Raw genomic sequence first — 140,828 nt, forward strand, 5'->3', positions numbered from 1 at the left:
CCTGATCTGGCTGAAGTAGAACTTCTGCTGTGGGTGTGCTACATTGCCCTAGAGCTTCAAGGCACAAAGTGCTGAATTGTTTCCAAAGACAGAGATAGTCCACAAAGCATCTTGCTTCCAGCTCTTTGGGAAGCTAAGAAACAACTCGCTCTGCATTGGGCTCTTACAGCCTACCGGGAACATCCCTTACAAAGGGCTGTGAAACGCAGTTTCTTTGCAACCTGATCTGGCTGAAGTAGAACTTCTGCTGTGGGTGTGCTACATTGCCCTAGAGCTTCAAGGCACAAAGTGCTGAATTGTTTCCAAAGACAGAGATAGTCCCCAAAGCATCTTGCTTCCAGCTCTTTGGGAAGCTAAGAAACAACTCGTTCTGCATTGGGCTCTTACAGCCTACCGGGAACATCCCTTACAAAGGGCTGTGAAACGCAGTTTCTTTGCAGGCCTGATCTGGCTGAAGTAGAACTTCTGCTGTGGGTGTGCTACATTGCCCTAGAGCTTCAAGGCACAAAGTGCTGAATTGTTTCCAAAGACAGAGATAGTCCCCAAAGCATCTTGCTTCCAGCTCTTTGGGAAGCTAAGAAACAACTCGCTCTGCATTGGGCTCTTACAGCCTACCGGGAACATCCCTTACAAAGGGCTGTGAAACGCAGTTTCTTTGCAGGCCTGATCTGGCTGAAGTAGAACTTCTGCTGTGGGTGTGCTACATTGCCCTAGAGCTTCAAGGCACAAAGTGCTGAATTGTTTCCAAAGACAGAGATAGTCCCCAAAGCATCTTGCTTCCAGCTCTTTGGGAAGCTAAGAAACAACTCGCTCTGCATTGGGCTCTTACAGCCTACCGGGAACATCCCTTACAAAGGGCTGTGAAACGCAGTTTCTTTGCAGGCCTGATCTGGCTGAAGTAGAACTTCTGCTGTGGGTGGGCTACATTGCCCTAGAGCTTCAAGGCACAAAGTGCTGAATTGTTTCCAAAGACAGAGATAGTCCCCAAAGCATCTTGCTTCCAGCTCTTTGGGAAGCTAAGAAACAACTCGTTCTGCATTGGGCTCTTACAGCCTACCGGGAACATCCCTTACAAAGGGCTGTGAAACGCAGTTTCTTTGCAGGCCTGATCTGGCTGAAGTAGAACTTCTGCTGTGGGTGTGCTACATTGCCCTAGAGCTTCAAGGCACAAAGTGCTGAATTGTTTCCAAAGACAGAGATAGTCCCCAAAGCATCTTGCTTCCAGCTCTTTGGGAAGCTAAGAAACAACTCGCTCTGCATTGGGCTCTTACAGCCTACCGGGAACATCCCTTACAAAGGGCTGTGAAACGCAGTTTCTTTGCAGGCCTGATCTGGCTGAAGTAGAACTTCTGCTCTGGGTGTGCTACATTGCCCTAGAGCTTCAAGGCACAAAGTGCTGAATTGTTTCCAAAGACAGAGATAGTCCCCAAAGCATCTTCCTTCCAGCTCTTTGGGAAGCTAAGAAACAACTCGCTCTGCATTGGGCTCTTACAGCCTACCGGGAACATCCCTTACAAAGGGCTGTGAAACGCAGTTTCTTTGCAGGCCTGATCTGGCTGAAGTAGAACTTCTGCTCTGGGTGTGCTACATTGCCCTAGAGCTTCAAGGCACAAAGTGCTGAATTGTTTCCAAAGACAGAGATAGTCCCCAAAGCATCTTGCTTCCAGCTCTTTGGGAAGCTAAGAAACAACTCGTTCTGCATTGGGTTCTTACAGCCTACCGGGAACATCCCTTACAAAGGGCTGTGAAACGCAGTTTCTTTGCCGGCCTGATCTGGCTGAAGTAGAACTTCTGCTGTGGGTGTGCTACATTGCCCTAGAGCTTCAAGGCACAAAGTGGTGAATTGTTTCCAAAGACAGAGATAGTCCCCAAAGCATCTTGCTTCCAGCTCTTTGGGAAGCTAAGAAACAACTCGCTCTGCATTGGGCTCTTACAGCCTACCGGGAACATCCCTTACAAAGGGCTGTGAAACGCAGTTTCTTTGCAGGCCTGATCTGGCTGAAGTAGAACTTCTGCTGTGGGTGTGCTACATTGCCCTAGAGCTTCAAGGCACAAAGTGCTGAATTGTTTCCAAAGACAGAGATAGTCCCCAAAGCATCTTGCTTCCAGCTCTTTGGGAAGCTAAGAAACAACTCGTTCTGCATTGGGCTCTTACAGCCTACCGGGAACAAACCTTACAAAGGGCTGTGAAACGCAGTTTCTTTGCAGGCCTGATCTGGCTGAAGTAGAACTTCTGCTGTGGGTGTGCTACATTGCCCTAGAGCTTCAAGGCACAAAGTGCTGAATTGTTTCCAAAGACAGAGATAGTCCACAAAGCATCTTGCTTCCAGCTCTTTGGGAAGCTAAGAAACAACTCGTTCTGCATTGGGCTCTTACAGCCTACCGGGAACATCCCTTACAAAGGGCTGTGAAACGCAGTTTCTTTGCAGGCCTGATCTGGCTGAAGTAGAACTTCTGCTGTGGGTGGGCTACATTGCCCTAGAGCTTCAAGGCACAAACTGCTGAATTGTTTCCAAAGACAGAGATAGGCCCCAAAGCATCTTGCTTCCATCTCTTTGGGAAGCTAAGAAACAACTCGTTCTGCATTGGGTTCTTACAGCCTACCGGGAACATACCTTACAAAGGGCTGTGAAACGCAGTTTCTTTGCCGGCCTGATCTGGCTGAAGTAGAACTTCTGCTGTGGGTGTGCTACATTGCCCTAGAGCTTCAAGGCACAAAGTGCTGAATTGTTTCCAAAGACAGAGATAGTCCCCAAAGCATCTTGCTTCCAGCTCTTTGGGAAGCTAAGAAACAACTCGCTCTGCATTGGGCTCTTACAGCCTACCGGGAACATCCCTTACAAAGGGCTGTGAAACGTAGTGTCTTTGCAACCTGATCTGGCTGAAGTAGAACTTCTGCTGTGGGTGTGCTACATTGCCCTAGAGCTTCAAGGCACAAAGTGCTGAATTGTTTCCAAAGACAGAGATAGTCCCCAAAGCATCTTGCTTCCAGCTCTTTGGGAAGCTAAGAAACAACTCGTTCTGCATTGGGTTCTTACAGCCTACCGGGAACATCCCTTACAAAGGGCTGTGAAACGCAGTTTCTTTGCCGGCCTGATCTGGCTGAAGTAGAACTTCTGCTGTGGGTGTGCTACATTGCCCTAGAGCTCCAAGGCACAAAGTGCTGAATTGTTTCCAAAGACAGAGATAGTCCCCAAAGCATCTTGCTTCCAGCTCTTTGGGAAGCTAAGAAACAACTCGCTCTGCATTGGGCTCTTACAGCCTACCGGGAACATCCCTTACAAAGGGCTGTGAAACGCAGTTTCTTTGCAGGCCTGATCTGGCTGAAGTAGAACTTCTGCTGTGGGTGTGCTACATTGCCCTAGAGCTTCAAGGCACAAAGTGCTGAATTGTTTCCAAAGACAGAGATAGTCCCCAAAGCATCTTGCTTCCAGCTCTTTGGGAAGCTAAGAAACAACTCGCTCTGCATTGGGCTCTTACAGCCTACCGGGAACATCCCTTACAAAGGGCTGTGAAACGCAGTTTCTTTGCAGGCCTGATCTGGCTGAAGTAGAACTTCTGCTGTGGGTGTGCTACATTGCCCTAGAGCTTCAAGGCACAAAGTGCTGAATTGTTTCCAAAGACAGAGATAGTCCACAAAGCATCTTGCTTCCAGCTCTTTGGGAAGCTAAGAAACAACTCGTTCTGCATTGGGCTCTTACAGCCTACCGGGAACATCCCTTACAAAGGGCTGTGAAACGCAGTTTCTTTGCAGGCCTGATCTGGCTGAAGTAGAACTTCTGCTGTGGGTGGGCTACATTGCCCTAGAGCTTCAAGGCACAAACTGCTGAATTGTTTCCAAAGACAGAGATAGTCCCCAAAGCATCTTGCTTCCATCTCTTTGGGAAGCTAAGAAACAACTCGTTCTGCATTGGGTTCTTACAGCCTACCGGGAACATCCCTTACAAAGGGCTGTGAAACGCAGTTTCTTTGCCGGCCTGATCTGGCTGAAGTAGAACTTCTGCTGTGGGTGTGCTACATTGCCCTAGAGCTTCAAGGCACAAAGTGGTGAATTGTTTCCAAAGACAGAGATAGTCCCCAAAGCATCTTGCTTCCAGCTCTTTGGGAAGCTAAGAAACAACTCGCTCTGCATTGGGCTCTTACAGCCTACCGGGAACATCCCTTACAAAGGGCTGTGAAACGCAGTTTCTTTGCAGGCCTGATCTGGCTGAAGTAGAACTTCTGCTCTGGGTGTGCTACATTGCCCTAGAGCTTCAAGGCACAAAGTGCTGAATTGTTTCCAAAGACAGAGATAGTCCCCAAAGCATCTTGCTTCCAGCTCTTTGGGAAGCTAAGAAACAACTCGTTCTGCATTGGGCTCTTACAGCCTACCGGGAACATCCCTTACAAAGGGCTGTGAAACGCAGTTTCTTTGCAGGCCTGATCTGGCTGAAGTAGAACTTCTGCTGTGGGTGTGCTACATTGCCCTAGAGCTTCAAGGCACAAAGTGCTGAATTGTTTCCAAAGACAGAGATAGTCCCCAAAGCATCTTGCTTCCAGCTCTTTGGGAAGCTAAGAAACAACTCGCTCTGCATTGGGCTCTTACAGCCTACCGGGAACATCCCTTACAAAGGGCTGTGAAACGTAGTTTCTTTGCAACCTGATCTGGCTGAAGTAGAACTTCTGCTGTGGGTGTGCTACATTGCCCTAGAGCTTCAAGGCACAAAGTGCTGAATTGTTTCCAAAGACAGAGATAGTCCCCAAAGCATCTTGCTTCCAGCTCTTTGGGAAGCTAAGAAACAACTCGCTCTGCATTGGGCTCTTACAGCCTACCGGGAACATCCCTTACAAAGGGCTGTGAAACGCAGTTTCTTTGCAGGCCTTATCTGGCTGAAGTAGAACTTCTGCTGTGGGTGTGCTACATTGCCCTAGAGCTTCAAGGCACAAAGTGCTGAATTGTTTCCAAAGACAGAGATAGTCCCCAAAGCATCTTGCTTCCAGCTCTTTGGGAAGCTAAGAAACAACTCGTTCTGCATTGGGCTCTTACAGCCTACCGGGAACAAACCTTACAAAGGGCTGTGAAACGCAGTTTCTTTGCAGGCCTGATCTGGCTGAAGTAGAACTTCTGCTGTGGGTGTGCTACATTGCCCTAGAGCTTCAAGGCACAAAGTGCTGAATTGTTTCCAAAGACAGAGATAGTCCCCAAAGCATCTTGCTTCCAGCTCTTTGGGAAGCTAAGAAACAACTCGTTCTGCATTGGGTTCTTACAGCCTACCGGGAACATCCCTTACAAAGGGCTGTGAAACGCAGTTTCTTTGCCGGCCTGATCTGGCTGAAGTAGAACTTCTGCTGTGGGTGTGCTACATTGCCCTAGAGCTTCAAGGCACAAAGTGCTGAATTGTTTCCAAAGACAGAGATAGTCCCCAAAGCATCTTGCTTCCAGCTCTTTGGGAAGCTAAGAAACAACTCGCTCTGCATTGGGCTCTTACAGCCTACCGGGAACATCCCTTACAAAGGGCTGTGAAACGCAGTTTCTTTGCAGGCCTGATCTGGCTGAAGTAGAACTTCTGCTCTGGGTGTGCTACATTGCCCTAGAGCTTCAAGGCACAAAGTGCTGAATTGTTTCCAAAGACAGAGATAGTCCCCAAAGCATCTTGCTTCCAGCTCTTTGGGAAGCTAAGAAACAACTCGTTCTGCATTGGGCTCTTACAGCCTACCGGGAACATCCCTTACAAAGGGCTGTGAAACGCAGTTTCTTTGCCGGCCTGATCTGGCTGAAGTAGAACTTCTGCTGTGGGTGTGCTACATTGCCCTAGAGCTTCAAGGCACAAAGTGCTGAATTGTTTCCAAAGACAGAGATAGTCCCCAAAGCATCTTGCTTCCAGCTCTTTGGGAAGCTAAGAAACAACTCGTTCTGCATTGGGCTCTTACAGCCTACCGGGAACAAACCTTACAAAGGGCTGTGAAACGCAGTTTCTTTGCAGGCCTGATCTGGCTGAAGTAGAACTTCTGCTCTGGGTGTGCTACATTGCCCTAGAGCTTCAAGGCACAAAGTGCTGAATTGTTTCCAAAGACAGAGATAGTCCCCAAAGCATCTTGCTTCCAGCTCTTTGGGAAGCTAAGAAACAACTCGTTCTGCATTGGGCTCTTACAGCCTACCGGGAACATCCCTTACAAAGGGCTGTGAAACGCAGTTTCTTTGCAGGCCTGATCTGGCTGAAGTAGAACTTCTGCTGTGGGTGGGCTACATTGCCCTAGAGCTTCAAGGCACAAACTGCTGAATTGTTTCCAAAGACAGAGATAGGCCCCAAAGCATCTTGCTTCCAGCTCTTTGGGAAGCTAAGAAACAACTCGCTCTGCATTGGGGTCTTACAGCCTACCGGGAACATCCCTTACAAAGGGCTGTGAAACGTAGTTTCTTTGCAGGCCTGATCTGGCTGAAGTAGAACTTCTGCTCTGGGTGTGCTACATTGCCCTAGAGCTTCAAGGCACAAAGTGGTGAATTGTTTCCAAAGACAGAGATAGTCCCCAAAGCATCTTGCTTCCAGCTCTTTGGGAAGCTAAGAAACAACTCGCTCTGCATTGGGCTCTTACAGCCTACCGGGAACATCCCTTACAAAGGGCTGTGAAACGCAGTTTCTTTGCAGGCCTGATCTGGCTGAAGTAGAACTTCTGCTGTGGGTGGGCTACATTGCCCTAGAGCTTCAAGGCACAAAGTGCTGAATTGTTTCCAAAGACAGAGATAGTCCCCAAAGCATCTTGCTTCCAGCTCTTTGGGAAGCTAAGAAACAACTCGTTCTGCATTGGGCTCTTACAGCCTACCGGGAACATCCCTTACAAAGGGCTGTGAAACGCAGTTTCTTTGCAGGCCTGATCTGGCTGAAGTAGAACTTCTGCTGTGGGTGTGCTACATTGCCCTAGAGCTTCAAGGCACAAAGTGCTGAATTGTTTCCAAAGACAGAGATAGTCCCCAAAGCATCTTGCTTCCAGCTCTTTGGGAAGCTAAGAAACAACTCGCTCTGCATTGGGCTCTTACAGCCTACCGGGAACATCCCTTACAAAGGGCTGTGAAACGCAGTTTCTTTGCAGGCCTGATCTGGCTGAAGTAGAACTTCTGCTCTGGGTGTGCTACATTGCCCTAGAGCTTCAAGGCACAAAGTGCTGAATTGTTTCCAAAGACAGAGATAGTCCCCAAAGCATCTTCCTTCCAGCTCTTTGGGAAGCTAAGAAACAACTCGCTCTGCATTGGGCTCTTACAGCCTACCGGGAACATCCCTTACAAAGGGCTGTGAAACGCAGTTTCTTTGCAGGCCTGATCTGGCTGAAGTAGAACTTCTGCTCTGGGTGTGCTAGATTGCCCTAGAGCTTCAAGGCACAAAGTGCTGAATTGTTTCCAAAGACAGAGATAGTCCCCAAAGCATCTTGCTTCCAGCTCTTTGGGAAGCTAAGAAACAACTCGTTCTGCATTGGGTTCTTACAGCCTACCGGGAACATCCCTTACAAAGGGCTGTGAAACGCAGTTTCTTTGCCGGCCTGATCTGGCTGAAGTAGAACTTCTGCTGTGGGTGTGCTACATTGCCCTAGAGCTTCAAGGCACAAAGTGGTGAATTGTTTCCAAAGACAGAGATAGTCCCCAAAGCATCTTGCTTCCAGCTCTTTGGGAAGCTAAGAAACAACTCGCTCTGCATTGGGCTCTTACAGCCTACCGGGAACATCCCTTACAAAGGGCTGTGAAACGCAGTTTCTTTGCAGGCCTGATCTGGCTGAAGTAGAACTTCTGCTGTGGGTGTGCTACATTGCCCTAGAGCTTCAAGGCACAAAGTGCTGAATTGTTTCCAAAGACAGAGATAGTCCCCAAAGCATCTTGCTTCCAGCTCTTTGGGAAGCTAAGAAACAACTCGTTCTGCATTGGGCTCTTACAGCCTACCGGGAACAAACCTTACAAAGGGCTGTGAAACGCAGTTTCTTTGCAGGCCTGATCTGGCTGAAGTAGAACTTCTGCTGTGGGTGTGCTACATTGCCCTAGAGCTTCAAGGCACAAAGTGCTGAATTGTTTCCAAAGACAGAGATAGTCCACAAAGCATCTTGCTTCCAGCTCTTTGGGAAGCTAAGAAACAACTCGTTCTGCATTGGGCTCTTACAGCCTACCGGGAACATCCCTTACAAAGGGCTGTGAAACGCAGTTTCTTTGCAGGCCTGATCTGGCTGAAGTAGAACTTCTGCTGTGGGTGGGCTACATTGCCCTAGAGCTTCAAGGCACAAACTGCTGAATTGTTTCCAAAGACAGAGATAGGCCCCAAAGCATCTTGCTTCCATCTCTTTGGGAAGCTAAGAAACAACTCGTTCTGCATTGGGTTCTTACAGCCTACCGGGAACATACCTTACAAAGGGCTGTGAAACGCAGTTTCTTTGCCGGCCTGATCTGGCTGAAGTAGAACTTCTGCTGTGGGTGTGCTACATTGCCCTAGAGCTTCAAGGCACAAAGTGCTGAATTGTTTCCAAAGACAGAGATAGTCCCCAAAGCATCTTGCTTCCAGCTCTTTGGGAAGCTAAGAAACAACTCGCTCTGCATTGGGCTCTTACAGCCTACCGGGAACATCCCTTACAAAGGGCTGTGAAACGTAGTTTCTTTGCAACCTGATCTGGCTGAAGTAGAACTTCTGCTGTGGGTGTACTACATTGCCCTAGAGCTTCAAGGCACAAAGTGCTGAATTGTTTCCAAAGACAGAGATAGTCCCCAAAGCATCTTGCTTCCAGCTCTTTGGGAAGCTAAGAAACAACTCGTTCTGCATTGGGTTCTTACAGCCTACCGGGAACATCCCTTACAAAGGGCTGTGAAACGCAGTTTCTTTGCCGGCCTGATCTGGCTGAAGTAGAACTTCTGCTGTGGGTGTGCTACATTGCCCTAGAGCTCCAAGGCACAAAGTGCTGAATTGTTTCCAAAGACAGAGATAGTCCCCAAAGCATCTTGCTTCCAGCTCTTTGGGAAGCTAAGAAACAACTCGCTCTGCATTGGGCTCTTACAGCCTACCGGGAACATCCCTTACAAAGGGCTGTGAAACGCAGTTTCTTTGCAGGCCTGATCTGGCTGAAGTAGAACTTCTGCTGTGGGTGTGCTACATTGCCCTAGAGCTTCAAGGCACAAAGTGCTGAATTGTTTCCAAAGACAGAGATAGTCCACAAAGCATCTTGCTTCCAGCTCTTTGGGAAGCTAAGAAACTACTCGTTCTGCATTGGGCTCTTACAGCCTACCGGGAACATCCCTTACAAAGGGCTGTGAAACGCAGTTTCTTTGCAGGCCTGATCTGGCTGAAGTAGAACTTCTGCTGTGGGTGGGCTACATTGCCCTAGAGCTTCAAGGCACAAACTGCTGAATTGTTTCCAAAGACAGAGATAGTCCCCAAAGCATCTTGCTTCCATCTCTTTGGGAAGCTAAGAAACAACTCGTTCTGCATTGGGTTCTTACAGCCTACCGGGAACATCCCTTACAAAGGGCTGTGAAACGCAGTTTCTTTGCCGGCCTGATCTGGCTGAAGTAGAACTTCTGCTGTGGGTGTGCTACATTGCCCTAGAGCTTCAAGGCACAAAGTGCTGAATTGTTTCCAAAGACAGAGATAGTCCCCAAAGCATCTTGCTTCCATCTCTTTGGGAAGCTAAGAAACAACTCGCTCTGCATTGGGCTCTTACAGCCTACCGGGAACATCCCTTACAAAGGGCTGTGAAACGCAGTTTCTTTGCAGGCCTGATCTGGCTGAAGTAGAACTTCTGCTGTGGGTGTGCTACATTGCCCTAGAGCTTCAAGGCACAAAGTGCTGAATTGTTTCCAAAGACAGAGATAGTCCACAAAGCATCTTGCTTCCAGCTCTTTGGGAAGCTAAGAAACAACTCGTTCTGCATTGGGCTCTTACAGCCTACCGGGAACATCCCTTACAAAGGGCTGTGAAACGCAGTTTCTTTGCAGGCCTGATCTGGCTGAAGTAGAACTTCTGCTGTGGGTGGGCTACATTGCCCTAGAGCTTCAAGGCACAAACTGCTGAATTGTTTCCAAAGACAGAGATAGTCCCCAAAGCATCTTGCTTCCATCTCTTTGGGAAGCTAAGAAACAACTCGTTCTGCATTGGGTTCTTACAGCCTACCGGGAACATCCCTTACAAAGGGCTGTGAAACGCAGTTTCTTTGCCGGCCTGATCTGGCTGAAGTAGAACTTCTGCTGTGGGTGTGCTACATTGCCCTAGAGCTTCAAGGCACAAAGTGGTGAATTGTTTCCAAAGACAGAGATAGTCCCCAAAGCATCTTGCTTCCAGCTCTTTGGGAAGCTAAGAAACAACTCGCTCTGCATTGGGCTCTTACAGCCTACCGGGAACATCCCTTACAAAGGGCTGTGAAACGCAGTTTCTTTGCAGGCCTGATCTGGCTGAAGTAGAACTTCTGCTCTGGGTGTGCTACATTGCCCTAGAGCTTCAAGGCACAAAGTGCTGAATTGTTTCCAAAGACAGAGATAGTCCCCAAAGCATCTTGCTTCCAGCTCTTTGGGAAGCTAAGAAACAACTCGTTCTGCATTGGGCTCTTACAGCCTACCGGGAACATCCCTTACAAAGGGCTGTGAAACGCAGTTTCTTTGCAGGCCTGATCTGGCTGAAGTAGAACTTCTGCTGTGGGTGTGCTACATTGCCCTAGAGCTTCAAGGCACAAAGTGCTGAATTGTTTCCAAAGACAGAGATAGTCCCCAAAGCATCTTGCTTCCAGCTCTTTGGGAAGCTAAGAAACAACTCGCTCTGCATTGGGCTCTTACAGCCTACCGGGAACATCCCTTACAAAGGGCTGTGAAACGTAGTTTCTTTGCAACCTGATCTGGCTGAAGTAGAACTTCTGCTGTGGGTGTGCTACATTGCCCTAGAGCTTCAAGGCACAAAGTGCTGAATTGTTTCCAAAGACAGAGATAGTCCCCAAAGCATCTTGCTTCCAGCTCTTTGGGAAGCTAAGAAACAACTCGCTCTGCATTGGGCTCTTACAGCCTACCGGGAACATCCCTTACAAAGGGCTGTGAAACGCAGTTTCTTTGCAGGCCTTATCTGGCTGAAGTAGAACTTCTGCTGTGGGTGTGCTACATTGCCCTAGAGCTTCAAGGCACAAAGTGCTGAATTGTTTCCAAAGACAGAGATAGTCCCCAAAGCATCTTGCTTCCAGCTCTTTGGGAAGCTAAGAAACAACTCGTTCTGCATTGGGCTCTTACAGCCTACCGGGAACAAACCTTACAAAGGGCTGTGAAACGCAGTTTCTTTGCAGGCCTGATCTGGCTGAAGTAGAACTTCTGCTGTGGGTGTGCTACATTGCCCTAGAGCTTCAAGGCACAAAGTGCTGAATTGTTTCCAAAGACAGAGATAGTCCCCAAAGCATCTTGCTTCCAGCTCTTTGGGAAGCTAAGAAACAACTCGTTCTGCATTGGGTTCTTACAGCCTACCGGGAACATCCCTTACAAAGGGCTGTGAAACGCAGTTTCTTTGCCGGCCTGATCTGGCTGAAGTAGAACTTCTGCTGTGGGTGTGCTACATTGCCCTAGAGCTTCAAGGCACAAAGTGCTGAATTGTTTCCAAAGACAGAGATAGTCCCCAAAGCATCTTGCTTCCAGCTCTTTGGGAAGCTAAGAAACAACTCGCTCTGCATTGGGCTCTTACAGCCTACCGGGAACATCCCTTACAAAGGGCTGTGAAACGCAGTTTCTTTGCAGGCCTGATCTGGCTGAAGTAGAACTTCTGCTCTGGGTGTGCTACATTGCCCTAGAGCTTCAAGGCACAAAGTGCTGAATTGTTTCCAAAGACAGAGATAGTCCCCAAAGCATCTTGCTTCCAGCTCTTTGGGAAGCTAAGAAACAACTCGTTCTGCATTGGGCTCTTACAGCCTACCGGGAACATCCCTTACAAAGGGCTGTGAAACGCAGTTTCTTTGCCGGCCTGATCTGGCTGAAGTAGAACTTCTGCTGTGGGTGTGCTACATTGCCCTAGAGCTTCAAGGCACAAAGTGCTGAATTGTTTCCAAAGACAGAGATAGTCCCCAAAGCATCTTGCTTCCAGCTCTTTGGGAAGCTAAGAAACAACTCGTTCTGCATTGGGCTCTTACAGCCTACCGGGAACAAACCTTACAAAGGGCTGTGAAACGCAGTTTCTTTGCAGGCCTGATCTGGCTGAAGTAGAACTTCTGCTGTGGGTGGGCTACATTGCCCTAGAGCTTCAAGGCACAAACTGCTGAATTGTTTCCAAAGACAGAGATAGGCCCCAAAGCATCTTGCTTCCAGCTCTTTGGGAAGCTAAGAAACAACTCGCTCTGCATTGGGCTCTTACAGCCTACCGGGAACATCCCTTACAAAGGGCTGTGAAACGTAGTTTCTTTGCAGGCCTGATCTGGCTGAAGTAGAACTTCTGCTCTGGGTGTGCTACATTGCCCTAGAGCTTCAAGGCACAAAGTGCTGAATTGTTTCCAAAGACAGAGATAGTCCCCAAAGCATCTTGCTTCCAGCTCTTTGGGAAGCTAAGAAACAACTCGCTCTGCATTGGGCTCTTACAGCCTACCCGGAACATCCCTTACAAAGGGCTGTGAAACGCAGTTTCTTTGCAGGCCTGATCTGGCTGAAGTAGAACTTCTGCTGTGGGTGTGCTACATTGCCCTAGAGCTTCAAGGCACAAAGTGCTGAATTGTTTCCAAAGACAGAGATAGTCCCCAAAGCATCTTGCTTCCAGCTCTTTGGGAAGCTAAGAAACAACTCGTTCTGCATTGGGCTCTTACAGCCTACCGGGAACATCCCTTACAAAGGGCTGTGAAACGCAGTTTCTTTGCCGGCCTGATCTGGCTGAAGTAGAACTTCTGCTGTGGGTGTGCTACATTGCCCTAGAGCTTCAAGGCACAAAGTGCTGAATTGTTTCCAAAGACAGAGATAGTCCCCAAAGCATCTTGCTTCCAGCTCTTTGGGAAGCTAAGAAACAACTCGCTCTGCATTGGGCTCTTACAGCCTACCGGGAACATCCCTTACAAAGGGCTGTGAAACGCAGTTTCTTTGCAGGCCTGATCTGGCTGAAGTAGAACTTCTGCTCTGGGTGTGCTACATTGCCCTAGAGCTTCAAGGCACAAAGTGCTGAATTGTTTCCAAAGACAGAGATAGTCCCCAAAGCATCTTGCTTCCAGCTCTTTGGGAAGCTAAGAAACAACTCGCTCTGCATTGGGCTCATACAGCCTACCGGGAACATCCCTTACAAAGGGCTGTGAAACGCAGTTTCTTTGCAGGCCTGATCTGGCTGAAGTAGAACTTCTGCTCTGGGTGTGCTACATTGCCCTAGAGCTTCAAGGCACAAAGTGCTGAATTGTTTCCAAAGACAGAGATAGTCCCCAAAGCATCTTCCTTCCAGCTCTTTGGGAAGCTAAGAAACAACTCGTTCTGCATTGGGCTCTTACAGCCTACCGGGAACATCCCTTACAAAGGGCTGTGAAACGCAGTTTCTTTGCAGGCCTGATCTGGCTGAAGTAGAACTTCTGCTGTGGGTGTGCTACATTGCCCTAGAGCTTCAAGGCACAAAGTGCTGAATTGTTTCCAAAGACAGAGATAGTCCCCAAAGCATCTTGCTTCCAGCTCTTTGGGAAGCTAAGAAACAACTCGCTCTGCATTGGGCTCTTACAGCCTACCGGGAACATCCCTTACAAAGGGCTGTGAAACGTAGTTTCTTTGCAACCTGATCTGGCTGAAGTAGAACTTCTGCTGTGGGTGTGCTACATTGCCCTAGAGCTTCAAGGCACAAAGTGCTGAATTGTTTCCAAAGACAGAGATAGTCCCCAAAGCATCTTGCTTCCAGCTCTTTGGGAAGCTAAGAAACAACTCGTTCTGCATTGGGTTCTTACAGCCTACCGGGAACATCCCTTACAAAGGGCTGTGAAACGCAGTTTCTTTGCCGGCCTGATCTGGCTGAAGTAGAACTTCTGCTGTGGGTGTGCTACATTGCCCTAGAGCTTCAAGGCACAAAGTGCTGAATTGTTTCCAAAGACAGAGATAGTCCCCAAAGCATCTTGCTTCCAGCTCTTTGGGAAGCTAAGAAACAACTCGCTCTGCATTGGGCTCTTACAGCCTACCGGGAACATCCCTTACAAAGGGCTGTGAAACGCAGTTTCTTTGCAGGCCTGATCTGGCTGAAGTAGAACTTCTGCTCTGGGTGTGCTACATTGCCCTAGAGCTTCAAGGCACAAAGTGCTGAATTGTTTCCAAAGACAGAGATAGTCCCCAAAGCATCTTGCTTCCAGCTCTTTGGGAAGCTAAGAAACAACTCGTTCTGCATTGGGCTCTTACAGCCTACCGGGAACATCCCTTACAAAGGGCTGTGAAACGCAGTTTCTTTGCAGGCCTGATCTGGCTGAAGTAGAACTTCTGCTGTGGGTGGGCTACATTGCCCTAGAGCTTCAAGGCACAAAGTGCTGAATTGTTTCCAAAGACAGAGATAGGCCCCAAAGCATCTTGCTTCCAGCTCTTTGGGAAGCTAAGAAACAACTCGCTCTGCATTGGGCTCTTACAGCCTACCGGGAACATCCCTTACAAAGGGCTGTGAAACGTAGTTTCTTTGCAACCTGATCTGGCTGAAGTAGAACTTCTGCTCTGGGTGTGCTACATCGCCCTAGAGCTTCAAGGCACAAAGTGCTGAATTGTTTCCAAAGACAGAGATAGTCCCCAAAGCATCTTGCTTCCAGCTCTTTGGGAAGCTAAGAAACAACTCGCTCTGCATTGGGCTCATACAGCCTACCGGGAACATCCCTTACAAAGGGCTGTGAAACGCAGTTTCTTTCCCGGCCTGATCTGGCTGAAGTAGAACTTCTGCTGTGGGTGTGCTACATTGCCCTAGAGCTTCAAGGCACAAAGTGCTGAATTGTTTCCAAAGACAGAGATAGTCCCCAAAGCATCTTCCTTCCAGCTCTTTGGGAAGCTAAGAAACAACTCGCTCTGCATTGGGCTCTTACAGCCTACCGGGAACATCCCTTACAAAGGGCTGTGAAACGCAGTTTCTTTGCAGGCCTGATCTGGCTGAAGTAGAACTTCTGCTCTGGGTGTGCTACATTGCCCTAGAGCTTCAAGGCACAAAGTGCTGAATTGTTTCCAAAGACAGAGATAGTCCCCAAAGCATCTTGCTTCCAGCTCTTTGGGAAGCTAAGAAACAACTCGTTCTGCATTGGGTTCTTACAGCCTACCGGGAACATCCCTTACAAAGGGCTGTGAAACGCAGTTTCTTTGCCGGCCTGATCTGGCTGAAGTAGAACTTCTGCTGTGGGTGTGCTACATTGCCCTAGAGCTTCAAGGCACAAAGTGCTGAATTGTTTCCAAAGACAGAGATAGTCCCCAAAGCATCTTGCTTCCAGCTCTTTGGGAAGCTAAGAAACAACTCGCTCTGCATTGGGCTCTTACAGCCTACCGGGAACATCCCTTACAAAGGGCTGTGAAACGCAGTTTCTTTGCAGGCCTGATCTGGCTGAAGTAGAACTTCTGCTCTGGGTGTGCTACATTGCCCTAGAGCTTCAAGGCACAAAGTGCTGAATTGTTTCCAAAGACAGAGATAGTCCCCAAAGCATCTTGCTTCCAGCTCTTTGGGAAGCTAAGAAACAACTCGTTCTGCATTGGGCTCTTACAGCCTACCGGGAACATCCCTTACAAAGGGCTGTGAAACGCAGTTTCTTTGCAGGCCTGATCTGGCTGAAGTAGAACTTCTGCTGTGGGTGGGCTACATTGCCCTAGAGCTTCAAGGCACAAAGTGCTGAATTGTTTCCAAAGACAGAGATAGGCCCCAAAGCATCTTGCTTCCAGCTCTTTGGGAAGCTAAGAAACAACTCGCTCTGCATTGGGCTCTTACAGCCTACCGGGAACATCCCTTACAAAGGGCTGTGAAACGTAGTTTCTTTGCAACCTGATCTGGCTGAAGTAGAACTTCTGCTCTGGGTGTGCTACATCGCCCTAGAGCTTCAAGGCACAAAGTGCTGAATTGTTTCCAAAGACAGAGATAGTCCCCAAAGCATCTTGCTTCCAGCTCTTTGGGAAGCTAAGAAACAACTCGCTCTGCATTGGGCTCATACAGCCTACCGGGAACATCCCTTACAAAGGGCTGTGAAACGCAGTTTCTTTCCCGGCCTGATCTGGCTGAAGTAGAACTTCTGCTGTGGGTGTGCTACATTGCCCTAGAGCTTCAAGGCACAAAGTGCTGAATTGTTTCCAAAGACAGAGATAGTCCCCAAAGCATCTTCCTTCCAGCTCTTTGGGAAGCTAAGAAACAACTCGCTCTGCATTGGGCTCTTACAGCCTACCGGGAACATCCCTTACAAAGGGCTGTGAAACGCAGTTTCTTTGCAGGCCTGATCTGGCTGAAGTAGAACTTCTGCTCTGGGTGTGCTACATTGCCCTAGAGCTTCAAGGCACAAAGTGCTGAATTGTTTCCAAAGACAGAGATAGTCCCCAAAGCATCTTGCTTCCAGCTCTTTGGGAAGCTAAGAAACAACTCGCTCTGCATTGGGCTCTTACAGCCTACCCGGAACATCCCTTACAAAGGGCTGTGAAACGCAGTTTCTTTGCAGGCCTGATCTGGCTGAAGTAGAACTTCTGCTGTGGGTGTGCTACATTGCCCTAGAGCTTCAAGGCACAAAGTGCTGAATTGTTTCCAAAGACAGAGATAGTCCCCAAAGCATCTTGCTTCCAGCTCTTTGGGAAGCTAAGAAACAACTCGTTCTGCATTGGGCTCTTACAGCCTACCGGGAACATCCCTTACAAAGGGCTGTGAAACGCAGTTTCTTTGCCGGCCTGATCTGGCTGAAGTAGAACTTCTGCTGTGGGTGTGCTACATTGCCCTAGAGCTTCAAGGCACAAAGTGCTGAATTGTTTCCAAAGACAGAGATAGTCCCCAAAGCATCTTGCTTCCAGCTCTTTGGGAAGCTAAGAAACAACTCGCTCTGCATTGGGCTCTTACAGCCTACCGGGAACATCCCTTACAAAGGGCTGTGAAACGCAGTTTCTTTGCAGGCCTGATCTGGCTGAAGTAGAACTTCTGCTCTGGGTGTGCTACATTGCCCTAGAGCTTCAAGGCACAAAGTGCTGAATTGTTTCCAAAGACAGAGATAGTCCCCAAAGCATCTTGCTTCCAGCTCTTTGGGAAGCTAAGAAACAACTCGTTCTGCATTGGGCTCTTACAGCCTACCGGGAACATCCCTTACAAAGGGCTGTGAAACGCAGTTTCTTTGCCGGCCTGATCTGGCTGAAGTAGAACTTCTGCTGTGGGTGTGCTACATTGCCCTAGAGCTTCAAGGCACAAAGTGCTGAATTGTTTCCAAAGACAGAGATAGTCCCCAAAGCATCTTGCTTCCAGCTCTTTGGGAAGCTAAGAAACAACTCGTTCTGCATTGGGCTCTTACAGCCTACCGGGAACAAACCATACAAAGGGCTGTGAAACGCAGTTTCTTTGCAGGCCTGATCTGGCTGAAGTAGAACTTCTGCTGTGGGTGTGCTACATTGCCCTAGAGCTTCAAGGCACAAAGTGCTGAATTGTTTCCAAAGACAGAGATAGTCCCCAAAGCATCTTGCTTCCAGCTCTTTGGGAAGCTAAGAAACAACTCGTTCTGCATTGGGCTCTTACAGCCTACCGGGAACATCCCTTACAAAGGGCTGTGAAACGCAGTTTCTTTGCAGGCCTGATCTGGCTGAAGTAGAACTTCTGCTGTGGGTGTGCTACATTGCCCTAGAGCTTCAAGGCACAAAGTGCTGAATTGTTTCCAAAGACAGAGATAGTCCCCAAAGCATCTTGCTTCCAGCTCTTTGGGAAGCTAAGAAACAACTCGCTCTGCATTGGGCTCTTACAGCCTACCGGGAACATCCCTTACAAAGGGCTGTGAAACGTAGTTTCTTTGCAACCTGATCTGGCTGAAGTAGAACTTCTGCTGTGGGTGTGCTACATTGCCCTAGAGCTTCAAGGCACAAAGTGCTGAATTGTTTCCAAAGACAGAGATAGTCCCCAAAGCATCTTGCTTCCAGCTCTTTGGGAAGCTAAGAAACAACTCGTTCTGCATTGGGTTCTTACAGCCTACCGGGAACATCCCTTACAAAGGGCTGTGAAACGCAGTTTCTTTGCCGGCCTGATCTGGCTGAAGTAGAACTTCTGCTGTGGGTGTGCTACATTGCCCTAGAGCTTCAAGGCACAAAGTGCTGAATTGTTTCCAAAGACAGAGATAGTCCCCAAAGCATCTTGCTTCCAGCTCTTTGGGAAGCTAAGAAACAACTCGCTCTGCATTGGGCTCTTACAGCCTACCTGGAACATCCCTTACAAAGGGCTGTGAAACGCAGTTTCTTTGCAGGCCTGATCTGGCTGAAGTAGAACTTCTGCTCTGGGTGTGCTACATTGCCCTAGAGCTTCAAGGCACAAAGTGCTGAATTGTTTCCAAAGACAGAGATAGTCCCCAAAGCATCTTGCTTCCAGCTCTTTGGGAAGCTAAGAAACAACTGGTTCTGCATTGGGCTCTTACAGCCTACCGGGAACAAACCTTACAAAGGGCTGTGAAACGCAGTTTCTTTGCAGGCCTGATCTGGCTGAAGTAGAACTTCTGCTGTGGGTGTGCTACATTGCCCTAGAGCTTCAAGGCACAAAGTGCTGAATTGTTTCCAAAGACAGAGATAGTCCCCAAAGCATCTTGCTTCCAGCTCTTTGGGAAGCTAAGAAACAACTCGCTCTGCATTGGGCTCTTACAGCCTACCGGGAACATCCCTTACAAAGGGCTGTGAAACGCAGTTTCTTTGCAGGCCTGTTCTGGCTGAAGTAGAACTTCTGCTCTGGGTGTGCTACATTGCCCTAGAGCTTCAAGGCACAAAGTGCTGAATTGTTTCCAAAGACAGAGATAGTCCCCAAAGCATCTTGCTTCCAGCTCTTTGGGAAGCTAAGAAACAACTCGTTCTGCATTGGGCTCTTACAGCCTACCGGGAACATCCCTTACAAAGGGCTGTGAAACGCAGTTTCTTTGCAGGCCTGATCTGGCTGAAGTAGAACTTCTGCTGTGGGTGTGCTACATTGCCCTAGAGCTTCAAGGCACAAAGTGCTGAATTGTTTCCAAAGACAGAGATAGTCCCCAAAGCATCTTGCTTCCAGCTCTTTGGGAAGCTAAGAAACAACTCGCTCTGCATTGGGCTCTTACAGCCTACCGGGAACATCCCTTACAAAGGGCTGTGAAACGCAGTTTCTTTGCAGGCCTGATCTGGCTGAAGTAGAACTTCTGCTCTGGGTGTGCTACATTGCCCTAGAGCTTCAAGGCACAAAGTGCTGAATTGTTTCCAAAGACAGAGATAGTCCCCAAAGCATCTTGCTTCCAGCTCTTTGGGAAGCTAAGAAACAACTCGTTCTGCATTGGGCTCTTACAGCCTACCGGGAACATCCCTTACAAAGGGCTGTGAAACGCAGTTTCTTTGCCGGCCTGATCTGGCTGAAGTAGAACTTCTGCTGTGGGTGTGCTACATTGCCCTAGAGCTTCAAGGCACAAAGTGCTGAATTGTTTCCAAAGACAGAGATAGTCCCCAAAGCATCTTGCTTCCAGCTCTTTGGGAAGCTAAGAAACAACTCGCTCTGCATTGGGCTCTTACAGCCTACCGGGAACATCCCTTACAAAGGGCTGTGAAACGCAGTTTCTTTGCAGGCCTGATCTGGCTGAAGTAGAACTTCTGCTCTGGGTGTGCTACATTGCCCTAGAGCTTCAAGGCACAAAGTGCTGAATTGTTTCCAAAGACAGAGATAGTCCCCAAAGCATCTTGCTTCCAGCTCTTTGGGAAGCTAAGAATCAACTCGTTCTGCATTGGGCTCTTACAGCCTACCGGGAACAAACCTTACAAAGGGCTGTGAAACGCAGTTTCTTTGCAGGCCTGATCTGGCTGAAGTAGAACTTCTGCTGTGGGTGTGCTACATTGCCCTAGAGCTTCAAGGCACAAAGTGCTGAATTGTTTCCAAAGACAGAGATAGTCCACAAAGCATCTTGCTTCCAGCTCTTTGGGAAGCTAAGAAACAACTCGTTCTGCTTTGGGCTCTTACAGCCTACCGGGAACATCCCTTACAAAGGGCTGTGAAACGCAGTTTCTTTGCCGGCCTGATCTGGCTGAAGTAGAACTTCTGCTGTGGGTGGGCTACATTGCCCTAGAGCTTCAAGGCACAAACTGCTGAATTGTTTCCAAAGACAGAGATAGGCCCCAAAGCATCTTGCTTCCAGCTCTTTGGGAAGCTAAGAAACAACTCGCTCTGCATTGGGCTCTTACAGCCTACCGGGAACATCCCTTACAAAGGGCTGTGAAACGTAGTTTCTTTGCAACCTGATCTGGCTGAAGTAGAACTTCTGCTGTGGGTGTGCTACATTGCCCTAGAGCTTCAAGGCACATAGTGCTGAATTGTTTCCAAAGACAGAGATAGTCCCCAAAGCATCTTGCTTCCATCTCTTTGGGAAGCTAAGAAACAACTCTTTCTGCATTGGGTTCTTACAGCCTACCGGGAACATCCCTTACAAAGGGCTGTGAAACGCAGTTTCTTTGCCGGCCTGATCTGGCTGAAGTAGAACTTCTGCTGTGGGTGTGCTACATTGCCCTAGAGCTTCAAGGCACAAAGTGCTGAATTGTTTCCAAAGACAGAGATAGTCCCCAAAGCATCTTGCTTCCAGCTCTTTGGGAAGCTAAGAAACAACTCGCTCTGCATTGGGCTGTTACAGCCTACCGGGAACATCCCTTACAAAGGGCTGTGAAACGCAGTTTCTTTGCAGGCCTGATCTGGCTGAAGTAGAACTTCTGCTCTGGGTGTGCTACATTGCCCTAGAGCTTCAAGGCACAAAGTGCTGAATTGTTTCCAAAGACAGAGATAGTCCCCAAAGCATCTTGCTTCCAGCTCTTTGGGAAGCTAAGAAACAACTCGCTCTGCATTGGGCTCTTACAGCCTACCGGGAACATCCCTTACAAAGGGCTGTGAAACGCAGTTTCTTTGCAGGCCTGATCTGGCTGAAGTAGAACTTCTGCTGTGGGTGTGCTACATTGCCCTAGAGCTTCAAGGCACAAAGTACTGAATTGTTTCCAAAGACAGAGATAGTCCCCAAAGCATCTTGCTTCCAGCTCTTTGGGAAGCTAAGAAACAACTCGCTCTGCATTGGGCTCTTACAGCCTACCGGGAACATCCCTTACAAAGGGCTGTGAAACGTAGTTTCTTTGCAACCTGATCTGGCTGAAGTAGAACTTCTGCTGTGGGTGTGCTACATTGCCCTAGAGCTTCAAGGCACAAAGTGCTGAATTGTTTCCAAAGACAGAGATAGTCCCCAAAGCATCTTGCTTCCAGCTCTTTGGAAAGCTAAGAAACAACTCGCTCTGCATTGGGTTCTTACAGCCTACCGGGAACATCCCTTACAAAGGGCTGTGAAACGCAGTTTCTTTGCCGGCCTGATCTGGCTGAAGTAGAACTTCTGCTGTGGGTGTGCTACATTGCCCTAGAGCTTCAAGGCACAAAGTGCTGAATTGTTTCCAAAGACAGAGATAGTCCCCAAAGCATCTTGCTTCCAGCTCTTTGGGAAGCTAAGAAACAACTCGCTCTGCATTGGGCTCTTACAGCCTACCGGGAACATCCCTTACAAAGGGCTGTGAAACGCAGTTTCTTTGCAGGCCTGATCTGGCTGAAGTAGAACTTCTGCTCTGGGTGTGCTACATTGCCCTAGAGCTTCAAGGCACAAAGTGCTGAATTGTTTCCAAAGACAGAGATAGTCCCCAAAGCATCTTGCTTCCAGCTCTTTGGGAAGCTAAGAAACAACTCGCTCTGCATTGGGCTCTTACAGCCTACCGGGAACATCCCTTACAAAGGGCTGTGAAACGTAGTTTCTTTGCAACCTGATCTGGCTGAAGTAGAACTTCTGCTGTGGGTGTGCTACATTGCCCTAGAGCTTCAAGGCACAAAGTGCTGAATTGTTTCCAAAGACAGAGATAGTCCCCAAAGCATCTTGCTTCCAGCTCTTTGGGAAGCTAAGAAACAACTCGCTCTGCATTGGGCTCTTACAGCCTACCGGAAACATCCCTTACAAAGGGCTGTGAAACGCAGTTTCTTTGCAGGCCTGATCTGGCTGAAGTGGAACTTCTGCTGTGGGTGTGCTACATTGCCCTAGAGCTTCAAGGCACAAAGTGCTGAATTGTTTCCAAAGACAGAGATAGTCCCCAAAGCATCTTGCTTCCAGCTCTTTGGGAAGCTAAGAAACAACTCGCTCTGCATTGGGCTCTTACAGCCTACCGGGAACATCCCTTACAAAGGGCTGTGAAACGCAGTTTCTTTGCAGGCCTGATCTGGCTGAAGTAGAACTTCTGCTGTGGGTGTGCTACATTGCCCTAGAGCTTCAAGGCACAAAGTGCTGAATTGTTTCCAAAGACAGAGATAGTCCCCAAAGCATCTTGCTTCCAGCTCTTTGGGAAGGTAAGAAACAACTCGCTCTGCATTGGGCTCTTACAGCCTACCGGGAACATCCCTTACAAAGGGCTGTGAAACGCAGTTTCTTTGCAGGCCTGATCTGGCTGAAGTGGAACTTCTGCTGTGGGTGTGCTACATTGCCCTAGAGCTTCAAGGCACAAAGTGCTGAATTGTTTCCAAAGACAGAGATAGTCCCCAAAGCATCTTGCTTCCAGCTCTTTGGGAAGCTAAGAAACAACTCGCTCTGCATTGGGCTCTTACAGCCTACCGGGAACATCCCTTACAAAGGGCTGTAAAACGCAGTTTCTTTGCAGGCCTGATCTGGCTGAAGTAGAACTTCTGCTCTGGGTGTGCTACATTGCCCTAGAGCTTCAAGGCACAAAGTGCTGAATTGTTTCCAAAGACAGAGATAGTCCCCAAAGCATCTTGCTTCCAGCTCTTTGGGAAGCTAAGAAACAACTCGTTCTGCATTGGGCTCTTACAGCCTACCGGGAACATCCCTTACAAAGGGCTGTGAAACGCAGTTTCTTTGCAGGCCTGATCTGGCTGAAGTAGAACTTCTGCTGTGGGTGTGCTACATTGCCCTAGAGCTTCAAGGCACAAAGTGCTGAATTGTTTCCAAAGACAGAGATAGTCCCCAAAGCATCTTGCTTCCAGCTCTTTGGGAAGCTAAGAAACAACTCGCTCTGCATTGGGCTCTTACAGCCTACCGGGAACATCCCTTACAAAGGGCTGTGAAACGCAGTTTCTTTGCAGGCCTGATCTGGCTGAAGTGGAACTTCTGCTGTGGGTGTGCTACATGTCCCTAGAGCTTCAAGGCACAAAGTGCTGAATTGTTTCCAAAGACAGAGATAGTCCCCAAAGCATCTTGCTTCCAGCTCTTTGGGAAGCTAAGAAACAACTCGCTCTGCATTGGGCTCTTACAGCCTACCGGGAACATCCCTTACAAAGGGCTGTGAAACGCAGTTTCTTTGCAGGCCTGATCTGGCTGAAGTAGAACTTCTGCTCTGGGTGTGCTACATTGCTGTAGAGCTTCAAGGCACAAACTGCTGAATTGTTTCCAAAGACAGAGATAGGACCCAAAGCATCTTGCTTCCAGCTCTTTGGGAAGCTAAGAAACAACTCGCTCTGCATTGGGCTCTTACAGCCTACCGGGAACATCCCTTACAAAGGGCTGTGAAACGCAGTTTCTTTGCAGGCCTGATCTGGCTGAAGTGGAACTTCTGCTGTGGGTGTGCTACATTGCCCTAGAGCTTCAAGGCACAAAGTGCTGAATTGTTTCCAAAGACAGAGATAGTCCCCAAAGCATCTTGCTTCCAGCTCTTTGGGAAGCTAAGAAACAACTCGCTCTGCATTGGGCTCTTACAGCCTACCGGGAACATCCCTTACAAAGGGCTGTGAAACGCAGTTTCTTTGCAGGCCTGATCTGGCTGAAGTGGAACTTCTGCTGTGGGTGTGCTACATTGCCCTAGAGCTTCAAGGCACAAAGTGCTGAATTGTTTCCAAAGACAGAGATAGTCCCCAAAGCATCTTGCTTCCAGCTCTTTGGGAAGCTAAGAAACAACTCGCTCTGCATTGGGCTCTTACAGCCTACCGGGAACATCCCTTACAAAGGGCTGTGAAACGCAGTTTCTTTGCAGGCCTGATCTGGCTGAAGTAGAACTTCTGCTCTGGGTGTGCTACATTGCCCTAGAGCTTCAAGGCACAAAGTGCTGAATTGTTTCCAAAGACAGAGATAGTCCCCAAAGCATCTTGCTTCCAGCTCTTTGGGAAGCTAAGAAACAACTCGTTCTGCATTGGGCTCTTACAGCCTACTGGGAACATCCCTTACAAAGGGCTGTGAAACGCAGTTTCTTTGCAGGCCTGATCTGGCTGAAGTAGAACTTCTGCTGTGGGTGTGCTACATTGCCCTAGAGCTTCAAGGCACAAAGTGCTGAATTGTTTCCAAAGACAGAGATAGTCCCCAAAGCATCTTGCTTCCAGCTCTTTGGGAAGCTAAGAAACAACTCGCTCTGCATTGGGCTCTTACAGCCTACCGGGAACATCCCTTACAAAGGGCTGTGAAACGCAGTTTCTTTGCAGGCCTGATCTGGCTGAAGTGGAACTTCTGCTGTGGGTGTGCTACATTGCCCTAGAGCTTCAAGGCACAAAGTGCTGAATTGTTTCCAAAGACAGAGATAGTCCCCAAAGCATCTTGCTTCCAGCTCTTTGGGAAGCTAAGAAACAACTCGCTCTGCATTGGGCTCTTACAGCCTACCGGGAACATCCCTTACAAAGGGCTGTGAAACGCAGTTTCTTTGCAGGCCTGATCTGGCTGAAGTAGAACTTCTGCTCTGGGTGTGCTACATTGCTGTAGAGCTTCAAGGCACAAACTGCTGAATTGTTTCCAAAGACAGAGATAGGACCCAAAGCATCTTGCTTCCAGCTCTATGGGAAGCTATGAAACAACTCGTTCTGCACATTGTTCTTACAGCCTATGGGGAACATCTCTTACAAAGTCCTGTTGAACGCAGTTTCTTGGCGGGCCTGATCTGGCTGAAGTAGAACTTCTGCTGTGGGTGTGCTACATTGCCCTAGAGCTTCAAGGCACAAAGTGCTGAATTGTTTCCAAAGACAGAGATAGTCCCCAAAGCATCTTGCTTCCAGCTCTTTGGGAAGCTAAGAAACAACTCTCTCTGCATTGGGCTCTTACAGCCTACCGGGAACATCCCTTACAAAGGGCTGTGAAACGCAGTTTCTTTGCAGGCCTGATCTGGCTGAAGTAGAACTTCTGCTGTGGGTGTGCTACATTGCCCTAGAGCTTCAAGGCACAAAGTGCTGAATTGTTTCCAAAGACAGAGATAGTCCCCAAAGCATCTTGCTTCCAGCTCTTTGGGAAGCTAAGAAACAACTCGCTCTGCATTGGGCTCTTACAGCCTACCGGGAACATCCCTTACAAAGGGCTGTGAAACGCAGTTTCTTTGCCGGCCTGATCTGGCTGAAGTAGAACTTCTGCTGTGGGTGTGCTACATTGCCCTAGAGCTTCAAGGCACAAAGTGCTGAATTGTTTCCAAAGACAGAGATAGTCCCCAAAGCATCTTGCTTCCAGCTCTTTGGGAAGCTAAGAAACAACTCGCTCTGCATTGGGCTCTTACAGCCTACCGGGAACATCCCTTACAAAGGGCTGTGAAACGCAGTTTCTTTGCCGGCCTGATCTGGCTGAAGTAGAACTTCTGCTGTGGGTGTGCTACATTGCCCTAGAGCTTCAAGGCACAAAGTGCTGAATTGTTTCCAAAGACAGAGATAGTCCCCAAAGCATCTTGCTTCCAGCTCTTTGGGAAGCTAAGAAACAACTCTCTCTGCATTGGGCTCTTACAGCCTACCGGGAACATCCCTTACAAAGGGCTGTGAAACGCAGTTTCTTTGCAGGCCTGATCTGGCTGAAGTAGAACTTCTGCTGTGGGTGTGCTACATTGCCCTAGAGCTTCAAGGCACAAAGTGCTGAATTGTTTCCAAAGACAGAGATAGTCCCCAAAGCATCTTGCTTCCAGCTCTTTGGGAAGCTAAGAAACAACTCGCTCTGCATTGGGCTCTTACAGCCTACCGGGAACATCCCTTACAAAGGGCTGTGAAACGCAGTTTCTTTGCCGGCCTGATCTGGCTGAAGTAGAACTTCTGCTGTGGGTGTGCTACATTGCCCTAGAGCTTCAAGGCACAAAGTGCTGAATTGTTTCCAAAGACAGAGATAGTCCCCAAAGCATCTTGCTTCCAGCTCTTTGGGAAGCTAAGAAACAACTCGCTCTGCATTGGGCTCTTACAGCCTACCGGGAACATCCCTTACAAAGGGCTGTGAAACGCAGTTTCTTTGCAGGCCTGATCTGGCTGAAGTAGAACTTCTGCTCTGGGTGTGCTACATTGCCCTAGAGCTTCAAGGCACAAAGTGCTGAATTGTTTCCAAAGACAGAGATAGTCCCCAAAGCATCTTACTTCTAGCTCTTTGGGAAGCTAAGAAACAACTCGTTCTGCATTGGGCTCTTACAGCCTACTGGGAACATCCCTTACAAAGGGCTGTGAAACGCAGTTTCTTTGCAGGCCTGATCTGGCTGAAGTAGAACTTCTGCTGTGGGTGTGCTACATTGCCCTAGAGCTTCAAGGCACAAAGTGCTGAATTGTTTCCAAAGACAGAGATAGTCCCCAAAGCATCTTGCTTCCAGCTCTTTGGGAAGCTAAGAAACAACTCGCTCTGCATTGGGCTCTTACAGCCTACCGGGAACATCCCTTACAAAGGGCTGTGAAACGCAGTTTCTTTGCAGGCCTGATCTGGCTGAAGTGGAACTTCTGCTGTGGGTGTGCTACATTGCCCTAGAGCTTCAAGGCACAAAGTGCTGAATTGTTTCCAAAGACAGAGATAGTCCCCAAAGCATCTTGCTTCCAGCTCTTTGGGAAGCTAAGAAACAACTCGCTCTGCATTGGGCTCTTACAGCCTACCGGGAACATCCCTTACAAAGGGCTGTGAAACGCAGTTTCTTTGCAGGCCTGATCTGGCTGAAGTAGAACTTCTGCTCTGGGTGTGCTACATTGCTGTAGAGCTTCAAGGCACAAACTGCTGAATTGTTTCCAAAGACAGAGATAGGACCCAAAGCATCTTGCTTCCAGCTCTATGGGAAGCTATGAAACAACTCGTTCTGCACATTGTTCTTACAGCCTATGGGGAACATCTCTTACAAAGTCCTGTTGAACGCAGTTTCTTGGCGGGCCTGATCTGGCTGAAGTAGAACTTCTGCTGTGGGTGTGCTACATTGCCCTAGAGCTTCAAGGCACAAAGTGCTGAATTGTTTCCAAAGACAGAGATAGTCCCCAAAGCATCTTGCTTCCAGCTCTTTGGGAAGCTAAGAAACAACTCGCTCTGCATTGGGCTCTTACAGCCTACCGGGAACATCCCTTACAAAGGGCTGTGAAACGCAGTTTCTTTGCAGGCCTGATCTGGCTGAAGTAGAACTTCTGATCTGGGTGTGCTACATTGCCCTAGAGCTTCAAGGCACAAAGTGCTGAATTGTTTCCAAAGACAGAGATAGTCCCCAAAGCATCTTGCTTCCAGCTCTTTGGGAAGCTAAGAAACAACTCGTTCTGCATTGGGCTCTTACAGCCTACTGGGAACATCCCTTACAAAGGGCTGTGAAACGCAGTTTCTTTGCAGGCCTGATCTGGCTGAAGTAGAACTTCTGCTGTGGCTATGCTACATTGCCCTAGAGCTTCAAGGCACAAAGTGCTGAATTGTTTCCAAAGACAGAGATAGTCCCCAAAGCATCTTGCTTCCAGCTCTTTGGGAAGCTAAGAAACAACTCGCTCTGCATTGGGCTCTTACAGCCTACCGGGAACATCCCTTACAAAGGGCTGTGAAACGCAGTTTCTTTGCAGGCCTGATCTGGCTGAAGTGGAACTTCTGCTGTGGGTGTGCTACATTGCCCTAGAGCTTCAAGGCACAAAGTGCTGAATTGTTTCCAAAGACAGAGATAGTCCCCAAAGCATCTTGCTTCCAGCTCTTTGGGAAGCTAAGAAACAACTCGCTCTGCATTGGGCTCTTACAGCCTACCGGGAACATCCCTTACAAAGGGCTGTGAAACGCAGTTTCTTTGCAGGCCTGATCTGGCTGAAGTGGAACTTCTGCTCTGGGTGTGCTACATTGCCCTAGAGCTTCAAGGCACAAAGTGCTGAATTGTTTCCAAAGACAGAGATAGTCCCCAAAGCATCTTGCTTCCAGCTCTTTGGGAAGCTAAGAAACAACTCGTTCTGCATTGGGCTCTTACAGCCTACTGGGAACATCCCTTACAAAGGGCTGTGAAACGCAGTTTCTTTGCAGGCCTGATCTGGCTGAAGTAGAACTTCTGCTGTGGGTGTGCTACATTGCCCTAGAGCTTCAAGGCACAAAGTGCTGAATTGTTTCCAAAGACAGAGATAGTCCCCAAAGCATCTTGCTTCCAGCTCTTTGGGAAGCTAAGAAACAACTCGCTCTGCATTGGGCTCTTACAGCCTACCGGGAACATCCCTTACAAAGGGCTGTGAAACGCAGTTTCTTTGCAGGCCTGATCTGGCTGAAGTGGAACTTCTGCTGTGGGTGTGCTACATTGCCCTAGAGCTTCAAGGCACAAAGTGCTGAATTGTTTCCAAAGACAGAGATAGTCCCCAAAGCATCTTGCTTCCAGCTCTTTGGGAAGCTAAGAAACAACTCGCTCTGCATTGGGCTCTTACAGCCTACCGGGAACATCCCTTACAAAGGGCTGTGAAACGCAGTTTCTTTGCAGGCCTGATCTGGCTGAAGTAGAACTTCTGCTCTGGGTGTGCTACATTGCTGTAGAGCTTCAAGGCACAAACTGCTGAATTGTTTCCAAAGACAGAGATAGGACCCAAAGCATCTTGCTTCCAGCTCTATGGGAAGCTATGAAACAACTCGTTCTGCACATTGTTCTTACAGCCTATGGGGAACATCTCTTACAAAGTCCTGTTGAACGCAGTTTCTTGGCGGGCCTGATCTGGCTGAAGTAGAACTTCTGCTGTGGGTGTGCTACATTGCCCTAGAGCTTCAAGGCACAAAGTGCTGAATTGTTTCCAAAGACAGAGATAGTCCCCAAAGCATCTTGCTTCCAGCTCTTTGGGAAGCTAAGAAACAACTCTCTCTGCATTGGGCTCTTACAGCCTACCGGGAACATCCCTTACAAAGGGCTGTGAAACGCAGTTTCTTTGCAGGCCTGATCTGGCTGAAGTAGAACTTCTGCTGTGGGTGTGCTACATTGCCCTAGAGCTTCAAGGCACAAAGTGCTGAATTGTTTCCAAAGACAGAGATAGTCCCCAAAGCATCTTGCTTCCAGCTCTTTGGGAAGCTAAGAAACAACTCGCTCTGCATTGGGCTCTTACAGCCTACCGGGAACATCCCTTACAAAGGGCTGTGAAACGCAGTTTCTTTGCAGGCCTGATCTGGCTGAAGTGGAACTTCTGCTGTGGGTGTGCTACATTGCCCTAGAGCTTCAAGGCACAAAGTGCTGAATTGTTTCCAAAGACAGAGATAGTCCCCAAAGCATCTTGCTTCCAGCTCTTTGGGAAGCTAAGAAACAACTCGCTCTGCATTGGGCTCTTACAGCCTACCAGGAACATCCCTTACAAAGGGCTGTGAAACGCAGTTTCTTTGCAGGCCTGATCTGGCTGAAGTAGAACTTCTGCTGTGGGTGTGCTACATTGCCCTAGAGCTTCAAGGCACAAAGTGCTGAATTGTTTCCAAAGACAGAGATAGTCCCCAAAGCATCTTGCTTCCAGCTCTATGGGAAGCTATGAAACAACTCGTTCTGCACATTGTTCTTACAGCCTATGGGGAACATCTCTTACAAAGTCCTGTTGAACGCAGTTTCTTGGCGGGCCTGATCTGGCTGAAGTAGAACTTCTGCTGTGGGTGTGCTACATTGCCCTAGAGCTTCAAGGCACAAAGTGCTGAATTGTTTCCAAAGACAGAGATAGTCCCCAAAGCATCTTGCTTCCAGCTCTTTGGGAAGCTAAGAAACAACTCGCTCTGCATTGGGCTCTTACAGCCTACCGGGAACATCCCTTACAAAGGGCTGTGAAACGCAGTTTCTTTGCAGGCCTGATCTGGCTGAAGTAGAACTTCTGCTCTGGGTGTGCTACATTGCCCTAGAGCTTCAAGGCACAAAGTGCTGAATTGTTTCCAAAGACAGAGATAGGCCCCAAAGCATCTTGCTTCCAGCTCTATGGGAAGCTATGAAACAACTCGCTCTGCACAGTGTTCTTACAGCCTATGGGGAACATCTCTTACAAAGTCCTGTTGAACGCAGTTTCTTGGCGGGCCTGATCTGGCTGAAGTAGAACTTCTGCTGTGGGTGTGCTACATTGCCCTAGAGCTTCAAGGCACAAAGTGCTGAATTGTTTCCAAAGACAGAGATAGTCCCCAAAGCATCTTGCTTCCAGCTCTTTGGGAAGCTAAGAAACAACTCGTTCTGCATTGGGCTCTTACAGCCTACCGGGAACATCCCTTACAAAGGGCTGTGAAACGCAGTTTCTTTGCAGGCCTGATCTGGCTGAAGTAGAACTTCTGCTGTGGGTGTGCTACATTGCCCTAGAGCTTCAAGGCACAAAGTGCTGAATTGTTTCCAAAGACAGAGATAGTCCCCAAAGCATCTTGCTTCCAGCTCTTTGGGAAGCTAAGAAACAACTCGCTCTGCATTGGGCTCTTACAGCCTACCGGGAACATCCCTTACAAAGGGCTGTGAAACGCAGTTTCTTTGCAGGCCTGATCTGGCTGAAGTGGAACTTCTGCTGTGGGTGTGCTACATTGCCCTAGAGCTTCAAGGCACAAAGTGCTGAATTGTTTCCAAAGACAGAGATAGTCCCCAAAGCATCTTGCTTCCAGCTCTTTGGGAAGCTAAGAAACAACTCGCTCTGCATTGGGCTCTTACAGCCTACCGGGAACATCCCTTACAAAGGGCTGTGAAACGCAGTTTCTTTGCAGGCCTGATCTGGCTGAAGTAGAACTTCTGCTGTGGGTGTGCTACATTGCCCTAGAGCTTCAAGGCACAAAGTGCTGAATTGTTTCCAAAGACAGAGATAGTCCCCAAAGCATCTTGCTTCCAGCTCTTTGGGAAGCTAAGAAACAACTCGCTCTGCATTGGGCTCTTACAGCCTACCGGGAACATCCCTTACAAAGGGCTGTGAAACGCAGTTTCTTTGCAGGCCAGATCTGGCTGAAGTGGAACTTCTGCTGTGGGTGTGCTACATTGCCCTAGAGCTTCAAGGCACAAAGTGCTGAATTGTTTCCAAAGACAGAGATAGTCCCCAAAGCATCTTGCTTCCAGCTCTTTGGGAAGCTAAGAAACAACTCGCTCTGCATTGGGCTCTTACAGCCTACCGGGAACATCCCTTACAAAGGGCTGTGAAACGCAGTTTCTTTGCAGGCCTGATCTGGCTGAAGTGGAACTTCTGCTGTGGGTGTGCTACATTGCCCTAGAGCTTCAAGGCACAAAGTGCTGAATTGTTTCCAAAGACAGAGATAGTCCCCAAAGCATCTTGCTTCCAGCTCTTTGGGAAGCTAAGAAACAACTCGCTCTGCATTGGGCTCTTACAGCCTACCGGGAACATCCCTTACAAAGGGCTGTGAAACGCAGTTTCTTTGCAGGCCTGATCTGGCTGAAGTAGAACTTCTGCTCTGGGTGTGCTACATTGCCCTAGAGCTTCAAGGCACAAAGTGCTGAATTGTTTCCAAAGACAGAGATAGTCCCCAAAGCATCTTGCTTCCAGCTCTTTGGGAAGCTAAGAAACAACTCGCTCTGCATTGGGCTCTTACAGCCTACCGGGAACATCCCTTACAAAGGGCTGTGAAACGCAGTTTCTTTGCAGGCCTGATCTGGCTGAAGTAGAACTTCTGCTCTGGGTGTGCTACATTGCCCTAGAGCTTCAAGGCACAAAGTGCTGAATTGTTTCCAAAGACAGAGATAGTCCCCAAAGCATCTTGCTTCCAGCTCTTTGGGAAGCTAAGAAACAACTCGTTCTGCATTGGGCTCTTACAGCCTACCGGGAACATCCCTTACAAAGGGCTGTGAAACGCAGTTTCTTTGCAGGCCTGATCTGGCTGAAGTAGAACTTCTGCTGTGGGTGTGCTACATTGCCCTAGAGCTTCAAGGCACAAAGTGCTGAATTGTTTCCAAAGACAGAGATAGTCCCCAAAGCATCTTGCTTCCAGCTCTTTGGGAAGCTAAGAAACAACTCGCTCTGCATTGGGCTCTTACAGCCTACCGGGAACATCCCTTACAAAGGGCTGTGAAACGCAGTTTCTTTGCAGGCCTGATCTGGCTGAAGTAGAACTTCTGCTGTGGGTGTGCTACATTGCCCTAGAGCTTCAAGGCACAAAGTGCTGAATTGTTTCCAAAGACAGAGATAGTCCCCAAAGCATCTTGCTTCCAGCTCTTTGGGAAGCTAAGAAACAACTCGTTCTGCATTGGGCTCTTACAGCCTACCGGGAACAAACCTTACAAAGGGCTGTGAAACGCAGTTTCTTTGCAGGCCTGATCTGGCTGAAGTAGAACTTCTGCTGTGGGTGTGCTACATTGCCCTAGAGCTTCAAGGCACAAAGTGCTGAATTGTTTCCAAAGACAGAGATAGTCCCCAAAGCATCTTGCTTCCAGCTCTTTGGGAAGCTAAGAAACAACTCGCTCTGCATTGGGCTCTTACAGCCTACCGGGAACATCCCTTACAAAGGGCTGTGAAACGCAGTTTCTTTGCAGGCCTGATCTGGCTGAAGTAGAACTTCTGCTCTGGGTGTGCTACATTGCCCTAGAGCTTCAAGGCACAAAGTGCTGAATTGTTTCCAAAGACAGAGATAGTCCCCAAAGCATCTTGCTTCCAGCTCTTTGGGAAGCTAAGAAACAACTCGTTCTGCATTGGGCTCTTACAGCCTATCGGGAACATCCCTTACAAAGGGCTGTGAAACGCAGTTTCTTTGCAGGCCTCATCTGGCTGAAGTAGAACTTCTGCTGTGGGTGTGCTACATTGCCCTAGAGCTTCAAGGCACAAAGTGCTGAATTGATTCCAAAGACAGAGATAGTCCCCAAAGCATCTTGCTTCCAGCTCTTTGGGAAGCTAAGAAACAACTCGCTCTGCATTGGGCTCTTACAGCCTACCGGGAACATCCCTTACAAAGGGCTGTGAAACGCAGTTTCTTTGCAGGCCTGATCTGGCTGAAGTAGAACTTCTGCTGTGGGTGTGCTACATTGCCCTAGAGCTTCAAGGCACAAAGTGCTGAATTGTTTCCAAAGACAGAGATAGTCCCCAAAGCATCTTGCTTCCAGCTCTTTGGGAAGCTAAGAAACAACTCGTTCTGCATTGGGCTCTTACAGCCTACCGGGAACATCCCTTACAAAGGGCTGTGAAACGCAGTTTCTTTGCAGGCCTGATCTGGCTGAAGTAGAACTTCTGCTGTGGGTGTGCTACATTGCCCTAGAGCTTCAAGGCACAAAGTGCTGAATTGTTTCCAAAGACAGAGATAGTCCCCAAAGCATCTTGCTTCCAGCTCTTTGGGAAGCTTAGAAACAACTCGTTCTGCATTGGGCTCTTACAGCCTACCGGGAACATCCCTTACAAAGGGCTGTGAAACGCAGTTTCTTTGCAGGCCTGATCTGGCTGAAGTAGAACTTCTGCTCTGGGTGTGCTACATTGCCCTAGAGCTTCAAGGCACAAAGTGCTGAATTGTTTCCAAAGACAGAGATAGTCCCCAAAGCATCTTGCTTCCAGCTCTTTGGGAAGCTAAGAAACAACTCGCTCTGCATTGGGCTCTTACAGCCTACCGGGAACATCCCTTACAAAGGGCTGTGAAACGCAGTTTCTTTGCAGGCCTGATCTGGCTGAAGTAGAACTTCTGCTGTGGGTGTGCTACATTGCCCTAGAGCTTCAAGGCACAAAGTGCTGAATTGTTTCCAAAGACAGAGATAGTCCCCAAAGCATCTTGCTTCCAGCTCTTTGGGAAGCTAAGAAACAACTCGTTCTGCATTGGGCTCTTACAGCCTACCGGGAACATCCCTTACAAAGGGCTGTGAAACGCAGTTTCTTTGCAGGCCTGATCTGGCTGAAGTAGAACTTCTGCTGTGGGTGTGCTACATTGCCCTAGAGCTTCAAGGCACAAAGTGCTGAATTGATTCCAAAGACAGAGATAGTCCCCAAAGCATCTTGCTTCCAGCTCTTTGGGAAGCTAAGAAACAACTCGCTCTGCATTGGGCTCTTACAGCCTACCGGGAACATCCCTTACAAAGGGCTGTGAAACGCAGTTTCTTTGCCGGCCTGATCTGGCTGAAGTAGAACTTCTGCTGTGGGTGTGCTACATTGCCCTAGAGCTTCAAGGCACAAAGTGCTGAATTGTTTCCAAAGACAGAGATAGTCCCCAAAGCATCTTGCTTCCAGCTCTTTGGGAAGCTAAGAAACAACTCGTTCTGCATTGGGCTCTTACAGCCTACCGGGAACATCCCTTACAAAGGGCTGTGAAACGCAGTTTCTTTGCAGGCCTGATCTGGCTGAAGTAGAACTTCTGCTGTGGGTGTGCTACATTGCCCTAGAGCTTCAAGGCACAAAGTGCTGAATTGTTTCCAAAGACAGAGATAGTCCCCAAAGCATCTTGCTTCCAGCTCTTTGGGAAGCTAAGAAACAACTCGTTCTGCATTGGGCTCTTACAGCCTACCGGGAACATCCCTTACAAAGGGCTGTGAAACGCAGTTTCTTTGCAGGCCTGATCTGGCTGAAGTAGAACTTCTGCTGTGGGTGTGCTACATTGCCCTAGAGCTTCAAGGCACAAAGTGCTGAATTGTTTCCAAAGACAGAGATAGTCCCCAAAGCATCTTGCTTCCAGCTCTTTGGGAAGCTAAGAAACAACTCGCTCTGCATTGGGCTCTTACAGCCTACCGGGAACATCCCTTACAAAGGGCTGTGAAACGCAGTTTCTTTGCAGGCCTGATCTGGCTGAAGTAGAACTTCTGCTCTGGGTGTGCTACATTGCCCTAGAGCTTCAAGGCACAAAGTGCTGAATTGTTTCCAAAGACAGAGATAGTCCCCAAAGCATCTTGCTTCCAGCTCTTTGGGAAGCTAAGAAACAACTCGTTCTGCATTGGGCTCTTACAGCCTACCGGGAACATCCCTTACAAAGGGCTGTGAAACGCAGTTTCTTTGCCGGCCTGATCTGGCTGAAGTAGAACTTCTGCTGTGGGTGTGCTACATTGCCCTAGAGCTTCAAGGCACAAAGTGCTGAATTGTTTCCAAAGACAGAGATAGTCCCCAAAGCATCTTGCTTCCAGCTCTTTGGGAAGCTAAGAAACAACTCGCTCTGCATTGGGCTCTTACAGCCTACCGGGAACATCCCTTACAAAGGGCTGTGAAACGCAGTTTCTTTGCAGGCCTTATCTGGCTGAAGTAGAACTTCTGCTGTGGGTGTGCTACATTGCCCTAGAGCTTCAAGGCACAAAGTGCTGAATTGTTTCCAAAGACAGAGATAGTCCCCAAAGCATCTTGCTTCCAGCTCTTTGTGAAGCTAAGAAACAACTCGTTCTGCATTGGGCTCTTACAGCCTACCGGGAACAAACCTTACAAAGGGCTGTGAAACGCAGTTTCTTTGCAGGCCTGATCTGGCTGAAGTAGAACTTCTGCTGTGGGTGTGCTACATTGCCCTAGAGCTTCAAGGCACAAAGTGCTGAATTGTTTCCAAAGACAGAGATAGTCCCCAAAGCATCTTGCTTCCAGCTCTTTGGGAAGCTAAGAAACAACTCGTTCTGCATTGGGCTCTTACAGCCTACCGGGAACATCCCTTACAAAGGGCTGTGAAACGCAGTTTCTTTGCAGGCCTGATCTGGCTGAAGTAGAACTTCTGCTGTGGGTGTGCTACATTGCCCTAGAGCTTCAAGGCACAAAGTGCTGAATTGTTTCCAAAGACAGAGATAGTCCCCAAAGCATCTTGCTTCCAGCTCTTTGGGAAGCTAAGAAACAACTCGCTCTGCATTGGGCTCTTACAGCCTACCGGGAACATCCCTTACAAAGGGCTGTGAAACGCAGTTTCTTTGCAGGCCTGATCTGGCTGAAGTAGAACTTCTGCTGTGGGTGTGCTACATTGCCCTAGAGCTTCAAGGCACAAAGTGCTGAATTGTTTCCAAAGACAGAGATAGTCCCCAAAGCATCTTGCTTCCAGCTCTTTGGGAAGCTAAGAAACAACTCGTTCTGCATTGGGCTCTTACAGCCTACCGGGAACAAACCTTACAAAGGGCTGTGAAACGCAGTTTCTTTGCAGGCCTGATCTGGCTGAAGTAGAACTTCTGCTGTGGGTGTGCTACATTGCCCTAGAGCTTCAAGGCACAAAGTGCTGAATTGTTTCCAAAGACAGAGATAGTCCCCAAAGCATCTTGCTTCCAGCTCTTTGGGAAGCTAAGAAACAACTCGCTCTGCATTGGGCTCTTACAGCCTACCGGGAACATCCCTTACAAAGGGCTGTGAAACGCAGTTTCTTTGCAGGCCTGATCTGGCTGAAGTAGAACTTCTGCTCTGGGTGTGCTACATTGCCCTAGAGCTTCAAGGCACAAAGTGCTGAATTGTTTCCAAAGACAGAGATAGTCCCCAAAGCATCTTGCTTCCAGCTCTTTGGGAAGCTAAGAAACAACTCGTTCTGCATTGGGCTCTTACAGCCTATCGGGAACATCCCTTACAAAGGGCTGTGAAACGCAGTTTCTTTGCAGGCCTCATCTGGCTGAAGTAGAACTTCTGCTGTGGGTGTGCTACATTGCCCTAGAGCTTCAAGGCACAAAGTGCTGAATTGATTCCAAAGACAGAGATAGTCCCCAAAGCATCTTGCTTCCAGCTCTTTGGGAAGCTAAGAAACAACTCGCTCTGCATTGGGCTCTTACAGCCTACCGGGAACATCCCTTACAAAGGGCTGTGAAACGCAGTTTCTTTGCAGGCCTGATCTGGCTGAAGTAGAACTTCTGCTGTGGGTGTGCTACATTGCCCTAGAGCTTCAAGGCACAAAGTGCTGAATTGTTTCCAAAGACAGAGATAGTCCCCAAAGCATCTTGCTTCCAGCTCTTTGGGAAGCTAAGAAACAACTCGTTCTGCATTGGGCTCTTACAGCCTACCGGGAACATCCCTTACAAAGGGCTGTGAAACGCAGTTTCTTTGCAGGCCTGATCTGGCTGAAGTAGAACTTCTGCTGTGGGTGTGCTACATTGCCCTAGAGCTTCAAGGCACAAAGTGCTGAATTGTTTCCAAAGACAGAGATAGTCCCCAAAGCATCTTGCTTCCAGCTCTTTGGGAAGCTTAGAAACAACTCGTTCTGCATTGGGCTCTTACAGCCTACCGGGAACATCCCTTACAAAGGGCTGTGAAACGCAGTTTCTTTGCAGGCCTGATCTGGCTGAAGTAGAACTTCTGCTCTGGGTGTGCTACATTGCCCTAGAGCTTCAAGGCACAAAGTGCTGAATTGTTTCCAAAGACAGAGATAGTCCCCAAAGCATCTTGCTTCCAGCTCTTTGGGAAGCTAAGAAACAACTCGCTCTGCATTGGGCTCTTACAGCCTACCGGGAACATCCCTTACAAAGGGCTGTGAAACGCAGTTTCTTTGCAGGCCTGATCTGGCTGAAGTAGAACTTCTGCTGTGGGTGTGCTACATTGCCCTAGAGCTTCAAGGCACAAAGTGCTGAATTGTTTCCAAAGACAGAGATAGTCCCCAAAGCATCTTGCTTCCAGCTCTTTGGGAAGCTAAGAAACAACTCGTTCTGCATTGGGCTCTTACAGCCTACCGGGAACATCCCTTACAAAGGGCTGTGAAACGCAGTTTCTTTGCAGGCCTGATCTGGCTGAAGTAGAACTTCTGCTGTGGGTGTGCTACATTGCCCTAGAGCTTCAAGGCACAAAGTGCTGAATTGATTCCAAAGACAGAGATAGTCCCCAAAGCATCTTGCTTCCAGCTCTTTGGGAAGCTAAGAAACAACTCGCTCTGCATTGGGCTCTTACAGCCTACCGGGAACATCCCTTACAAAGGGCTGTGAAACGCAGTTTCTTTGCCGGCCTGATCTGGCTGAAGTAGAACTTCTGCTGTGGGTGTGCTACATTGCCCTAGAGCTTCAAGGCACAAAGTGCTGAATTGTTTCCAAAGACAGAGATAGTCCCCAAAGCATCTTGCTTCCAGCTCTTTGGGAAGCTAAGAAACAACTCGTTCTGCATTGGGCTCTTACAGCCTACCGGGAACATCCCTTACAAAGGGCTGTGAAACGCAGTTTCTTTGCAGGCCTGATCTGGCTGAAGTAGAACTTCTGCTGTGGGTGTGCTACATTGCCCTAGAGCTTCAAGGCACAAAGTGCTGAATTGTTTCCAAAGACAGAGATAGTCCCCAAAGCATCTTGCTTCCAGCTCTTTGGGAAGCTAAGAAACAACTCGTTCTGCATTGGGCTCTTACAGCCTACCGGGAACATCCCTTACAAAGGGCTGTGAAACGCAGTTTCTTTGCAGGCCTGATCTGGCTGAAGTAGAACTTCTGCTGTGGGTGTGCTACATTGCCCTAGAGCTTCAAGGCACAAAGTGCTGAATTGTTTCCAAAGACAGAGATAGTCCCCAAAGCATCTTGCTTCCAGCTCTTTGGGAAGCTAAGAAACAACTCGCTCTGCATTGGGCTCTTACAGCCTACCGGGAACATCCCTTACAAAGGGCTGTGAAACGCAGTTTCTTTGCAGGCCTGATCTGGCTGAAGTAGAACTTCTGCTCTGGGTGTGCTACATTGCCCTAGAGCTTCAAGGCACAAAGTGCTGAATTGTTTCCAAAGACAGAGATAGTCCCCAAAGCATCTTGCTTCCAGCTCTTTGGGAAGCTAAGAAACAACTCGTTCTGCATTGGGCTCTTACAGCCTACCGGGAACATCCCTTACAAAGGGCTGTGAAACGCAGTTTCTTTGCCGGCCTGATCTGGCTGAAGTAGAACTTCTGCTGTGGGTGTGCTACATTGCCCTAGAGCTTCAAGGCACAAAGTGCTGAATTGTTTCCAAAGACAGAGATAGTCCCCAAAGCATCTTGCTTCCAGCTCTTTGGGAAGCTAAGAAACAACTCGCTCTGCATTGGGCTCTTACAGCCTACCGGGAACATCCCTTACAAAGGGCTGTGAAACGCAGTTTCTTTGCAGGCCTTATCTGGCTGAAGTAGAACTTCTGCTGTGGGTGTGCTACATTGCCCTAGAGCTTCAAGGCACAAAGTGCTGAATTGTTTCCAAAGACAGAGATAGTCCCCAAAGCATCTTGCTTCCAGCTCTTTGTGAAGCTAAGAAACAACTCGTTCTGCATTGGGCTCTTACAGCCTACCGGGAACAAACCTTACAAAGGGCTGTGAAACGCAGTTTCTTTGCAGGCCTGATCTGGCTGAAGTAGAACTTCTGCTGTGGGTGTGCTACATTGCCCTAGAGCTTCAAGGCACAAAGTGCTGAATTGTTTCCAAAGACAGAGATAGTCCCCAAAGCATCTTGCTTCCAGCTCTTTGGGAAGCTAAGAAACAACTCGTTCTGCATTGGGCTCTTACAGCCTACCGGGAACATCCCTTACAAAGGGCTGTGAAACGCAGTTTCTTTGCAGGCCTGATCTGGCTGAAGTAGAACTTCTGCTGTGGGTGGGCTACATTGCCCTAGAGCTTCAAGGCACAAACTGCTGAATTGTTTCCAAAGACAGAGATAGGCCCCAAAGCATCTTGCTTCCATCTCTTTGGGAAGCTAAGAAACAACTCGTTCTGCATTGGGTTCTTACAGCCTACCGGGAACATCCCTTACAAAGGGCTGTGAAACGCAGTTTCTTTGCCGGCCTGATCTGGCTGAAGTAGAACTTCTGCTGTGGGTGTGCTACATTGCCCTAGAGCTTCAAGGCACAAAGTGCTGAATTGTTTCCAAAGACAGAGATAGTCCCCAAAGCATCTTGCTTCCAGCTCTTTGGGAAGCTAAGAAACAACTCGCTCTGCATTGGGCTCTTACAGCCTACCGGGAACATCCCTTACAAAGGGCTGTGAAACGCAGTTTCTTTGCAGGCCTGATCTGGCTGAAGTAGAACTTCTGCTCTGGGTGTGCTACATTGCCCTAGAGCTTCAAGGCACAAAGTGCTGAATTGTTTCCAAAGACAGAGATAGTCCCCAAAGCATCTTGCTTCCAGCTCTTTGGGAAGCTAAGAAACAACTCGTTCTGCATTGGGCTCTTACAGCCTACCGGGAACATCCCTTACAAAGGGCTGTGAAACGCAGTTTCTTTGCAGGCCTGATCTGGCTGAAGTAGAACTTCTGCTGTGGGTGTGCTACATTGCCCTAGAGCTTCAAGGCACAAAGTGCTGAATTGTTTCCAAAGACAGAGATAGTCCCCAAAGCATCTTGCTTCCAGCTCTTTGGGAAGCTAAGAAACAACTCGCTCTGCATTGGGCTCTTACAGCCTACCGGGAACATCCCTTACAAAGGGCTGTGAAACGTAGTTTCTTTGCAACCTGATCTGGCTGAAGTAGAACTTCTGCTGTGGGTGTGCTACATTGCCCTAGAGCTTCAAGGCACAAAGTGCTGAATTGTTTCCAAAGACAGAGATAGTCCCCAAAGCATCTTGCTTCCAGCTCTTTGGGAAGCTAAGAAACAACCTGCTCTGCATTGGGTTCTTACAGCCTACCGGGAACATCCCTTACAAAGGGCTGTGAAACGCAGTTTCTTTGCCGGCCTGATCTGGCTGAAGTAGAACTTCTGCTGTGGGTGTGCTACATTGCCCTAGAGCTTCAAGGCACAAAGTGCTGAATTGTTTCCAAAGACAGAGATAGTCCCCAAAGCATCTTGCTTCCAGCTCTTTGGGAAGCTAAGAAACAACTCGCTCTGCATTGGGCTCTTACAGCCTACCGGGAACATCCCTTACAAAGGGCTGTGAAACGCAGTTTCTTTGCAGGCCTTATCTGGCTGAAGTAGAACTTCTGCTGTGGGTGTGCTACATTGCCCTAGAGCTTCAAGGCACAAAGTGCTGAATTGTTTCCAAAGACAGAGATAGTCCCCAAAGCATCTTGCTTCCAGCTCTTTGGGAAGCTAAGAAACAACTCGTTCTGCATTGGGCTCTTACAGCCTACCGGGAACAAACCTTACAAAGGGCTGTGAAACGCAGTTTCTTTGCAGGCCTGATCTGGCTGAAGTAGAACTTCTGCTGTGGGTGTGCTACATTGCCCTAGAGCTTCAAGGCACAAAGTGCTGAATTGTTTCCAAAGACAGAGATAGTCCCCAAAGCATCTTGCTTCCAGCTCTTTGGGAAGCTAAGAAACAACTCGCTCTGCATTGGGCTCTTACAGCCTACCGGGAACATCCCTTACAAAGGGCTGTGAAACGCAGTTTCTTTGCAGGCCTGATCTGGCTGAAGTAGAACTTCTGCTCTGGGTGTGCTACATTGCCCTAGAGCTTCAAGGCACAAAGTGCTGAATTGTTTCCAAAGACAGAGATAGTCCCCAAAGCATCTTGCTTCCAGCTCTTTGGGAAGCTAAGAAACAACTCGTTCTGCATTGGGCTCTTACAGCCTATCGGGAACATCCCTTACAAAGGGCTGTGAAACGCAGTTTCTTTGCAGGCCTCATCTGGCTGAAGTAGAACTTCTGCTGTGGGTGTGCTACATTGCCCTAGAGCTTCAAGGCACAAAGTGCTGAATTGATTCCAAAGACAGAGATAGTCCCCAAAGCATCTTGCTTCCAGCTCTTTGGGAAGCTAAGAAACAACTCGCTCTGCATTGGGCTCTTACAGCCTACCGGGAACATCCCTTACAAAGGGCTGTGAAACGCAGTTTCTTTGCAGGCCTGATCTGGCTGAAGTAGAACTTCTGCTGTGGGTGTGCTACATTGCCCTAGAGCTTCAAGGCACAAAGTGCTGAATTGTTTCCAAAGACAGAGATAGTCCCCAAAGCATCTTGCTTCCAGCTCTTTGGGAAGCTAAGAAACAACTCGTTCTGCATTGGGCTCTTACAGCCTACCGGGAACATCCCTTACAAAGGGCTGTGAAACGCAGTTTCTTTGCAGGCCTGATCTGGCTGAAGTAGAACTTCTGCTGTGGGTGTGCTACATTGCCCTAGAGCTTCAAGGCACAAAGTGCTGAATTGTTTCCAAAGACAGAGATAGTCCCCAAAGCATCTTGCTTCCAGCTCTTTGGGAAGCTTAGAAACAACTCGTTCTGCATTGGGCTCTTACAGCCTACCGGGAACATCCCTTACAAAGGGCTGTGAAACGCAGTTTCTTTGCAGGCCTGATCTGGCTGAAGTAGAACTTCTGCTCTGGGTGTGCTACATTGCCCTAGAGCTTCAAGGCACAAAGTGCTGAATTGTTTCCAAAGACAGAGATAGTCCCCAAAGCATCTTGCTTCCAGCTCTTTGGGAAGCTAAGAAACAACTCGCTCTGCATTGGGCTCTTACAGCCTACCGGGAACATCCCTTACAAAGGGCTGTGAAACGCAGTTTCTTTGCAGGCCTGATCTGGCTGAAGTAGAACTTCTGCTGTGGGTGTGCTACATTGCCCTAGAGCTTCAAGGCACAAAGTGCTGAATTGTTTCCAAAGACAGAGATAGTCCCCAAAGCATCTTGCTTCCAGCTCTTTGGGAAGCTAAGAAACAACTCGTTCTGCATTGGGCTCTTACAGCCTACCGGGAACATCCCTTACAAAGGGCTGTGAAACGCAGTTTCTTTGCAGGCCTGATCTGGCTGAAGTAGAACTTCTGCTGTGGGTGTGCTACATTGCCCTAGAGCTTCAAGGCACAAAGTGCTGAATTGATTCCAAAGACAGAGATAGTCCCCAAAGCATCTTGCTTCCAGCTCTTTGGGAAGCTAAGAAACAACTCGCTCTGCATTGGGCTCTTACAGCCTACCGGGAACATCCCTTACAAAGGGCTGTGAAACGCAGTTTCTTTGCCGGCCTGATCTGGCTGAAGTAGAACTTCTGCTGTGGGTGTGCTACATTGCCCTAGAGCTTCAAGGCACAAAGTGCTGAATTGTTTCCAAAGACAGAGATAGTCCCCAAAGCATCTTGCTTCCAGCTCTTTGGGAAGCTAAGAAACAACTCGTTCTGCATTGGGCTCTTACAGCCTACCGGGAACATCCCTTACAAAGGGCTGTGAAACGCAGTTTCTTTGCCGGCCTGATCTGGCTGAAGTAGAACTTCTGCTGTGGGTGTGCTACATTGCCCTAGAGCTTCAAGGCACAAAGTGCTGAATTGTTTCCAAAGACAGAGATAGTCCCCAAAGCATCTTGCTTCCAGCTCTTTGGGAAGCTAAGAAACAACTCGCTCTGCATTGGGCTCTTACAGCCTACCGGGAACATCCCTTACAAAGGGCTGTGAAACGCAGTTTCTTTGCAGGCCTGATCTGGCTGAAGTAGAACTTCTGCTGTGGGTGTGCTACATTGCCCTAGAGCTTCAAGGCACAAAGTGCTGAATTGTTTCCAAAGACAGAGATAGTCCCCAAAGCATCTTGCTTCCAGCTCTTTGTGAAGCTAAGAAACAACTCGTTCTGCATTGGGCTCTTACAGCCTACCGGGAACAAACCTTACAAAGGGCTGTGAAACGCAGTTTCTTTGCAGGCCTGATCTGGCTGAAGTAGAACTTCTGCTCTGGGTGTGCTACATTGCCCTAGAGCTTCAAGGCACAAAGTGCTGAATTGTTTCCAAAGACAGAGATAGTCCCCAAAGCATCTTGCTTCCAGCTCTTTGGGAAGCTAAGAAACAACTCGTTCTGCATTGGGCTCTTACAGCCTACCGGGAACATCCCTTACAAAGGGCTGTGAAACGCAGTTTCTTTGCAGGCCTGACCTGGCTGAAGTAGAACTTCTGCTGTGGGTGGGCTACATTGCCCTAGAGCTTCAAGGCACAAACTGCTGAATTGTTTCCAAAGACAGAGATAGGCCCCAAAGCATCTTGCTTCCATCTCTTTGGGAAGCTAAGAAACAACTCGTTCTGCATTGGGTTCTTACAGCCTACCGGGAACATCCCTTACAAAGGGCTGTGAAACGCAGTTTCTTTGCCGGCCTGATCTGGCTGAAGTAGAACTTCTGCTGTGGGTGTGCTACATTGCCCTAGAGCTTCAAGGCACAAAGTGCTGAATTGTTTCCAAAGACAGAGATAGTCCCCAAAGCATCTTGCTTCCAGCTCTTTGGGAAGCTAAGAAACAACTCGCTCTGCATTGGGCTCTTACAGCCTACCGGGAACATCCCTTACAAAGGGCTGTGAAACGCAGTTTCTTTGCAGGCCTGATCTGGCTGAAGTAGAACTTCTGCTCTGGGTGTGCTACATTGCCCTAGAGCTTCAAGGCACAAAGTGCTGAATTGTTTCCAAAGACAGAGATAGTCCCCAAAGCATCTTGCTTCCAGCTCTTTGGGAAGCTAAGAAACAACTCGTTCTGCATTGGGCTCTTACAGCCTACCGGGAACATCCCTTACAAAGGGCTGTGAAACGCAGTTTCTTTGCAGGCCTGATCTGGCTGAAGTAGAACTTCTGCTGTGGGTGTGCTACATTGCCCTAGAGCTTCAAGGCACAAAGTGCTGAATTGTTTCCAAAGACAGAGATAGTCCCCAAAGCATCTTGCTTCCAGCTCTTTGGGAAGCTAAGAAACAACTCGCTCTGCATTGGGCTCTTACAGCCTACCGGGAACATCCCTTACAAAGGGCTGTGAAACGTAGTTTCTTTGCAACCTGATCTGGCTGAAGTAGAACTTCTGCTGTGGGTGTGCTACATTGCCCTAGAGCTTCAAGGCACAAAGTGCTGAATTGTTTCCAAAGACAGAGATAGTCCCCAAAGCATCTTGCTTCCAGCTCTTTGGGAAGCTAAGAAACAACTCGCTCTGCATTGGGTTCTTACAGCCTACCGGGAACATCCCTTACAAAGGGCTGTGAAACGCAGTTTCTTTGCCGGCCTGATCTGGCTGAAGTAGAACTTCTGCTGTGGGTGTGCTACATTGCCCTAGAGCTTCAAGGCACAAAGTGCTGAATTGTTTCCAAAGACAGAGATAGTCCCCAAAGCATCTTGCTTCCAGCTCTTTGGGAAGCTAAGAAACAACTCGCTCTGCATTGGGCTCTTACAGCCTACCGGGAACATCCCTTACAAAGGGCTGTGAAACGCAGTTTCTTTGCAGGCCTTATCTGGCTGAAGTAGAACTTCTGCTGTGGGTGTGCTACATTGCCCTAGAGCTTCAAGGCACAAAGTGCTGAATTGTTTCCAAAGACAGAGATAGTCCCCAAAGCATCTTGCTTCCAGCTCTTTGGGAAGCTAAGAAACAACTCGTTCTGCATTGGGCTCTTACAGCCTACCGGGAACAAACCTTACAAAGGGCTGTGAAACGCAGTTTCTTTGCAGGCCTGATCTGGCTGAAGTAGAACTTCTGCTGTGGGTGTGCTACATTGCCCTAGAGCTTCAAGGCACAAAGTGCTGAATTGTTTCCAAAGACAGAGATAGTCCCCAAAGCATCTTGCTTCCAGCTCTTTGGGAAGCTAAGAAACAACTCGCTCTGCATTGGGCTCTTACAGCCTACCGGGAACATCCCTTACAAAGGGCTGTGAAACGCAGTTTCTTTGCAGGCCTGATCTGGCTGAAGTAGAACTTCTGCTCTGGGTGTGCTACATTGCCCTAGAGCTTCAAGGCACAAAGTGCTGAATTGTTTCCAAAGACAGAGATAGTCCCCAAAGCATCTTGCTTCCAGCTCTTTGGGAAGCTAAGAAACAACTCGTTCTGCATTGGGCTCTTACAGCCTATCGGGAACATCCCTTACAAAGGGCTGTGAAACGCAGTTTCTTTGCAGGCCTCATCTGGCTGAAGTAGAACTTCTGCTGTGGGTGTGCTACATTGCCCTAGAGCTTCAAGGCACAAAGTGCTGAATTGATTCCAAAGACAGAGATAGTCCCCAAAGCATCTTGCTTCCAGCTCTTTGGGAAGCTAAGAAACAACTCGCTCTGCATTGGGCTCTTACAGCCTACCGGGAACATCCCTTACAAAGGGCTGTGAAACGCAGTTTCTTTGCAGGCCTGATCTGGCTGAAGTAGAACTTCTGCTGTGGGTGTGCTACATTGCCCTAGAGCTTCAAGGCAAAAAGTGCTGAATTGTTTCCAAAGACAGAGATAGTCCCCAAAGCATCTTGCTTCCAGCTCTTTGGGAAGCTAAGAAACAACTCGTTCTGCATTGGGCTCTTACAGCCTACCGGGAACATCCCTTACAAAGGGCTGTGAAACGCAGTTTCTTTGCAGGCCTGATCTGGCTGAAGTAGAACTTCTGCTGTGGGTGTGCTACATTGCCCTAGAGCTTCAAGGCACAAAGTGCTGAATTGTTTCCAAAGACAGAGATAGTCCCCAAAGCATCTTGCTTCCAGCTCTTTGGGAAGCTTAGAAACAACTCGTTCTGCATTGGGCTCTTACAGCCTACCGGGAACATCCCTTACAAAGGGCTGTGAAACGCAGTTTCTTTGCAGGCCTGATCTGGCTGAAGTAGAACTTCTGCTCTGGGTGTGCTACATTGCCCTAGAGCTTCAAGGCACAAAGTGCTGAATTGTTTCCAAAGACAGAGATAGTCCCCAAAGCATCTTGCTTCCAGCTCTTTGGGAAGCTAAGAAACAACTCGCTCTGCATTGGGCTCTTACAGCCTACCGGGAACATCCCTTACAAAGGGCTGTGAAACGCAGTTTCTTTGCAGGCCTGATCTGGCTGAAGTAGAACTTCTGCTGTGGGTGTGCTACATTGCCCTAGAGCTTCAAGGCACAAAGTGCTGAATTGTTTCCAAAGACAGAGATAGTCCCCAAAGCATCTTGCTTCCAGCTCTTTGGGAAGCTAAGAAACAACTCGTTCTGCATTGGGCTCTTACAGCCTACCGGGAACATCCCTTACAAAGGGCTGTGAAACGCAGTTTCTTTGCCGGCCTGATCTGGCTGAAGTAGAACTTCTGCTGTGGGTGTGCTACATTGCCCTAGAGCTTCAAGGCACAAAGTGCTGAATTGTTTCCAAAGACAGAGATAGTCCCCAAAGCATCTTGCTTCCAGCTCTTTGGGAAGCTAAGAAACAACTCGCTCTGCATTGGGCTCTTACAGCCTACCGGGAACATCCCTTACAAAGGGCTGTGAAACGCAGTTTCTTTGCAGGCCTGATCTGGCTGAAGTAGAACTTCTGCTGTGGGTGTGCTACATTGCCCTAGAGCTTCAAGGCACAAAGTGCTGAATTGTTTCCAAAGACAGAGATAGTCCCCAAAGCATCTTGCTTCCAGCTCTTTGGGAAGCTAAGAAACAACTCGTTCTGCATTGGGCTCTTACAGCCTACCGGGAACATCCCTTACAAAGGGCTGTGAAACGCAGTTTCTTTGCAGGCCTGATCTGGCTGAAGTAGAACTTCTGCTGTGGGTGTGCTACATTGCCCTAGAGCTTCAAGGCACAAAGTGCTGAATTGTTTCCAAAGACAGAGATAGTCCCCAAAGCATCTTGCTTCCAGCTCTTTGGGAAGCTAAGAAACAACTCGCTCTGCATTGGGCTCTTACAGCCTACCGGGAACATCCCTTACAAAGGGCTGTGAAACGCAGTTTCTTTGCAGGCCTGATCTGGCTGAAGTAGAACTTCTGCTGTGGGTGTGCTACATTGCCCTAGAGCTTCAAGGCACAAAGTGCTGAATTGTTTCCAAAGACAGAGATAGTCCCCAAAGCATCTTGCTTCCAGCTCTTTGGGAAGCTAAGAAACAACTCGTTCTGCATTGGGCTCTTACAGCCTACCGGGAACATCCCTTACAAAGGGCTGTGAAACGCAGTTTCTTTGCAGGCCTGATCTGGCTGAAGTAGAACTTCTGCTGTGGGTGTGCTACATTGCCCTAGAGCTTCAAGGCACAAAGTGCTGAATTGTTTCCAAAGACAGAGATAGTCCCCAAAGCATCTTGCTTCCAGCTCTTTGGGAAGCTAAGAAACAACTCGCTCTGCATTGGGCTCTTACAGCCTACCGGGAACATCCCTTACAAAGGGCTGTGAAACGCAGTTTCTTTGCAGGCCTGATCTGGCTGAAGTAGAACTTCTGCTGTGGGTGTGCTACATTGCCCTAGAGCTTCAAGGCACAAAGTGCTGAATTGTTTCCAAAGACAGAGATAGTCCCCAAAGCATCTTGCTTCCAGCTCTTTGGGAAGCTAAGAAACAACTCGTTCTGCATTGGGCTCTTACAGCCTACCGGGAACATCCCTTACAAAGGGCTGTGAAACGCAGTTTCTTTGCAGGCCTGATCTGGCTGAAGTAGAACTTCTGCTGTGGGTGTGCTACATTGCCCTAGAGCTTCAAGGCACAAAGTGCTGAATTGTTTCCAAAGACAGAGATAGTCCCCAAAGCATCTTGCTTCCAGCTCTTTGGGAAGCTAAGAAACAACTCGTTCTGCATTGGGCTCTTACAGCCTACCGGGAACATCCCTTACAAAGGGCTGTGAAACGCAGTTTCTTTGCAGGCCTGATCTGGCTGAAGTAGAACTTCTGCTGTGGGTGTGCTACATTGCCCTAGAGCTTCAAGGCACAAAGTGCTGAATTGTTTCCAAAGACAGAGATAGTCCCCAAAGCATCAAAAAAAAAGCTCTTTGGGAAGCTAAGAAAACACTTTTTTTCAAGTGGTGATGACTCTCAAAGAGCATGAATTGGCTATTGCAGCTAGCAGACTGGGCTCTGTAGCCAGAAACTTGAGCAGTCCCACACTCTTGGTAAAGAACAGTACTCCTCCCCCCTTTGGCCAGCCAAAAGGGTTGGTGGCTAAACAGCTTGCAACTTCAACCAAGAGCTGAACCACTGGCCTGCTATTCTGCTTTTTTTTATGCTTTTTTGAAGTTTTCTTCAGGCCTAAAGGGCATTGTGTGAAGCACTTGAAGCTGAAAATTAAACCTCAGCGTGCGTCAAAGGGAACCCTGAGCTCCGCTAAGATTGTCAGAATGCCCCAGTAAAAACTGCTGATCCACCAGGCCTGGAACCTTCTGATAATATTACGAGCTCTGGCCTTGCCTTTCAGCCTATGTAAGGCACCTGTCTAGACATTAGGCTCTCTGGCATTGGAAGCTGCTCCAATCTGTGAGGGTTGAAGTGCTGCCTGTGTGAAGCAGCTTGGTTGCCCTTGCCGTGACATTTATTCCTAGAACTGTCAAGATGCAAATCAGGGTTCATGCAAACTTGTCATACTAATTTTGGCCCTAGCTGTGAGCTTCAGACAAGAGGGACACTAAACTTACTAACAAAACAGGTTTAAGTAACGCATTGAAACTTTTTGGCTGGCAAGAAAAATGATTGCGGCTACAGGCCTTGTGAAACCGAAACTCTTGAAAAATCTCGCTTTCAACCATTTTCTCTGCTTCAGAATTGGGACTGTCTGCTTGTTCGCCGCACCTGTGCTTCTCCACATTTCAAATCCTGAGTGGTGCATCACTCTGATGGGTCTGCTGTTGATGCAGCCTAAGCTCTGTCCTGCTGGGGTTGGCAATAGGCTCCCTCTCTTCCTCTTTGACTCAGGGCTTCCTCTTCTGAAAAGAATTGAAAGGGCTGTTGCACACCCTGAAGCAGATGCGCTGAGAACTGAAGTGAGCCTCAACTTGCAGCTCTCTCCTTTTTTGGCTTCTGGGCTCTCAGACACAGGTTAAGAGCCTGCAGCTGAAGACAGTGAAAGAGCCTGCTCACCCATTCAAAGCTTTCTTGCTTTGCCCTTGGCAACAACCTTGACAGTCCTTCCTGCTTTGCCCCTTCTCCTCATGCCATTTGGGCTATTTCCCTAACAGATGTTTGGCTGGTTTGGAGAACTGTCCAGGCTTCAGTGGTCTCCAGCGGAGCTGTCTGCCAAAAAGTTCGCGCTCGCTCTTCTGGCTCTCAGGACTGTCTGGCCAGCTGCTTGTAAAGAGCCTTTGGGCTGCTAACAGTTCAGCCTTTTGCTTCCTTGAGGCAGACAGCACAAGCTGTCAAAACACTGTAGTGAACACAGCAGCCACTCATCAAATTTCTGACAAAAGGTGATACGGAGTTTCACAACCTCCTCCTGGAGGTACCTGTCTGGGGCGCAACAGCACTCTCAGTGGCAGTGGCTACAAGAGTGGGCCTTCTTGCTGGCTTTTAGCAACAAACTGAGTTTTGTCTTTAATTGCCTTGGGTGATGGTGAGCGCTGAGCAAACTGCGGCTGATCAAAGAGGCTTCTACCTGTTCTTTTAAGAAGTGAGACTTGAAAGAAGTCATAGTTCTTTTTTCAGAGTTGGCCTGCCTAGAGGGGCTTGTTTGAGGAGCTTGTCTGTGCCTAGGCACTTAACAACAGTGGCTTGACTCAACAGCGCCTTTGCCTGCTGGAGGAATTGCTTCCCTTGCTTGCTGAGGTTGGCTAACGCTAGCTCCTGCCTTTGCCTTGCTATCCTTGCCGCCTAGGGTTGGCAGTGTTTTAAGCCTTGGGAGATGTGTGTCTGCTCAAAAGCAGTGAAGGAAAAGGCTATGGCAATGCAAGAAAGAAACGCATCTGATAGAAGCTTGCGCAGGGGAGGCCTTTTTGCTCTTGAGCTGAAAGACTTAAACATGCCAAGCCTTGGCTGATAGGGCAAAATGGCAAGCTGTCCTCATAAGGAGTGCTAAAAGGCTTTTCTTGGCTAGAATTTCTCACACGCCTCCACGGCAAAGGGTGAAGCATATGGCTCAAGCTTGCATAATCCAGCTGAGGCACAAAGTTTGGGAGCTTCCTAAACAGCAGTGCCAACCTCACAGCCTCATCTCTTGGACTGCGGTAACATAAACAAAAAGTTCGCTGTCTGTCTTTATTGTAATGAGACAGTGTAAGAACCTTTGCAAGCGCCACTTTCCCTTTTGTTTGTGGATGACTGCTACCTGCATAAGTCTTCCTCAGCAATGGGGATCACCAAAAGAACTCAAGGGCAGGAGGGCTCAACCGTGTGAAGAAAGCTCAACATTAAACCTTTAAAATTTCTAACCAAACCCTCAGGATAAAGAATGCACTTAGGAAGGAGTTCTGAAGACTTCCATGCGTTCAACTTGCTGTGCTCAGAAGGGCAACAGACTTGAAATGCCCATTCTCTTTACCTGCTTGCATTTGGGAGGGGGCTCATGTAACTGGCCTACTTAAGAGGTCATAAGGCTGCTTAAGCACAGGATGTTGGACAAAGTATGTGCTGGCAGTCAAAGAAGGAAGCCTCAGGTTCAGTCCGCCTCTGAGGGTGCTGCTCAAAGAAGAACTGCCTGGGTTTAGGAAACGAATGCACTCCTACCTTTAGGAGCTTGGGCCAGGGGACGTGCCTGGTATCTTACCTCGGGGCCTTACACAAGCTGTCTTCAAGCAAGGTTGTTCCTGAGCACTACCCTAATGCTGCTTCTCTTAACAGACTCAAAATGCTACAAAGACCGGTGATTGCCTTTTATCTATGGAGGCCAAAAAGATGGTGCCTCAGGATGTCCCGATTGGTGGAGGCTCTGGGCCCCACTTCGCAATTAAAGCAGCTGGTCAATTCTGCTGCTATCCCTTTCTCTCCATGCCTGCACTGCAGTTAGATCTCACCGCAAGACTCCTGGCTTTTTCTAAACAGCTAACCCTAGCAGAAAATCTGCCTAAATTCCATGCGAGGTTCTATGGGTCTGATGTTCAAGACTCAGTTTAAGATTGTGGAAGTGGAGAAGAACAGCCTTGACAAAGTTTGCCTGCTGGCTTTTGGACAACTCAGAGGCAGGCTTCTGTCCACAAGAGTCGCCCTCTTCCCCTTTGTTTGGAAGCAATCAATTCTGAGGAGCTAGAGCTTTGCCCGCTGGTTTTGAAAGCAAAGGGAGGAGCTGCACAAAAAAGCTTCTGCATGCATTGGACATTTAGCAAAGGAGCGAAACTCAGGGCTGCGCTGCAGAAGCTGCCTACAAGCCAAACTCGCCTTCTTTCCTGACTTTCAAACTACGCCCTGCAGCCTAATCGTTACAAGGGCAGAAATTATAGGGTCAACCTGCACAGAATTCTTGGCTTCTGACAAGAGCTTGGGGAGCAGCTGTGGCCAGTTCATTGTCTGCACTCGTCAAACTCAGTGGGAAAGGACTCTCACTCCCCTTTGAAAGGAAGCTAGGTTCTTGCCTGTTCTTTCCTGATGCTTAGTACAGCCAGTTTGGAGAAGAACCAACTGCTGTTGGCCACTCCTATAATGGCTCTAAACCCTGCAGAATTCATGCCCTGTTCCAGCTGCTCTGAAGCCTCTTTCTGTGGGAGCACTTCAGAATTATGAAACAGAAAAACTGGTGCCTCTCAAAACAGTGGGATGATTCCTGACTCAACAGGAAAAGGTGACCTGAATCCCTTGCACCTCAAGCTTGCAAAGCAACTAATTGAAAACAAGAAGCAAGTGTTTCTGGACCTTAGAGGCAGAGCTCCTTTAGAGCAGAGAAGAGTGGGCAGGTGCTTCCTTGGCCCCTAAGTTTTGCTCTGTATACTTAGTCCCCAGAGGATGCTCAATTAAGCTTTGCTGGCTCTGGTTTTCAGAAGGCAAATTTGTGCAAAAGCTTCTAAATTGAGGATGAGATTTAAGGCACAGTCTTAAACAGACAGTTTTGAAAGGCCAATCTTTGCAGGGTACAGAAACTGCTCATCAGCTTTTGAACAAGATCTCAAATCCAAGTTCAGCTGTTGAGAATCTGCCCAGTTCTGCTCAGCATGGAAATTCTTGCTCTTCTTTGTGGGCAGAAGTAGTAACTGTGGCTTCTCAGAGCTCAACAAATGCTTCTGAAAGTGGATTGGGCCAAACAGGTGAGGTCTTCAAGAAGCCAACTAAATCTTCACTGGGGAGGATGTTTCTTTACACCCTGGATACTGCTAAGAACTCCTGATGGAAGGCTCTGGCCACAACCTGGTAATTACATAAAGAAGGTCCTAATCTCAGATTTGTGCAGCTCAGAAGCAGGTAGCTAAAGGTTTAGAGCAGAACAGGGAACTTCCTTTGAGTACCATTGATTTACCTCAGGGCAGAAAAGAGTGCCTCCACTGGACTTTCTCCAAACCTGTGCCCTCTGACCTCAGCTTAGGATCTAATGTTTGTCTCTGCAGTTTGTCTTTTTTGGGCCGATCGGCACTTTAAGGCAGGCTCTTTCACTGACTTTGCATAGAGTGATAATTCTCAGAACCTCTCCCTTAGATACATCTTCAGAAGAAGCTCAAAGAAAACCTGCAAGCCAGGCCATCAATTTTCCCTTCTTCTTTGGAAATAAAACAGGCAATGAGCCAGTGCTGACAGGGGAGTTGGCAGACAGGCTCTATCTTGTCTGCCACAAGGGGAGCTGCTAGTTCAAAAAAGCTCTCCTGTCCCAGAGCTTTCTTATCCAAGTTACAGGTAGGTCTGCAGAAGCCTGTCATTTACTTTCACCTAAAATTTTCAGTTTGTTTGCCATTGTGAACCTGCCCAGCTCCATTCTGCCAGGTCTGCCAGGCAAGGCTTGAACTGAACAAATGGCAAGGGTCCTGACAGGCTGTCCTACCAGCACTAAGCTTGCATCCTTAGCAGAGCTGGATTAGCTACTAGCAAAAGCTGCTGATAAAGAGGGAAGCTGTTGTGGAACACCAGGGCAGGCTCGCCTCTAATTGACCAAACAAGTCAACAGTTCTGCTGTGGGGTGCTCATTGCCTAGAGCTTCAGGCAACAAGTCGCTGAATTGTTTCCAAAAGACGAGATAGTCCACAAAAGCATCTTGCTATTCTGCTGTGGGTGTGCTACATTGCCCTAGAGCTTCAAGGCACAAAGTGCTGAATTGTTTCCAAAGACAGAGATAGTCCCCAAAGCATCTTGCTTCCAGCTCTTTGGGAAGCTAAGAAACAACTCGTTCTGCATTGGGCTCTTACAGCCTACCGGGAACATCCCTTACAAAGGGCTGTGAAACGCAGTTTCTTTGCCAGGCCTGATCTGGCTGAAGTAGAACTTCTGCTCTGGGTGTGCTACATTGCCCTAGAGCTTCAAGGCACAAAGTGCTGAATTGTTTCCAAAGACAGAGATAGTCCCCAAAGCATCTTGCTTCCAGCTCTTTGGGAAGCTAAGAAACAACTCGCTCTGCATTGGGCTCTTACAGCCTACCGGGAACATCCTTACAAAGGGCTGTGAAACGCAGTTTCTTTGCAGGCCTGATCTGGCTGAAGTAGAACTTCTGCTGTGGGTGGTGCTACATTGCCCTAGAGCTTCAAGGCACAAAGTGCTGAATTGTTTCCAAAGACAGAGATAGTCCCCAAAGCATCTTGCTTCCAGCTCTTTGGAAGCTAAGAAACAACTCGTTCTGCATTGGGCTCTTACAGCCTACCGGGAACATCCCTTACAAAGGGCTGTGAAACGCAGTTTTCTTTGCAGGCCTGATCTGGCTGAAGTAGAACTTCTGCTGTGGGTGTGCTACATTGCCCTAGAGCTTCAAGGCACAAAGTGCTGAATTGTTTCCAAAGACAGAGATAGTCCCCAAAGCATCTTGCTTCCAGCTCTTTGGGAAGCTAAGAAACAACTCGCTCTGCATTGGGCTCTTACAGCCTACCGGGAACATCCCTTACAAAGGGCTGTGAAACGCAGTTTCTTTGCAGGCCTGATCTGGCTGAAGTAGAACTTCTGCTGTGGGTGTGCTACATTGCCCTAGAGCTTCAAGGCACAAAGTGCTGAATTGTTTCCAAAGACAGAGATAGTCCCCAAAGCATCTTGCTTCCAGCTCTTTGGGAAGCTAAGAAACACTCGTTCTGCATTGGGCTCTTACAGCCTACCGGGAACATCCCTTACAAAGGGCTGTGAAACGCAGTTTCTTTGCAGGCCTGATCTGGCTGAAGTAGAACTTCTGCTGTGGGTGTGCTACATTGCCCTAGAGCTTCAAGGCACAAAGTGCTGAATTGTTTCCAAAAGACAGAGATAGTCCCAAAGCATCTTGCTTCCAGCTCTTTGGGAAGCTAAGAAACAACTCGCTCTGCATTGGGCTCTTACAGCCTACCGGGAACATCCCTTACAAAGGGCTGTGAAACGCAGTTTCTTTGCAGGCCTGATCTGGCTGAAGTAGAACTTCTGCTGTGGGTGTGCTACATTGCCCTAGAGCTTCAAGGCACAAAGTGCTGAATTGTTTCCAAAGACAGAGATAGTCCCCAAAGCATCTTGCTTCCAGCTCTTTGGGAAGCTAAGAAACAACTCGTTCTGCATTGGGCTCTTACAGCCTACCGGGAACATCCCTTACAAAGGGCTGTGAAACGCAGTTTCTTTGCAGGCCTGATCTGGCTGAAGTAGAACTTCTGCTGTGGGTGTGCTACATTGCCCTAGAGCTTCAAGGCAACAAAGTGCTGAATTGTTTCCAAAGACAGAGATAGTCCCCAAAGCATCTTGCTTCCAGCTCTTTGGGAAGCTAAGAAACAACTCGCTCTGCATTGGGCTCTTACAGCCTACCGGGAACATCCCTTACAAAGGGCTGTGAAACGCAGTTTCTTTGCAGGCCTGATCTGGCTGAAGTAGAACTTCTGCTCGTGGGTGTGCTACATTGCCCTAGAGCTTCAAGGCACAAAGTGCTGAATTGTTTCCAAAGACAGAGATAGTCCCCAAAGCATCTTGCTTCCAGCTCTTTGGGAAGCTAAGAAACAACTCGCTCTGCATTGGGCTCTTACAGCCTACCGGGAACATCCCTTACAAAGGGCTGTGAAACGCAGTTTCTTTGCAGGCCTGATCTGGCTGAAGTAGAACTTCTGCTTCTGGGTGTGCTACATTGCCCTAGAGCTTCAAGGCACAAAGTGCTGAATTGTTTCCAAAGACAGAGATAGTCCCCAAAGCATCTTGCTTCCAGCTCTTTGGGAAGCTAAGAAACAACTCGTTCTGCATTGGGCTCTTACAGCCTACCGGGAACATCCCTTACAAAGGGCTGTGAAACGCAGTTTCTTTGCAGGCCTGATCTGGCTGAAGTAGAACTTCTGCTGTGGGTGTGCTACATTGCCCTAGAGCTTCAAGGCACAAAGTGCTGAATTGTTTCCAAAGACAGAGATAGTCCCCAAAGCATCTTGCTTCCAGCTCTTTGGGAAGCTAAGAAACAACTCGTTCTGCATTGGGCTCTTACAGCCTACCGGGAACATCCCTTACAAAGGGCTGTGAAACGCAGTTTCTTTGCAGGCCTGATCTGGCTGAAGTAGAACTTCTGCTGTGGGTGTGCTACATTGCCCTAGAGCTTCAAGGCACAAAGTGCTGAATTGTTTCCAAAGACAGAGATAGTCCCCAAAGCATCTTGCTTCCAGCTCTTTGGGAAGCTAAGAAACAACTCGTTCTGCATTGGGCTCTTACAGCCTACCGGGAACATCCCTTACAAAGGGCTGTGAAACGCAGTTTCTTTGCAGGCCTGATCTGGCTGAAGTAGAACTTCTGCTGTGGGTGTGCTACATTGCCCTAGAGCTTCAAGGCACAAAGTGCTGAATTGTTTCCAAAGACAGAGATAGTCCCCAAAGCATCTTGCTTCCAGCTCTTTGGGAAGCTAAGAAACAACTCGCTCTGCATGGGCTCTTACAGCCTACCGGGAACATCCCTTACAAAGGGCTGTGAAACGCAGTTTCTTTGCAGGCCTGATCTGGCTGAAGTAGAACTTCTGCTCTGGGTGTGCTACATTGCCCTAGAGCTTCAAGGCACAAAGTGCTGAATTGTTTCCAAAGACAGAGATAGTCCCCAAAGCATCTTGCTTCCAGCTCTTTGGGAAGCTAAGAAACAACTCGTTCTGCATTGGGCTCTTACAGCCTACCGGGAACATCCCTTACAAAGGGCTGTGAAACGCAGTTTCTTTGCCGGCCTGATCTGGCTGAAGTAGAAGTTCTGCTCTGGGTGTGCTACATTGCCCTAGAGCTTCAAGGCACAAAGTGCTGAATTGTTTCCAAAGACAGAGATAGTCCCCAAAGCATCTTGCTTCCAGCTCTTTGGGAAGCTAAGAAACAACTCGTTCTGCATTGGGCTCTTACAGCCTACCGGGAACATCCCTTACAAAGGGCTGTGAAACGCAGTTTCTTTGCAGGCCTGATCTGGCTGAAGTAGAACTTCTGCTGTGGGTGTGCTACATTGCCCTAGAGCTTCAAGGCACAAAGTGCTGAATTGTTTCCAAAGACAGAGATAGTCCCCAAAGCATCTTGCTTCCAGCTCTTTGGGAAGCTAAGAAACAACTCGTTCTGCATTGGGCTCTTACAGCCTACCGGGAACATCCCTTACAAAGGGCTGTGAAACGCAGTTTCTTTGCAGGCCTGATCTGGCTGAAGTAGAACTTCTGCTCTGGGTGTGCTACATTGCCCTAGAGCTTCAAGGCACAAAGTGCTGAATTGTTTCCAAAGACAGAGATAGTCCCCAAAGCATCTTGCTTCCAGCTCTTTGGGAAGCTAAGAAACAACTCGTTCTGCATTGGGCTCTTACAGCCTACCGGGAACATCCCTTACAAAGGGCTGTGAAACGCAGTTTCTTTGCAGGCCTGATCTGGCTGAAGTAGAACTTCTGCTGTGGGTGTGCTACATTGCCCTAGAGCTTCAAGGCACAAAGTGCTGAATTGTTTCCAAAGACAGAGATAGTCCCCAAAGCATCTTGCTTCCAGCTCTTTGGGAAGCTAAGAAACAACTCGCTCTGCATTGGGCTCTTACAGCCTACCGGGAACATCCCTTACAAAGGGCTGTGAAACGCAGTTTCTTTGCAGGCCTGATCTGGCTGAAGTAGAACTTCTGCTCTGGGTGTGCTACATTGCCCTAGAGCTTCAAGGCACAAAGTGCTGAATTGTTTCCAAAGACAGAGATAGTCCCCAAAGCATCTTGCTTCCAGCTCTTTGGGAAGCTAAGAAACAACTCGTTCTGCATTGGGCTCTTACAGCCTACCGGGAACATCCCTTACAAAGGGCTGTGAAACGCAGTTTCTTTGCCGGCCTGATCTGGCTGAAGTAGAACTTCTGCTCTGGGTGTGCTACATTGCCCTAGAGCTTCAAGGCACAAAGTGCTGAATTGTTTCCAAAGACAGAGATAGTCCCCAAAGCATCTTGCTTCCAGCTCTTTGGGAAGCTAAGAAACAACTCGCTCTGCATTGGGCTCTTACAGCCTACCGGGAACATCCCTTACAAAGGGCTGTGAAACGCAGTTTCTTTGCAGGCCTGATCTGGCTGAAGTAGAACTTCTGCTGTGGGTGTGCTACATTGCCCTAGAGCTTCAAGGCACAAAGTGCTGAATTGTTTCCAAAGACAGAGATAGTCCCCAAAGCATCTTGCTTCCAGCTCTTTGGGAAGCTAAGAAACAACTCGTTCTGCATTGGGCTCTTACAGCCTACCGGGAACATCCCTTACAAAGGGCTGTGAAACGCAGTTTCTTTGCAGGCCTGATCTGGCTGAAGTAGAACTTCTGCTGTGGGTGTGCTACATTGCCCTAGAGCTTCAAGGCACAAAGTGCTGAATTGTTTCCAAAGACAGAGATAGTCCCCAAAGCATCTTGCTTCCAGCTCTTTGGGAAGCTAAGAAACAACTCGCTCTGCATTGGGCTCTTACAGCCTACCGGGAACATCCCTTACAAAGGGCTGTGAAACGCAGTTTCTTTGCAGGCCTGATCTGGCTGAAGTAGAACTTCTGCTGTGGGTGTGCTACATTGCCCTAGAGCTTCAAGGCACAAAGTGCTGAATTGTTTCCAAAGACAGAGATAGTCCCCAAAGCATCTTGCTTCCAGCTCTTTGGGAAGCTAAGAAACAACTCGTTCTGCATTGGGCTCTTACAGCCTACCGGGAACATCCCTTACAAAGGGCTGTGAAACGCAGTTTCTTTGCAGGCCTGATCTGGCTGAAGTAGAACTTCTGCTGTGGGTGTGCTACATTGCCCTAGAGCTTCAAGGCACAAAGTGCTGAATTGTTTCCAAAGACAGAGATAGTCCCCAAAGCATCTTGCTTCCAGCTCTTTGGGAAGCTAAGAAACAACTCGCTCTGCATTGGGCTCTTACAGCCTACCGGGAACATCCCTTACAAAGGGCTGTGAAACGCAGTTTCTTTGCAGGCCTGATCTGGCTGAAGTAGAACTTCTGCTGTGGGTGTGCTACATTGCCCTAGAGCTTCAAGGCACAAAGTGCTGAATTGTTTCCAAAGACAGAGATAGTCCCCAAAGCATCTTGCTTCCAGCTCTTTGGGAAGCTAAGAAACAACTCGCTCTGCATTGGGCTCTTACAGCCTACCGGGAACATCCCTTACAAAGGGCTGTGAAACGCAGTTTCTTTGCAGGCCTGATCTGGCTGAAGTAGAACTTCTGCTCTGGGTGTGCTACATTGCCCTAGAGCTTCAAGGCACAAAGTGCTGAATTGTTTCCAAAGACAGAGATAGTCCCCAAAGCATCTTGCTTCCAGCTCTTTGGGAAGCTAAGAAACAACTCGTTCTGCATTGGGCTCTTACAGCCTACCGGGAACATCCCTTACAAAGGGCTGTGAAACGCAGTTTCTTTGCAGGCCTGATCTGGCTGAAGTAGAACTTCTGCTGTGGGTGTGCTACATTGCCCTAGAGCTTCAAGGCACAAAGTGCTGAATTGTTTCCAAAGACAGAGATAGTCCCCAAAGCATCTTGCTTCCAGCTCTTTGGGAAGCTAAGAAACAACTCGTTCTGCATTGGGCTCTTACAGCCTACCGGGAACATCCCTTACAAAGGGCTGTGAAACGCAGTTTCTTTGCAGGCCTGATCTGGCTGAAGTAGAACTTCTGCTCTGGGTGTGCTACATTGCCCTAGAGCTTCAAGGCACAAAGTGCTGAATTGTTTCCAAAGACAGAGATAGTCCCCAAAGCATCTTGCTTCCATCTCTTTGGGAAGCTAAGAAACAACTCGTTCTGCATTGGGTTCTTACAGCCTACCGGGAACATCCCTTACAAAGGGCTGTGAAACGCAGTTTCTTTGCCGGCCTGAACTGGCTGAAGTAGAACTTCTGCTGTGGGTGTGCTACATTGCCCTAGAGCTTCAAGGCACAAAGTGCTGAATTGTTTCCAAAGACAGAGATAGTCCCCAAAGCATCTTGCTTCCAGCTCTTTGGGAAGCTAAGAAACAACTCGCTCTGCATTGGGCTCTTACAGCCTACCGGGAACATCCCTTACAAAGGGCTGTGAAACGCAGTTTCTTTGCAGGCCTGATCTGGCTGAAGTAGAACTTCTGCTGTGGGTGTGCTACATTGCCCTAGAGCTTCAAGGCACAAAGTGCTGAATTGTTTCCAAAGACAGAGATAGTCCCCAAAGCATCTTCCTTCCAGCTCTTTGGGAAGCTAAGAAACAACTCGTTCTGCATTGGGCTCTTACAGCCTACCGGGAACATCCCTTACAAAGGGCTGTGAAACGCAGTTTCTTTGCAGGCCTGATCTGGCTGAAGTAGAACTTCTGCTCTGGGTGTGCTACATTGCCCTAGAGCTTCAAGGCACAAAGTGCTGAATTGTTTCCAAAGACAGAGATAGTCCCCAAAGCATCTTGCTTCCAGCTCTTTGGGAAGCTAAGAAACAACTCGCTCTGCATTGGGCTCTTACAGCCTACCGGGAACATCCCTTACAAAGGGCTGTGAAACGCAGTTTCTTTGCAGGCCTGATCTGGCTGAAGTAGAACTTCTGCTGTGGGTGTGCTACATTGCCCTAGAGCTTCAAGGCACAAAGTGCTGAATTGTTTCCAAAGACAGAGATAGTCCCCAAAGCATCTTGCTTCCAGCTCTTTGGGAAGCTAAGAAACAACTCGTTCTGCATTGGGCTCTTACAGCCTACCGGGAACATCCCTTACAAAGGGCTGTGAAACGCAGTTTCTTTGCAGGCCTGATCTGGCTGAAGTAGAACTTCTGCTGTGGGTGTGCTACATTGCCCTAGAGCTTCAAGGCACAAAGTGCTGAATTGTTTCCAAAGACAGAGATAGTCCCCAAAGCATCTTGCTTCCAGCTCTTTGGGAAGCTAAGAAACAACTCGCTCTGCATTGGGCTCTTACAGCCTACCGGGAACATCCCTTACAAAGGGCTGTGAAACGCAGTTTCTTTGCAGGCCTGATCTGGCTGAAGTAGAACTTCTGCTGTGGGTGTGCTACATTGCCCTAGAGCTTCAAGGCACAAAGTGCTGAATTGTTTCCAAAGACAGAGATAGTCCCCAAAGCATCTTGCTTCCAGCTCTTTGGGAAGCTAAGAAACAACTCGTTCTGCATTGGGCTCTTACAGCCTACCGGGAACATCCCTTACAAAGGGCTGTGAAACGCAGTTTCTTTGCAGGCCTGATCTGGCTGAAGTAGAACTTCTGCTGTGGGTGTGCTACATTGCCCTAGAGCTTCAAGGCACAAAGTGCTGAATTGTTTCCAAAGACAGAGATAGTCCCCAAAGCATCTTGCTTCCAGCTCTTTGGGAAGCTAAGAAACAACTCGTTCTGCATTGGGCTCTTACAGCCTACCGGGAACATCCCTTACAAAGGGCTGTGAAACGCAGTTTCTTTGCAGGCCTGATCTGGCTGAAGTAGAACTTCTGCTGTGGGTGTGCTACATTGCCCTAGAGCTTCAAGGCACAAAGTGCTGAATTGTTTCCAAAGACAGAGATAGTCCCCAAAGCATCTTGCTTCCATCTCTTTGGGAAGCTAAGAAACAACTCGTTCTGCATTGGGCTCTTACAGCCTACCGGGAACATCCCTTACAAAGGGCTGTGAAACGCAGTTTCTTTGCAGGCCTGATCTGGCTGAAGTAGAACTTCTGCTGTGGGTGTGCTACATTGCCCTAGAGCTTCAAGGCACAAAGTGCTGAATTGTTTCCAAAGACAGAGATAGTCCCCAAAGCATCTTGCTTCCAGCTCTTTGGGAAGCTAAGAAACAACTCGTTCTGCATTGGGCTCTTACAGCCTACCGGGAACATCCCTTACAAAGGGCTGTGAAACGCAGTTTCTTTGCAGGCCTGATCTGGCTGAAGTAGAACTTCTGCTGTGGGTGTGCTACATTGCCCTAGAGCTTCAAGGCACAAAGTGCTGAATTGTTTCCAAAGACAGAGATAGTCCCCAAAGCATCTTGCTTCCAGCTCTTTGGGAAGCTAAGAAACAACTCGCTCTGCATTGGGCTCTTACAGCCTACCGGGAACATCCCTTACAAAGGGCTGTGAAACGCAGTTTCTTTGCAGGCCTGATCTGGCTGAAGTAGAACTTCTGCTGTGGGTGTGCTACATTGCCCTAGAGCTTCAAGGCACAAAGTGCTGAATTGTTTCCAAAGACAGAGATAGTCCCCAAAGCATCTTGCTTCCAGCTCTTTGGGAAGCTAAGAAACAACTCGTTCTGCATTGGGCTCTTACAGCCTACCGGGAACATCCCTTACAAAGGGCTGTGAAACGCAGTTTCTTTGCAGGCCTGATCTGGCTGAAGTAGAACTTCTGCTCTGGGTGTGCTACATTGCCCTAGAGCTTCAAGGCACAAAGTGCTGAATTGTTTCCAAAGACAGAGATAGTCCCCAAAGCATCTTGCTTCCATCTCTTTGGGAAGCTAAGAAACAACTCGTTCTGCATTGGGTTCTTACAGCCTACCGGGAACATCCCTTACAAAGGGCTGTGAAACGCAGTTTCTTTGCCGGCCTGATCTGGCTGAAGTAGAACTTCTGCTGTGGGTGTGCTACATTGCCCTAGAGCTTCAAGGCACAAAGTGCTGAATTGTTTCCAAAGACAGAGATAGTCCCCAAAGCATCTTGCTTCCAGCTCTTTGGGAAGCTAAGAAACAACTCGCTCTGCATTGGGCTCTTACAGCCTACCGGGAACATCCCTTACAAAGGGCTGTGAAACGCAGTTTCTTTGCAGGCCTGATCTGGCTGAAGTAGAACTTCTGCTGTGGGTGTGCTACATTGCCCTAGAGCTTCAAGGCACAAAGTGCTGAATTGTTTCCAAAGACAGAGATAGTCCCCAAAGCATCTTCCTTCCAGCTCTTTGGGAAGCTAAGAAACAACTCGTTCTGCATTGGGCTCTTACAGCCTACCGGGAACATCCCTTACAAAGGGCTGTGAAACGCAGTTTCTTTGCAGGCCTGATCTGGCTGAAGTAGAACTTCTGCTGTGGGTGTGCTACATTGCCCTAGAGCTTCAAGGCACAAAGTGCTGAATTGTTTCCAAAGACAGAGATAGTCCCCAAAGCATCTTGCTTCCAGCTCTTTGGGAAGCTAAGAAACAACTCGCTCTGCATTGGGCTCTTACAGCCTACCGGGAACATCCCTTACAAAGGGCTGTGAAACGCAGTTTCTTTGCAACCTGATCTGGCTGAAGTAGAACTTCTGCTGTGGGTGTGCTACATTGCCCTAGAGCTTCAAGGCACAAAGTGCTGAATTGTTTCCAAAGACAGAGATAGTCCCCAAAGCATCTTCCTTCCAGCTCTTTGGGAAGCTAAGAAACAACTCGTTCTGCATTGGGCTCTTACAGCCTACCGGGAACATCCCTTACAAAGGGCTGTGAAACGCAGTTTCTTTGCAGGCCTGATCTGGCTGAAGTAGAACTTCTGCTGTGGGTGTGCTACATTGCCCTAGATCTTCAAGGCACAAAGTGCTGAATTGTTTCCAAAGACAGAGATAGTCCCCAAAGCATCTTGCTTCCAGCTCTTTGGGAAGCTAAGAAACAACTCGCTCTGCATTGGGCTCTTACAGCCTACCGGGAACATCCCTTACAAAGGGCTGTGAAACGCAGTTTCTTTGCAACCTGATCTGGCTGAAGTAGAACTTCTGCTGTGGGTGTGCTACATTGCCCTAGAGCTTCAAGGCACAAAGTGCTGAATTGTTTCCAAAGACAGAGATAGTCCCCAAAGCATCTTGCTTCCAGCTCTTTGGGAAGCTAAGAAACAACTCGCTCTGCATTGGGCTCTTACAGCCTACCGGGAACATCCCTTACAAAGGGCTGTGAAACGCAGTTTCTTTGCAGGCCTGATCTGGCTGAAGTAGAACTTCTGCTGTGGGTGTGCTACATTGCCCTAGAGCTTCAAGGCACAAAGTGCTGAATTGTTTCCAAAGACAGAGATAGTCCCCAAAGCATCTTGCTTCCAGCTCTTTGGGAAGCTAAGAAACAACTCGCTCTGCATTGGGCTCTTACAGCCTACCGGGAACATCCCTTACAAAGGGCTGTGAAACGCAGTTTCTTTGCAACCTGATCTGGCTGAAGTAGAACTTCTGCTGTGGGTGTGCTACATTGCCCTAGAGCTTCAAGGCACAAAGTGCTGAATTGTTTCCAAAGACAGAGATAGTCCCCAAAGCATCTTCCTTCCAGCTCTTTGGGAAGCTAAGAAACAACTCGTTCTGCATTGGGCTCTTACAGCCTACCGGGAACATCCCTTACAAAGGGCTGTGAAACGCAGTTTCTTTGCAGGCCTGATCTGGCTGAAGTAGAACTTCTGCTGTGGGTGTGCTACATTGCCCTAGATCTTCAAGGCACAAAGTGCTGAATTGTTTCCAAAGACAGAGATAGTCCCCAAAGCATCTTGCTTCCAGCTCTTTGGGAAGCTAAGAAACAACTCGCTCTGCATTGGGCTCTTACAGCCTACCGGGAACATCCCTTACAAAGGGCTGTGAAACGCAGTTTCTTTGCAACCTGATCTGGCTGAAGTAGAACTTCTGCTGTGGGTGTGCTACATTGCCCTAGAGCTTCAAGGCACAAAGTGCTGAATTGTTTCCAAAGACAGAGATAGTCCCCAAAGCATCTTGCTTCCAGCTCTTTGGGAAGCTAAGAAACAACTCGCTCTGCATTGGGCTCTTACAGCCTACCGGGAACATCCCTTACAAAGGGCTGTGAAACGCAGTTTCTTTGCAGGCCTGATCTGGCTGAAGTAGAACTTCTGCTGTGGGTGTGCTACATTGCCCTAGAGCTTCAAGGCACAAAGTGCTGAATTGTTTCCAAAGACAGAGATAGTCCCCAAAGCATCTTGCTTCCAGCTCTTTGGGAAGCTAAGAAACAACTCGTTCTGCATTGGGCTCTTACAGCCTACCGGGAACATCCCTTACAAAGGGCTGTGAAACGCAGTTTCTTTGCAGGCCTGATCTGGCTGAAGTAGAACTTCTGCTGTGGGTGTGCTACATTGCCCTAGAGCTTCAAGGCACAAAGTGCTGAATTGTTTCCAAAGACAGAGATAGTCCCCAAAGCATCTTGCTTCCAGCTCTTTGGGAAGCTAAGAAACAACTCGTTCTGCATTGGGCTCTTACAGCCTACCGGGAACATCCCTTACAAAGGGCTGTGAAACGCAGTTTCTTTGCAGGCCTGATCTGGCTGAAGTAGAACTTCTGCTCTGGGTGTGCTACATTGCCCTAGAGCTTCAAGGCACAAAGTGCTGAATTGTTTCCAAAGACAGAGATAGTCCCCAAAGCATCTTGCTTCCAGCTCTTTGGGAAGCTAAGAAACAACTCGTTCTGCATTGGGCTCTTACAGCCTACCGGGAACATCCCTTACAAAGGGCTGTGAAACGCAGTTTCTTTGCAGGCCTGATCTGGCTGAAGTAGAACTTCTGCTGTGGGTGTGCTACATTGCCCTAGAGCTTCAAGGCACAAAGTGCTGAATTGTTTCCAAAGACAGAGATAGTCCCCAAAGCATCTTGCTTCCAGCTCTTTGGGAAGCTAAGAAACAACTCGCTCTGCATTGGGCTCTTACAGCCTACCGGGAACATCCCTTACAAAGGGCTGTGAAACGCAGTTTCTTTGCAGGCCTGATCTGGCTGAAGTAGAACTTCTGCTCTGGGTGTGCTACATTGCCCTAGAGCTTCAAGGCACAAAGTGCTGAATTGTTTCCAAAGACAGAGATAGTCCCCAAAGCATCTTGCTTCCAGCTCTTTGGGAAGCTAAGAAACAACTCGTTCTGCATTGGGCTCTTACAGCCTACCGGGAACATCCCTTACAAAGGGCTGTGAAACGCAGTTTCTTTGCAGGCCTGATCTGGCTGAAGTAGAACTTCTGCTCTGGGTGTGCTACATTGCCCTAGAGCTTCAAGGCACAAAGTGCTGAATTGTTTCCAAAGACAGAGATAGTCCCCAAAGCATCTTGCTTCCAGCTCTTTGGGAAGCTAAGAAACAACTCGCTCTGCATTGGGCTCTTACAGCCTACCGGGAACATCCCTTACAAAGGGCTGTGAAACGCAGTTTCTTTGCAGGCCTGATCTGGCTGAAGTAGAACTTCTGCTGTGGGTGTGCTACATTGCCCTAGAGCTTCAAGGCACAAAGTGCTGAATTGTTTCCAAAGACAGAGATAGTCCCCAAAGCATCTTGCTTCCAGCTCTTTGGGAAGCTAAGAAACAACTCGCTCTGCATTGGGCTCTTACAGCCTACCGGGAACATCCCTTACAAAGGGCTGTGAAACGCAGTTTCTTTGCAGGCCTGATCTGGCTGAAGTAGAACTTCTGCTGTGGGTGTGCTACATTGCCCTAGAGCTTCAAGGCACAAAGTGCTGAATTGTTTCCAAAGACAGAGATAGTCCCCAAAGCATCTTCCTTCCAGCTCTTTGGGAAGCTAAGAAACAACTCGTTCTGCATTGGGCTCTTACAGCCTACCGGGAACATCCCTTACAAAGGGCTGTGAAACGCAGTTTCTTTGCAGGCCTGATCTGGCTGAAGTAGAACTTCTGCTGTGGGTGTGCTACATTGCCCTAGAGCTTCAAGGCACAAAGTGCTGAATTGTTTCCAAAGACAGAGATAGTCCCCAAAGCATCTTGCTTCCAGCTCTTTGGGAAGCTAAGAAACAACTCGCTCTGCATTGGGCTCTTACAGCCTACCGGGAACATCCCTTACAAAGGGCTGTGAAACGCAGTTTCTTTGCAACCTGATCTGGCTGAAGTAGAACTTCTGCTGTGGGTGTGCTACATTGCCCTAGAGCTTCAAGGCACAAAGTGCTGAATTGTTTCCAAAAACAGAGATAGTCCCCAAAGCATCTTGCTTCCAGCTCTTTGGGAAGCTAAGAAACAACTCGTTCTGCATTGGGCTCTTACAGCCTACCGGGAACATCCCTTACAAAGGGCTGTGAAACGCAGTTTCTTTGCAGGCCTGATCTGGCTGAAGTAGAACTTCTGCTGTGGGTGTGCTACATTGCCCTAGATCTTCAAGGCACAAAGTGCTGAATTGTTTCCAAAGACAGAGATAGTCCCCAAAGCATCTTGCTTCCAGCTCTTTGGGAAGCTAAGAAACAACTCGCTCTGCATTGGGCTCTTACAGCCTACCGGGAACATCCCTTACAAAGGGCTGTGAAACGCAGTTTCTTTGCAACCTGATCTGGCTGAAGTAGAACTTCTGCTGTGGGTGTGCTACATTGCCCTAGAGCTTCAAGGCACAAAGTGCTGAATTGTTTCCAAAGACAGAGATAGTCCCCAAAGCATCTTGCTTCCAGCTCTTTGGGAAGCTAAGAAACAACTCGTTCTGCATTGGGCTCTTACAGCCTACCGGGAACATCCCTTACAAAGGGCTGTGAAACGCAGTTTCTTTGCAGGCCTGATCTGGCTGAAGTAGAACTTCTGCTGTGGGTGTGCTACATTGCCCTAGAGCTTCAAGGCACAAAGTGCTGAATTGATTCCAAAGACAGAGATAGTCCCCAAAGCATCTTGCTTCCAGCTCTTTCGGAAGCTAAGAAACAACTCGTTCTGCATTGGGCTCTTACAGCCTACCGGGAACATCCCTTACACAGGGCTGTGAAACGCAGTTTCTTTGCAGGCCTGATCTGGCTGAAGTAGAACTTCTGCTCTGGGTGTGCTACATTGCCCTAGAGCTTCAAGGCACAAAGTGCTGAATTGTTTCCAAAGACAGAGATAGTCCCCAAAGCATCTTGCTTCCAGCTCTTTGGGAAGCTAAGAAACAACTCGTTCTGCATTGGGCTCTTACAGCCTACCGGGAACATCCCTTACAAAGGGCTGTGAAACGCAGTTTCTTTGCAGGCCTGATCTGGCTGAAGTAGAACTTCTGCTGTGGGTGTGCTACATTGCCCTAGAGCTTCAAGGCACAAAGTGCTGAATTGTTTCCAAAGACAGAGATAGTCCCCAAAGCATCTTGCTTCCAGCTCTTTGGGAAGCTAAGAAACAACTCGCTCTGCATTGGGCTCTTACAGCCTACCGGGAACATCCCTTACAAAGGGCTGTGAAACGCAGTTTCTTTGCAGGCCTGATCTGGCTGAAGTAGAACTTCTGCTCTGGGTGTGCTACATTGCCCTAGAGCTTCAAGGCACAAAGTGCTGAATTGTTTCCAAAGACAGAGATAGTCCCCAAAGCATCTTGCTTCCAGCTCTTTGGGAAGCTAAGAAACAACTCGTTCTGCATTGGGCTCTTACAGCCTACCGGGAACATCCCTTACAAAGGGCTGTGAAACGCAGTTTCTTTGCCGGCCTGATCTGGCTGAAGTAGAACTTCTGCTCTGGGTGTGCTACATTGCCCTAGAGCTTCAAGGCACAAAGTGCTGAATTGTTTCCAAAGACAGAGATAGTCCCCAAAGCATCTTGCTTCCAGCTCTTTGGGAAGCTAAGAAACAACTCGCTCTGCATTGGGCTCTTACAGCCTACCGGGAACATCCCTTACAAAGGGCTGTGAAACGCAGTTTCTTTGCAGGCCTGATCTGGCTGAAGTAGAACTTCTGCTGTGGGTGTGCTACATTGCCCTACAGCTTCAAGGCACAAAGTGCTGAATTGTTTCCAAAGACAGAGATAGTCCCCAAAGCATCTTGCTTCCAGCTCTTTGGGAAGCTAAGAAACAACTCGTTCTGCATTGGGCTCTTACAGCCTACCGGGAACATCCCTTACAAAGGGCTGTGAAACGCAGTTTCTTTGCAGGCCTGATCTGGCTGAAGTAGAACTTCTGCTGTGGGTGTGCTACATTGCCCTAGAGCTTCAAGGCACAAAGTGCTGAATTGTTTCCAAAGACAGAGATAGTCCCCAAAGCATCTTGCTTCCAGCTCTTTGGGAAGCTAAGAAACAACTCGCTCTGCATTGGGCTCTTACAGCCTACCGGGAACATCCCTTACAAAGGGCTGTGAAACGCAGTTTCTTTGCCGGCCTGATCTGGCTGAAGTAGAACTTCTGCTCTGGGTGTGCTACATTGCCCTAGAGCTTCAAGGCACAAAGTGCTGAATTGTTTCCAAAGACAGAGATAGTCCCCAAAGCATCTTGCTTCCAGCTCTTTGGGAAGCTAAGAAACAACTCGTTCTGCATTGGGCTCTTACAGCCTACCGGGAACATCCCTTACAAAGGGCTGTGAAACGCAGTTTCTTTGCAGGCCTGATCTGGCTGAAGTAGAACTTCTGCTGTGGGTGTGCTACATTGCCCTAGAGCTTCAAGGCACAAAGTGCTGAATTGTTTCCAAAGACAGAGATAGTCCCCAAAGCATCTTGCTTCCAGCTCTTTGGGAAGCTAAGAAACAACTCGCTCTGCATTGGGCTCTTACAGCCTACCGGGAACATCCCTTACAAAGGGCTGTGAAACGCAGTTTCTTTGCAGGCCTGATCTGGCTGAAGTAGAACTTCTGCTGTGGGTGTGCTACATTGCCCTAGAGCTTCAAGGCACAAAGTGCTGAATTGTTTCCAAAGACAGAGATAGTCCCCAAAGCATCTTGCTTCCAGCTCTTTGGGAAGCTAAGAAACAACTCGTTCTGCATTGGGCTCTTACAGCCTACCGGGAACATCCCTTACAAAGGGCTGTGAAACGCAGTTTCTTTGCAGGCCTGATCTGGCTGAAGTAGAACTTCTGCTGTGGGTGTGCTACATTGCCCTAGAGCTTCAAGGCACAAAGTGCTGAATTGTTTCCAAAGACAGAGATAGTCCCCAAAGCATCTTGCTTCCAGCTCTTTGGGAAGCTAAGAAACAACTCGCTCTGCATTGGGCTCTTACAGCCTACCGGGAACATCCCTTACAAAGGGCTGTGAAACGCAGTTTCTTTGCAACCTGATCTGGCTGAAGTAGAACTTCTGCTGTGGGTGTGCTACATTGCCCTAGAGCTTCAAGGCACAAAGTGCTGAATTGTTTCCAAAGACAGAGATAGTCCCCAAAGCATCTTCCTTCCAGCTCTTTGGGAAGCTAAGAAACAACTCGTTCTGCATTGGGCTCTTACAGCCTACCGGGAACATCCCTTACAAAGGGCTGTGAAACGCAGTTTCTTTGCAGGCCTGATCTGGCTGAAGTAGAACTTCTGCTGTGGGTGTGCTACATTGCCCTAGAGCTTCAAGGCACAAAGTGCTGAATTGTTTCCAAAGACAGAGATAGTCCCCAAAGCATCTTGCTTCCAGCTCTTTGGGAAGCTAAGAAACAACTCGTTCTGCATTGGGCTCTTACAGCCTACCGGGAACATCCCTTACAAAGGGCTGTGAAACGCAGTTTCTTTGCAGGCCTGATCTGGCTGAAGTAGAACTTCTGCTGTGGGTGTGCTACATTGCCCTAGAGCTTCAAGGCACAAAGTGCTGAATTGTTTCCAAAGACAGAGATAGTCCCCAAAGCATCTTGCTTCCAGCTCTTTGGGAAGCTAAGAAACAACTCGTTCTGCATTGGGCTCTTACAGCCTACCGGGAACATCCCTTACAAAGGGCTGTGAAACGCAGTTTCTTTGCAGGCCTGATCTGGCTGAAGTAGAACTTCTGCTGTGGGTGTGCTACATTGCCCTAGAGCTTCAAGGCACAAAGTGCTGAATTGTTTCCAAAGACAGAGATAGTCCCCAAAGCATCTTGCTTCCAGCTCTTTGGGAAGCTAAGAAACAACTCGCTCTGCATTGGGCTCTTACAGCCTACCGGGAACATCCCTTACAAAGGGCTGTGAAACGCAGTTTCTTTGCAGGCCTGATCTGGCTGAAGTAGAACTTCTGCTCTGGGTGTGCTACATTGCCCTAGAGCTTCAAGGCACAAAGTGCTGAATTGTTTCCAAAGACAGAGATAGTCCCCAAAGCATCTTGCTTCCAGCTCTTTGGGAAGCTAAGAAACAACTCGTTCTGCATTGGGCTCTTACAGCCTACCGGGAACATCCCTTACAAAGGGCTGTGAAACGCAGTTTCTTTGCAGGCCTGATCTGGCTGAAGTAGAACTTCTGCTGTGGGTGTGCTACATTGCCCTAGAGCTTCAAGGCACAAAGTGCTGAATTGTTTCCAAAGACAGAGATAGTCCCCAAAGCATCTTGCTTCCAGCTCTTTGGGAAGCTAAGAAACAACTCGCTCTGCATTGGGCTCTTACAGCCTACCGGGAACATCCCTTACAAAGGGCTGTGAAACGCAGTTTCTTTGCAGGCCTGATCTGGCTGAAGTAGAACTTCTGCTGTGGGTGTGCTACATTGCCCTAGAGCTTCAAGGCACAAAGTGCTGAATTGTTTCCAAAGACAGAGATAGTCCCCAAAGCATCTTGCTTCCAGCTCTTTGGGAAGCTAAGAAACAACTCGCTCTGCATTGGGCTCTTACAGCCTACCGGGAACATCCCTTACAAAGGGCTGTGAAACGCAGTTTCTTTGCAGGCCTGATCTGGCTGAAGTAGAACTTCTGCTGTGGGTGTGCTACATTGCCCTAGAGCTTCAAGGCACAAAGTGCTGAATTGTTTCCAAAAACAGAGATAGTCCCCAAATCATCTTGCTTCCAGCTCTTTGGGAAGCTAAGAAACAACTCGTTCTGCATTGGGCTCTTACAGCCTACCGGGAACATCCCTTACAAAGGGTTGTGAAACGCAGTCTCTTTGCAGGCCTGATCTGGCTGAAGTAGAACTTCTGCTGTGGGTGTGCTACATTGCCCTAGAGCTTCAAGGCACAAAGTGCTGAATTGTTTCCAAAGACAGAGATAGTCCCCAAAGCATCTTGCTTCCAGCTCTTTCGGAAGCTAAGAAACAACTCGTTCTGCATTGGGCTCTTACAGCCTACCGGGAACATCCCTTACAAAGGGCTGTGAAACGCAGTTTCTTTGCCGGCCTGATCTGGCTGAAGTAGAACTTCTGCTGTGGGTGTGCTACATTGCCCTAGAGCTTCAAGGCACAAAGTGCTGAATTGTTTCCAAAGACAGAGATAGTCCCCAAAGCATCTTGCTTCCAGCTCTTTGGGAAGCTAAGAAACAACTCGCTCTGCATTGGGCTCTTACAGCCTACCGGGAACATCCCTTACAAAGGGCTGTGAAACGCAGTTTCTTTGCAGGCCTGATCTGGCTGAAGTAGAACTTCTGCTGTGGGTGTGCTACATTGCCCTAGAGCTTCAAGGCACAAAGTGCTGAATTGTTTCCAAAGACAGAGATAGTCCCCAAAGCATCTTGCTTCCAGCTCTTTGGGAAGCTAAGAAACAACTCGCTCTGCATTGGGCTCTTACAGCCTACCGGGAACATCCCTTACAAAGGGCTGTGAAACGCAGTTTCTTTGCAGGCCTGATCTGGCTGAAGTAGAACTTCTGCTGTGGGTGTGCTACATTGCCCTAGAGCTTCAAGGCACAAAGTGCTGAATTGTTTCCAAAGACAGAGATAGTCCCCAAAGCATCTTGCTTCCAGCTCTTTGGGAAGCTAAGAAACAACTCGTTCTGCATTGGGCTCTTACAGCCTACCGGGAACATCCCTTACAAAGGGCTGTGAAACGCAGTTTCTTTGCAGGCCTGATCTGGCTGAAGTAGAACTTCTGCTGTGGGTGTGCTACATTGCCCTAGAGCTTCAAGGCACAAAGTGCTGAATTGTTTCCAAAGACAGAGATAGTCCCCAAAGCATCTTGCTTCCAGCTCTTTGGGAAGCTAAGAAACAACTCGTTCTGCATTGGGCTCTTACAGCCTACCGGGAACATCCCTTACAAAGGGCTGTGAAACGCAGTTTCTTTGCAGGCCTGATCTGGCTGAAGTAGAACTTCTGCTCTGGGTGTGCTACATTGCCCTAGAGCTTCAAGGCACAAAGTGCTGAATTGTTTCCAAAGACAGAGATAGTCCCCAAAGCATCTTGCTTCCATCTCTTTGGGAAGCTAAGAAACAACTCGTTCTGCATTGGGTTCTTACAGCCTACCGGGAACATCCCTTACAAAGGGCTGTGAAACGCAGTTTCTTTGCCGGCCTGAACTGGCTGAAGTAGAACTTCTGCTGTGGGTGTGCTACATTGCCCTAGAGCTTCAAGGCACAAAGTGCTGAATTGTTTCCAAAGACAGAGATAGTCCCCAAAGCATCTTCCTTCCAGCTCTTTGGGAAGCTAAGAAACAACTCGTTCTGCATTGGGCTCTTACAGCCTACCGGGAACATCCCTTACAAAGGGCTGTGAAACGCAGTTTCTTTGCAGGCCTGATCTGGCTGAAGTAGAACTTCTGCTGTGGGTGTGCTACATTGCCCTAGAGCTTCAAGGCACAAAGTGCTGAATTGTTTCCAAAGACAGAGATAGTCCCCAAAGCATCTTGCTTCCAGCTCTTTGGGAAGCTAAGAAACAACTCGTTCTGCATTGGGCTCTTACAGCCTACCGGGAACATCCCTTACAAAGGGCTGTGAAACGCAGTTTCTTTGCAGGCCTGATCTGGCTGAAGTAGAACTTCTGCTGTGGGTGTGCTACATTGCCCTAGAGCTTCAAGGCACAAAGTGCTGAATTGTTTCCAAAGACAGAGATAGTCCCCAAAGCATCTTGCTTCCAGCTCTTTGGGAAGCTAAGAAACAACTCGTTCTGCATTGGGCTCTTACAGCCTACCGGGAACATCCCTTACAAAGGGCTGTGAAACGCAGTTTCTTTGCAGGCCTGATCTGGCTGAAGTAGAACTTCTGCTGTGGGTGTGCTACATTGCCCTAGAGCTTCAAGGCACAAAGTGCTGAATTGTTTCCAAAGACAGAGATAGTCCCCAAAGCATCTTGCTTCCAGCTCTTTGGGAAGCTAAGAAACAACTCGCTCTGCATTGGGCTCTTACAGCCTACCGGGAACATCCCTTACAAAGGGCTGTGAAACGCAGTTTCTTTGCAGGCCTGATCTGGCTGAAGTAGAACTTCTGCTCTGGGTGTGCTACATTGCCCTAGAGCTTCAAGGCACAAAGTGCTGAATTGTTTCCAAAGACAGAGATAGTCCCCAAAGCATCTTGCTTCCAGCTCTTTGGGAAGCTAAGAAACAACTCGTTCTGCATTGGGCTCTTACAGCCTACCGGGAACATCCCTTACAAAGGGCTGTGAAACGCAGTTTCTTTGCAGGCCTGATCTGGCTGAAGTAGAACTTCTGCTCTGGGTGTGCTACATTGCCCTAGAGCTTCAAGGCACAAAGTGCTGAATTGTTTCCAAAGACAGAGATAGTCCCCAAAGCATCTTGCTTCCAGCTCTTTGGGAAGCTAAGAAACAACTCGTTCTGCATTGGGCTCTTACAGCCTACCGGGAACATCCCTTACAAAGGGCTGTGAAACGCAGTTTCTTTGCAGGCCTGATCTGGCTGAAGTAGAACTTCTGCTCTGGGTGTGCTACATTGCCCTAGAGCTTCAAGGCACAAAGTGCTGAATTGTTTCCAAAGACAGAGATAGTCCCCAAAGCATCTTGCTTCCAGCTCTTTGGGAAGCTAAGAAACAACTCGCTCTGCATTGGGCTCTTACAGCCTACCGGGAACATCCCTTACAAAGGGCTGTGAAACGCAGTTTCTTTGCAGGCCTGATCTGGCTGAAGTAGAACTTCTGCTGTGGGTGTGCTACATTGCCCTAGAGCTTCAAGGCACAAAGTGCTGAATTGTTTCCAAAGACAGAGATAGTCCCCAAAGCATCTTCCTTCCAGCTCTTTGGGAAGCTAAGAAACAACTCGTTCTGCATTGGGCTCTTACAGCCTACCGGGAACATCCCTTACAAAGGGCTGTGAAACGCAGTTTCTTTGCAGGCCTGATCTGGCTGAAGTAGAACTTCTGCTGTGGGTGTGCTACATTGCCCTAGAGCTTCAAGGCACAAAGTGCTGAATTGTTTCCAAAGACAGAGATAGTCCCCAAAGCATCTTGCTTCCAGCTCTTTGGGAAGCTAAGAAACAACTCGTTCTGCATTGGGCTCTTACAGCCTACCGGGAACATCCCTTACAAAGGGCTGTGAAACGCAGTTTCTTTGCCGGCCTGATCTGGCTGAAGTAGAACTTCTGCTGTGGGTGTGCTACATTGCCCTAGAGCTTCAAGGCACAAAGTGCTGAATTGTTTCCAAAGACAGAGATAGTCCCCAAAGCATCTTGCTTCCAGCTCTTTGGGAAGCTAAGAAACAACTCGTTCTGCATTGGGCTCTTACAGCCTACCGGGAACATCCCTTACAAAGGGCTGTGAAACGCAGTTTCTTTGCAGGCCTGATCTGGCTGAAGTAGAACTTCTGCTGTGGGTGTGCTACATTGCCCTAGAGCTTCAAGGCACAAAGTGCTGAATTGTTTCCAAAGACAGAGATAGTCCCCAAAGCATCTTGCTTCCAGCTCTTTGGGAAGCTAAGAAACAACTCGCTCTGCATTGGGCTCTTACAGCCTACCGGGAACATCCCTTACAAAGGGCTGTGAAACGCAGTTTCTTTGCAGGCCTGATCAGGCTGAAGTAGAACTTCTGCTGTGGGTGTGCTACATTGCCCTAGAGCTTCAAGGCACAAAGTGCTGAATTGTTTCCAAAGACAGAGATAGTCCCCAAAGCATCTTGCTTCCAGCTCTTTGGGAAGCTAAGAAACAACTCGCTCTGCATTGGGCTCTTACAGCCTACCGGGAACATCCCTTACAAAGGGCTGTGAAACGCAGTTTCTTTGCCGGCCTGATCTGGCTGAAGTAGAACTTCTGCTGTGGGTGTGCTACATTGCCCTAGAGCTTCAAGGCACAAAGTGCTGAATTGTTTCCAAAGACAGAGATAGTCCCCAAAGCATCTTGCTTCCAGCTCTTTGGGAAGCTAAGAAACAACTCGTTCTGCATTGGGCTCTTACAGCCTACCGGGAACATCCCTTACAAAGGGCTGTGAAACGCAGTTTCTTTGCAGGCCTGATCTGGCTGAAGTAGAACTTCTGCTGTGGGTGTGCTACATTGCCCTAGAGCTTCAAGGCACAAAGTGCTGAATTGTTTCCAAAGACAGAGATAGTCCCCAAAGCATCTTGCTTCCAGCTCTTTGGGAAGCTAAGAAACAACTCGCTCTGCATTGGGCTCTTACAGCCTACCGGGAACATCCCTTACAAAGGGCTGTGAAACGCAGTTTCTTTGCAGGCCTGATCTGGCTGAAGTAGAACTTCTGCTGTGGGTGTGCTACATTGCCCTAGAGCTTCAAGGCACAAAGTGCTGAATTGTTTCCAAAGACAGAGATAGTCCCCAAAGCATCTTGCTTCCAGCTCTTTGGGAAGCTAAGAAACAACTCGCTCTGCATTGGGCTCTTACAGCCTACCGGGAACATCCCTTACAAAGGGCTGTGAAACGCAGTTTCTTTGCAGGCCTGATCTGGCTGAAGTAGAACTTCTGCTGTGGGTGTGCTACATTGCCCTAGAGCTTCAAGGCACAAAGTGCTGAATTGTTTCCAAAAACAGAGATAGTCCCCAAATCATCTTGCTTCCAGCTCTTTGGGAAGCTAAGAAACAACTCGTTCTGCATTGGGCTCTTACAGCCTACCGGGAACATCCCTTACAAAGGGCTGTGAAACGCAGTCTCTTTGCAGGCCTGATCTGGCTGAAGTAGAACTTCTGCTGTGGGTGTGCTACATTGCCCTAGAGCTTCAAGGCACAAAGTGCTGAATTGTTTCCAAAGACAGAGATAGTCCCCAAAGCATCTTGCTTCCAGCTCTTTCGGAAGCTAAGAAACAACTCGTTCTGCATTGGGCTCTTACAGCCTACCGGGAACATCCCTTACAAAGGGCTGTGAAACGCAGTTTCTTTGCCGGCCTGATCTGGCTGAAGTAGAACTTCTGCTGTGGGTGTGCTACATTGCCCTAGAGCTTCAAGGCACAAAGTGCTGAATTGTTTCCAAAGACAGAGATAGTCCCCAAAGCATCTTGCTTCCAGCTCTTTGGGAAGCTAAGAAACAACTCGCTCTGCATTGGGCTCTTACAGCCTACCGGGAACATCCCTTACAAAGGGCTGTGAAACGCAGTTTCTTTGCAGGCCTGATCTGGCTGAAGTAGAACTTCTGCTGTGGGTGTGCTACATTGCCCTAGAGCTTCAAGGCACAAAGTGCTGAATTGTTTCCAAAGACAGAGATAGTCCCCAAAGCATCTTGCTTCCAGCTCTTTGGGAAGCTAAGAAACAACTCGCTCTGCATTGGGCTCTTACAGCCTACCGGGAACATCCCTTACAAAGGGCTGTGAAACGCAGTTTCTTTGCAGGCCTGATCTGGCTGAAGTAGAACTTCTGCTGTGGGTGTGCTACATTGCCCTAGAGCTTCAAGGCACAAAGTGCTGAATTGTTTCCAAAGACAGAGATAGTCCCCAAAGCATCTTGCTTCCAGCTCTTTGGGAAGCTAAGAAACAACTCGTTCTGCATTGGGCTCTTACAGCCTACCGGGAACATCCCTTACAAAGGGCTGTGAAACGCAGTTTCTTTGCAGGCCTGATCTGGCTGAAGTAGAACTTCTGCTGTGGGTGTGCTACATTGCCCTAGAGCTTCAAGGCACAAAGTGCTGAATTGTTTCCAAAGACAGAGATAGTCCCCAAAGCATCTTGCTTCCAGCTCTTTGGGAAGCTAAGAAACAACTCGTTCTGCATTGGGCTCTTACAGCCTACCGGGAACATCCCTTACAAAGGGCTGTGAAACGCAGTTTCTTTGCAGGCCTGATCTGGCTGAAGTAGAACTTCTGCTCTGGGTGTGCTACATTGCCCTAGAGCTTCAAGGCACAAAGTGCTGAATTGTTTCCAAAGACAGAGATAGTCCCCAAAGCATCTTGCTTCCAGCTCTTTGGGAGGCTAAGAAACAACTCGTTCTGCATTGGGCTCTTACAGCCTACCGGGAACATCCCTTACAAAGGGCTGTGAAACGCAGTTTCTTTGCAGGCCTGATCTGGCTGAAGTAGAACTTCTGCTGTGGGTGTGCTACATTGCCCTAGAGCTTCAAGGCACAAAGTGCTGAATTGTTTCCAAAGACAGAGATAGTCCCCAAAGCATCTTGCTTCCAGCTCTTTGGGAAGCTAAGAAACAACTCGTTCTGCATTGGGCTCTTACAGCCTACCGGGAACATCCCTTACAAAGGGCTGTGAAACGCAGTTTCTTTGCAGGCCTGATCTGGCTGAAGTAGAACTTCTGCTCTGGGTGTGCTACATTGCCCTAGAGCTTCAAGGCACAAAGTGCTGAATTGTTTCCAAAGACAGAGATAGTCCCCAAAGCATCTTGCTTCCAGCTCTTTGGGAGGCTAAGAAACAACTCGTTCTGCATTGGGCTCTTACAGCCTACCGGGAACATCCCTTACAAAGGGCTGTGAAACGCAGTTTCTTTGCAGGCCTGATCTGGCTGAAGTAGAACTTCTGCTGTGGGTGTGCTACATTGCCCTAGAGCTTCAAGGCACAAAGTGCTGAATTGTTTCCAAAGACAGAGATAGTCCCCAAAGCATCTTGCTTCCAGCTCTTTGGGAAGCTAAGAAACAACTCGTTCTGCATTGGGCTCTTACAGCCTACCGGGAACATCCCTTACAAAGGGCTGTGAAACGCAGTTTCTTTGCAGGCCTGATCTGGCTGAAGTAGAACTTCTGCTCTGGGTGTGCTACATTGCCCTAGAGCTTCAAGGCACAAAGTGCTGAATTGTTTCCAAAGACAGAGATAGTCCCCAAAGCATCTTGCTTCCAGCTCTTTGGGAAGCTAAGAAACAACTCGCTCTGCATTGGGCTCTTACAGCCTACCGGGAACATCCCTTACAAAGGGCTGTGAAACGCAGTTTCTTTGCAGGCCTGATCTGGCTGAAGTAGAACTTCTGCTGTGGGTGTGCTACATTGCCCTAGAGCTTCAAGGCACAAAGTGCTGAATTGTTTCCAAAGACAGAGATAGTCCCCAAAGCATCTTGCTTCCAGCTCTTTGGGAAGCTAAGAAACAACTCGTTCTGCATTGGGCTCTTACAGCCTACCGGGAACATCCCTTACAAAGGGCTGTGAAACGCAGTTTCTTTGCAGGCCTGATCTGGCTGAAGTAGAACTTCTGCTGTGGGTGTGCTACATTGCCCTAGAGCTTCAAGGCACAAAGTGCTGAATTGTTTCCAAAGACAGAGATAGTCCCCAAAGCATCTTGCTTCCAGCTCTTTGGGAAGCTAAGAAACAACTCGTTCTGCATTGGGCTCTTACAGCCTACCGGGAACATCCCTTACAAAGGGCTGTGAAACGCAGTTTCTTTGCAGGCCTGATCTGGCTGAAGTAGAACTTCTGCTGTGGGTGTGCTACATTGCCCTAGAGCTTCAAGGCACAAAGTGCTGAATTGTTTCCAAAGACAGAGATAGTCCCCAAAGCATCTTGCTTCCAGCTCTTTGGGAAGCTAAGAAACAACTCGTTCTGCATTGGGCTCTTACAGCCTACCGGGAACATCCCTTACAAAGGGCTGTGAAACGCAGTTTCTTTGCAGGCCTGATCTGGCTGAAGTAGAACTTCTGCTGTGGGTGTGCTACATTGCCCTAGAGCTTCAAGGCACAAAGTGCTGAATTGTTTCCAAAGACAGAGATAGTCCCCAAAGCATCTTGCTTCCAGCTCTTTGGGAAGCTAAGAAACAACTCGTTCTGCATTGGGCTCTTACAGCCTACCGGGAACATCCCTTACAAAGGGCTGTGAAACGCAGTTTCTTTGCAGGCCTGATCTGGCTGAAGTAGAACTTCTGCTGTGGGTGTGCTACATTGCCCTAGAGCTTCAAGGCACAAAGTGCTGAATTGTTTCCAAAGACAGAGATAGTCCCCAAAGCATCTTGCTTCCAGCTCTTTGGGAAGCTAAGAAACAACTCGTTCTGCATTGGGCTCTTACAGCCTACCGGGAACATCCCTTACAAAGGGCTGTGAAACGCAGTTTCTTTGCAGGCCTGATCTGGCTGAAGTAGAACTTCTGCTGTGGGTGTGCTACATTGCCCTAGAGCTTCAAGGCACAAAGTGCTGAATTGTTTCCAAAGACAGAGATAGTCCCCAAAGCATCTTGCTTCCAGCTCTTTGGGAAGCTAAGAAACAACTCGTTCTGCATTGGGCTCTTACAGCCTACCGGGAACATCCCTTACAAAGGGCTGTGAAACGCAGTTTCTTTGCAGGCCTGATCTGGCTGAAGTAGAACTTCTGCTGTGGGTGTGCTACATTGCCCTAGAGCTTCAAGGCACAAAGTGCTGAATTGTTTCCAAAGACAGAGATAGTCCCCAAAGCATCTTGCTTCCAGCTCTTTGGGAAGCTAAGAAACAACTCGTTCTGCATTGGGCTCTTACAGCCTACCGGGAACATCCCTTACAAAGGGCTGTGAAACGCAGTTTCTTTGCAGGCCTGATCTGGCTGAAGTAGAACTTCTGCTGTGGGTGTGCTACATTGCCCTAGAGCTTCAAGGCACAAAGTGCTGAATTGTTTCCAAAGACAGAGATAGTCCCCAAAGCATCTTGCTTCCAGCTCTTTGGGAAGCTAAGAAACAACTCGTTCTGCATTGGGCTCTTACAGCCTACCGGGAACATCCCTTACAAAGGGCTGTGAAACGCAGTTTCTTTGCAGGCCTGATCTGGCTGAAGTAGAACTTCTGCTGTGGGTGTGCTACATTGCCCTAGAGCTTCAAGGCACAAAGTGCTGAATTGTTTCCAAAGACAGAGATAGTCCCCAAAGCATCTTGCTTCCAGCTCTTTGGGAAGCTAAGAAACAACTCGTTCTGCATTGGGCTCTTACAGCCTACCGGGAACATCCCTTACAAAGGGCTGTGAAACGCAGTTTCTTTGCAGGCCTGATCTGGCTGAAGTAGAACTTCTGCTGTGGGTGTGCTACATTGCCCTAGAGCTTCAAGGCACAAAGTGCTGAATTGTTTCCAAAGACAGAGATAGTCCCCAAAGCATCTTGCTTCCAGCTCTTTGGGAAGCTAAGAAACAACTCGTTCTGCATTGGGCTCTTACAGCCTACCGGGAACATCCCTTACAAAGGGCTGTGAAACGCAGTTTCTTTGCAGGCCTGATCTGGCTGAAGTAGAACTTCTGCTGTGGGTGTGCTACATTGCCCTAGAGCTTCAAGGCACAAAGTGCTGAATTGTTTCCAAAGACAGAGATAGTCCCCAAAGCATCTTGCTTCCAGCTCTTTGGGAAGCTAAGAAACAACTCGTTCTGCATTGGGCTCTTACAGCCTACCGGGAACATCCCTTACAAAGGGCTGTGAAACGCAGTTTCTTTGCAGGCCTGATCTGGCTGAAGTAGAACTTCTGCTGTGGGTGTGCTACATTGCCCTAGAGCTTCAAGGCACAAAGTGCTGAATTGTTTCCAAAGACAGAGATAGTCCCCAAAGCATCTTGCTTCCAGCTCTTTGGGAAGCTAAGAAACAACTCGTTCTGCATTGGGCTCTTACAGCCTACCGGGAACATCCCTTACAAAGGGCTGTGAAACGCAGTTTCTTTGCAGGCCTGATCTGGCTGAAGTAGAACTTCTGCTGTGGGTGTGCTACATTGCCCTAGAGCTTCAAGGCACAAAGTGCTGAATTGTTTCCAAAGACAGAGATAGTCCCCAAAGCATCTTGCTTCCAGCTCTTTGGGAAGCTAAGAAACAACTCGTTCTGCATTGGGCTCTTACAGCCTACCGGGAACATCCCTTACAAAGGGCTGTGAAACGCAGTTTCTTTGCAGGCCTGATCTGGCTGAAGTAGAACTTCTGCTGTGGGTGTGCTACATTGCCCTAGAGCTTCAAGGCACAAAGTGCTGAATTGTTTCCAAAGACAGAGATAGTCCCCAAAGCATCTTGCTTCCAGCTCTTTGGGAAGCTAAGAAACAACTCGTTCTGCATTGGGCTCTTACAGCCTACCGGGAACATCCCTTACAAAGGGCTGTGAAACGCAGTTTCTTTGCAGGCCTGATCTGGCTGAAGTAGAACTTCTGCTGTGGGTGTGCTACATTGCCCTAGAGCTTCAAGGCACAAAGTGCTGAATTGTTTCCAAAGACAGAGATAGTCCCCAAAGCATCTTTCTTCCAGCTCTTTGGGAAGCTAAGAAACAACTCGCTCTGCATTGGGCTCTTACAGCCTACCGGGAACATCCCTTACAAAGGGCTGTGAAACGCAGTTTCTTTGCAGGCCTGATCTGGCTGAAGTAGAACTTCTGCTGTGGGTGTGCTACATTGCCCTAGAGCTTCAAGGCACAAAGTGCTGAATTGTTTCCAAAGACAGAGATAGTCCCCAAAGCATCTTGCTTCCAGCTCTTTGGGAAGCTAAGAAACAACTCGTTCTGCATTGGGCTCTTACAGCCTACCGGGAACATCCCTTACAAAGGGCTGTGAAACGCAGTTTCTTTGCAGGCCTGATCTGGCTGAAGTAGAACTTCTGCTCTGGGTGTGCTACATTGCCCTAGAGCTTCAAGGCACAAAGTGCTGAATTGTTTCCAAAGACAGAGATAGTCCCCAAAGCATCTTGCTTCCATCTCTTTGGGAAGCTAAGAAACAACTCGTTCTGCATTGGGTTCTTACAGCCTACCGGGAACATCCCTTACAAAGGGCTGTGAAACGCAGTTTCTTTGCCGGCCTGATCTGGCTGAAGTAGAACTTCTGCTGTGGGTGTGCTACATTGCCCTAGAGCTTCAAGGCACAAAGTGCTGAATTGTTTCCAAAGACAGAGATAGTCCCCAAAGCATCTTGCTTCCAGCTCTTTGGGAAGCTAAGAAACAACTCGCTCTGCATTGGGCTCTTACAGCCTACCGGGAACATCCCTTACAAAGGGCTGTGAAACGCAGTTTCTTTGCAGGCCTGATCTGGCTGAAGTAGAACTTCTGCTGTGGGTGTGCTACATTGCCCTAGAGCTTCAAGGCACAAAGTGCTGAATTGTTTCCAAAGACAGAGATAGTCCCCAAAGCATCTTCCTTCCAGCTCTTTGGGAAGCTAAGAAACAACTCGTTCTGCATTGGGCTCTTACAGCCTACCGGGAACATCCCTTACAAAGGGCTGTGAAACGCAGTTTCTTTGCAGGCCTGATCTGGCTGAAGTAGAACTTCTGCTGTGGGTGTGCTACATTGCCCTAGAGCTTCAAGGCACAAAGTGCTGAATTGTTTCCAAAGACAGAGATAGTCCCCAAAGCATCTTGCTTCCAGCTCTTTGGGAAGCTAAGAAACAACTCGCTCTGCATTGGGCTCTTACAGCCTACCGGGAACATCCCTTACAAAGGGCTGTGAAACGCAGTTTCTTTGCAACCTGATCTGGCTGAAGTAGAACTTCTGCTGTGGGTGTGCTACATTGCCCTAGAGCTTCAAGGCACAAAGTGCTGAATTGTTTCCAAAGACAGAGATAGTCCCCAAAGCATCTTGCTTCCAGCTCTTTGGGAAGCTAAGAAACAACTCGTTCTGCATTGGGCTCTTACAGCCTACCGGGAACATCCCTTACAAAGGGCTGTGAAACGCAGTTTCTTTGCAGGCCTGATCTGGCTGAAGTAGAACTTCTGCTGTGGGTGTGCTACATTGCCCTAGATCTTCAAGGCACAAAGTGCTGAATTGTTTCCAAAGACAGAGATAGTCCCCAAAGCATCTTGCTTCCAGCTCTTTGGGAAGCTAAGAAACAACTCGCTCTGCATTGGGCTCTTACAGCCTACCGGGAACATCCCTTACAAAGGGCTGTGAAACGCAGTTTCTTTGCAACCTGATCTGGCTGAAGTAGAACTTCTGCTGTGGGTGTGCTACATTGCCCTAGAGCTTCAAGGCACAAAGTGCTGAATTGTTTCCAAAGACAGAGATAGTCCCCAAAGCATCTTGCTTCCAGCTCTTTGGGAAGCTAAGAAACAACTCGCTCTGCATTGGGCTCTTACAGCCTACCGGGAACATCCCTTACAAAGGGCTGTGAAACGCAGTTTCTTTGCAACCTGATCTGGCTGAAGTAGAACTTCTGCTGTGGGTGTGCTACATTGCCCTAGAGCTTCAAGGCACAAAGTGCTGAATTGTTTCCAAAGACAGAGATAGTCCCCAAAGCATCTTCCTTCCAGCTCTTTGGGAAGCTAAGAAACAACTCGTTCTGCATTGGGCTCTTACAGCCTACCGGGAACATCCCTTACAAAGGGCTGTGAAACGCAGTTTCTTTGCAGGCCTGATCTGGCTGAAGTAGAACTTCTGCTCTGGGTGTGCTACATTGCCCTAGAGCTTCAAGGCACAAAGTGCTGAATTGTTTCCAAAGACAGAGATAGTCCCCAAAGCATCTTGCTTCCAGCTCTTTGGGAAGCTAAGAAACAACTCGTTCTGCATTGGGCTCTTACAGCCTACCGGGAACATCCCTTACAAAGGGCTGTGAAACGCAGTTTCTTTGCAGGCCTGATCTGGCTGAAGTAGAACTTCTGCTGTGGGTGTGCTACATTGCCCTAGAGCTTCAAGGCACAAAGTGCTGAATTGTTTCCAAAGACAGAGATAGTCCCCAAAGCATCTTGCTTCCAGCTCTTTGGGAAGCTAAGAAACAACTCGTTCTGCATTGGGCTCTTACAGCCTACCGGGAACATCCCTTACAAAGGGCTGTGAAACGCAGTTTCTTTGCAGGCCTGATCTGGCTGAAGTAGAACTTCTGCTGTGGGTGTGCTACATTGCCCTAGAGCTTCAAGGCACAAAGTGCTGAATTGTTTCCAAAGACAGAGATAGTCCCCAAAGCATCTTGCTTCCAGCTCTTTGGGAAGCTAAGAAACAACTCGCTCTGCATTGGGCTCTTACAGCCTACCGGGAACATCCCTTACAAAGGGCTGTGAAACGCAGTTTCTTTGCAGGCCTGATCTGGCTGAAGTAGAACTTCTGCTCTGGGTGTGCTACATTGCCCTAGAGCTTCAAGGCACAAAGTGCTGAATTGTTTCCAAAGACAGAGATAGTCCCCAAAGCATCTTGCTTCCAGCTCTTTGGGAAGCTAAGAAACAACTCGTTCTGCATTGGGCTCTTACAGCCTACCGGGAACATCCCTTACAAAGGGCTGTGAAACGCAGTTTCTTTGCAGGCCTGATCTGGCTGAAGTAGAACTTCTGCTCTGGGTGTGCTACATTGCCCTAGAGCTTCAAGGCACAAAGTGCTGAATTGTTTCCAAAGACAGAGATAGTCCCCAAAGCATCTTGCTTCCAGCTCTTTGGGAAGCTAAGAAACAACTCGTTCTGCATTGGGCTCTTACAGCCTACCGGGAACATCCCTTACAAAGGGCTGTGAAACGCAGTTTCTTTGCAGGCCTGATCTGGCTGAAGTAGAACTTCTGCTCTGGGTGTGCTACATTGCCCTAGAGCTTCAAGGCACAAAGTGCTGAATTGTTTCCAAAGACAGAGATAGTCCCCAAAGCATCTTGCTTCCAGCTCTTTGGGAAGCTAAGAAACAACTCGCTCTGCATTGGGCTCTTACAGCCTACCGGGAACATCCCTTACAAAGGGCTGTGAAACGCAGTTTCTTTGCAGGCCTGATCAGGCTGAAGTAGAACTTCTGCTGTGGGTGTGCTACATTGCCCTAGAGCTTCAAGGCACAAAGTGCTGAATTGTTTCCAAAGACAGAGATAGTCCCCAAAGCATCTTGCTTCCAGCTCTTTGGGAAGCTAAGAAACAACTCGCTCTGCATTGGGCTCTTACAGCCTACCGGGAACATCCCTTACAAAGGGCTGTGAAACGCAGTTTCTTTGCCGGCCTGATCTGGCTGAAGTAGAACTTCTGCTGTGGGTGTGCTACATTGCCCTAGAGCTTCAAGGCACAAAGTGCTGAATTGTTTCCAAAGACAGAGATAGTCCCCAAAGCATCTTGCTTCCAGCTCTTTGGGAAGCTAAGAAACAACTCGTTCTGCATTGGGCTCTTACAGCCTACCGGGAACATCCCTTACAAAGGGCTGTGAAACGCAGTTTCTTTGCCGGCCTGATCTGGCTGAAGTAGAACTTCTGCTGTGGGTGTGCTACATTGCCCTAGAGCTTCAAGGCACAAAGTGCTGAATTGTTTCCAAAGACAGAGATAGTCCCCAAAGCATCTTGCTTCCAGCTCTTTGGGAAGCTAAGAAACAACTCGTTCTGCATTGGGCTCTTACAGCCTACCGGGAACATCCCTTACAAAGGGCTGTGAAACGCAGTTTCTTTGCAGGCCTGATCTGGCTGAAGTAGAACTTCTGCTCTGGGTGTGCTACATTGCCCTAGAGCTTCAAGGCACAAAGTGCTGAATTGTTTCCAAAGACAGAGATAGTCCCCAAAGCATCTTGCTTCCAGCTCTTTGGGAAGCTAAGAAACAACTCGTTCTGCATTGGGCTCTTACAGCCTACCGGGAACATCCCTTACAAAGGGCTGTGAAACGCAGTTTCTTTGCAGGCCTGATCTGGCTGAAGTAGAACTTCTGCTCTGGGTGTGCTACATTGCCCTAGAGCTTCAAGGCACAAAGTGCTGAATTGTTTCCAAAGACAGAGATAGTCCCCAAAGCATCTTGCTTCCAGCTCTTTGGGAAGCTAAGAAACAACTCGCTCTGCATTGGGCTCTTACAGCCTACCGGGAACATCCCTTACAAAGGGCTGTGAAACGCAGTTTCTTTGCAGGCCTGATCTGGCTGAAGTAGAACTTCTGCTGTGGGTGTGCTACATTGCCCTAGAGCTTCAAGGCACAAAGTGCTGAATTGTTTCCAAAGACAGAGATAGTCCCCAAAGCATCTTCCTTCCAGCTCTTTGGGAAGCTAAGAAACAACTCGTTCTGCATTGGGCTCTTACAGCCTACCGGGAACATCCCTTACAAAGGGCTGTGAAACGCAGTTTCTTTGCAGGCCTGATCTGGCTGAAGTAGAACTTCTGCTGTGGGTGTGCTACATTGCCCTAGAGCTTCAAGGCACAAAGTGCTGAATTGTTTCCAAAGACAGAGATAGTCCCCAAAGCATCTTGCTTCCAGCTCTTTGGGAAGCTAAGAAACAACTCGTTCTGCATTGGGCTCTTACAGCCTACCGGGAACATCCCTTACAAAGGGCTGTGAAACGCAGTTTCTTTGCCGGCCTGATCTGGCTGAAGTAGAACTTCTGCTGTGGGTGTGCTACATTGCCCTAGAGCTTCAAGGCACAAAGTGCTGAATTGTTTCCAAAGACAGAGATAGTCCCCAAAGCATCTTGCTTCCAGCTCTTTGGGAAGCTAAGAAACAACTCGTTCTGCATTGGGCTCTTACAGCCTACCGGGAACATCCCTTACAAAGGGCTGTGAAACGCAGTTTCTTTGCAGGCCTGATCTGGCTGAAGTAGAACTTCTGCTGTGGGTGTGCTACATTGCCCTAGAGCTTCAAGGCACAAAGTGCTGAATTGTTTCCAAAGACAGAGATAGTCCCCAAAGCATCTTGCTTCCAGCTCTTTGGGAAGCTAAGAAACAACTCGCTCTGCATTGGGCTCTTACAGCCTACCGGGAACATCCCTTACAAAGGGCTGTGAAACGCAGTTTCTTTGCAGGCCTGATCAGGCTGAAGTAGAACTTCTGCTGTGGGTGTGCTACATTGCCCTAGAGCTTCAAGGCACAAAGTGCTGAATTGTTTCCAAAGACAGAGATAGTCCCCAAAGCATCTTGCTTCCAGCTCTTTCGGAAGCTAAGAAACAACTCGTTCTGCATTGGGCTCTTACAGCCTACCGGGAACATCCCTTACAAAGGGCTGTGAAACGCAGTTTCTTTGCCGGCCTGATCTGGCTGAAGTAGAACTTCTGCTGTGGGTGTGCTACATTGCCCTAGAGCTTCAAGGCACAAAGTGCTGAATTGTTTCCAAAGACAGAGATAGTCCCCAAAGCATCTTGCTTCCAGCTCTTTGGGAAGCTAAGAAACAACTCGCTCTGCATTGGGCTCTTACAGCCTACCGGGAACATCCCTTACAAAGGGCTGTGAAACGCAGTTTCTTTGCAGGCCTGATCTGGCTGAAGTAGAACTTCTGCTGTGGGTGTGCTACATTGCCCTAGAGCTTCAAGGCACAAAGTGCTGAATTGTTTCCAAAGACAGAGATAGTCCCCAAAGCATCTTGCTTCCAGCTCTTTGGGAAGCTAAGAAACAACTCGCTCTGCATTGGGCTCTTACAGCCTACCGGGAACATCCCTTACAAAGGGCTGTGAAACGCAGTTTCTTTGCAGGCCTGATCTGGCTGAAGTAGAACTTCTGCTGTGGGTGTGCTACATTGCCCTAGAGCTTCAAGGCACAAAGTGCTGAATTGTTTCCAAAGACAGAGATAGTCCCCAAAGCATCTTGCTTCCAGCTCTTTGGGAAGCTAAGAAACAACTCGTTCTGCATTGGGCTCTTACAGCCTACCGGGAACATCCCTTACAAAGGGCTGTGAAACGCAGTTTCTTTGCAGGCCTGATCTGGCTGAAGTAGAACTTCTGCTGTGGGTGTGCTACATTGCCCTAGAGCTTCAAGGCACAAAGTGCTGAATTGTTTCCAAAGACAGAGATAGTCCCCAAAGCATCTTGCTTCCAGCTCTTTGGGAAGCTAAGAAACAACTCGTTCTGCATTGGGCTCTTACAGCCTACCGGGAACATCCCTTACAAAGGGCTGTGAAACGCAGTTTCTTTGCAGGCCTGATCTGGCTGAAGTAGAACTTCTGCTCTGGGTGTGCTACATTGCCCTAGAGCTTCAAGGCACAAAGTGCTGAATTGTTTCCAAAGACAGAGATAGTCCCCAAAGCATCTTGCTTCCATCTCTTTGGGAAGCTAAGAAACAACTCGTTCTGCATTGGGTTCTTACAGCCTACCGGGAACATCCCTTACAAAGGGCTGTGAAACGCAGTTTCTTTGCCGGCCTGAACTGGCTGAAGTAGAACTTCTGCTGTGGGTGTGCTACATTGCCCTAGAGCTTCAAGGCACAAAGTGCTGAATTGTTTCCAAAGACAGAGATAGTCCCCAAAGCATCTTGCTTCCAGCTCTTTGGGAAGCTAAGAAACAACTCGCTCTGCATTGGGCTCTTACAGCCTACCGGGAACATCCCTTACAAAGGGCTGTGAAACGCAGTTTCTTTGCAGGCCTGATCTGGCTGAAGTAGAACTTCTGCTGTGGGTGTGCTACATTGCCCTAGAGCTTCAAGGCACAAAGTGCTGAATTGTTTCCAAAGACAGAGATAGTCCCCAAAGCATCTTCCTTCCAGCTCTTTGGGAAGCTAAGAAACAACTCGTTCTGCATTGGGCTCTTACAGCCTACCGGGAACATCCCTTACAAAGGGCTGTGAAACGCAGTTTCTTTGCAGGCCTGATCTGGCTGAAGTAGAACTTCTGCTGTGGGTGTGCTACATTGCCCTAGAGCTTCAAGGCACAAAGTGCTGAATTGTTTCCAAAGACAGAGATAGTCCCCAAAGCATCTTGCTTCCATCTCTTTGGGAAGCTAAGAAACAACTCGTTCTGCATTGGGTTCTTACAGCCTACCGGGAACATCCCTTACAAAGGGCTGTGAAACGCAGTTTCTTTGCCGGCCTGATCTGGCTGAAGTAGAACTTCTGCTGTGGGTGTGCTACATTGCCCTAGAGCTTCAAGGCACAAAGTGCTGAATTGTTTCCAAAGACAGAGATAGTCCCCAAAGCATCTTGCTTCCAGCTCTTTGGGAAGCTAAGAAACAACTCGCTCTGCATTGGGCTCTTACAGCCTACCGGGAACATCCCTTACAAAGGGCTGTGAAACGCAGTTTCTTTGCAGGCCTGATCTGGCTGAAGTAGAACTTCTGCTGTGGGTGTGCTACATTGCCCTAGAGCTTCAAGGCACAAAGTGCTGAATTGTTTCCAAAGACAGAGATAGTCCCCAAAGCATCTTGCTTCCAGCTCTTTGGGAGGCTAAGAAACAACTCGTTCTGCATTGGGCTCTTACAGCCTACCGGGAACATCCCTTACAAAGGGCTGTGAAACGCAGTTTCTTTGCAGGCCTGATCTGGCTGAAGTAGAACTTCTGCTGTGGGTGTGCTACATTGCCCTAGAGCTTCAAGGCACAAAGTGCTGAATTGTTTCCAAAGACAGAGATAGTCCCCAAAGCATCTTGCTTCCAGCTCTTTGGGAAGCTAAGAAACAACTCGTTCTGCATTGGGCTCTTACAGCCTACCGGGAACATCCCTTACAAAGGGCTGTGAAACGCAGTTTCTTTGCAGGCCTGATCTGGCTGAAGTAGAACTTCTGCTCTGGGTGTGCTACATTGCCCTAGAGCTTCAAGGCACAAAGTGCTGAATTGTTTCCAAAGACAGAGATAGTCCCCAAAGCATCTTGCTTCCAGCTCTTTGGGAAGCTAAGAAACAACTCGCTCTGCATTGGGCTCTTACAGCCTACCGGGAACATCCCTTACAAAGGGCTGTGAAACGCAGTTTCTTTGCAGGCCTGATCTGGCTGAAGTAGAACTTCTGCTGTGGGTGTGCTACATTGCCCTAGAGCTTCAAGGCACAAAGTGCTGAATTGTTTCCAAAGACAGAGATAGTCCCCAAAGCATCTTGCTTCCAGCTCTTTGGGAAGCTAAGAAACAACTCGTTCTGCATTGGGCTCTTACAGCCTACCGGGAACATCCCTTACAAAGGGCTGTGAAACGCAGTTTCTTTGCAGGCCTGATCTGGCTGAAGTAGAACTTCTGCTGTGGGTGTGCTACATTGCCCTAGAGCTTCAAGGCACAAAGTGCTGAATTGTTTCCAAAGACAGAGATAGTCCCCAAAGCATCTTGCTTCCAGCTCTTTGGGAAGCTAAGAAACAACTCGTTCTGCATTGGGCTCTTACAGCCTACCGGGAACATCCCTTACAAAGGGCTGTGAAACGCAGTTTCTTTGCAGGCCTGATCTGGCTGAAGTAGAACTTCTGCTGTGGGTGTGCTACATTGCCCTAGAGCTTCAAGGCACAAAGTGCTGAATTGTTTCCAAAGACAGAGATAGTCCCCAAAGCATCTTGCTTCCAGCTCTTTGGGAAGCTAAGAAACAACTCGTTCTGCATTGGGCTCTTACAGCCTACCGGGAACATCCCTTACAAAGGGCTGTGAAACGCAGTTTCTTTGCAGGCCTGATCTGGCTGAAGTAGAACTTCTGCTGTGGGTGTGCTACATTGCCCTAGAGCTTCAAGGCACAAAGTGCTGAATTGTTTCCAAAGACAGAGATAGTCCCCAAAGCATCTTGCTTCCAGCTCTTTGGGAAGCTAAGAAACAACTCGTTCTGCATTGGGCTCTTACAGCCTACCGGGAACATCCCTTACAAAGGGCTGTGAAACGCAGTTTCTTTGCAGGCCTGATCTGGCTGAAGTAGAACTTCTGCTGTGGGTGTGCTACATTGCCCTAGAGCTTCAAGGCACAAAGTGCTGAATTGTTTCCAAAGACAGAGATAGTCCCCAAAGCATCTTGCTTCCAGCTCTTTGGGAAGCTAAGAAACAACTCGTTCTGCATTGGGCTCTTACAGCCTACCGGGAACATCCCTTACAAAGGGCTGTGAAACGCAGTTTCTTTGCAGGCCTGATCTGGCTGAAGTAGAACTTCTGCTGTGGGTGTGCTACATTGCCCTAGAGCTTCAAGGCACAAAGTGCTGAATTGTTTCCAAAGACAGAGATAGTCCCCAAAGCATCTTTCTTCCAGCTCTTTGGGAAGCTAAGAAACAACTCGCTCTGCATTGGGCTCTTACAGCCTACCGGGAACATCCCTTACAAAGGGCTGTGAAACGCAGTTTCTTTGCAGGCCTGATCTGGCTGAAGTAGAACTTCTGCTGTGGGTGTGCTACATTGCCCTAGAGCTTCAAGGCACAAAGTGCTGAATTGTTTCCAAAGACAGAGATAGTCCCCAAAGCATCTTGCTTCCAGCTCTTTGGGAAGCTAAGAAACAACTCGTTCTGCATTGGGCTCTTACAGCCTACCGGGAACATCCCTTACAAAGGGCTGTGAAACGCAGTTTCTTTGCAGGCCTGATCTGGCTGAAGTAGAACTTCTGCTCTGGGTGTGCTACATTGCCCTAGAGCTTCAAGGCACAAAGTGCTGAATTGTTTCCAAAGACAGAGATAGTCCCCAAAGCATCTTGCTTCCATCTCTTTGGGAAGCTAAGAAACAACTCGTTCTGCATTGGGTTCTTACAGCCTACCGGGAACATCCCTTACAAAGGGCTGTGAAACGCAGTTTCTTTGCCGGCCTGATCTGGCTGAAGTAGAACTTCTGCTGTGGGTGTGCTACATTGCCCTAGAGCTTCAAGGCACAAAGTGCTGAATTGTTTCCAAAGACAGAGATAGTCCCCAAAGCATCTTGCTTCCAGCTCTTTGGGAAGCTAAGAAACAACTCGCTCTGCATTGGGCTCTTACAGCCTACCGGGAACATCCCTTACAAAGGGCTGTGAAACGCAGTTTCTTTGCAGGCCTGATCTGGCTGAAGTAGAACTTCTGCTGTGGGTGTGCTACATTGCCCTAGAGCTTCAAGGCACAAAGTGCTGAATTGTTTCCAAAGACAGAGATAGTCCCCAAAGCATCTTCCTTCCAGCTCTTTGGGAAGCTAAGAAACAACTCGTTCTGCATTGGGCTCTTACAGCCTACCGGGAACATCCCTTACAAAGGGCTGTGAAACGCAGTTTCTTTGCAGGCCTGATCTGGCTGAAGTAGAACTTCTGCTGTGGGTGTGCTACATTGCCCTAGAGCTTCAAGGCACAAAGTGCTGAATTGTTTCCAAAGACAGAGATAGTCCCCAAAGCATCTTGCTTCCAGCTCTTTGGGAAGCTAAGAAACAACTCGCTCTGCATTGGGCTCTTACAGCCTACCGGGAACATCCCTTACAAAGGGCTGTGAAACGCAGTTTCTTTGCAACCTGATCTGGCTGAAGTAGAACTTCTGCTGTGGGTGTGCTACATTGCCCTAGAGCTTCAAGGCACAAAGTGCTGAATTGTTTCCAAAGACAGAGATAGTCCCCAAAGCATCTTGCTTCCAGCTCTTTGGGAAGCTAAGAAACAACTCGTTCTGCATTGGGCTCTTACAGCCTACCGGGAACATCCCTTACAAAGGGCTGTGAAACGCAGTTTCTTTGCAGGCCTGATCTGGCTGAAGTAGAACTTCTGCTGTGGGTGTGCTACATTGCCCTAGATCTTCAAGGCACAAAGTGCTGAATTGTTTCCAAAGACAGAGATAGTCCCCAAAGCATCTTGCTTCCAGCTCTTTGGGAAGCTAAGAAACAACTCGCTCTGCATTGGGCTCTTACAGCCTACCGGGAACATCCCTTACAAAGGGCTGTGAAACGCAGTTTCTTTGCAACCTGATCTGGCTGAAGTAGAACTTCTGCTGTGGGTGTGCTACATTGCCCTAGAGCTTCAAGGCACAAAGTGCTGAATTGTTTCCAAAGACAGAGATAGTCCCCAAAGCATCTTGCTTCCAGCTCTTTGGGAAGCTAAGAAACAACTCGCTCTGCATTGGGCTCTTACAGCCTACCGGGAACATCCCTTACAAAGGGCTGTGAAACGCAGTTTCTTTGCAGGCCTGATCTGGCTGAAGTAGAACTTCTGCTGTGGGTGTGCTACATTGCCCTAGAGCTTCAAGGCACAAAGTGCTGAATTGTTTCCAAAGACAGAGATAGTCCCCAAAGCATCTTGCTTCCAGCTCTTTGGGAAGCTAAGAAACAACTCGTTCTGCATTGGGCTCTTACAGCCTACCGGGAACATCCCTTACAAAGGGCTGTGAAACGCAGTTTCTTTGCAGGCCTGATCTGGCTGAAGTAGAACTTCTGCTGTGGGTGTGCTACATTGCCCTAGAGCTTCAAGGCACAAAGTGCTGAATTGTTTCCAAAGACAGAGATAGTCCCCAAAGCATCTTGCTTCCAGCTCTTTGGGAAGCTAAGAAACAACTCGTTCTGCATTGGGCTCTTACAGCCTACCGGGAACATCCCTTACAAAGGGCTGTGAAACGCAGTTTCTTTGCAGGCCTGATCTGGCTGAAGTAGAACTTCTGCTCTGGGTGTGCTACATTGCCCTAGAGCTTCAAGGCACAAAGTGCTGAATTGTTTCCAAAGACAGAGATAGTCCCCAAAGCATCTTGCTTCCAGCTCTTTGGGAAGCTAAGAAACAACTCGTTCTGCATTGGGCTCTTACAGCCTACCGGGAACATCCCTTACAAAGGGCTGTGAAACGCAGTTTCTTTGCAGGCCTGATCTGGCTGAAGTAGAACTTCTGCTGTGGGTGTGCTACATTGCCCTAGAGCTTCAAGGCACAAAGTGCTGAATTGTTTCCAAAGACAGAGATAGTCCCCAAAGCATCTTGCTTCCAGCTCTTTGGGAAGCTAAGAAACAACTCGCTCTGCATTGGGCTCTTACAGCCTACCGGGAACATCCCTTACAAAGGGCTGTGAAACGCAGTTTCTTTGCAGGCCTGATCTGGCTGAAGTAGAACTTCTGCTCTGGGTGTGCTACATTGCCCTAGAGCTTCAAGGCACAAAGTGCTGAATTGTTTCCAAAGACAGAGATAGTCCCCAAAGCATCTTGCTTCCAGCTCTTTGGGAAGCTAAGAAACAACTCGTTCTGCATTGGGCTCTTACAGCCTACCGGGAACATCCCTTACAAAGGGCTGTGAAACGCAGTTTCTTTGCAGGCCTGATCTGGCTGAAGTAGAACTTCTGCTCTGGGTGTGCTACATTGCCCTAGAGCTTCAAGGCACAAAGTGCTGAATTGTTTCCAAAGACAGAGATAGTCCCCAAAGCATCTTGCTTCCAGCTCTTTGGGAAGCTAAGAAACAACTCGCTCTGCATTGGGCTCTTACAGCCTACCGGGAACATCCCTTACAAAGGGCTGTGAAACGCAGTTTCTTTGCAGGCCTGATCTGGCTGAAGTAGAACTTCTGCTGTGGGTGTGCTACATTGCCCTAGAGCTTCAAGGCACAAAGTGCTGAATTGTTTCCAAAGACAGAGATAGTCCCCAAAGCATCTTGCTTCCAGCTCTTTGGGAAGCTAAGAAACAACTCGCTCTGCATTGGGCTCTTACAGCCTACCGGGAACATCCCTTACAAAGGGCTGTGAAACGCAGTTTCTTTGCAGGCCTGATCTGGCTGAAGTAGAACTTCTGCTGTGGGTGTGCTACATTGCCCTAGAGCTTCAAGGCACAAAGTGCTGAATTGTTTCCAAAGACCGAGATAGTCCCCAAAGCATCTTCCTTCCAGCTCTTTGGGAAGCTAAGAAACAACTCGTTCTGCATTGGGCTCTTACAGCCTACCGGGAACATCCCTTACAAAGGGCTGTGAAACGCAGTTTCTTTGCAGGCCTGATCTGGCTGAAGTAGAACTTCTGCTGTGGGTGTGCTACATTGCCCTAGAGCTTCAAGGCACAAAGTGCTGAATTGTTTCCAAAGACAGAGATAGTCCCCAAAGCATCTTGCTTCCAGCTCTTTGGGAAGCTAAGAAACAACTCGCTCTGCATTGGGCTCTTACAGCCTACCGGGAACATCCCTTACAAAGGGCTGTGAAACGCAGTTTCTTTGCAACCTGATCTGGCTGAAGTAGAACTTCTGCTGTGGGTGTGCTACATTGCCCTAGAGCTTCAAGGCACAAAGTGCTGAATTGTTTCCAAAGACAGAGATAGTCCCCAAAGCATCTTGCTTCCAGCTCTTTGGGAAGCTAAGAAACAACTCGTTCTGCATTGGGCTCTTACAGCCTACCGGGAACATCCCTTACAAAGGGCTGTGAAACGCAGTTTCTTTGCAGGCCTGATCTGGCTGAAGTAGAACTTCTGCTGTGGGTGTGCTACATTGCCCTAGATCTTCAAGGCACAAAGTGCTGAATTGTTTCCAAAGACAGAGATAGTCCCCAAAGCATCTTGCTTCCAGCTCTTTGGGAAGCTAAGAAACAACTCGCTCTGCATTGGGCTCTTACAGCCTACCGGGAACATCCCTTACAAAGGGCTGTGAAACGCAGTTTCTTTGCAACCTGATCTGGCTGAAGTAGAACTTCTGCTGTGGGTGTGCTACATTGCCCTAGAGCTTCAAGGCACAAAGTGCTGAATTGTTTCCAAAGACAGAGATAGTCCCCAAAGCATCTTGCTTCCAGCTCTTTGGGAAGCTAAGAAACAACTCGTTCTGCATTGGGCTCTTACAGCCTACCGGGAACATCCCTTACAAAGGGCTGTGAAACGCAGTTTCTTTGCAGGCCTGATCTGGCTGAAGTAGAACTTCTGCTGTGGGTGTGCTACATTGCCCTAGAGCTTCAAGGCACAAAGTGCTGAATTGATTCCAAAGACAGAGATAGTCCCCAAAGCATCTTGCTTCCAGCTCTTTCGGAAGCTAAGAAACAACTCGTTCTGCATTGGGCTCTTACAGCCTACCGGGAACATCCCTTACAAAGGGCTGTGAAACGCAGTTTCTTTGCAGGCCTGATCTGGCTGAAGTAGAACTTCTGCTGTGGGTGTGCTACATTGCCCTAGAGCTTCAAGGCACAAAGTGCTGAATTGTTTCCAAAGACAGAGATAGTCCCCAAAGCATCTTGCTTCCAGCTCTTTGGGAAGCTAAGAAACAACTCGTTCTGCATTGGGCTCTTACAGCCTACCGGGAACATCCCTTACAAAGGGCTGTGAAACGCAGTTTCTTTGCAGGCCTGATCTGGCTGAAGTAGAACTTCTGCTCTGGGTGTGCTACATTGCCCTAGAGCTTCAAGGCACAAAGTGCTGAATTGTTTCCAAAGACAGAGATAGTCCCCAAAGCATCTTGCTTCCAGCTCTTTGGGAAGCTAAGAAACAACTCGTTCTGCATTGGGCTCTTACAGCCTACCGGGAACATCCCTTACAAAGGGCTGTGAAACGCAGTTTCTTTGCAGGCCTGATCTGGCTGAAGTAGAACTTCTGCTGTGGGTGTGCTACATTGCCCTAGAGCTTCAAGGCACAAAGTGCTGAATTGTTTCCAAAGACAGAGATAGTCCCCAAAGCATCTTGCTTCCAGCTCTTTGGGAAGCTAAGAAACAACTCGCTCTGCATTGGGCTCTTACAGCCTACCGGGAACATCCCTTACAAAGGGCTGTGAAACGCAGTTTCTTTGCAGGCCTGATCTGGCTGAAGTAGAACTTCTGCTCTGGGTGTGCTACATTGCCCTAGAGCTTCAAGGCACAAAGTGCTGAATTGTTTCCAAAGACAGAGATAGTCCCCAAAGCATCTTGCTTCCAGCTCTTTGGGAAGCTAAGAAACAACTCGTTCTGCATTGGGCTCTTACAGCCTACCGGGAACATCCCTTACAAAGGGCTGTGAAACGCAGTTTCTTTGCCGGCCTGATCTGGCTGAAGTAGAACTTCTGCTCTGGGTGTGCTACATTGCCCTAGAGCTTCAAGGCACAAAGTGCTGAATTGTTTCCAAAGACAGAGATAGTCCCCAAAGCATCTTGCTTCCAGCTCTTTGGGAAGCTAAGAAACAACTCGCTCTGCATTGGGCTCTTACAGCCTACCGGGAACATCCCTTACAAAGGGCTGTGAAACGCAGTTTCTTTGCAGGCCTGATCTGGCTGAAGTAGAACTTCTGCTGTGGGTGTGCTACATTGCCCTAGAGCTTCAAGGCACAAAGTGCTGAATTGTTTCCAAAGACAGAGATAGTCCCCAAAGCATCTTGCTTCCAGCTCTTTGGGAAGCTAAGAAACAACTCGCTCTGCATTGGGCTCTTACAGCCTACCGGGAACATCCCTTACAAAGGGCTGTGAAACGCAGTTTCTTTGCAACCTGATCTGGCTGAAGTAGAACTTCTGCTGTGGGTGTGCTACATTGCCCTAGAGCTTCAAGGCACAAAGTGCTGAATTGTTTCCAAAGACAGAGATAGTCCCCAAAGCATCTTGCTTCCAGCTCTTTGGGAAGCTAAGAAACAACTCGTTCTGCATTGGGCTCTTACAGCCTACCGGGAACATCCCTTACAAAGGGCTGTGAAACGCAGTTTCTTTGCAGGCCTGATCTGGCTGAAGTAGAACTTCTGCTGTGGGTGTGCTACATTGCCCTAGATCTTCAAGGCACAAAGTGCTGAATTGTTTCCAAAGACAGAGATAGTCCCCAAAGCATCTTGCTTCCAGCTCTTTGGGAAGCTAAGAAACAACTCGCTCTGCATTGGGCTCTTACAGCCTACCGGGAACATCCCTTACAAAGGGCTGTGAAACGCAGTTTCTTTGCAACCTGATCTGGCTGAAGTAGAACTTCTGCTGTGGGTGTGCTACATTGCCCTAGAGCTTCAAGGCACAAAGTGCTGAATTGTTTCCAAAGACAGAGATAGTCCCCAAAGCATCTTGCTTCCAGCTCTTTGGGAAGCTAAGAAACAACTCGTTCTGCATTGGGCTCTTACAGCCTACCGGGAACATCCCTTACAAAGGGCTGTGAAACGCAGTTTCTTTGCAGGCCTGATCTGGCTGAAGTAGAACTTCTGCTGTGGGTGTGCTACATTGCCCTAGAGCTTCAAGGCACAAAGTGCTGAATTGATTCCAAAGACAGAGATAGTCCCCAAAGCATCTTGCTTCCAGCTCTTTCGGAAGCTAAGAAACAACTCGTTCTGCATTGGGCTCTTACAGCCTACCGGGAACATCCCTTACAAAGGGCTGTGAAACGCAGTTTCTTTGCAGGCCTGATCTGGCTGAAGTAGAACTTCTGCTGTGGGTGTGCTACATTGCCCTAGAGCTTCAAGGCACAAAGTGCTGAATTGTTTCCAAAGACAGAGATAGTCCCCAAAGCATCTTGCTTCCAGCTCTTTGGGAAGCTAAGAAACAACTCGTTCTGCATTGGGCTCTTACAGCCTACCGGGAACATCCCTTACAAAGGGCTGTGAAACGCAGTTTCTTTGCAGGCCTGATCTGGCTGAAGTAGAACTTCTGCTCTGGGTGTGCTACATTGCCCTAGAGCTTCAAGGCACAAAGTGCTGAATTGTTTCCAAAGACAGAGATAGTCCCCAAAGCATCTTGCTTCCAGCTCTTTGGGAAGCTAAGAAACAACTCGTTCTGCATTGGGCTCTTACAGCCTACCGGGAACATCCCTTACAAAGGGCTGTGAAACGCAGTTTCTTTGCAGGCCTGATCTGGCTGAAGTAGAACTTCTGCTGTGGGTGTGCTACATTGCCCTAGAGCTTCAAGGCACAAAGTGCTGAATTGTTTCCAAAGACAGAGATAGTCCCCAAAGCATCTTGCTTCCAGCTCTTTGGGAAGCTAAGAAACAACTCGCTCTGCATTGGGCTCTTACAGCCTACCGGGAACATCCCTTACAAAGGGCTGTGAAACGCAGTTTCTTTGCAGGCCTGATCTGGCTGAAGTAGAACTTCTGCTCTGGGTGTGCTACATTGCCCTAGAGCTTCAAGGCACAAAGTGCTGAATTGTTTCCAAAGACAGAGATAGTCCCCAAAGCATCTTGCTTCCAGCTCTTTGGGAAGCTAAGAAACAACTCGTTCTGCATTGGGCTCTTACAGCCTACCGGGAACATCCCTTACAAAGGGCTGTGAAACGCAGTTTCTTTGCCGGCCTGATCTGGCTGAAGTAGAACTTCTGCTCTGGGTGTGCTACATTGCCCTAGAGCTTCAAGGCACAAAGTGCTGAATTGTTTCCAAAGACAGAGATAGTCCCCAAAGCATCTTGCTTCCAGCTCTTTGGGAAGCTAAGAAACAACTCGCTCTGCATTGGGCTCTTACAGCCTACCGGGAACATCCCTTACAAAGGGCTGTGAAACGCAGTTTCTTTGCAGGCCTGATCTGGCTGAAGTAGAACTTCTGCTGTGGGTGTGCTACATTGCCCTAGAGCTTCAAGGCACAAAGTGCTGAATTGTTTCCAAAGACAGAGATAGTCCCCAAAGCATCTTGCTTCCAGCTCTTTGGGAAGCTAAGAAACAACTCGTTCTGCATTGGGCTCTTACAGCCTACCGGGAACATCCCTTACAAAGGGCTGTGAAACGCAGTTTCTTTGCAACCTGATCTGGCTGAAGTAGAACTTCTGCTGTGGGTGTGCTACATTGCCCTAGAGCTTCAAGGCACAAAGTGCTGAATTGTTTCCAAAGACAGAGATAGTCCCCAAAGCATCTTGCTTCCAGCTCTTTGGGAAGCTAAGAAACAACTCGCTCTGCATTGGGCTCTTACAGCCTACCGGGAACATCCCTTACAAAGGGCTGTGAAACGCAGTTTCTTTGCCGGCCTGATCTGGCTGAAGTAGAACTTCTGCTCTGGGTGTGCTACATTGCCCTAGAGCTTCAAGGCACAAAGTGCTGAATTGTTTCCAAAGACAGAGATAGTCCCCAAAGCATCTTGCTTCCAGCTCTTTGGGAAGCTAAGAAACAACTCGTTCTGCATTGGGCTCTTACAGCCTACCGGGAACATCCCTTACAAAGGGCTGTGAAACGCAGTTTCTTTGCAGGCCTGATCTGGCTGAAGTAGAACTTCTGCTCTGGGTGTGCTACATTGCCCTAGAGCTTCAAGGCACAAAGTGCTGAATTGTTTCCAAAGACAGAGATAGTCCCCAAAGCATCTTGCTTCCAGCTCTTTGGGAAGCTAAGAAACAACTCGCTCTGCATTGGGCTCTTACAGCCTACCGGGAACATCCCTTACAAAGGGCTGTGAAACGCAGTTTCTTTGCAGGCCTGATCTGGCTGAAGTAGAACTTCTGCTCTGGGTGTGCTACATTGCCCTAGAGCTTCAAGGCACAAAGTGCTGAATTGTTTCCAAAGACAGAGATAGTCCCCAAAGCATCTTGCTTCCAGCTCTTTGGGAAGCTAAGAAACAACTCGCTCTGCATTGGGCTCTTACAGCCTACCGGGAACATCCCTTACAAAGGGCTGTGAAACGCAGTTTCTTTGCAGGCCTGATCTGGCTGAAGTAGAACTTCTGCTGTGGGTGTGCTACATTGCCCTAGAGCTTCAAGGCACAAAGTGCTGAATTGTTTCCAAAGACAGAGATAGTCCCCAAAGCATCTTGCTTCCAGCTCTTTGGGAAGCTAAGAAACAACTCGCTCTGCATTGGGCTCTTACAGCCTACCGGGAACATCCCTTACAAAGGGCTGTGAAACGCAGTTTCTTTGCAACCTGATCTGGCTGAAGTAGAACTTCTGCTGTGGGTGTGCTACATTGCCCTAGAGCTTCAAGGCACAAAGTGCTGAATTGTTTCCAAAGACAGAGATAGTCCCCAAAGCATCTTCCTTCCAGCTCTTTGGGAAGCTAAGAAACAACTCGTTCTGCATTGGGCTCTTACAGCCTACCGGGAACATCCCTTACAAAGGGCTGTGAAACGCAGTTTCTTTGCAGGCCTGATCTGGCTGAAGTAGAACTTCTGCTGTGGGTGTGCTACATTGCCCTAGAGCTTCAAGGCACAAAGTGCTGAATTGTTTCCAAAGACAGAGATAGTCCCCAAAGCATCTTGCTTCCAGCTCTTTGGGAAGCTAAGAAACAACTCGTTCTGCATTGGGCTCTTACAGCCTACCGGGAACATCCCTTACAAAGGGCTGTGAAACGCAGTTTCTTTGCAGGCCTGATCTGGCTGAAGTAGAACTTCTGCTGTGGGTGTGCTACATTGCCCTAGAGCTTCAAGGCACAAAGTGCTGAATTGTTTCCAAAGACAGAGATAGTCCCCAAAGCATCTTGCTTCCAGCTCTTTGGGAAGCTAAGAAACAACTCGTTCTGCATTGGGCTCTTACAGCCTACCGGGAACATCCCTTACAAAGGGCTGTGAAACGCAGTTTCTTTGCAGGCCTGATCTGGCTGAAGTAGAACTTCTGCTGTGGGTGTGCTACATTGCCCTAGAGCTTCAAGGCACAAAGTGCTGAATTGTTTCCAAAGACAGAGATAGTCCCCAAAGCATCTTGCTTCCAGCTCTTTGGGAAGCTAAGAAACAACTCGCTCTGCATTGGGCTCTTACAGCCTACCGGGAACATCCCTTACAAAGGGCTGTGAAACGCAGTTTCTTTGCAGGCCTGATCTGGCTGAAGTAGAACTTCTGCTCTGGGTGTGCTACATTGCCCTAGAGCTTCAAGGCACAAAGTGCTGAATTGTTTCCAAAGACAGAGATAGTCCCCAAAGCATCTTGCTTCCAGCTCTTTGGGAAGCTAAGAAACAACTCGTTCTGCATTGGGCTCTTACAGCCTACCGGGAACATCCCTTACAAAGGGCTGTGAAACGCAGTTTCTTTGCAGGCCTGATCTGGCTGAAGTAGAACTTCTGCTCTGGGTGTGCTACATTGCCCTAGAGCTTCAAGGCACAAAGTGCTGAATTGTTTCCAAAGACAGAGATAGTCCCCAAAGCATCTTGCTTCCAGCTCTTTGGGAAGCTAAGAAACAACTCGTTCTGCATTGGGCTCTTACAGCCTACCGGGAACATCCCTTACAAAGGGCTGTGAAACGCAGTTTCTTTGCAGGCCTGATCTGGCTGAAGTAGAACTTCTGCTCTGGGTGTGCTACATTGCCCTAGAGCTTCAAGGCACAAAGTGCTGAATTGTTTCCAAAGACAGAGATAGTCCCCAAAGCATCTTGCTTCCAGCTCTTTGGGAAGCTAAGAAACAACTCGCTCTGCATTGGGCTCTTACAGCCTACCGGGAACATCCCTTACAAAGGGCTGTGAAACGCAGTTTCTTTGCAGGCCTGATCTGGCTGAAGTAGAACTTCTGCTGTGGGTGTGCTACATTGCCCTAGAGCTTCAAGGCACAAAGTGCTGAATTGTTTCCAAAGACAGAGATAGTCCCCAAAGCATCTTCCTTCCAGCTCTTTGGGAAGCTAAGAAACAACTCGTTCTGCATTGGGCTCTTACAGCCTACCGGGAACATCCCTTACAAAGGGCTGTGAAACGCAGTTTCTTTGCAGGCCTGATCTGGCTGAAGTAGAACTTCTGCTGTGGGTGTGCTACATTGCCCTAGAGCTTCAAGGCACAAAGTGCTGAATTGTTTCCAAAGACAGAGATAGTCCCCAAAGCATCTTGCTTCCAGCTCTTTGGGAAGCTAAGAAACAACTCGTTCTGCATTGGGCTCTTACAGCCTACCGGGAACATCCCTTACAAAGGGCTGTGAAACGCAGTTTCTTTGCCGGCCTGATCTGGCTGAAGTAGAACTTCTGCTGTGGGTGTGCTACATTGCCCTAGAGCTTCAAGGCACAAAGTGCTGAATTGTTTCCAAAGACAGAGATAGTCCCCAAAGCATCTTGCTTCCAGCTCTTTGGGAAGCTAAGAAACAACTCGTTCTGCATTGGGCTCTTACAGCCTACCGGGAACATCCCTTACAAAGGGCTGTGAAACGCAGTTTCTTTGCAGGCCTGATCTGGCTGAAGTAGAACTTCTGCTCTGGGTGTGCTACATTGCCCTAGAGCTTCAAGGCACAAAGTGCTGAATTGTTTCCAAAGACAGAGATAGTCCCCAAAGCATCTTGCTTCCAGCTCTTTGGGAAGCTAAGAAACAACTCGCTCTGCATTGGGCTCTTACAGCCTACCGGGAACATCCCTTACAAAGGGCTGTGAAACGCAGTTTCTTTGCAGGCCTGATCAGGCTGAAGTAGAACTTCTGCTGTGGGTGTGCTACATTGCCCTAGAGCTTCAAGGCACAAAGTGCTGAATTGTTTCCAAAGACAGAGATAGTCCCCAAAGCATCTTGCTTCCAGCTCTTTGGGAAGCTAAGAAACAACTCGCTCTGCATTGGGCTCTTACAGCCTACCGGGAACATCCCTTACAAAGGGCTGTGAAACGCAGTTTCTTTGCCGGCCTGATCTGGCTGAAGTAGAACTTCTGCTGTGGGTGTGCTACATTGCCCTAGAGCTTCAAGGCACAAAGTGCTGAATTGTTTCCAAAGACAGAGATAGTCCCCAAAGCATCTTGCTTCCAGCTCTTTGGGAAGCTAAGAAACAACTCGTTCTGCATTGGGCTCTTACAGCCTACCGGGAACATCCCTTACAAAGGGCTGTGAAACGCAGTTTCTTTGCAGGCCTGATCTGGCTGAAGTAGAACTTCTGCTGTGGGTGTGCTACATTGCCCTAGAGCTTCAAGGCACAAAGTGCTGAATTGTTTCCAAAGACAGAGATAGTCCCCAAAGCATCTTGCTTCCAGCTCTTTGGGAAGCTAAGAAACAACTCGCTCTGCATTGGGCTCTTACAGCCTACCGGGAACATCCCTTACAAAGGGCTGTGAAACGCAGTTTCTTTGCAGGCCTGATCTGGCTGAAGTAGAACTTCTGCTGTGGGTGTGCTACATTGCCCTAGAGCTTCAAGGCACAAAGTGCTGAATTGTTTCCAAAGACAGAGATAGTCCCCAAAGCATCTTGCTTCCAGCTCTTTGGGAAGCTAAGAAACAACTCGCTCTGCATTGGGCTCTTACAGCCTACCGGGAACATCCCTTACAAAGGGCTGTGAAACGCAGTTTCTTTGCAGGCCTGATCTGGCTGAAGTAGAACTTCTGCTGTGGGTGTGCTACATTGCCCTAGAGCTTCAAGGCACAAAGTGCTGAATTGTTTCCAAAAACAGAGATAGTCCCCAAAGCATCTTGCTTCCAGCTCTTTGGGAAGCTAAGAAACAACTCGTTCTGCATTGGGCTCTTACAGCCTACCGGGAACATCCCTTACAAAGGGCTGTGAAACGCAGTCTCTTTGCAGGCCTGATCTGGCTGAAGTAGAACTTCTGCTGTGGGTGTGCTACATTGCCCTAGAGCTTCAAGGCACAAAGTGCTGAATTGTTTCCAAAGACAGAGATAGTCCCCAAAGCATCTTGCTTCCAGCTCTTTCGGAAGCTAAGAAACAACTCGTTCTGCATTGGGCTCTTACAGCCTACCGGGAACATCCCTTACAAAGGGCTGTGAAACGCAGTTTCTTTGCCGGCCTGATCTGGCTGAAGTAGAACTTCTGCTGTGGGTGTGCTACATTGCCCTAGAGCTTCAAGGCACAAAGTGCTGAATTGTTTCCAAAGACAGAGATAGTCCCCAAAGCATCTTGCTTCCAGCTCTTTGGGAAGCTAAGAAACAACTCGCTCTGCATTGGGCTCTTACAGCCTACCGGGAACATCCCTTACAAAGGGCTGTGAAACGCAGTTTCTTTGCAGGCCTGATCTGGCTGAAGTAGAACTTCTGCTGTGGGTGTGCTACATTGCCCTAGAGCTTCAAGGCACAAAGTGCTGAATTGTTTCCAAAGACAGAGATAGTCCCCAAAGCATCTTGCTTCCAGCTCTTTGGGAAGCTAAGAAACAACTCGCTCTGCATTGGGCTCTTACAGCCTACAGGGAACATCCCTTACAAAGGGCTGTGAAACGCAGTTTCTTTGCAGGCCTGATCTGGCTGAAGTAGAACTTCTGCTGTGGGTGTGCTACATTGCCCTAGAGCTTCAAGGCACAAAGTGCTGAATTGTTTCCAAAGACAGAGATAGTCCCCAAAGCATCTTGCTTCCAGCTCTTTGGGAAGCTAAGAAACAACTCGTTCTGCATTGGGCTCTTACAGCCTACCGGGAACATCCCTTACAAAGGGCTGTGAAACGCAGTTTCTTTGCAGGCCTGATCTGGCTGAAGTAGAACTTCTGCTGTGGGTGTGCTACATTGCCCTAGAGCTTCAAGGCACAAAGTGCTGAATTGTTTCCAAAGACAGAGATAGTCCCCAAAGCATCTTGCTTCCAGCTCTTTGGGAAGCTAAGAAACAACTCGCTCTGCATTGGGCTCTTACAGCCTACCGGGAACATCCCGTACAAAGGGCTGTGAAACGCAGTTTCTTTGCAACCTGATCTGGCTGAAGTAGAACTTCTGCTGTGGGTGTGCTACATTGCCCTAGAGCTTCAAGGCACAAAGTGCTGAATTGTTTCCAAAGACAGAGATAGTCCCCAAAGCATCTTGCTTCCAGCTCTTTGGGAAGCTAAGAAACAACTCGTTCTGCATTGGGCTCTTACAGCCTACCGGGAACATCCCTTACAAAGGGCTGTGAAACGCAGTTTCTTTGCAGGCCTGATCTGGCTGAAGTAGAACTTCTGCTCTGGGTGTGCTACATTGCCCTAGAGCTTCAAGGCACAAAGTGCTGAATTGTTTCCAAAGACAGAGATAGTCCCCAAAGCATCTTGCTTCCATCTCTTTGGGAAGCTAAGAAACAACTCGTTCTGCATTGGGTTCTTACAGCCTACCGGGAACATCCCTTACAAAGGGCTGTGAAACGCAGTTTCTTGGCAGGCCTGATCTGGCTGAAGTAGAACTTCTGCTGTGGGTGTGCTACATTGCCCTAGAGCTTCAAGGCACAAAGTGCTGAATTGTTTCCAAAGACAGAGATAGTCCCCAAAGCATCTTGCTTCCAGCTCTTTGGGAAGCTAAGAAACAACTCGTTCTGCATTGGGTTCTTACAGCCTACCGGGAACATCCCTTACAAAGGGCTGTGAAACGCAGTTTCTTTGCCGGCCTGATCTGGCTGAAGTAGAACTTCTGCTGTGGGTGTGCTACATTGCCCTAGAGCTTCAAGGCACAAAGTGCTGAATTGTTTCCAAAGACAGAGATAGTCCCCAAAGCATCTTGCTTCCAGCTCTTTGGGAAGCTAAGAAACAACTCGCTCTGCATTGGGCTCTTACAGCCTACCGGGAACATCCCTTACAAAGGGCTGTGAAACGCAGTTTCTTTGCAGGCCTGATCTGGCTGAAGTAGAACTTCTGCTCTGGGTGTGCTACATTGCCCTAGAGCTTCAAGGCACAAAGTGCTGAATTGTTTCCAAAGACAGAGATAGTCCCCAAAGCATCTTGCTTCCAGCTCTTTGGGAAGCTAAGAAACAACTCGTTCTGCATTGGGCTCTTACAGCCTACCGGGAACATCCCTTACAAAGGGCTGTGAAACGCAGTTTCTTTGCCGGCCTGATCTGGCTGAAGTAGAACTTCTGCTGTGGGTGTGCTACATTGCCCTAGAGCTTCAAGGCACAAAGTGCTGAATTGTTTCCAAAGACAGAGATAGTCCCCAAAGCATCTTGCTTCCAGCTCTTTGGGAAGCTAAGAAACAACTCGTTCTGCATTGGGCTCTTACAGCCTACCGGGAACATCCCTTACAAAGGGCTGTGAAACGCAGTTTCTTTGCAGGCCTGATCTGGCTGAAGTAGAACTTCTGCTGTGGGTGTGCTACATTGCCCTAGAGCTTCAAGGCACAAAGTGCTGAATTGTTTCCAAAGACAGAGATAGTCCCCAAAGCATCTTGCTTCCAGCTCTTTGGGAAGCTAAGAAACAACTCGCTCTGCATTGGGCTCTTACAGCCTACCGGGAACATCCCTTACAAAGGGCTGTGAAACGCAGTTTCTTTGCAGGCCTGATCTGGCTGAAGTAGAACTTCTGCTCTGGGTGTGCTACATTGCCCTAGAGCTTCAAGGCACAAAGTGCTGAATTGTTTCCAAAGACAGAGATAGTCCCCAAAGCATCTTGCTTCCAGCTCTTTGGGAAGCTAAGAAACAACTCGCTCTGCATTGGGCTCTTACAGCCTACCGGGAACATCCCTTACAAAGGGCTGTGAAACGCAGTTTCTTTGCCGGCCTGATCTGGCTGAAGTAGAACTTCTGCTGTGGGTGTGCTACATTGCCCTAGAGCTTCAAGGCACAAAGTGCTGAATTGTTTCCAAAGACAGAGATAGTCCCCAAAGCATCTTGCTTCCAGCTCTTTGGGAAGCTAAGAAACAACTCGTTCTGCATTGGGCTCTTACAGCCTACCGGGAACATCCCTTACAAAGGGCTGTGAAACGCAGTTTCTTTGCAGGCCTGATCTGGCTGAAGTAGAACTTCTGCTGTGGGTGTGCTACATTGCCCTAGAGCTTCAAGGCACAAAGTGCTGAATTGTTTCCAAAGACAGAGATAGTCCCCAAAGCATCTTGCTTCCAGCTCTTTGGGAAGCTAAGAAACAACTCGTTCTGCATTGGGCTCTTACAGCCTACCGGGAACATCCCTTACAAAGGGCTGTGAAACGCAGTTTCTTTGCAGGCCTGATCTGGCTGAAGTAGAACTTCTGCTCTGGGTGTGCTACATTGCCCTAGAGCTTCAAGGCACAAAGTGCTGAATTGTTTCCAAAGACAGAGATAGTCCCCAAAGCATCTTGCTTCCAGCTCTTTGGGAAGCTAAGAAACAACTCGTTCTGCATTGGGCTCTTACAGCCTACCGGGAACATCCCTTACAAAGGGCTGTGAAACGCAGTTTCTTTGCAGGCCTGATCTGGCTGAAGTAGAACTTCTGCTGTGGGTGTGCTACATTGCCCTAGAGCTTCAAGGCACAAAGTGCTGAATTGTTTCCAAAGACAGAGATAGTCCCCAAAGCATCTTGCTTCCAGCTCTTTGGGAAGCTAAGAAACAACTCGCTCTGCATTGGGCTCTTACAGCCTACCGGGAACATCCCTTACAAAGGGCTGTGAAACGCAGTTTCTTTGCAGGCCTGATCTGGCTGAAGTAGAACTTCTGCTCTGGGTGTGCTACATTGCCCTAGAGCTTCAAGGCACAAAGTGCTGAATTGTTTCCAAAGACAGAGATAGTCCCCAAAGCATCTTGCTTCCAGCTCTTTGGGAAGCTAAGAAACAACTCGTTCTGCATTGGGCTCTTACAGCCTACCGGGAACATCCCTTACAAAGGGCTGTGAAACGCAGTTTCTTTGCAGGCCTGATCTGGCTGAAGTAGAACTTCTGCTGTGGGTGTGCTACATTGCCCTAGAGCTTCAAGGCACAAAGTGCTGAATTGTTTCCAAAGACAGAGATAGTCCCCAAAGCATCTTGCTTCCAGCTCTTTGGGAAGCTAAGAAACAACTCGTTCTGCATTGGGCTCTTACAGCCTACCGGGAACATCCCTTACAAAGGGCTGTGAAACGCAGTTTCTTTGCAGGCCTGATCTGGCTGAAGTAGAACTTCTGCTGTGGGTGTGCTACATTGCCCTAGAGCTTCAAGGCACAAAGTGCTGAATTGTTTCCAAAGACAGAGATAGTCCCCAAAGCATCTTGCTTCCATCTCTTTGGGAAGCTAAGAAACAACTCGCTCTGCATTGGGCTCTTACAGCCTACCGGGAACATCCCTTACAAAGGGCTGTGAAACGCAGTTTCTTTGCAGGCCTGATCTGGCTGAAGTAGAACTTCTGCTGTGGGTGTGCTACATTGCCCTAGAGCTTCAAGGCACAAAGTGCTGAATTGTTTCCAAAGACAGAGATAGTCCCCAAAGCATCTTGCTTCCAGCTCTTTGGGAAGCTAAGAAACAACTCGCTCTGCATTGGGCTCTTACAGCCTACCGGGAACATCCCTTACAAAGGGCTGTGAAACGCAGTTTCTTTGCAGGCCTGATCTGGCTGAAGTAGAACTTCTGCTCTGGGTGTGCTACATTGCCCTAGAGCTTCAAGGCACAAAGTGCTGAATTGTTTCCAAAGACAGAGATAGTCCCCAAAGCATCTTGCTTCCAGCTCTTTGGGAAGCTAAGAAACAACTCGTTCTGCATTGGGCTCTTACAGCCTACCGGGAACATCCCTTACAAAGGGCTGTGAAACGCAGTTTCTTTGCAGGCCTGATCTGGCTGAAGTAGAACTTCTGCTGTGGGTGTGCTACATTGCCCTAGAGCTTCAAGGCACAAAGTGCTGAATTGTTTCCAAAGACAGAGATAGTCCCCAAAGCATCTTGCTTCCAGCTCTTTGGGAAGCTAAGAAACAACTCGTTCTGCATTGGGCTCTTACAGCCTACCGGGAACATCCCTTACAAAGGGCTGTGAAACGCAGTTTCTTTGCAGGCCTGATCTGGCTGAAGTAGAACTTCTGCTGTGGGTGTGCTACATTGCCCTAGAGCTTCAAGGCACAAAGTGCTGAATTGTTTCCAAAGACAGAGATAGTCCCCAAAGCATCTTGCTTCCAGCTCTTTGGGAAGCTAAGAAACAACTCGCTCTGCATTGGGCTCTTACAGCCTACCGGGAACATCCCTTACAAAGGGCTGTGAAACGCAGTTTCTTTGCAGGCCTGATCTGGCTGAAGTAGAACTTCTGCTCTGGGTGTGCTACATTGCCCTAGAGCTTCAAGGCACAAAGTGCTGAATTGTTTCCAAAGACAGAGATAGTCCCCAAAGCATCTTGCTTCCAGCTCTTTGGGAAGCTAAGAAACAACTCGTTCTGCATTGGGCTCTTACAGCCTACCGGGAACATCCCTTACAAAGGGCTGTGAAACGCAGTTTCTTTGCCGGCCTGATCTGGCTGAAGTAGAACTTCTGCTGTGGGTGTGCTACATTGCCCTAGAGCTTCAAGGCACAAAGTGCTGAATTGTTTCCAAAGACAGAGATAGTCCCCAAAGCATCTTGCTTCCAGCTCTTTGGGAAGCTAAGAAACAACTCGTTCTGCATTGGGCTCTTACAGCCTACCGGGAACATCCCTTACAAAGGGCTGTGAAACGCAGTTTCTTTGCAGGCCTGATCTGGCTGAAGTAGAACTTCTGCTGTGGGTGTGCTACATTGCCCTAGAGCTTCAAGGCACAAAGTGCTGAATTGTTTCCAAAGACAGAGATAGTCCCCAAAGCATCTTGCTTCCAGCTCTTTGGGAAGCTAAGAAACAACTCGCTCTGCATTGGGCTCTTACAGCCTACCGGGAACATCCCTTACAAAGGGCTGTGAAACGCAGTTTCTTTGCAGGCCTGATCTGGCTGAAGTAGAACTTCTGCTCTGGGTGTGCTACATTGCCCTAGAGCTTCAAGGCACAAAGTGCTGAATTGTTTCCAAAGACAGAGATAGTCCCCAAAGCATCTTGCTTCCAGCTCTTTGGGAAGCTAAGAAACAACTCGTTCTGCATTGGGCTCTTACAGCCTACCGGGAACATCCCTTACAAAGGGCTGTGAAACGCAGTTTCTTTGCCGGCCTGATCTGGCTGAAGTAGAACTTCTGCTGTGGGTGTGCTACATTGCCCTAGAGCTTCAAGGCACAAAGTGCTGAATTGTTTCCAAAGACAGAGATAGTCCCCAAAGCATCTTGCTTCCAGCTCTTTGGGAAGCTAAGAAACAACTCGTTCTGCATTGGGCTCTTACAGCCTACCGGGAACATCCCTTACAAAGGGCTGTGAAACGCAGTTTCTTTGCAGGCCTGATCTGGCTGAAGTAGAACTTCTGCTGTGGGTGTGCTACATTGCCCTAGAGCTTCAAGGCACAAAGTGCTGAATTGTTTCCAAAGACAGAGATAGTCCCCAAAGCATCTTGCTTCCAGCTCTTTGGGAAGCTAAGAAACAACTCGTTCTGCATTGGGCTCTTACAGCCTACCGGGAACATCCCTTACAAAGGGCTGTGAAACGCAGTTTCTTTGCAGGCCTGATCTGGCTGAAGTAGAACTTCTGCTCTGGGTGTGCTACATTGCCCTAGAGCTTCAAGGCACAAAGTGCTGAATTGTTTCCAAAGACAGAGATAGTCCCCAAAGCATCTTGCTTCCAGCTCTTTGGGAAGCTAAGAAACAACTCGTTCTGCATTGGGCTCTTACAGCCTACCGGGAACATCCCTTACAAAGGGCTGTGAAACGCAGTTTCTTTGCAGGCCTGATCTGGCTGAAGTAGAACTTCTGCTGTGGGTGTGCTACATTGCCCTAGAGCTTCAAGGCACAAAGTGCTGAATTGTTTCCAAAGACAGAGATAGTCCCCAAAGCATCTTGCTTCCAGCTCTTTGGGAAGCTAAGAAACAACTCGCTCTGCATTGGGCTCTTACAGCCTACCGGGAACATCCCTTACAAAGGGCTGTGAAACGCAGTTTCTTTGCAGGCCTGATCTGGCTGAAGTAGAACTTCTGCTCTGGGTGTGCTACATTGCCCTAGAGCTTCAAGGCACAAAGTGCTGAATTGTTTCCAAAGACAGAGATAGTCCCCAAAGCATCTTGCTTCCAGCTCTTTGGGAAGCTAAGAAACAACTCGTTCTGCATTGGGCTCTTACAGCCTACCGGGAACATCCCTTACAAAGGGCTGTGAAACGCAGTTTCTTTGCAGGCCTGATCTGGCTGAAGTAGAACTTCTGCTGTGGGTGTGCTACATTGCCCTAGAGCTTCAAGGCACAAAGTGCTGAATTGTTTCCAAAGACAGAGATAGTCCCCAAAGCATCTTGCTTCCAGCTCTTTGGGAAGCTAAGAAACAACTCGTTCTGCATTGGGCTCTTACAGCCTACCGGGAACATCCCTTACAAAGGGCTGTGAAACGCAGTTTCTTTGCAGGCCTGATCTGGCTGAAGTAGAACTTCTGCTGTGGGTGTGCTACATTGCCCTAGAGCTTCAAGGCACAAAGTGCTGAATTGTTTCCAAAGACAGAGATAGTCCCCAAAGCATCTTGCTTCCATCTCTTTGGGAAGCTAAGAAACAACTCGTTCTGCATTGGGCTCTTACAGCCTACCGGGAACATCCCTTACAAAGGGCTGTGAAACGCAGTTTCTTTGCAGGCCTGATCTGGCTGAAGTAGAACTTCTGCTCTGGGTGTGCTACATTGCCCTAGAGCTTCAAGGCACAAAGTGCTGAATTGTTTCCAAAGACAGAGATAGTCCCCAAAGCATCTTGCTTCCATCTGTTTGGGAAGCTAAGAAACAACTCGTTCTGCATTGGGTTCTTACAGCCTACCGGGAACATCCCTTACAAAGGGCTGTGAAACGCAGTTTCTTTGCCGGCCTGATCTGGCTGAAGTAGAACTTCTGCTGTGGGTGTGCTACATTGCCCTAGAGCTTCAAGGCACAAAGTGCTGAATTGTTTCCAAAGACAGAGATAGTCCCCAAAGCATCTTGCTTCCAGCTCTTTGGGAAGCTAAGAAACAACTCGTTCTGCATTGGGCTCTTACAGCCTACCGGGAACATCCCTTACAAAGGGCTGTGAAACGCAGTTTCTTTGCAGGCCTGATCTGGCTGAAGTAGAACTTCTGCTGTGGGTGTGCTACATTGCCCTAGAGCTTCAAGGCACAAAGTGCTGAATTGTTTCCAAAGACAGAGATAGTCCCCAAAGCATCTTGCTTCCAGCTCTTTGGGAAGCTAAGAAACAACTCGCTCTGCATTGGGCTCTTACAGCCTACCGGGAACATCCCTTACAAAGGGCTGTGAAACGCAGTTTCTTTGCAGGCCTGATCTGGCTGAAGTAGAACTTCTGCTCTGGGTGTGCTACATTGCCCTAGAGCTTCAAGGCACAAAGTGCTGAATTGTTTCCAAAGACAGAGATAGTCCCCAAAGCATCTTGCTTCCAGCTCTTTGGGAAGCTAAGAAACAACTCGTTCTGCATTGGGCTCTTACAGCCTACCGGGAACATCCCTTACAAAGGGCTGTGAAACGCAGTTTCTTTGCAGGCCTGATCTGGCTGAAGTAGAACTTCTGCTGTGGGTGTGCTACATTGCCCTAGAGCTTCAAGGCACAAAGTGCTGAATTGTTTCCAAAGACAGAGATAGTCCCCAAAGCATCTTGCTTCCAGCTCTTTGGGAAGCTAAGAAACAACTCGTTCTGCATTGGGCTCTTACAGCCTACCGGGAACATCCCTTACAAAGGGCTGTGAAACGCAGTTTCTTTGCAGGCCTGATCTGGCTGAAGTAGAACTTCTGCTGTGGGTGTGCTACATTGCCCTAGAGCTTCAAGGCACAAAGTGCTGAATTGTTTCCAAAGACAGAGATAGTCCCCAAAGCATCTTGCTTCCAGCTCTTTGGGAAGCTAAGAAACAACTCGTTCTGCATTGGGCTCTTACAGCCTACCGGGAACATCCCTTACAAAGGGCTGTGAAACGCAGTTTCTTTGCAGGCCTGATCTGGCTGAAGTAGAACTTCTGCTGTGGGTGTGCTACATTGCCCTAGAGCTTCAAGGCACAAAGTGCTGAATTGTTTCCAAAGACAGAGATAGTCCCCAAAGCATCTTGCTTCCAGCTCTTTGGGAAGCTAAGAAACAACTCGTTCTGCATTGGGCTCTTACAGCCTACCGGGAACATCCCTTACAAAGGGCTGTGAAACGCAGTTTCTTTGCAGGCCTGATCTGGCTGAAGTAGAACTTCTGCTGTGGGTGTGCTACATTGCCCTAGAGCTTCAAGGCACAAAGTGCTGAATTGTTTCCAAAGACAGAGATAGTCCCCAAAGCATCTTGCTTCCAGCTCTTTGGGAAGCTAAGAAACAACTCGCTCTGCATTGGGCTCTTACAGCCTACCGGGAACATCCCTTACAAAGGGCTGTGAAACGCAGTTTCTTTGCAGGCCTGATCTGGCTGAAGTAGAACTTCTGCTCTGGGTGTGCTACATTGCCCTAGAGCTTCAAGGCACAAAGTGCTGAATTGTTTCCAAAGACAGAGATAGTCCCCAAAGCATCTTGCTTCCAGCTCTTTGGGAAGCTAAGAAACAACTCGTTCTGCATTGGGCTCTTACAGCCTACCGGGAACATCCCTTACAAAGGGCTGTGAAACGCAGTTTCTTTGCCGGCCTGATCTGGCTGAAGTAGAACTTCTGCTGTGGGTGTGCTACATTGCCCTAGAGCTTCAAGGCACAAAGTGCTGAATTGTTTCCAAAGACAGAGATAGTCCCCAAAGCATCTTGCTTCCAGCTCTTTGGGAAGCTAAGAAACAACTCGTTCTGCATTGGGCTCTTACAGCCTACCGGGAACATCCCTTACAAAGGGCTGTGAAACGCAGTTTCTTTGCAGGCCTGATCTGGCTGAAGTAGAACTTCTGCTGTGGGTGTGCTACATTGCCCTAGAGCTTCAAGGCACAAAGTGCTGAATTGTTTCCAAAGACAGAGATAGTCCCCAAAGCATCTTGCTTCCAGCTCTTTGGGAAGCTAAGAAACAACTCGCTCTGCATTGGGCTCTTACAGCCTACCGGGAACATCCCTTACAAAGGGCTGTGAAACGCAGTTTCTTTGCAGGCCTGATCTGGCTGAAGTAGAACTTCTGCTCTGGGTGTGCTACATTGCCCTAGAGCTTCAAGGCACAAAGTGCTGAATTGTTTCCAAAGACAGAGATAGTCCCCAAAGCATCTTGCTTCCAGCTCTTTGGGAAGCTAAGAAACAACTCGTTCTGCATTGGGCTCTTACAGCCTACCGGGAACATCCCTTACAAAGGGCTGTGAAACGCAGTTTCTTTGCAGGCCTGATCTGGCTGAAGTAGAACTTCTGCTGTGGGTGTGCTACATTGCCCTAGAGCTTCAAGGCACAAAGTGCTGAATTGTTTCCAAAGACAGAGATAGTCCCCAAAGCATCTTGCTTCCAGCTCTTTGGGAAGCTAAGAAACAACTCGTTCTGCATTGGGCTCTTACAGCCTACCGGGAACATCCCTTACAAAGGGCTGTGAAACGCAGTTTCTTTGCAGGCCTGATCTGGCTGAAGTAGAACTTCTGCTGTGGGTGTGCTACATTGCCCTAGAGCTTCAAGGCACAAAGTGCTGAATTGTTTCCAAAGACAGAGATAGTCCCCAAAGCATCTTGCTTCCAGCTCTTTGGGAAGCTAAGAAACAACTCGTTCTGCATTGGGCTCTTACAGCCTACCGGGAACATCCCTTACAAAGGGCTGTGAAACGCAGTTTCTTTGCAGGCCTGATCTGGCTGAAGTAGAACTTCTGCTGTGGGTGTGCTACATTGCCCTAGAGCTTCAAGGCACAAAGTGCTGAATTGTTTCCAAAGACAGAGATAGTCCCCAAAGCATCTTGCTTCCATCTGTTTGGGAAGCTAAGAAACAACTCGTTCTGCATTGGGTTCTTACAGCCTACCGGGAACATCCCTTACAAAGGGCTGTGAAACGCAGTTTCTTTGCCGGCCTGATCTGGCTGAAGTAGAACTTCTGCTGTGGGTGTGCTACATTGCCCTAGAGCTTCAAGGCACAAAGTGCTGAATTGTTTCCAAAGACAGAGATAGTCCCCAAAGCATCTTGCTTCCAGCTCTTTGGGAAGCTAAGAAACAACTCGTTCTGCATTGGGCTCTTACAGCCTACCGGGAACATCCCTTACAAAGGGCTGTGAAACGCAGTTTCTTTGCAGGCCTGATCTGGCTGAAGTAGAACTTCTGCTGTGGGTGTGCTACATTGCCCTAGAGCTTCAAGGCACAAAGTGCTGAATTGTTTCCAAAGACAGAGATAGTCCCCAAAGCATCTTGCTTCCAGCTCTTTGGGAAGCTAAGAAACAACTCGCTCTGCATTGGGCTCTTACAGCCTACCGGGAACATCCCTTACAAAGGGCTGTGAAACGCAGTTTCTTTGCAGGCCTGATCTGGCTGAAGTAGAACTTCTGCTCTGGGTGTGCTACATTGCCCTAGAGCTTCAAGGCACAAAGTGCTGAATTGTTTCCAAAGACAGAGATAGTCCCCAAAGCATCTTGCTTCCAGCTCTTTGGGAAGCTAAGAAACAACTCGCTCTGCATTGGGCTCTTACAGCCTACCGGGAACATCCCTTACAAAGGGCTGTGAAACGCAGTTTCTTTGCAGGCCTGATCTGGCTGAAGTAGAACTTCTGCTGTGGGTGTGCTACATTGCCCTAGAGCTTCAAGGCACAAAGTGCTGAATTGTTTCCAAAGACAGAGATAGTCCCCAAAGCATCTTGCTTCCAGCTCTTTGGGAAGCTAAGAAACAACTCGTTCTGCATTGGGCTCTTACAGCCTACCGGGAACATCCCTTACAAAGGGCTGTGAAACGCAGTTTCTTTGCAGGCCTGATCTGGCTGAAGTAGAACTTCTGCTGTGGGTGTGCTACATTGCCCTAGAGCTTCAAGGCACAAAGTGCTGAATTGTTTCCAAAGACAGAGATAGTCCCCAAAGCATCTTGCTTCCAGCTCTTTGGGAAGCTAAGAAACAACTCGCTCTGCATTGGGCTCTTACAGCCTACCGGGAACATCCCTTACAAAGGGCTGTGAAACGCAGTTTCTTTGCAGGCCTGATCTGGCTGAAGTAGAACTTCTGCTGTGGGTGTGCTACATTGCCCTAGAGCTTCAAGGCACAAAGTGCTGAATTGTTTCCAAAGACAGAGATAGTCCCCAAAGCATCTTGCTTCCAGCTCTTTGGGAAGCTAAGAAACAACTCGTTCTGCATTGGGCTCTTACAGCCTACCGGGAACATCCCTTACAAAGGGCTGTGAAACGCAGTTTCTTTGCAGGCCTGATCTGGCTGAAGTAGAACTTCTGCTCTGGGTGTGCTACATTGCCCTAGAGCTTCAAGGCACAAAGTGCTGAATTGTTTCCAAAGACAGAGATAGTCCCCAAAGCATCTTGCTTCCAGCTCTTTGGGAAGCTAAGAAACAACTCGCTCTGCATTGGGCTCTTACAGCCTACCGGGAACATCCCTTACAAAGGGCTGTGAAACGCAGTTTCTTTGCAGGCCTGATCTGGCTGAAGTAGAACTTCTGCTGTGGGTGTGCTACATTGCCCTAGAGCTTCAAGGCACAAAGTGCTGAATTGTTTCCAAAGACAGAGATAGTCCCCAAAGCATCTTGCTTCCAGCTCTTTGGGAAGCTAAGAAACAACTCGTTCTGCATTGGGCTCTTACAGCCTACCGGGAACATCCCTTACAAAGGGCTGTGAAACGCAGTTTCTTTGCAGGCCTGATCTGGCTGAAGTAGAACTTCTGCTGTGGGTGTGCTACATTGCCCTAGAGCTTCAAGGCACAAAGTGCTGAATTGTTTCCAAAGACAGAGATAGTCCCCAAAGCATCTTGCTTCCAGCTCTTTGGGAAGCTAAGAAACAACTCGTTCTGCATTGGGCTCTTACAGCCTACCGGGAACATCCCTTACAAAGGGCTGTGAAACGCAGTTTCTTTGCAGGCCTGATCTGGCTGAAGTAGAACTTCTGCTGTGGGTGTGCTACATTGCCCTAGAGCTTCAAGGCACAAAGTGCTGAATTGTTTCCAAAGACAGAGATAGTCCCCAAAGCATCTTGCTTCCAGCTCTTTGGGAAGCTAAGAAACAACTCGTTCTGCATTGGGCTCTTACAGCCTACCGGGAACATCCCTTACAAAGGGCTGTGAAACGCAGTTTCTTTGCAGGCCTGATCTGGCTGAAGTAGAACTTCTGCTGTGGGTGTGCTACATTGCCCTAGAGCTTCAAGGCACAAAGTGCTGAATTGTTTCCAAAGACAGAGATAGTCCCCAAAGCATCTTGCTTCCAGCTCTTTGGGAAGCTAAGAAACAACTCGCTCTGCATTGGGCTCTTACAGCCTACCGGGAACATCCCTTACAAAGGGCTGTGAAACGCAGTTTCTTTGCAGGCCTGATCTGGCTGAAGTAGAACTTCTGCTGTGGGTGTGCTACATTGCCCTAGAGCTTCAAGGCACAAAGTGCTGAATTGTTTCCAAAGACAGAGATAGTCCCCAAAGCATCTTGCTTCCAGCTCTTTGGGAAGCTAAGAAACAACTCGTTCTGCATTGGGCTCTTACAGCCTACCGGGAACATCCCTTACAAAGGGCTGTGAAACGCAGTTTCTTTGCAGGCCTGATCTGGCTGAAGTAGAACTTCTGCTGTGGGTGTGCTACATTGCCCTAGAGCTTCAAGGCACAAAGTGCTGAATTGTTTCCAAAGACAGAGATAGTCCCCAAAGCATCTTGCTTCCATCTCTTTGGGAAGCTAAGAAACAACTCGTTCTGCATTGGGTTCTTACAGCCTACCGGGAACATCCCTTACAAAGGGCTGTGAAACGCAGTTTCTTTGCCGGCCTGATCTGGCTGAAGTAGAACTTCTGCTGTGGGTGTGCTACATTGCCCTAGAGCTTCAAGGCACAAAGTGCTGAATTGTTTCCAAAGACAGAGATAGTCCCCAAAGCATCTTGCTTCCAGCTCTTTGGGAAGCTAAGAAACAACTCGCTCTGCATTGGGCTCTTACAGCCTACCGGGAACATCCCTTACAAAGGGCTGTGAAACGCAGTTTCTTTGCAGGCCTGATCTGGCTGAAGTAGAACTTCTGCTGTGGGTGTGCTACATTGCCCTAGAGCTTCAAGGCACAAAGTGCTGAATTGTTTCCAAAGACAGAGATAGTCCCCAAAGCATCTTCCTTCCAGCTCTTTGGGAAGCTAAGAAACAACTCGTTCTGCATTGGGCTCTTACAGCCTACCGGGAACATCCCTTACAAAGGGCTGTGAAACGCAGTTTCTTTGCAGGCCTGATCTGGCTGAAGTAGAACTTCTGCTGTGGGTGTGCTACATTGCCCTAGAGCTTCAAGGCACAAAGTGCTGAATTGTTTCCAAAGACAGAGATAGTCCCCAAAGCATCTTGCTTCCAGCTCTTTGGGAAGCTAAGAAACAACTCGCTCTGCATTGGGCTCTTACAGCCTACCGGGAACATCCCTTACAAAGGGCTGTGAAACGCAGTTTCTTTGCAGGCCTGATCTGGCTGAAGTAGAACTTCTGCTGTGGGTGTGCTACATTGCCCTAGAGCTTCAAGGCACAAAGTGCTGAATTGTTTCCAAAGACAGAGATAGTCCCCAAAGCATCTTCCTTCCAGCTCTTTGGGAAGCTAAGAAACAACTCGTTCTGCATTGGGCTCTTACAGCCTACCGGGAACATCCCTTACAAAGGGCTGTGAAACGCAGTTTCTTTGCAGGCCTGATCTGGCTGAAGTAGAACTTCTGCTGTGGGTGTGCTACATTGCCCTAGATCTTCAAGACACAAAGTGCTGAATTGTTTCCAAAGACAGAGATAGTCCCCAAAGCATCTTGCTTCCAGCTCTTTGGGAAGCTAAGAAACAACTCGCTCTGCATTGGGCTCTTACAGCCTACCGGGAACATCCCTTACAAAGGGCTGTGAAACGCAGTTTCTTTGCAACCTGATCTGGCTGAAGTAGAACTTCTGCTGTGGGTGTGCTACATTGCCCCAGAGCTTCAAGGCACAAAGTGCTGAATTGTTTCCAAAGACAGAGATAGTCCCCAAAGCATCTTGCTTCCAGCTCTTTGGGAAGCTAAGAAACAACTCGTTCTGCATTGGGCTCTTACAGCCTACCGGGAACATCCCTTACAAAGGGCTGTGAAACGCAGTTTCTTTGCAGGCCTGATCTGGCTGAAGTAGAACTTCTGCTGTGGGTGTGCTACATTGCCCTAGAGCTTCAAGGCACAAAGTGCTGAATTGTTTCCAAAGACAGAGATAGTCCCCAAAGCATCTTGCTTCCAGCTCTTTCGGAAGCTAAGAAACAACTCGTTCTGCATTGGGCTCTTACAGCCTACCGGGAACATCCCTTACAAAGGGCTGTGAAACGCAGTTTCTTTGCAGGCCTGATCTGGCTGAAGTAGAACTTCTGCTGTGGGTGTGCTACATTGCCCTAGAGCTTCAAGGCACAAAGTGCTGAATTGTTTCCAAAGACAGAGATAGTCCCCAAAGCATCTTGCTTCCAGCTCTTTGGGAAGCTAAGAAACAACTCGTTCTGCATTGGGCTCTTACAGCCTACCGGGAACATCCCTTACAAAGGGCTGTGAAACGCAGTTTCTTTGCAGGCCTGATCTGGCTGAAGTAGAACTTCTGCTCTGGGTGTGCTACATTGCCCTAGAGCTTCAAGGCACAAAGTGCTGAATTGTTTCCAAAGACAGAGATAGTCCCCAAAGCATCTTGCTTCCAGCTCTTTGGGAAGCTAAGAAACAACTCGTTCTGCATTGGGCTCTTACAGCCTACCGGGAACATCCCTTACAAAGGGCTGTGAAACGCAGTTTCTTTGCAGGCCTGATCTGGCTGAAGTAGAACTTCTGCTGTGGGTGTGCTACATTGCCCTAGAGCTTCAAGGCACAAAGTGCTGAATTGTTTCCAAAGACAGAGATAGTCCCCAAAGCATCTTGCTTCCAGCTCTTTGGGAAGCTAAGAAACAACTCGCTCTGCATTGGGCTCTTACAGCCTACCGGGAACATCCCTTACAAAGGGCTGTGAAACGCAGTTTCTTTGCAGGCCTGATCTGGCTGAAGTAGAACTTCTGCTGTGGGTGTGCTACATTGCCCTAGAGCTTCAAGGCACAAAGTGCTGAATTGTTTCCAAAGACAGAGATAGTCCCCAAAGCATCTTGCTTCCAGCTCTTTGGGAAGCTAAGAAACAACTCGTTCTGCATTGGGCTCTTACAGCCTACCGGGAACATCCCTTACAAAGGGCTGTGAAACGCAGTTTCTTTGCAGGCCTGATCTGGCTGAAGTAGAACTTCTGCTGTGGGTGTGCTACATTGCCCTAGAGCTTCAAGGCACAAAGTGCTGAATTGTTTCCAAAGACAGAGATAGTCCCCAAAGCATCTTGCTTCCATCTCTTTGGGAAGCTAAGAAACAACTCGTTCTGCATTGGGTTCTTACAGCCTACCGGGAACATCCCTTACAAAGGGCTGTGAAACGCAGTTTCTTTGCCGGCCTGATCTGGCTGAAGTAGAACTTCTGCTGTGGGTGTGCTACATTGCCCTAGAGCTTCAAGGCACAAAGTGCTGAATTGTTTCCAAAGACAGAGATAGTCCCCAAAGCATCTTGCTTCCAGCTCTTTGGGAAGCTAAGAAACAACTCGCTCTGCATTGGGCTCTTACAGCCTACCGGGAACATCCCTTACAAAGGGCTGTGAAACGCAGTTTCTTTGCAGGCCTGATCTGGCTGAAGTAGAACTTCTGCTGTGGGTGTGCTACATTGCCCTAGAGCTTCAAGGCACAAAGTGCTGAATTGTTTCCAAAGACAGAGATAGTCCCCAAAGCATCTTCCTTCCAGCTCTTTGGGAAGCTAAGAAACAACTCGTTCTGCATTGGGCTCTTACAGCCTACCGGGAACATCCCTTACAAAGGGCTGTGAAACGCAGTTTCTTTGCAGGCCTGATCTGGCTGAAGTAGAACTTCTGCTGTGGGTGTGCTACATTGCCCTAGAGCTTCAAGGCACAAAGTGCTGAATTGTTTCCAAAGACAGAGATAGTCCCCAAAGCATCTTGCTTCCAGCTCTTTGGGAAGCTAAGAAACAACTCGCTCTGCATTGGGCTCTTACAGCCTACCGGGAACATCCCTTACAAAGGGCTGTGAAACGCAGTTTCTTTGCAGGCCTGATCTGGCTGAAGTAGAACTTCTGCTGTGGGTGTGCTACATTGCCCTAGAGCTTCAAGGCACAAAGTGCTGAATTGTTTCCAAAGACAGAGATAGTCCCCAAAGCATCTTCCTTCCAGCTCTTTGGGAAGCTAAGAAACAACTCGTTCTGCATTGGGCTCTTACAGCCTACCGGGAACATCCCTTACAAAGGGCTGTGAAACGCAGTTTCTTTGCAGGCCTGATCTGGCTGAAGTAGAACTTCTGCTGTGGGTGTGCTACATTGCCCTAGATCTTCAAGACACAAAGTGCTGAATTGTTTCCAAAGACAGAGATAGTCCCCAAAGCATCTTGCTTCCAGCTCTTTGGGAAGCTAAGAAACAACTCGCTCTGCATTGGGCTCTTACAGCCTACCGGGAACATCCCTTACAAAGGGCTGTGAAACGCAGTTTCTTTGCAACCTGATCTGGCTGAAGTAGAACTTCTGCTGTGGGTGTGCTACATTGCCCCAGAGCTTCAAGGCACAAAGTGCTGAATTGTTTCCAAAGACAGAGATAGTCCCCAAAGCATCTTGCTTCCAGCTCTTTGGGAAGCTAAGAAACAACTCGTTCTGCATTGGGCTCTTACAGCCTACCGGGAACATCCCTTACAAAGGGCTGTGAAACGCAGTTTCTTTGCAGGCCTGATCTGGCTGAAGTAGAACTTCTGCTGTGGGTGTGCTACATTGCCCTAGAGCTTCAAGGCACAAAGTGCTGAATTGTTTCCAAAGACAGAGATAGTCCCCAAAGCATCTTGCTTCCAGCTCTTTCGGAAGCTAAGAAACAACTCGTTCTGCATTGGGCTCTTACAGCCTACCGGGAACATCCCTTACAAAGGGCTGTGAAACGCAGTTTCTTTGCAGGCCTGATCTGGCTGAAGTAGAACTTCTGCTGTGGGTGTGCTACATTGCCCTAGAGCTTCAAGGCACAAAGTGCTGAATTGTTTCCAAAGACAGAGATAGTCCCCAAAGCATCTTGCTTCCAGCTCTTTGGGAAGCTAAGAAACAACTCGTTCTGCATTGGGCTCTTACAGCCTACCGGGAACATCCCTTACAAAGGGCTGTGAAACGCAGTTTCTTTGCAGGCCTGATCTGGCTGAAGTAGAACTTCTGCTCTGGGTGTGCTACATTGCCCTAGAGCTTCAAGGCACAAAGTGCTGAATTGTTTCCAAAGACAGAGATAGTCCCCAAAGCATCTTGCTTCCAGCTCTTTGGGAAGCTAAGAAACAACTCGTTCTGCATTGGGCTCTTACAGCCTACCGGGAACATCCCTTACAAAGGGCTGTGAAACGCAGTTTCTTTGCAGGCCTGATCTGGCTGAAGTAGAACTTCTGCTGTGGGTGTGCTACATTGCCCTAGAGCTTCAAGGCACAAAGTGCTGAATTGTTTCCAAAGACAGAGATAGTCCCCAAAGCATCTTGCTTCCAGCTCTTTGGGAAGCTAAGAAACAACTCGCTCTGCATTGGGCTCTTACAGCCTACCGGGAACATCCCTTACAAAGGGCTGTGAAACGCAGTTTCTTTGCAGGCCTGATCTGGCTGAAGTAGAACTTCTGCTCTGGGTGTGCTACATTGCCCTAGAGCTTCAAGGCACAAAGTGCTGAATTGTTTCCAAAGACAGAGATAGTCCCCAAAGCATCTTGCTTCCAGCTCTTTGGGAAGCTAAGAAACAACTCGTTCTGCATTGGGCTCTTACAGCCTACCGGGAACATCCCTTACAAAGGGCTGTGAAACGCAGTTTCTTTGCAGGCCTGATCTGGCTGAAGTAGAACTTCTGCTGTGGGTGTGCTACATTGCCCTAGAGCTTCAAGGCACAAAGTGCTGAATTGTTTCCAAAGACAGAGATAGTCCCCAAAGCATCTTGCTTCCAGCTCTTTGGGAAGCTAAGAAACAACTCGCTCTGCATTGGGCTCTTACAGCCTACCGGGAACATCCCTTACAAAGGGCTGTGAAACGCAGTTTCTTTGCAGGCCTGATCTGGCTGAAGTAGAACTTCTGCTCTGGGTGTGCTACATTGCCCTAGAGCTTCAAGGCACAAAGTGCTGAATTGTTTCCAAAGACAGAGATAGTCCCCAAAGCATCTTGCTTCCAGCTCTTTGGGAAGCTAAGAAACAACTCGTTCTGCATTGGGCTCTTACAGCCTACCGGGAACATCCCTTACAAAGGGCTGTGAAACGCAGTTTCTTTGCAGGCCTGATCTGGCTGAAGTAGAACTTCTGCTGTGGGTGTGCTACATTGCCCTAGAGCTTCAAGGCACAAAGTGCTGAATTGTTTCCAAAGACAGAGATAGTCCCCAAAGCATCTTGCTTCCAGCTCTTTGGGAAGCTAAGAAACAACTCGCTCTGCATTGGGCTCTTACAGCCTACCGGGAACATCCCTTACAAAGGGCTGTGAAACGCAGTTTCTTTGCAGGCCTGATCTGGCTGAAGTAGAACTTCTGCTGTGGGTGTGCTACATTGCCCTAGAGCTTCAAGGCACAAAGTGCTGAATTGTTTCCAAAGACAGAGATAGTCCCCAAAGCATCTTCCTTCCAGCTCTTTGGGAAGCTAAGAAACAACTCGTTCTGCATTGGGCTCTTACAGCCTACCGGGAACATCCCTTACAAAGGGCTGTGAAACGCAGTTTCTTTGCAGGCCTGATCTGGCTGAAGTAGAACTTCTGCTGTGGGTGTGCTACATTGCCCTAGAGCTTCAAGGCACAAAGTGCTGAATTGTTTCCAAAGACAGAGATAGTCCCCAAAGCATCTTGCTTCCAGCTCTTTGGGAAGCTAAGAAACAACTCGCTCTGCATTGGGCTCTTACAGCCTACCGGGAACATCCCTTACAAAGGGCTGTGAAACGCAGTTTCTTTGCAGGCCTGATCTGGCTGAAGTAGAACTTCTGCTGTGGGTGTGCTACATTGCCCTAGAGCTTCAAGGCACAAAGTGCTGAATTGTTTCCAAAGACAGAGATAGTCCCCAAAGCATCTTCCTTCCAGCTCTTTGGGAAGCTAAGAAACAACTCGTTCTGCATTGGGCTCTTACAGCCTACCGGGAACATCCCTTACAAAGGGCTGTGAAACGCAGTTTCTTTGCAGGCCTGATCTGGCTGAAGTAGAACTTCTGCTGTGGGTGTGCTACATTGCCCTAGATCTTCAAGACACAAAGTGCTGAATTGTTTCCAAAGACAGAGATAGTCCCCAAAGCATCTTGCTTCCAGCTCTTTGGGAAGCTAAGAAACAACTCGCTCTGCATTGGGCTCTTACAGCCTACCGGGAACATCCCTTACAAAGGGCTGTGAAACGCAGTTTCTTTGCAACCTGATCTGGCTGAAGTAGAACTTCTGCTGTGGGTGTGCTACATTGCCCCAGAGCTTCAAGGCACAAAGTGCTGAATTGTTTCCAAAGACAGAGATAGTCCCCAAAGCATCTTGCTTCCAGCTCTTTGGGAAGCTAAGAAACAACTCGTTCTGCATTGGGCTCTTACAGCCTACCGGGAACATCCCTTACAAAGGGCTGTGAAACGCAGTTTCTTTGCAGGCCTGATCTGGCTGAAGTAGAACTTCTGCTGTGGGTGTGCTACATTGCCCTAGAGCTTCAAGGCACAAAGTGCTGAATTGTTTCCAAAGACAGAGATAGTCCCCAAAGCATCTTGCTTCCAGCTCTTTCGGAAGCTAAGAAACAACTCGTTCTGCATTGGGCTCTTACAGCCTACCGGGAACATCCCTTACAAAGGGCTGTGAAACGCAGTTTCTTTGCAGGCCTGATCTGGCTGAAGTAGAACTTCTGCTGTGGGTGTGCTACATTGCCCTAGAGCTTCAAGGCACAAAGTGCTGAATTGTTTCCAAAGACAGAGATAGTCCCCAAAGCATCTTGCTTCCAGCTCTTTGGGAAGCTAAGAAACAACTCGTTCTGCATTGGGCTCTTACAGCCTACCGGGAACATCCCTTACAAAGGGCTGTGAAACGCAGTTTCTTTGCAGGCCTGATCTGGCTGAAGTAGAACTTCTGCTCTGGGTGTGCTACATTGCCCTAGAGCTTCAAGGCACAAAGTGCTGAATTGTTTCCAAAGACAGAGATAGTCCCCAAAGCATCTTGCTTCCAGCTCTTTGGGAAGCTAAGAAACAACTCGTTCTGCATTGGGCTCTTACAGCCTACCGGGAACATCCCTTACAAAGGGCTGTGAAACGCAGTTTCTTTGCAGGCCTGATCTGGCTGAAGTAGAACTTCTGCTGTGGGTGTGCTACATTGCCCTAGAGCTTCAAGGCACAAAGTGCTGAATTGTTTCCAAAGACAGAGATAGTCCCCAAAGCATCTTGCTTCCAGCTCTTTGGGAAGCTAAGAAACAACTCGCTCTGCATTGGGCTCTTACAGCCTACCGGGAACATCCCTTACAAAGGGCTGTGAAACGCAGTTTCTTTGCAGGCCTGATCTGGCTGAAGTAGAACTTCTGCTCTGGGTGTGCTACATTGCCCTAGAGCTTCAAGGCACAAAGTGCTGAATTGTTTCCAAAGACAGAGATAGTCCCCAAAGCATCTTGCTTCCAGCTCTTTGGGAAGCTAAGAAACAACTCGTTCTGCATTGGGCTCTTACAGCCTACCGGGAACATCCCTTACAAAGGGCTGTGAAACGCAGTTTCTTTGCAGGCCTGATCTGGCTGAAGTAGAACTTCTGCTGTGGGTGTGCTACATTGCCCTAGAGCTTCAAGGCACAAAGTGCTGAATTGTTTCCAAAGACAGAGATAGTCCCCAAAGCATCTTGCTTCCAGCTCTTTGGGAAGCTAAGAAACAACTCGCTCTGCATTGGGCTCTTACAGCCTACCGGGAACATCCCTTACAAAGGGCTGTGAAACGCAGTTTCTTTGCAGGCCTGATCTGGCTGAAGTAGAACTTCTGCTCTGGGTGTGCTACATTGCCCTAGAGCTTCAAGGCACAAAGTGCTGAATTGTTTCCAAAGACAGAGATAGTCCCCAAAGCATCTTGCTTCCAGCTCTTTGGGAAGCTAAGAAACAACTCGTTCTGCATTGGGCTCTTACAGCCTACCGGGAACATCCCTTACAAAGGGCTGTGAAACGCAGTTTCTTTGCAGGCCTGATCTGGCTGAAGTAGAACTTCTGCTGTGGGTGTGCTACATTGCCCTAGAGCTTCAAGGCACAAAGTGCTGAATTGTTTCCAAAGACAGAGATAGTCCCCAAAGCATCTTGCTTCCAGCTCTTTGGGAAGCTAAGAAACAACTCGTTCTGCATTGGGCTCTTACAGCCTACCGGGAACATCCCTTACAAAGGGCTGTGAAACGCAGTTTCTTTGCAGGCCTGATCTGGCTGAAGTAGAACTTCTGCTCTGGGTGTGCTACATTGCCCTAGAGCTTCAAGGCACAAAGTGCTGAATTGTTTCCAAAGACAGAGATAGTCCCCAAAGCATCTTGCTGCCATCTCTTTGGGAAGCTAAGAAACAACTCGTTCTGCATTGGGTTCTTACAGCCTACCGGGAACATCCCTTACAAAGGGCTGTGAAACGCAGTTTCTTTGCCGGCCTGATCTGGCTGAAGTAGAACTTCTGCTGTGGGTGTGCTACATTGCCCTAGAGCTTCAAGGCACAAAGTGCTGAATTGTTTCCAAAGACAGAGATAGTCCCCAAAGCATCTTGCTTCCAGCTCTTTGGGAAGCTAAGAAACAACTCGCTCTGCATTGGGCTCTTACAGCCTACCGGGAACATCCCTTACAAAGGGCTGTGAAACGCAGTTTCTTTGCAGGCCTGATCTGGCTGAAGTAGAACTTCTGCTGTGGGTGTGCTACATTGCCCTAGAGCTTCAAGGCACAAAGTGCTGAATTGTTTCCAAAGACAGAGATAGTCCCCAAAGCATCTTGCTTCCATCTCTTTGGGAAGCTAAGAAACAACTCGTTCTGCATTGGGTTCTTACAGCCTACCGGGAACATCCCTTACAAAGGGCTGTGAAACGCAGTTTCTTTGCCGGCCTGATCTGGCTGAAGTAGAACTTCTGCTGTGGGTGTGCTACATTGCCCTAGAGCTTCAAGGCACAAAGTGCTGAATTGTTTCCAAAGACAGAGATAGTCCCCAAAGCATCTTGCTTCCAGCTCTTTGGGAAGCTAAGAAACAACTCGCTCTGCATTGGGCTCTTACAGCCTACCGGGAACATCCCTTACAAAGGGCTGTGAAACGCAGTTTCTTTGCAGGCCTGATCTGGCTGAAGTAGAACTTCTGCTGTGGGTGTGCTACATTGCCCTAGAGCTTCAAGGCACAAAGTGCTGAATTGTTTCCAAAGACAGAGATAGTCCCCAAAGCATCTTCCTTCCAGCTCTTTGGGAAGCTAAGAAACAACTCGTTCTGCATTGGGCTCTTACAGCCTACCGGGAACATCCCTTACAAAGGGCTGTGAAACGCAGTTTCTTTGCAGGCCTGATCTGGCTGAAGTAGAACTTCTGCTGTGGGTGTGCTACATTGCCCTAGAGCTTCAAGGCACAAAGTGCTGAATTGTTTCCAAAGACAGAGATAGTCCCCAAAGCATCTTGCTTCCAGCTCTTTGGGAAGCTAAGAAACAACTCGCTCTGCATTGGGCTCTTACAGCCTACCGGGAACATCCCTTACAAAGGGCTGTGAAACGCAGTTTCTTTGCAGGCCTGATCTGGCTGAAGTAGAACTTCTGCTGTGGGTGTGCTACATTGCCCTAGAGCTTCAAGGCACAAAGTGCTGAATTGTTTCCAAAGACAGAGATAGTCCCCAAAGCATCTTCCTTCCAGCTCTTTGGGAAGCTAAGAAACAACTCGTTCTGCATTGGGCTCTTACAGCCTACCGGGAACATCCCTTACAAAGGGCTGTGAAACGCAGTTTCTTTGCAGGCCTGATCTGGCTGAAGTAGAACTTCTGCTGTGGGTGTGCTACATTGCCCTAGATCTTCAAGACACAAAGTGCTGAATTGTTTCCAAAGACAGAGATAGTCCCCAAAGCATCTTGCTTCCAGCTCTTTGGGAAGCTAAGAAACAACTCGCTCTGCATTGGGCTCTTACAGCCTACCGGGAACATCCCTTACAAAGGGCTGTGAAACGCAGTTTCTTTGCAACCTGATCTGGCTGAAGTAGAACTTCTGCTGTGGGTGTGCTACATTGCCCCAGAGCTTCAAGGCACAAAGTGCTGAATTGTTTCCAAAGACAGAGATAGTCCCCAAAGCATCTTGCTTCCAGCTCTTTGGGAAGCTAAGAAACAACTCGTTCTGCATTGGGCTCTTACAGCCTACCGGGAACATCCCTTACAAAGGGCTGTGAAACGCAGTTTCTTTGCAGGCCTGATCTGGCTGAAGTAGAACTTCTGCTGTGGGTGTGCTACATTGCCCTAGAGCTTCAAGGCACAAAGTGCTGAATTGTTTCCAAAGACAGAGATAGTCCCCAAAGCATCTTGCTTCCAGCTCTTTCGGAAGCTAAGAAACAACTCGTTCTGCATTGGGCTCTTACAGCCTACCGGGAACATCCCTTACAAAGGGCTGTGAAACGCAGTTTCTTTGCAGGCCTGATCTGGCTGAAGTAGAACTTCTGCTGTGGGTGTGCTACATTGCCCTAGAGCTTCAAGGCACAAAGTGCTGAATTGTTTCCAAAGACAGAGATAGTCCCCAAAGCATCTTGCTTCCAGCTCTTTGGGAAGCTAAGAAACAACTCGTTCTGCATTGGGCTCTTACAGCCTACCGGGAACATCCCTTACAAAGGGCTGTGAAACGCAGTTTCTTTGCAGGCCTGATCTGGCTGAAGTAGAACTTCTGCTCTGGGTGTGCTACATTGCCCTAGAGCTTCAAGGCACAAAGTGCTGAATTGTTTCCAAAGACAGAGATAGTCCCCAAAGCATCTTGCTTCCAGCTCTTTGGGAAGCTAAGAAACAACTCGTTCTGCATTGGGCTCTTACAGCCTACCGGGAACATCCCTTACAAAGGGCTGTGAAACGCAGTTTCTTTGCAGGCCTGATCTGGCTGAAGTAGAACTTCTGCTGTGGGTGTGCTTCATTGCCCTAGAGCTTCAAGGCACAAAGTGCTGAATTGTTTCCAAAGACAGAGATAGTCCCCAAAGCATCTTGCTTCCAGCTCTTTGGGAAGCTAAGAAACAACTCGCTCTGCATTGGGCTCTTACAGCCTACCGGGAACATCCCTTACAAAGGGCTGTGAAACGCAGTTTCTTTGCAGGCCTGATCTGGCTGAAGTAGAACTTCTGCTCTGGGTGTGCTACATTGCCCTAGAGCTTCAAGGCACAAAGTGCTGAATTGTTTCCAAAGACAGAGATAGTCCCCAAAGCATCTTGCTTCCAGCTCTTTGGGAAGCTAAGAAACAACTCGTTCTGCATTGGGCTCTTACAGCCTACCGGGAACATCCCTTACAAAGGGCTGTGAAACGCAGTTTCTTTGCAGGCCTGATCTGGCTGAAGTAGAACTTCTGCTGTGGGTGTGCTACATTGCCCTAGAGCTTCAAGGCACAAAGTGCTGAATTGTTTCCAAAGACAGAGATAGTCCCCAAAGCATCTTGCTTCCAGCTCTTTGGGAAGCTAAGAAACAACTCGCTCTGCATTGGGCTCTTACAGCCTACCGGGAACATCCCTTACAAAGGGCTGTGAAACGCAGTTTCTTTGCAGGCCTGATCTGGCTGAAGTAGAACTTCTGCTGTGGGTGTGCTACATTGCCCTAGAGCTTCAAGGCACAAAGTGCTGAATTGTTTCCAAAGACAGAGATAGTCCCCAAAGCATCTTGCTTCCAGCTCTTTGGGAAGCTAAGAAACAACTCGTTCTGCATTGGGCTCTTACAGCCTACCGGGAACATCCCTTACAAAGGGCTGTGAAACGCAGTTTCTTTGCAGGCCTGATCTGGCTGAAGTAGAACTTCTGCTGTGGGTGTGCTACATTGCCCTAGAGCTTCAAGGCACAAAGTGCTGAATTGTTTCCAAAGACAGAGATAGTCCCCAAAGCATCTTGCTTCCAGCTCTTTGGGAAGCTAAGAAACAACTCGCTCTGCATTGGGCTCTTACAGCCTACCGGGAACATCCCTTACAAAGGGCTGTGAAACGCAGTTTCTTTGCAGGCCTGATCTGGCTGAAGTAGAACTTCTGCTCTGGGTGTGCTACATTGCCCTAGAGCTTCAAGGCACAAAGTGCTGAATTGTTTCCAAAGACAGAGATAGTCCCCAAAGCATCTTGCTTCCAGCTCTTTGGGAAGCTAAGAAACAACTCGTTCTGCATTGGGCTCTTACAGCCTACCGGGAACATCCCTTACAAAGGGCTGTGAAACGCAGTTTCTTTGCAGGCCTGATCTGGCTGAAGTAGAACTTCTGCTGTGGGTGTGCTACATTGCCCTAGAGCTTCAAGGCACAAAGTGCTGAATTGTTTCCAAAGACAGAGATAGTCCCCAAAGCATCTTGCTTCCAGCTCTTTGGGAAGCTAAGAAACAACTCGTTCTGCATTGGGCTCTTACAGCCTACCGGGAACATCCCTTACAAAGGGCTGTGAAACGCAGTTTCTTTGCAGGCCTGATCTGGCTGAAGTAGAACTTCTGCTCTGGGTGTGCTACATTGCCCTAGAGCTTCAAGGCACAAAGTGCTGAATTGTTTCCAAAGACAGAGATAGTCCCCAAAGCATCTTGCTGCCATCTCTTTGGGAAGCTAAGAAACAACTCGTTCTGCATTGGGTTCTTACAGCCTACTGGGAACATCCCTTACAAAGGGCTGTGAAACGCAGTTTCTTTGCCGGCCTGATCTGGCTGAAGTAGAACTTCTGCTGTGGGTGTGCTACATTGCCCTAGAGCTTCAAGGCACAAAGTGCTGAATTGTTTCCAAAGACAGAGATAGTCCCCAAAGCATCTTGCTTCCAGCTCTTTGGGAAGCTAAGAAACAACTCGCTCTGCATTGGGCTCTTACAGCCTACCGGGAACATCCCTTACAAAGGGCTGTGAAACGCAGTTTCTTTGCAGGCCTGATCTGGCTGAAGTAGAACTTCTGCTGTGGGTGTGCTACATTGCCCTAGAGCTTCAAGGCACAAAGTGCTGAATTGTTTCCAAAGACAGAGATAGTCCCCAAAGCATCTTGCTTCCAGCTCTTTGGGAAGCTAAGAAACAACTCGTTCTGCATTGGGCTCTTACAGCCTACCGGGAACATCCCTTACAAAGGGCTGTGAAACGCAGTTTCTTTGCAGGCCTGATCTGGCTGAAGTAGAACTTCTGCTGTGGGTGTGCTACATTGCCCTAGAGCTTCAAGGCACAAAGTGCTGAATTGTTTCCAAAGACAGAGATAGTCCCCAAAGCATCTTGCTTCCAGCTCTTTGGGAAGCTAAGAAACAACTCGTTCTGCATTGGGCTCTTACAGCCTACCGGGAACATCCCTTACAAAGGGCTGTGAAACGCAGTTTCTTTGCAGGCCTGATCTGGCTGAAGTAGAACTTCTGCTGTGGGTGTGCTACATTGCCCTAGAGCTTCAAGGCACAAAGTGCTGAATTGTTTCCAAAGACAGAGATAGTCCCCAAAGCTTCTTGCTTCCAGCTCTTTGGGAAGCTAAGAAACAACTCGTTCTGCATTGGGCTCTTACAGCCTACCGGGAACATCCCTTACAAAGGGCTGTGAAACGCAGTTTCTTTGCAGGCCTGATCTGGCTGAAGTAGAACTTCTGCTCTGGGTGTGCTACATTGCCCTAGAGCTTCAAGGCACAAAGTGCTGAATTGTTTCCAAAGACAGAGATAGTCCCCAAAGCATCTTGCTTCCAGCTCTTTGGGAAGCTAAGAAACAACTCGCTCTGCATTGGGCTCTTACAGCCTACCGGGAACATCCCTTACAAAGGGCTGTGAAACGCAGTTTCTTTGCAGGCCTGATCTGGCTGAAGTAGAACTTCTGCTGTGGGTGTGCTACATTGCCCTAGAGCTTCAAGGCACAAAGTGCTGAATTGTTTCCAAAGACAGAGATAGTCCCCAAAGCATCTTGCTTCCAGCTCTTTGGGAAGCTAAGAAACAACTCGCTCTGCATTGGGCTCTTACAGCCTACCGGGAACATCCCTTACAAAGGGCTGTGAAACGCAGTTTCTTTGCAGGCCTGATCTGGCTGAAGTAGAACTTCTGCTGTGGGTGTGCTACATTGCCCTAGAGCTTCAAGGCACAAAGTGCTGAATTGTTTCCAAAGACAGAGATAGTCCCCAAAGCATCTTCCTTCCAGCTCTTTGGGAAGCTAAGAAACAACTCGTTCTGCATTGGGCTCTTACAGCCTACCGGGAACATCCCTTACAAAGGGCTGTGAAACGCAGTTTCTTTGCAGGCCTGATCTGGCTGAAGTAGAACTTCTGCTGTGGGTGTGCTACATTGCCCTAGAGCTTCAAGGCACAAAGTGCTGAATTGTTTCCAAAGACAGAGATAGTCCCCAAAGCATCTTGCTTCCAGCTCTTTGGGAAGCTAAGAAACAACTCGCTCTGCATTGGGCTCTTACAGCCTACCGGGAACATCCCTTACAAAGGGCTGTGAAACGCAGTTTCTTTGCAACCTGATCTGGCTGAAGTAGAACTTCTGCTGTGGGTGTGCTACATTGCCCTAGAGCTTCAAGGCACAAAGTGCTGAATTGTTTCCAAAGACAGAGATAGTCCCCAAAGCATCTTCCTTCCAGCTCTTTGGGAAGCTAAGAAACAACTCGTTCTGCATTGGGCTCTTACAGCCTACCGGGAACATCCCTTACAAAGGGCTGTGAAACGCAGTTTCTTTGCAGGCCTGATCTGGCTGAAGTAGAACTTCTGCTGTGGGTGTGCTACATTGCCCTAGAGCTTCAAGGCACAAAGTGCTGAATTGTTTCCAAAGACAGAGATAGTCCCCAAAGCATCTTGCTTCCAGCTCTTTGGGAAGCTAAGAAACAACTCGCTCTGCATTGGGCTCTTACAGCCTACCGGGAACATCCCTTACAAAGGGCTGTGAAACGCAGTTTCTTTGCAACCTGATCTGGCTGAAGTAGAACTTCTGCTGTGGGTGTGCTACATTGCCCTAGAGCTTCAAGGCACAAAGTGCTGAATTGTTTCCAAAGACAGAGATAGTCCCCAAAGCATCTTGCTTCCAGCTCTTTGGGAAGCTAAGAAACAACTCGTTCTGCATTGGGCTCTTACAGCCTACCGGGAACATCCCTTACAAAGGGCTGTGAAACGCAGTTTCTTTGCAGGCCTGATCTGGCTGAAGTAGAACTTCTGCTGTGGGTGTGCTACATTGCCCTAGAGCTTCAAGGCACAAAGTGCTGAATTGTTTCCAAAGACAGAGATAGTCCCCAAAGCATCTTGCTTCCAGCTCTTTGGGAAGCTAAGAAACAACTCGTTCTGCATTGGGCTCTTACAGCCTACCGGGAACATCCCTTACAAAGGGCTGTGAAACGCAGTTTCTTTGCAGGCCTGATCTGGCTGAAGTAGAACTTCTGCTGTGGGTGTGCTACATTGCCCTAGAGCTTCAAGGCACAAAGTGCTGAATTGTTTCCAAAGACAGAGATAGTCCCCAAAGCATCTTGCTTCCAGCTCTTTGGGAAGCTAAGAAACAACTCGTTCTGCATTGGGCTCTTACAGCCTACCGGGAACATCCCTTACAAAGGGCTGTGAAACGCAGTTTCTTTGCAGGCCTGATCTGGCTGAAGTAGAACTTCTGCTGTGTGTGTGCTACATTGCCCTAGAGCTTCAAGGCACAAAGTGCTGAATTGTTTCCAAAGACAGAGATAGTCCCCAAAGCATCTTGCTTCCATCTCTTTGGGAAGCTAAGAAACAACTCGTTCTGCATTGGGCTCTTACAGCCTACCGGGAACATCCCTTACAAAGGGCTGTGAAACGCAGTTTCTTTGCAGGCCTGATCTGGCTGAAGTAGAACTTCTGCTGTGGGTGTGCTACATTGCCCTAGAGCTTCAAGGCACAAAGTGCTGAATTGTTTCCAAAGACAGAGATAGTCCCCAAAGCATCTTGCTTCCATCTCTTTGGGAAGCTAAGAAACAACTCGTTCTGCATTGGGTTCTTACAGCCTACCGGGAACATCCCTTACAAAGGGCTGTGAAACGCAGTTTCTTTGCCGGCCTGATCTGGCTGAAGTAGAACTTCTGCTGTGGGTGTGCTACATTGCCCTAGAGCTTCAAGGCACAAAGTGCTGAATTGTTTCCAAAGACAGAGATAGTCCCCAAAGCATCTTGCTTCCAGCTCTTTGGGAAGCTAAGAAACAACTCGCTCTGCATTGGGCTCTTACAGCCTACCGGGAACATCCCTTACAAAGGGCTGTGAAACGCAGTTTCTTTGCAGGCCTGATCTGGCTGAAGTAGAACTTCTGCTGTGGGTGTGCTACATTGACCTAGAGCTTCAAGGCACAAAGTGCTGAATTGTTTCCAAAGACAGAGATAGTCCCCAAAGCATCTTGCTTCCAGCTCTTTGGGAAGCTAAGAAACAACTCGCTCTGCATTGGGCTCTTACAGCCTACCCGGAACATCCCTTACAAAGGGCTGTGAAACGCAGTTTCTTTGCAGGCCTGATCTGGCTGAAGTAGAACTTCTGCTGTGGGTGTGCTACATTGCCCTAGAGCTTCAAGGCACAAAGTGCTGAATTGTTTCCAAAGACAGAGATAGTCCCCAAAGCATCTTGCTTCCATCTCTTTGGGAAGCTAAGAAACAACTCGTTCTGCATTGGGCTCTTACAGCCTACCGGGAACATCCCTTACAAAGGGCTGTGAAACGCAGTTTCTTTGCAGGCCTGATCTGGCTGAAGTAGAACTTCTGCTCTGGGTGTGCTACATTGCCCTAGAGCTTCAAGGCACAAAGTGCTGAATTGTTTCCAAAGACAGAGATAGTCCCCAAAGCATCTTGCTTCCATCTCTTTGGGAAGCTAAGAAACAACTCGTTCTGCATTGGGTTCTTACAGCCTACCGGGAACATCCCTTACAAAGGGCTGTGAAACGCAGTTTCTTTGCCGGCCTGATCTGGCTGAAGTAGAACTTCTGCTGTGGGTGTGCTACATTGCCCTAGAGCTTCAAGGCACAAAGTGCTGAATTGTTTCCAAAGACAGAGATAGTCCCCAAAGCATCTTGCTTCCAGCTCTTTGGGAAGCTAAGAAACAACTCGTTCTGCATTGGGCTCTTACAGCCTACCGGGAACATCCCTTACAAAGGGCTGTGAAACGCAGTTTCTTTGCAGGCCTGATCTGGCTGAAGTAGAACTTCTGCTGTGGGTGTGCTACATTGCCCTAGAGCTTCAAGGCACAAAGTGCTGAATTGTTTCCAAAGACAGAGATAGTCCCCAAAGCATCTTGCTTCCAGCTCTTTGGGAAGCTAAGAAACAACTCGTTCTGCATTGGGCTCTTACAGCCTACCGGGAACATCCCTTACAAAGGGCTGTGAAACGCAGTTTCTTTGCAGGCGTGATGTGGCTGAAGTAGAACTTCTGCTGTGGGTGTGCTACATTGCCCTAGAGCTTCAAGGCACAAAGTGCTGAATTGTTTCCAAAGACAGAGATAGTCCCCAAAGCATCTTGCTTCCAGCTCTTTGGGAAGCTAAGAAACAACTCGCTCTGCATTGGGCTCTTACAGCCTACCGGGAACATCCCTTACAAAGGGCTGTGAAACGCAGTTTCTTTGCAGGCCTGATCTGGCTGAAGTAGAACTTCTGCTCTGGGTGTGCTACATTGCCCTAGAGCTTCAAGGCACAAAGTGCTGAATTGTTTCCAAAGACAGAGATAGTCCCCAAAGCATCTTGCTTCCAGCTCTTTGGGAAGCTAAGAAACAACTCGTTCTGCATTGGGCTCTTACAGCCTACCGGGAACATCCCTTACAAAGGGCTGTGAAACGCAGTTTCTTTGCAGGCCTGATCTGGCTGAAGTAGAACTTCTGCTGTGGGTGTGCTACATTGCCCTAGAGCTTCAAGGCACAAAGTGCTGAATTGTTTCCAAAGACAGAGATAGTCCCCAAAGCATCTTGCTTCCAGCTCTTTGGGAAGCTAAGAAACAACTCGTTCTGCATTGGGCTCTTACAGCCTACCGGGAACATCCCTTACAAAGGGCTGTGAAACGCAGTTTCTTTGCAGGCCTGATCTGGCTGAAGTAGAACTTCTGCTGTGGGTGTGCTACATTGCCCTAGAGCTTCAAGGCACAAAGTGCTGAATTGTTTCCAAAGACAGAGATAGTCCCCAAAGCATCTTGCTTCCAGCTCTTTGGGAAGCTAAGAAACAAATCGCTCTGCATTGGGCTCTTACAGCCTACCGGGAACATCCCTTACAAAGGGCTGTGAAACGCAGTTTCTTTGCAGGCCTGATCTGGCTGAAGTAGAACTTCTGCTGTGGGTGTGCTACATTGCCCTAGAGCTTCAAGGCACAAAGTGCTGAATTGTTTCCAAAGACAGAGATAGTCCCCAAAGCATCTTGCTTCCAGCTCTTTGGGAAGCTAAGAAACAACTCGTTCTGCATTGGGCTCTTACAGCCTACCGGGAACATCCCTTACAAAGGGCTGTGAAACGCAGTTTCTTTGCCGGCCTGATCTGGCTGAAGTAGAACTTCTGCTGTGGGTGTGCTACATTGCCCTAGAGCTTCAAGGCACAAAGTGCTGAATTGTTTCCAAAGACAGAGATAGTCCCCAAAGCATCTTGCTTCCAGCTCTTTGGGAAGCTAAGAAACAACTCGTTCTGCATTGGGCTCTTACAGCCTACCGGGAACATCCCTTACAAAGGGCTGTGAAACGCAGTTTCTTTGCAGGCCTGATCTGGCTGAAGTAGAACTTCTGCTGTGGGTGTGCTACATTGCCCTAGAGCTTCAAGGCACAAAGTGCTGAATTGTTTCCAAAGACAGAGATAGTCCCCAAAGCATCTTGCTTCCAGCTCTTTGGGAAGCTAAGAAACAACTCGCTCTGCATTGGGCTCTTACAGCCTACCGGGAACATCCCTTACAAAGGGCTGTGAAACGCAGTTTCTTTGCAGGCCTGATCTGGCTGAAGTAGAACTTCTGCTGTGGGTGTGCTACATTGCCCTAGAGCTTCAAGGCACAAAGTGCTGAATTGTTTCCAAAGACAGAGATAGTCCCCAAAGCATCTTGCTTCCAGCTCTTTGGGAAGCTAAGAAACAACTCGCTCTGCATTGGGCTCTTACAGCCTACCGGGAACATCCCTTACAAAGGGCTGTGAAACGCAGTTTCTTTGCAGGCCTGATCTGGCTGAAGTAGAACTTCTGCTGTGGGTGTGCTACATTGCCCTAGAGCTTCAAGGCACAAAGTGCTGAATTGTTTCCAAAGACAGAGATAGTCCCCAAAGCATCTTGCTTCCATCTCTTTGGGAAGCTAAGAAACAACTCGTTCTGCATTGGGCTCTTACAGCCTACCGGGAACATCCCTTACAAAGGGCTGTGAAACGCAGTTTCTTTGCAGGCCTGATCTGGCTGAAGTAGAACTTCTGCTCTGGGTGTGCTACATTGCCCTAGAGCTTCAAGGCACAAAGTGCTGAATTGTTTCCAAAGACAGAGATAGTCCCCAAAGCATCTTGCTTCCATCTCTTTGGGAAGCTAAGAAACAACTCGTTCTGCATTGGGTTCTTACAGCCTACCGGGAACATCCCTTACAAAGGGCTGTGAAACGCAGTTTCTTTGCCGGCCTGATCTGGCTGAAGTAGAACTTCTGCTGTGGGTGTGCTACATTGCCCTAGAGCTTCAAGGCACAAAGTGCTGAATTGTTTCCAAAGACAGAGATAGTCCCCAAAGCATCTTGCTTCCAGCTCTTTGGGAAGCTAAGAAACAACTCGTTCTGCATTGGGCTCTTACAGCCTACCGGGAACATCCCTTACAAAGGGCTGTGAAACGCAGTTTCTTTGCAGGCCTGATCTGGCTGAAGTAGAACTTCTGCTGTGGGTGTGCTACATTGCCCTAGAGCTTCAAGGCACAAAGTGCTGAATTGTTTCCAAAGACAGAGATAGTCCCCAAAGCATCTTGCTTCCAGCTCTTTGGGAAGCTAAGAAACAACTCGTTCTGCATTGGGCTCTTACAGCCTACCGGGAACATCCCTTACAAAGGGCTGTGAAACGCAGTTTCTTTGCAGGCGTGATGTGGCTGAAGTAGAACTTCTGCTGTGGGTGTGCTACATTGCCCTAGAGCTTCAAGGCACAAAGTGCTGAATTGTTTCCAAAGACAGAGATAGTCCCCAAAGCATCTTGCTTCCAGCTCTTTGGGAAGCTAAGAAACAACTCGCTCTGCATTGGGCTCTTACAGCCTACCGGGAACATCCCTTACAAAGGGCTGTGAAACGCAGTTTCTTTGCAGGCCTGATCTGGCTGAAGTAGAACTTCTGCTGTGGGTGTGCTACATTGCCCTAGAGCTTCAAGGCACAAAGTGCTGAATTGTTTCCAAAGACAGAGATAGTCCCCAAAGCATCTTGCTTCCAGCTCTTTGGGAAGCTAAGAAACAAATCGCTCTGCATTGGGCTCTTACAGCCTACCGGGAACATCCCTTACAAAGGGCTGTGAAACGCAGTTTCTTTGCAGGCCTGATCTGGCTGAAGTAGAACTTCTGCTGTGGGTGTGCTACATTGCCCTAGAGCTTCAAGGCACAAAGTGCTGAATTGTTTCCAAAGACAGAGATAGTCCCCAAAGCATCTTGCTTCCAGCTCTTTGGGAAGCTAAGAAACAACTCGTTCTGCATTGGGCTCTTACAGCCTACCGGGAACATCCCTTACAAAGGGCTGTGAAACGCAGTTTCTTTGCCGGCCTGATCTGGCTGAAGTAGAACTTCTGCTGTGGGTGTGCTACATTGCCCTAGAGCTTCAAGGCACAAAGTGCTGAATTGTTTCCAAAGACAGAGATAGTCCCCAAAGCATCTTGCTTCCAGCTCTTTGGGAAGCTAAGAAACAACTCGTTCTGCATTGGGCTCTTACAGCCTACCGGGAACATCCCTTACAAAGGGCTGTGAAACGCAGTTTCTTTGCAGGCCTGATCTGGCTGAAGTAGAACTTCTGCTGTGGGTGTGCTACATTGCCCTAGAGCTTCAAGGCACAAAGTGCTGAATTGTTTCCAAAGACAGAGATAGTCCCCAAAGCATCTTGCTTCCAGCTCTTTGGGAAGCTAAGAAACAACTCGCTCTGCATTGGGCTCTTACAGCCTACCGGGAACATCCCTTACAAAGGGCTGTGAAACGCAGTTTCTTTGCAGGCCTGATCTGGCTGAAGTAGAACTTCTGCTCTGGGTGTGCTACATTGCCCTAGAGCTTCAAGGCACAAAGTGCTGAATTGTTTCCAAAGACAGAGATAGTCCCCAAAGCATCTTGCTTCCAGCTCTTTGGGAAGCTAAGAAACAACTCGTTCTGCATTGGGCTCTTACAGCCTACCGGGAACATCCCTTACAAAGGGCTGTGAAACGCAGTTTCTTTGCAGGCCTGATCTGGCTGAAGTAGAACTTCTGCTCTGGGTGTGCTACATTGCCCTAGAGCTTCAAGGCACAAAGTGCTGAATTGTTTCCAAAGACAGAGATAGTCCCCAAAGCATCTTGCTTCCAGCTCTTTGGGAAGCTAAGAAACAACTCGTTCTGCATTGGGCTCTTACAGCCTACCGGGAACATCCCTTACAAAGGGCTGTGAAACGCAGTTTCTTTGCAGGCCTGATCTGGCTGAAGTAGAACTTCTGCTGTGGGTGTGCTACATTGCCCTAGAGCTTCAAGGCACAAAGTGCTGAATTGTTTCCAAAGACAGAGATAGTCCCCAAAGCATCTTGCTTCCAGCTCTTTGGGAAGCTAAGAAACAACTCGTTCTGCATTGGGCTCTTACAGCCTACCGGGAACATCCCTTACAAAGGGCTGTGAAACGCAGTTTCTTTGCAGGCCTGATCTGGCTGAAGTAGAACTTCTGCTGTGGGTGTGCTACATTGCCCTAGAGCTTCAAGGCACAAAGTGCTGAATTGTTTCCAAAGACAGAGATAGTCCCCAAAGCCTCTTGCTTCCAGCTCTTTGGGAAGCTAAGAAACAACTCGTTCTGCATTGGGCTCTTACAGCCTACCGGGAACATCCCTTACAAAGGGCTGTGAAACGCAGTTTCTTTGCAGGCCTGATCTGGCTGAAGTAGAACTTCTGCTGTGGGTGTGCTACATTGCCCTAGAGCTTCAAGGCACAAAGTGCTGAATTGTTTCCAAAGACAGAGATAGTCCCCAAAGCATCTTGCTTCCAGCTCTTTGGGAAGCTAAGAAACAACTCGCTCTGCATTGGGCTCTTACAGCCTACCGGGAACATCCCTTACAAAGGGCTGTGAAACGCAGTTTCTTTGCAGGCCTGATCTGGCTGAAGTAGAACTTCTGCTCTGGGTGTGCTACATTGCCCTAGAGCTTCAAGGCACAAAGTGCTGAATTGTTTCCAAAGACAGAGATAGTCCCCAAAGCATCTTGCTTCCAGCTCTTTGGGAAGCTAAGAAACAACTCGTTCTGCATTGGGCTCTTACAGCCTACCGGGAAC

The sequence above is a fragment of the Equus asinus genome, chromosome 2, assembly GCF_041296235.1.
Source record: "Equus asinus isolate D_3611 breed Donkey chromosome 2, EquAss-T2T_v2, whole genome shotgun sequence".
NCBI classification, from domain to species: Eukaryota; Metazoa; Chordata; class Mammalia; order Perissodactyla; family Equidae; genus Equus; species Equus asinus.